Source organism: Mustelus asterias, chromosome 9, assembly GCF_964213995.1.
Source record: "Mustelus asterias chromosome 9, sMusAst1.hap1.1, whole genome shotgun sequence".
NCBI classification, from domain to species: domain Eukaryota; kingdom Metazoa; phylum Chordata; class Chondrichthyes; order Carcharhiniformes; family Triakidae; genus Mustelus; species Mustelus asterias.
In genome coordinates, this window is record NC_135809.1 from 109,099,768 (window position 1) to 109,242,247 (window position 142,480).

Sequence of the window (142,480 nt, forward strand, 5' to 3'; positions counted from 1 at the left end):
TGAAGTGCCGTTGGGAACAGAACACTGTTTATGGAAGAAATACAGTAACAGTTTTAACAACACCAGGTTAAAGTCCAACAGGTTTATTTGGTAGCAAATACCATTAGCTTTCGGAGCGCTGCTCCTTCGTCAGATGGAGTGGAAATCTGAGAGCAAATTTCCACTCCATCTGACGAAGGAGCAGCGCTCCGAAAGTTAATGGAATTTGCTACCAAATAAACCTGTTGGACTTTAACCTGGTGTTGTTAAAACTGTTACTGTGTTTACCCTAGTCCAACACCGGCATCTCCACATTATGGAAGTAAATGTCAGAAACAAACTGATAAGTTTGGCTACAGACAATCCATAGATCTGAAGAAATCATAGGGTTTGGTATCATTATTTCCAGTGTTTGAAGCAACAGTATTGTGTTGGGGACTGAGTACCTGAGTTTGTGTAAAAGCATGTAAGACAACGGAAATCTGAAAGGAGAGGTGGAATCCTTGTGCTAGTTTCCTTGATAAAGTGTGGAGTGGAAACTTTGTTTGAAAAGAATTTGGAAAACCTGAAGTGGATTCTTAATGCAAACAGGCGATTGAAGTTTTGAAAGAAGATTTTAAAGCGTGTCTTTTTTGGAGTGGAGTTTGGAAACACTCGTATGACAATCATCTGGAGGGAAGTGGAAGAAAAAAACAAGGAAGATCAGTTGAGTGAGACCGGCCATTTGATTTCATTTTTGAATATTGTGCAGATTTGTAAAGCTAATGGGGGAGTACAGGAGTATTATATTATACTCAAACTTTTCCTGTTTAATAAATGACATTTTTCTTGCTGTTAAAAACTGATTAGAAGACCTGTGACGATGTTCCTCCATGTTTTCTGAAAAAATAAAAAGAAGTTAGAATCTTTTGAGCCAGAGTTTCATTCTGGGATCTTGCCATCAACAGTAACACCAACTGAGATTGTAACAGTAAACATGCACTTGCGATGAGATTTTGCAACCCATGAAGTGTAGAAAGGAGTTTGTAGTTCAGAATATGTAGGAATAAAAAATAAGTGGAAACAGGAATCCCTGTTATTTAGTGACACACAAATCCCTGTTACTTGGCACACAAAGAGACAGGGAAAGTCAAGATTGCTGTTCTTTCTGTCTATATGACCGAGAGTGAAGACAGAAGCTCTGTCCTCTCTGATTGTAAATCCAGCAACTCTGCTGGGGAGCAGATTGTGGGGAACTCCTGTGTTGAAGTAATAGTTGCAATAGTCCACATGGTGTAGGTTTATCCAAAGAGATTTTGGGGATGTTGCTACAGGCTTTTAGCCCCGTGACAATGTAGGAATGGGCACATCCTTCCAACTCAGGAATTTGTCAGATGTAGACGGGAGGTTAAATTACTGCGGACTCTGGAATCTGAACTAACAACAGAAAATGCTGGGAAATCTCAGCAGGTCTGACAGCATCTGTGAAGAGAGAACAGAGCTAATGTTGAGTCTGGATGACACTTTGTCAGAGCTGAAGACAATAGAAAGTAGGATAAGATTTTGTAAATTGAGTTTGTATCTTTATATGTCCTGTTTGTGAACAGAACTCCCACTTACCTGACGAAGGAGTAGCGCTCCGAAAGCGAGTGGCTTTTGCTACCAAATAAACCTGTTGGATTTTAACCTGGTGTTGTGAGACTTCTTACTGTGTTTACCCCAGTCCAACGCCGGCATCTCCACATCATGGCTGGATAGAGAGCCAGCGGTTTGTGCAGACGGGAGAAATTGACAAAGATGTCATAGGCACAAAAACTTAGGGAATGTAAACAAATAACCTAAAACTAAATGGTGGTGAACTAAAAGTAAATGGTTAAGAAGTGTGATGATAACTTAGAATGAGAGATTGCTTGTGTTGCTGTTTTAGTACACCTGCTGCCCTTGCTTTTCTAGATGTCAGTGGTTGTGAACTTGGAAGCTCTCCTTGGAGAAGCAGGATATGACCAAAAAGAACAAAATATAATTTATTGATGATGTGGAATTTAGGAGAGTGTTCCAGTTAGTCAAAGCCAAATTTTCTCATAAGTCAACAGATTTCTTTCAAGGTTGTGACACTTAACAAACTAATGGGTGCCATAAATAGTGGGTGCAATAAATGTGATGAAATGCATCATTTATTATTGAAATAGGGGGAAAGAATTATTTCTCACTGAGGCACTGATCTGTACATTGTGGCTTCAAGTATTCTTAGAAATATTAGCAGTGCAATGAACTTAGGAGAAAAGCAATAAGTGGAAACACACATTTCTGTTGCCTAGTGACAGGGTTCCAGGGATACACAAAAACCGAGGGAAGGACAGATAGGCAGTTTTTCATATCTACAAACCAGAGAATGAAGACGGAAGTTCTAAACTCTCCGATGGTAAATCCTGCAACAATGCTGGGGAACAGATTGTGGGGAACGAAATGTGATGAAGTAATTGTGTGTTCAGATTGTGGTTTCTTGATACAGTTTGGAACTGAGCCAACCCAAGCAAGAAACCTTGGTGTTGAAATAGTGGCAAATCTTCACTGGGATTTTCTGTAAGGATATTCATGGGATAAAGGAAACAGTGTGAATTTGCAAAATGTTCTCCTGTTTGTTTTGAAAACTTGCCAACCATTTTATGTAGTGTAATATTATTCATTGTTCATTTGCAATAAACATTTTATTTCCATAGAATCCCTACAGTGCCGAAGGAGGCCATTTGGTCCATCAAGTCTGCACCGACCGGCACCCCACCCAGGCCCTATCCCCGTAACCCCCACATATTTACCCTGCTAATCCCCCTGACACTTAGGGACAATTTAGCATGGCCAATCAATTTAGCCCGGACATCTTTGGAATGTGGGAGGAAACCGGAGCACCCGGCGGAAACGCACGCACACATGGGAGAACGTGCAAACTCCACAGACGGTGACCCGAGTCTGGAATTGGACCCGGGTCGCTGGCACTGTGAGGCAGCAGCGCTAATCGCTGTGTCACCGTGCCACCCACTGTTATAAAATGCACTGGCATTGTTATAAAATGCACTGGTATTTTTATAAAATGCACTGACAATGAAGGAACCGGCAAATATTTCCAAGTCAGAATTGTGTCAGACTTTGAGGATAAGTTGCGCATGCTGGTGTTTCAATGCACCTTCTGCTCTTGTTCCTCTAGATGTCAGTGGTTATGCATTTGGAGGCTGTCCTCGAAGAAGCAGTACTGGACCAACTAAACCAAAATATACTTTATTGATTGTGTGCAATGTAGGAGACTGTTCGAGTTAGCAAAAGCCTCATTTCATCAAAGACCAGCAGATTTATTTCAAGATTGCACCCTTAACAAATCAATTTGTGCAATAGATGGTGGTGGCAAGAAATATGGTCAGATATATTTTATTGAAATGCAGGAAATAATTTTTACTCAATGTGGCACTGATCTGTACATAATGGCATCAAGCGTCCTTTGAAATATTAGCTACACTATTCAAAAAGTAACATTGAGTTCATCTAAATTCATGTCCATTATTTGCATATCAGCCAAAAGAAATATCGCTGTACTTTCTGCTCCTTCATGCTCTGAGTTTACTTTATCATGTATTTTGTGTTCTTCTAGAATTAACAGAAGCGTCTCCAGAATATGGAAGCAATAGTCCAAAAGAAATGGAAGCTCCACTGAATCAGAATGAAGAGCTAAAGAGTCCAGAAAATCAGGAATCAAAGTTGGTGCAGACTCAACGGTCCGAATTGCCTTTTTCTTTACTGTAGGGATTCTATGATTCTATGTGTTGTTATTCCAATGTACCTTGTTCTTCAAGATATCGGTGGTTGTGAGTTTGGAGGCAGCCTTCGAAGAAGAAGTATTGAACCAAATTAAACAAAGTATAATTAATTAATGGTGTGGAATGTAGGAGAGTGTTCCAGTTAGCAAAATCCTCATTTTATCATTGGTCAACAGATTTATTTCAAGATTGTCACCCTTCACAAACTAATGTGTGCAATAGATGGTCGAGGTAATAAATGTGTAGAAATGCCTGATGTTCTATTGAAATAGGAGGATGTATTCTCACTGAGGCATTTATCTGTACATAGTGATTTCAGGTATTCTTAGAAATATTAGCTGCAGCATTCAGAAATAGCAGATGGAAATGTATTGATATTCTAGTTCAGGACTTTGGGCAAATATTTTCACTGACTCCTTGTCCATTTTTTGATGGAATGATGCAGTTGCACAGTCATCCTCATATTTGGACAAGTGGAACCTGTTTTTTTCTCAAATTCGGAAATTGATTAAATTGTCCACTTTAAACACCACTGTTGTGTCCTTACCTTGAATTATGTTACTTGTGTTACTTTTTCTTGTTGCTACCCATGGTGTTCACTGCTTGTGAAAATTGTAGAAATTACCAAGGAGTCTTTATGAACATTATTCAATTATGAACAAAAGTTCTAACAGGGTTTGACAGGGTAGATTCAGAAAGAATGTTCCCAATGGTGGGGGAGTCCAGAACTAGAGGTCATAGTTTGAAGATAAGGGGTAAACCATTTCGAACTGAGGTGAGGAGAAATTTCTTCACCAAGAAGGTGGTGAATGTGTGGAATTTATTACCACAGAAAGTAGTTGAGCCAAAATGTTGTCTGATTTCAGGACGAAATTAGATATAGTTCTAGAGGCTGAAGGGATCAAGGGGTATGGGGGGACGAGGGGATTAGAATATTGAATATGATAATCAGCCATGATCAAAATGAATGGCGGAGCAGGCTCAAAAGGCCGAATGATCTACTCCTGATTCTAGTTTCTATTACTGACATATGTACGTATTTGCAGTGGAGGGTACAGGTATGGAGAGTATTTCTTGTCATGTCCTTAAATGTTGCTGTCTGTCCCAAGATGAAGCTATAGTTCATGTATTAGCTAACATTACCAGTGGATGGTACTGTACTCAGTGCCTTGTTTACCTTTAAGGTACCAAGACTTCCCCACAAGTATTTATCCCTTGGATATGGACTAACAATAATTTACTTACAGTTTGATTCAAGTCTTGTGGTATTTTAGTCTTGTATCCTTAACTTCAATGTTGCAATTGTAATTTCTTAATCTCTAACCTCTTGGTGATTAAAATTTCCATGTTAACAGCACGCATTAACAGAGTTCACTTGACCCCATCTCCCCAACCCCCCACCCCCATTCAAGTCTTTGAAATCAGAGTTTGAGGCAGTGCAGAGATCTTGTACCCCAGCCACGTCTCATCTACCATCTGATCAAGAGACACGACTGACACTTGAGCCGTTTGAACCACATGATTCCACACAATGACTTCTTCATTATTAGGATGGATGCAGACTGATTTTTTTTTTCATTCTTTTATGTGATGTATACATTGCTGGTTCCAGCATATTTATCCATCCTTCATTGCCCTTGAGAAGGTGGAGGTTAGCCACCTTCTTGAACAGTTGCAGCCCATGTGGTGCAGGTACACCCACAGTGCTATTAAGGAGCAGATTCCAGGATTTTAACCCAGTGACAGTGAAGGAACCACAATATCATTCCAAATCAGGATGGTGCGTGGCTTGGTATGGAATTTGCAGGTGGTGGTGTTCCCATACATCTACTGCCCTTGTCCTTCTAAATGGTTGAGATCGCAGGCGTTAAATCTAAAGACTTGCTCAAATTTGAAGCTTGAGACCTTATTATCATATTAAAATGATGGACCATCCTCTGGTGAGCAGGTTAGTTGACTGCTCTCCAACCTGCCACCATTGCACCTTTGTCTCGTATTTTAATTTTCTGCTGCTGGTAATTGTTTCAGAGAAAGCTTTGAGCAATCATTTGGTGTGGCCTTTTCTAAAACTTTAATCTATTCCAATAAGAAAGAGTAGTGAAGAATCCATGGTTTTTTGCAATGGGACCATTTTACATTAATTTTAGGGACCAGCTGTTCCCCTTGGAAATGACTCCAGCTGTTTACAGGCCAGGTGCTAAGATGCCAGTTTTGAAAACCTTCATATTGTATATCGGCAGCATCATCTTTAATCACGAGAATCTACACTCTGATGGCAATCCTAATTCAGAGGCTGATATCTGGGCCACGGTATTAAAAATAGAATTTAAAACGCTAAATTAAGAAATGAATTTAAAACACTATATTAAAAAGGAGTTTAAACATTTTAACATCACACATTCCCAACTTTTATCTTCCACTATCGGTGAAGCAGAATGTTAAGAGATCGATTAGGAGTCACAACTGAATTCTTACATTTCAAAACTGCTGTTGAGATGCCAAGGTGTTGTAACCTTCCAGTTGCTTCTGAAAATATTGAACCTTTGGCTACATCATTACTCTGAAATTAAACATTTGTATGTGTGTATTATTCATATCACTCTGTGATTGTAATGTGCAGTTCCTGTGTTCATCCATTTATAGTTTTTGACAGGAGTGCCCTCTGTGGGCGTAATCTTACCAGCTCGCCCTGCCCATCGATGGGCGGAGCACGCCAGAAATGGGCAAGAGGCTGAATAGATTATTAAAATTTATTTAAATTTCCATGTGTTTAGCAAGCCCGGTGTTCAAGCGTCCGGGCTCACTTGCCTTTAGAGCCCCGCTGGAAAAGATTGTCTCCGGCAAGGAAAACACCCGCTCCCCATGAATGGGGAGTAGTCGTGTTGGCCTTGCTCGTGGAACCAGAGGTCATTGAGGCCCCCAGGGGAGGCTGAGGGCAGGGGGGGGGCCCAGCCTGGCACTTTGGCAGTGCCACCCTAGCACCTGGGGAATGCCCAGTGGGGCGGGGCCTACGAGGAGTGGAGCCAATGGGGGCAGGGCCTATGGGGGCTAGACCTATGGGATGAGGCTTATACAGTAAGAAGTCTCACAACACCAGGTTAAAGTCCAACAGGTTTATTTGGTAGCAAAGCCACACAAGCTTTTGGAGCGCTCGCTGCTCCAGAGGCTGCTCGAACGCTCCGAAAGCTAGTGGCTTTTGCTACCAAATAAACCTGTTGGACTTTAACCTGGTGTTGTGAGACTTCTTACTGTGTTTACCCCAGTCCAATGCCGGCATCTCCACATCATGAGGCTTATCGGGGCAGGGCTTGAAGGGGGACCCTATCGGGGATGGGGGGGGGGGAGGTGGGAGGGCCCGCTGCCTTTCTGCAATGGGTTCAGATTGGGGGAGGCCGCTGCACACTCTGCAATGGGATCGGATCAGTGAGGGGGGCCCTATCGGTCTGGGCAACGGGGAGGTGGGCGGCGGGGTCTAGATGCCCATGCATTGCGGGGCTTGTGATCAGCCGCGAGCCCCTGCAATTGCAGGTGGGGGAGGGGAAGCTGGTTGTGGCTGCCTGCTGTAGCAGGGGCCTGACAGCTCTCTGTCCGTCAACCCCTGCAGTTGCTATTGAGCTATTGGGCCCGATTTTACCATCAAATTGCACCTGTTTTCGGACGCGAAAACTTGGTAAAGTCGGGTATAGCGCGATCCGTGCCTGCTTCCGTGCTGATCCCCCCTTTACCAAGGCCCGAAAATGGCCACGATTAGGTCTGCACCCGAAACTGGCGCGATGGCCATTTAAATGCATTTGCATGCATTTAAATTGACTTAATGGGCTGGTCAAACCTTACAGGCACTTCCCCCTTTACCACCGCGTTCACCCATCCAGGTTGGCACGAAACAGACATGCTGCACAAAAGTTCGATTGGGGCACTCCAGTTAGTGAGGAGGTAAGTGCCAAGCACCCGATGACTCTCTGCTTGAGATCGGTGATGGGGGGGAAAGGTTGGTGGGGGGGGGGAAGATTGAGGGGTGGAAGGTTGGTGGGGGGATGGTGTGGGAGGGAAAGGTGTGGGGGAGGAAGGTGTGGGGGGTGCGAAGGTGGGGTGAGGGGAAGGTGGGTCCGAATGCTCTCTGCTTAAGATCGGTGGGGCGGAGGGAGCTCCTCTGCCACTCTGCCTGAGATCAGTGAGGGGGTGGGGGGTCTGCTGCCACTCTGCATGAGGTCAGTGAGGGGTAAGGGGGGGCCCACGATCAGTCTGGGTCTTGGGAGGGGGTGGGGGGATAAAGGGGTCAGTAATGTTGTGGGGGTAGGGCAATGTCTGTGGGAGCCAGGGGGAGGCTTTATCCGGCCCGGGAGCGATGTGGCAGGGAAGCCATATTATATTTTTTTTTTTCTGTGCGTGCGCGGTTGGAGGTGCCGATCGGAGCTGCAGGATATCGGGTGCGTTAAGCCCTTTCCACGGGCTTGTGCAGCGCGATTCAGACTCGCTGATATTTTTGCAGGCAGAGCGTGTACGGGGGCGCCTGAGAACGGGACTAAAAGTCGGATCTGAAACACTCTCAGTTTCAAGTCCGCCCAGCACTTCGAATCAAAATGGTAAAATAGGGCCCATTGAGTTTGCATATGCGCAGTAGCTCCCTCTACAGGCTGGCTAGTGAATTAAGCCCAGCCCACTGCCTGCAGCAGCTAGAAACAGTCGAGACCATTTTTTCAGTGACTAAGTGCATAGATTGGGCATGAAAACTCACCCAAACAATGGATCAGGAACTCTCCCATTTTCACGCTAGCTGGGCACTTAGGGCCCGATTTTACCATCAAGTTGCACCCATTTTCATGTGCGAAAACTTGGTAAAGTTGGGCATGAGGTGAGTAGCATGACCCATGACTGCCTCCATATCCTTTCCTCCTTTACCAAGTGCCTAAAATGGCCGCCATTGGCACCGCACCCGAAACAGACGCAATGTTAATTTAAATGCATTTGCAGATGAGTCAGATGGCTCTCTGGTGGAGGTGGGGAGAGGGGGGGGCGGATCAGATTGCTCTCTGGTGGGGGGGGTGGGTCAAATCATTTTCTGGTGTGGGGGGAGGGAGGCGGGTCAGATCGTTCTCTGGTGGGGCGGAGGAGGAGGGAGGTGGGTCAGATCGTTCTCTGGTGGAGGGGAGGAGGGAGGTGGGTCAGGTGACTCTTTGGTAGGGAGCAAGTGGGGCAGGGGGCTGCGATCAGTCTGGGTAGGGGGGTAGGGGGATAAGGGGACAGTTATGTTGTGGGGGTGGGGCAATGTCTGTGGGGGCCGGGGGGAGGCATTATCAGGCCAGGGAACATGTGGCAGTGGAGCGTTTTTCTATTTCTTTTACTGCGCATGCGCAGTTGAAGGCTCAGATCGGAGCAGCAGTGTTTTCGGCACGATAAACCCCACCCACAGGATTCTGCAGTGCGATTCAGAATCCCTGTTTTTTTTCAGGCTGAGTGCGTACGGGGGCGCCTGAGAATGGGTCTAAAAGTTGGATCTGAAACACTCCCAGATTCAGCGTTTAGAATCAAAATGGTAAAATCGGGTCCTTAGGGGGCGATTTTACCATTTTTCTTCTAAGTGCTGGGAGGACTTGAAATGGAGAGCGTTTCAGATCCATCCTTTGGGCGTGCTTTCAGTCCCCCCCCCCCCCCCCCACCTCCCCCACCCCATACGCACTCTGCCTGCAAAACTTTGAGCAAGTCTGTTGCTTGGTGCAGAAGCCTGTGGGCGTGGCTTAACACACCCAAAACCCTGCAGAGGGAGGCAGTGCACATGTGCAGGCCTCTGATGCTGCGCATGCGCATTAGCAGTAGCAGGGGTCTGACAGAAAAGAGAGAGCTGTGAGGCCCCTGCTACTGCTGGCTACCTGAAGCAGCTTCACCCCCTGCAATTGTGAGGCCCCGCAGCCTGAGATGTAGCCGCCGCCGACACCCCTGCCGCCGAGACCGATCGTGGACCCGCCGTCCTCCCCCCACCGATTGTGGACTCGTCGCGCTCCCCCCCACCGATTGCTACAGAGTGGCAGAGGGCCCCCACTCCCTCCTTCCCCTCATTGATCCTGCCCCCACTGGGCCCTCCCCCATTGGCACCCCCAGCACTGTCCAGTGGGCATCGTCCAGGTGCCAGACTGGCATTGCCCAGGTGCCAGGATGGCACTGTCAGTCTGGCCCTGCCCAAGGAGCCCCCCCCCCTTGCCCTCAGCTTCCCCTGGTGGCCTCAATGGCCTGTGGATCCACCAGCGAGGCCAAGTCGACTGCTTCCTGTTCATGGGGAGCATGGCTGTTCCTCGCCGGCAAGAACCTTTACCGGCGAGATCATAAAGAGGGGCAGGCCCGGGCGATTGAGCGCCAGGCTCGCTAAGCAGATGTAAAATAGCATTAAAATAAATTTACATACATTAACCTGCCTCCCGCCCATTTCTGGTGAGAGGCTGACCACGCTGGAAATCCAGCGCTCGTAAAATGGCGAAGCGATTTACGCCCGACTTTACCACCACCTCAATGGTAAAATCGCCCCCTCAGAATCAATCTCATAAAATTCTGCCCTGTGTCTCTTGTCCCACTATTCCATGGATCAAAACATATATTTAAATGTTTCATTCTGATGCATTCAAGTCTATGCTTTACCTTTTAATCTCAGAATGACCATTCAATGACCAGGGGTGGGATTTTCCAGCCGCCTGTGCCCCAAGATCTGAAGTTCTTGCCCAAGGTTAACGGACCGTTATTCCCCAGTGGACAGGATGGGAAAATTCACCCCTGGTTTCTTTGATAAGTAACAACATCTCTATAGTTTATTCTAAAAACAGTCTTGTCAGGTAGAAATGCAAGGCTTATTTGCGCACAGCAGGAAATATGAAGGCCTGTTCATTACACTTTCTAAATACCCTAACTCACACACAAATCAAAAAATAAAAGTAAAGGAATTAGTCAAAGGTTAAAAGTTAGTGGTTCAAAGGGAAAGGACAGTGGAGTCCATGAAATGACCACCTGGTTATAGAGCTGGTTTTTCAGATCTGTGAAATTATCAATGATTCTTGCATTGCTTTTCAGGAGGACTTGAGGAACACTTCCAGGTATTCAATTCCAACATTGAGAGCAACTTAGGAGTAGTTTATATTCACTTCCAGCTGTGCACTAGCTCTGGACTGGAAAGAGCTGTGGTCTTCTTTACACAAACCGTTGGTCCTTTTTCTCCAAAGTAAAAACCAAAACCAACCTTTAAACACAGTTTTCCAGTCATGGGTTTTTCCAAATGTGACACCTTTTGTACACAATCCACAAGGGTCAAGAGATATTCGGCTTCTTTCAAACTCATTACTCACCTTTTTTTGTAAAATAATGTCTTTTCCAGGATTAGTAATCAGGTTAACGTTTCCAGCCGTCACAACTTCCAATTGAACAGGAAGAATCATCCCTTGGATTTGAGATGTGAATATATCAGCCTTTCAAATCAGTGAGCTCTGTATTTGTTCAAGTTGTATATCATTAATTCAGATGGTGAACTAACCGTATCATATCAAACAAATGATGATTTTTTTAAATTGCAGATGTACAGAAGTTGCATGTTTAGTAGCATTTAAATTCCCTGTAAAAACTAATATTCACGGAATTTTGACATTTACCTGTTAGACATCAAATGCTGGAAACTGGGGCACAAACCTGGCAGTGGAAGTGTGTTAACGAAGTGTTCCTGAGGTTTACTGATGTCTCGCATTGGAGACAGTGCTCCTGTTGCTTCACAGCATGAATTCCATTAAAATTCCAAAGTGTATTTGCAATCAGGCTTCAACTTTCAGTGGTAGTGTGCGGTCATCGTAGTATGTTTGAAAGAACAGGCATTCAGTATCTGTCAGCAAGCTGCATCACTGCTCCTCTTAAATCTGTCCTTTTCCCCTTAGTAGAATTATCAATAACCAGGGGGCATAGATTTAAGGTAAGGGGTTGGAGATTTAGAAGGTATTTGAGGAAAAACCTTTTCACCCAGATGGTGGTGGAAATTTGGAACTCACTACCTGAAAGGATCAAAGAGGCGGGAGTTCTCACAATATTTAAGAAGCATTTAGATGAGCATGAGAAACACCATAGCATACAAGGCTGTGGACCAAGTGTTGGAATTGGGATTAGAATAGATAGGTGCTTGATGGGAAGTGCAGACACAATGGGCTGAAGGGTCTCTTTCTGTGCAGTAAAAATCTATGGGCAGGATTCTCCAGCCTTGTGAGACAGTCGATGGGAATCCCAATGTCCCGCAGATTGGGGCATCAGCCAATAATCGGGATTCTTGATCGGCGTCAAGGGGATCTGAAGGGGTGTGGGGGCTGAGGGGGAAGGGGGTCTGAGGGGGGGGGTCTGCAAGAGGGGATTGGGTCAGGCCACCCTCATGCCTGCACGGTGTTGGGCGGGGTGGATTTATCCATTATTTGTGGATGAGAGGGAGGATGCCTCTCTTTGATTGATGGTACTCCCTTGGTCTGTGGTGAGAGAGGGGGGCGTCACAATTTCATTTTTTTTGTGGGGAGTGCAGTCTCCAATGCCCTGATCTCTGAACAGTGGGGCTGGCTGGCGGGTTTCCAAAAAATACCTGATTAGCATCTTTCAGGTGGATGAATCCCATCTGACAGACACTGTCAACACTGTCAGTGGGAAACACTCCTGTTTTCCCATCTTAATTTACCCTAATATTTGTTGTAAAACTTTAATCAATGATTTATTTAAATTCACAAACATTTATTTTCTGTTAATATATTTCTGCATTTAGGAGATGAGATCATGGTGGGAATATTAAGTAATTCATGTCAGGAAGTAGAAACACCGATATAAATAACATGGCGGAAAACTGACTGCACAGAGCCCATTCTCAGGAGTTCAGCAAAACAGACATGTCTGCAATAGTGTCAAAGTTTGTTCTGTTTTGTGCGCTTTGCTATAGTGTGGACACAGAAGTGCAAAAACAAATGAACTAACCAGTTGCCTAAGTGTTTCAATTCAAACCTCAATCAATTTGTTAAATAGTGCTTGGAAATAGTTCATGGCATTTTTCAAATTCATTTTTGGGGTATGGTGAAAAACATAGACCGGAGAGCTCGCTGTCACCACAAATGAAAGAAGAACTCTGAAGCAGGTGATCCTGGACATCTACCATTTTGAATTCTGTTCAACAGCACCTAACCCAAGGTGACCAACATCAGAATAAGAATACTTTATTCCTTACAAGTGAGAGGAGAGTTAGGTACAGTAGATTTATCAGCCTTCAATCCCATCAATTTCCCCAACACCATTTTCCTATTAATACTGATTTCCTTCAGTTCCTCCCTTTCAATAAGTCCTATGTTCCCCAATATTTCTGGTATATTTGTGAAGACAAAACAAAAGTACGTATTTAGTTGGTCGGACATTTTTTGTTCTCCATTATAAATTCCCCTGTTTCTGACTGTAAGGTACCTAATTTGTTCAGCTGTCCCCTTTACAATACATGAAAAATCTCAGCCCAGTTGAACTTGACTCCTTTAAGCCAATTGTGGCCAAGAAGGCCTGTTCCTTCACCCATCACTATTACCACTGGGAGCTGGGTAGACTTTTGTCCATGGCTTACAGGTACCATTGTGGTGTCTTTTATTTCTATTGCTTCTCCCATATAAGTCTTTAACTTAGCAGAAGAGTTCTCCAAGTCCAATGGTTGGACTCCATCTCTTAAGTACTGAAATGTATGCTCACCCACGACAGTGCCTGATGCCCTTGTATCTACTTCCACATTAAGAGCTTCCCATTTACCCGGAGTGTTACAATAATAGGGTCTATCTTGCCTGTTTTTTGATTAGACAGAGTGTGAATACAAGAAACATTGGTGCTAGGCTCTTCCACATTGGAACATTTTGGTTGATCACGTATTCAGCGATCTTGACGTAGCTCTGTGCTGCTTTATCAAATATCCGCTTTTGTGACAATAAAAGCACTGAACTGCTACAGAGCATCCTGAAAAGGGAGGATGATGGGTTAAAAGTGATAGTACATGTTGGTACCAATGACATAGGTATTAAAAGGGATGAGATCCTGCAGAGTGAATATAAGGAGTTAGGCAGAAGATTAAAAAGCAGGACCTCAAGGGTAGTAATCTCTGGATTACTCCTGGTGCCGTGTGCTGCTGAGAGTAGGAATAGGAAGACAGGGCAGATGAATGTGTGGCTGAGGAGCTAAGGCAGGGGGCAGGAATTCTGATTTTTGGAACTGTTTTGGGGCAGAGGTGACCTGTACTAGAGGGACAGGTTGCACCTGAACTGGAGGGGGAATATACTGGTGGGGAGATTTGCTAAAGCTACTTGGGAGGGTTTAAACTAGTCTGACAGGGGGGTGGGGCACTAAAGAGTAGTGAGACAAAAGTGGATGTTGAGGCAAATACAGACAAGGCAGGTATGAGCATGGCAGGGAACAAGGGAATATTTTTGAATTAAACTGCAATTATTTCAATGCAAGAGACCTTGAAGGTAAGGCAGATGAACTCTGGGCATGGGTGGGTACATGGGATTGGGATACCACAGCTATCACAGAAACTTGGCTGAGGGAAGGACAGGACTGGCAGCTCAATGCTCCAGGATACAGATGATATAAGAAGGATAGAAGGGGAGGGGAGAGAGGAGGGGGAGTTGCATTTTTGATTAGGGAAAACATCACAGCAGTATTTAGGTTATTCCTGCGGGATCGTCCAGTGAGGCTATATGGATGGAACTGAGAAATAAGAAGGGGGTGATCACTTTGATGCGATTGTACAATAGGCCCACCAATAGTCAGCGGGAAATTGAAGAGCAAATATGTAGGGAGGTTGCAGATAACTGCAAGAATAATGGGGTTGTAATCGTGGGGGATTTTAACTTTCCAAAACATAGACTTGGACATAGTGTTAAGGGCTTGAATGGGGAAGAATTTGTTAAGTGCGTTCAGGAAAAGTTTGTCAATCAATATGTAGATGGCCCTACTAGAGAAGGGGCAAAACCTGACCTCCTCATGGGAAATAAGGCAGGGCAAGTAACTGAAGTGTTAGTGGGGGATCACTTTGGGATCAGTGACCATAATTCAATTAGTTCTAAAATAGTTACGGAAAAGGATGGGTCTTGTCCACAAGTTAAAGTTCTAAATTGAGGCAAGGCCAATTTTGATGGTATTAGACAGGAACTTTCAAAAGTTGATTGGGAGAGGCAGTTCACCGGTAAAGAAACATCTGGCAAGTGGAAAGCTTTCAAAAGTGAGATAACAAGAGTTCCAGGCCAGCATGTTCCTGTTAGAGTGAAGGGCAAGGCTGGCAGGAGTAAGAAACACCGGATGACAAGAGATATTGAAGCTCTGATCAATAAAAATAAGAAAACACCATGCCAGGTATAGGCAGCTGGGGTCAAGTGAATCCCTTGAAAAGTATAAGGGTGTGGGAGTACACTTAAAAGGGAAATCAGGAGGGCAAAAAGGGGACATGAAGTAGCTTTGGGAGAAAGTGTAAAGGAGAATCCAAAGAGATTCTATTAGTCTATTAAGAGCAAAGGAGTGACTGGGGAGAGAATTAAAGATCAATAAGGTCATCTATGTGTGGAGCCACAGGCGAAGATTGAGATCCTAAACAAATATCTCTCATTAGTGTTTACCGTGAGAGAGACATGGAAGCTAGGGAACTTGGGGAAGTAAATAGTGATGTCTTGAAAAGTGTCCACATTGCAGAAGGGGAAGTACTGGAGATATTAAAATACATAAAGGTAGATAAATCCCTGGGACCTGATCACGTGTATCCCAGGACATTGTGGTTAGCTAGGGAAGAAATTGTGGGGCCCCTAGCGAAGATATTTGTAACATCGACAACCACAGGTGAGGTGCCGGAAGACTGAGGGGAGGCAAATGTTCTGCCGTCATTTAAGAAAGGCGGCAGGGAAAAACCAGGGAACTACAGACTGGTGAGCCGAACGTCAGTGGTGGGTAAGTTGTTGGAAGGGATTCTGAGGGACAGGATCTACATGTATTTGGAAAGTCAAGAACTGATGAGGGATAGTCAGCACAGCTTTGAGCATGGGAAATCATGTCTTCTAAATTTGATAGTGGTTTTTGAAGGGGTGACCAAGTAAATAGCTGAAGGCAGTGCGTAGACGTTGTCTACATGGACTTTAGGAAGGCCTTCGACAAGATACTGCATGTTAGACTGATCAGTAAGGTTAGATCACATGGAATCCAGGGAAAACTAACGAATTGGATACAAAATTGGCTTGCCGGTAGGAAACAGAGGGTAGAATGTTATATCTCAGACTGGCGGCCTGTGACCAGTAGTGTGCCGCAGGGGTTGCTGCTGGGTCCATTGTTGTTTGTCATTTATATAAATGATATGGTTGAGAATATAGGAGGCATGGTTAGTAAGTTTGTGGATGACACCAAAATTGGTGGTGTCGTGGACAGGGAAGAAGGTTATCTAAGACTGCAATGGGATCTTGATCAACTGAGCCAGTGGGCCGAGGAATGGCAGATGGAGTTTAGTTCAAATAAATATGAGGTGTTGCATTTTGGTAAGACAAACCAGGGCAGGACTTACACAGTTATTGGTAGTGACCTGGGAAGTGTTTCCTTGAAAGTAGTGTCACAGGTAGGCAGGGTGGTGAAGAAGGTGTTTGGCACACTTGCCTTCATTGGTCAGAGCATTGAACACAGGAGTTGGGACATTATGTTACAACTGTACAAGACACTGGTAAGGCCACATTTGGAGTACTGTGTACAATTCTGACCGCCCTGCTATAGGAAGGATGTTATTAAACTGGAAAGGGTGCAAAAGAGATTTACAAGGATGTCACTGGGACTGGAAGATTTGAATTATAACGAGAGACTGGGAATTTTTTCACTGGAGCGTAGGAGAATGAGGGGTGACCTTATAGAGGTTTATAAAATCATGTGGAGCATACATAAGGTGAATAGCGAAGGTCTTTTCCTCAGGTTAGGGGAGTCCAAAATTAGAGGGAATAGCTTTCAGGTGAAATTTGAAAGTTTTACAAGGGACCTGAGGGGCAACCTTTTCACACAAATCTTTTTAAAAATTCATTTATAGGTCATGGGCATCGCTGGCTGGCCAGCATTTATTGCCCATCCCTAGTTGTCCTCGTTCAGAGGGCAATTGAGAGTCAACCACATTGCTGTGACTCTGGAGTCACATGTAGGCCAGACCAGGTAAGGACAGCAGATTTCCTTCCCTAAAGGACATTAGTGAACCAGATGGTTTTTCCGACAATCGGCAATGGGTATTTGGAATGAGCTGCCAAAGGTGGTGGTGAGGCGGGTACAATTACAACATTTAAATGACATTTGGACAGGTACACGGATAGAAAAGGTTTAATAATATTTAGTAATATAATATTTTATATTAGGAATATAATATTTAGGGATATGGGCCAAATGCAGGCAAATGGGACAGGTTCAGTTTAGGAAACCTAGTCAGAATGGACGAGTTGGGCCTACTGGCCTGTTTCCGTGCTGTATGTCTCCAAGACTCTGTGACTCAGCCTCCTTAAACTGACATGATTCAGGAATAACGCCTGCAAGCAATGTGCATTGAATAGTGTTGCTGGTGAAGCCACAGACGAACCTATCCTGTAGCTCATTTAGGGTGGCTCCAAATTCATAATACTCTGGTAATTGCTTCAGTTTAGAAATGTAAGTCATGATCAATTCAGCTGAGGGTCTCACCCTTGAATTAAGTTTGAACAACTGGAGCCTGACTGATGGTCAGGTTAGAATTAATCCTTCACTAAATCCACAAGCTCACTGAATGATTTGGAGTTGGGGCTATAAGACTGCAAATAAAGTTATAGATCTGAGCTCCACAAACACTCAGGAGAATTGCTTTACATTTTGCCTTGGTCCTTATTTCATTTTGTTAGAAATAATACCCAACGCGGTATTGTGTCCAATCCTTCGTGGAGGAGTCAAATGTGTTTGTTCACCCTAAGAGAGGCATTCTGGTGAGTACTCTTTTTTCTCAAACTTTCATTAAAACATGATACTCACAGGTGGCAGGCCAGAGATAATGTCAGGATAACTTATCCTCGTCGCCAGATGTAAAGACCCACTTTCACAGACTTCATTAGTGAACACAAAAAGTACTTATGAATAAGAATTGTACCGCAGCCTCATGGCTGTAACTAGTTCCCAAAATGTCTCTGCCAAGGAGCCTCTCTCACCATGGCTGATTCCACACTCTTGAGTCCCGATTGGTCACCGAGGCCATGTGATCCTTACTCTGCTGTGTTGCCCTGAAAGGGGCAATCACCGCAGCTTCTCTGTTCATTTGTTCAAAATATTACTGATACTTGCTTTGTGGATTTTGACACCTATGTGAACATGAAATGGAGGCATTAAGGCAGCATATCATCAGGCCCGGCGTGTCACTGAATAAGGTGCAATACACTCAGTTATATAATCAATAAGGAGCCTGAACATTTGGTTCTTTTTCCCTTCACTCTCCACATGGACGCATGGGACAGATCTGTATGTTGCTTGTTTAAATTTGGTAGAAATCCACAAATATGTTTTGTAGACAAAACCATATAATTTTGTTATTGAGGTACATGTTGTTTGATGATTTTATAATTTTGCCTTTTTTTTAAAGACACAAGAGATCTGGAGATATTTCAAAGTCCACTGAAAGTATTAAATGAAGATGTTCTCCTGAAGTCCAAGGTAACTGGCCTTGTTGGTGACACCATTGACCTAAACAAGTTAGGAGTCCAATGGATGCTTGAGGGACAAACTGAAGTGTATTCATTCTTTGGAGGAGAACATATCACAAAGCGACCTGGAGGATACATTTCTCAGAGTGATTTACTAACTGGAGATGCTTCACTTTATCTTCCAAAAGTACAGTTAAGAGACGAAGGAAGATACACTTGCATTGTGTACATTACTGCTGAAAAAGTAAAAAAGACTTCAGCAATGCAGGTGTCAGGTAAGGATTACAAAAACGCATGTTGTACTTTTGCATTAAATTAGATCAGAAAATGCATCAGTCGATAAATAATGCTTATTTCCCGCTCTGTCCTGTAACTTTGGCAGGAGCTACCAGAAACCTTGTTTATACACATAAGCAATCTTTCTGCACCATTTCCTGTGAGTGGAGGAAGCCACATGGCATTTACAGGAGTTAATGCCAGTCAGAGCTGCCCCTGGTTGAGTTTGTGGAGACGTCAGAGAGTCATTTAACTTAAATATGCCTGGCATGTTCTGCAGCGCTCTGGATGTATCTCAGATGTCTACATTCATCCTGAGCTTCTATGCTGACACATAGGGGGTGATTTTACCATCGCGTTGCACCCAATTTCGATTTCCCCTTTACCAAGGCCCGAAAATGGCCGCGATTGGGACTGCACCCGAAACGGGCACGACGGCCATTTAAATGTATTTGTACGTATTTCAATACACTTAACGGACTGCATGCCTAACTTTACCAGCATTTCCCCTTTTACCACCGCGTTCGCCAATCCGGAATCAGCGTGAATCAGACATGCTCCATAAAAGTCCGATTCGGGTGCTCCATCAGTGAGAGTTAGTGAGGAGGTATGTGCCTCGCGTCTGACAGCTCTCTGCTGCTTACGGGGGTCCTTTCATTGCGGCCATTTTGTTTCTCGGTTTGGGGGGGAGATTTGCGAATGTGTGGGGGAGTGAGGGGCTGTTGTTCAGCATGGCGTCCGATGTCCGATTTGCAACATGGACCCAGGTCTCAGCACTGACCTCGGGTCTTGTGGATGCTGCTGGGTCCTGGTGCACTCATCACTCTTCCAGCTGAAGGATGTGCACAAAGCCCTTCCAAATTGCATTGCTGCAGCCTCAGAACCTTTCAAGGAACTGTGATTCTGGGGAGCATGTGGGTGGGAGAATGGGAGGTCTGTGATTCTGCGGAGCATGTGGGTGGGAGAATGGGGGGTCTGCGATTCTGGGGAGCATGTGGGTGGGAGAATGGGGGTCTGTGATTCTGGGGAGCATGTGGGTGGGAGAATGGGGGGTCTGTGATTCTGGGGAGCATGTGGATGGGGAAAAGGGGGGGGTCTGTGATTCTGGGGAGCATGTGGGTAGGGGAATGGGCAGTATAGACAGTGTGTATTGCTGGGCTAGGGGTAAGCAGGTGTAGAGGTTCCTCAACCTCTACATGTGTTCCTCTCCATCTCTAACACCACCCCCCCCCCCACCCCCCGTCCTTTCAGAGTGACCAGAAGGCTTTTGCGATGTAACCAATTGATTTTGCTGTTCTTTTGTTGCTGCTGGAGCTGAGGAGGAGGAGCAGGTGAAAGAATTGCGGGCACAGGAGGCCTGGGCCTTGCCACTTGCAGGAGTGGGGGGAGATGGCCAACAGAGCAGGAGGTGGCCGCGTTTCGCCCAGAGGGGGCGGGGGGGGGGGGGGGGGGCGCAGGAGAAGGAGGGAGCGGAGATCTCAGCAGTTCCATGCACGTGTGTCATTTGAACAGATGTTGGACACTGTGTGCCATCGACGGCTCCGCCTCTGAAAGGAGACAGTGCAACACCTGTGCCACCTGTTGCAGGACCTGGCACCGAGGGGCAGGGGGCACCCACTGTCGGCTGTCAAATTGATGGCCACTCTGAACTTTTATGCGACTGGCTCTTTCCAGACCCCTAGCGGAGATGTACGTGGCATTTCCCAGTCAGCTGCGTACACCTGTGTCAAGCAGGTCACGGAAACCCTGTATGCCTGGGCTGAGCAGTACATCAAATTTAACCATGACCAAGCCCATCAGGAAGCCTGGGCTGCAAGGTTTGCGGCCATTTTGGGGATGCCTAACATACAGGGGGCCATCGACTGCACCCATGTCGCCCTCAAGGCCCCGCTGCAAAAGACATGAAGATTCATCAACAAAAAGGGGTTCCACTCCCTGAATGTACAACTAGTGTGTGACCACAACATGAACATTGTGCACATCTGTGCAGCGTGCACGACAGCGTCGTTCTCAGGAGCTCTGACACACCGGAGGCCTTTGAGGAGGAGACCAGGTGGCTTGTGGGTAATATGGGTTACCCACTTTGGACATGGCTGATGACGTCTGTACGGATGCCTGTGTCTGAGGCGGAAACCCGCTATAATGAGGCCCTTGTAGCTGCCCATGCGATAGTAGAGAGGTGTACAGAGCTCCTGAAAATGCGGTTCCGCTGCCTGGACCGCTCTGGCGCGGCCCTACAATACAGCCCTGTGATCTCTTCCCACGTTGTGGTGGTGTGCTGTGCCCGACACAACCTGGCACAGCAGAGAGGTGACCTATTGGAGGAGGAGGAGGACGTGGAGGCTGACCAATCGGCATCGTTGGGGAGGAGGCCCAGCAGGAGAAGAAGGAAGAGGAGGAGGAAGAAGAGGAGGAGCACACTGAGCAACACCACCCAGGTGCTGGAGGGCTGGCAGCTCGAAAGAGGCATGTGAGGGCAGCTTGGGAGACCCTGATCACCAGGCGGTTCAGCCTCTAGAGGCCTGTGTTTGTGGGTTCCATTCCCCCCTCCCCCACAAAGTCCTTCTATCTCCTGCAACATCATCACACCAGGGTGGTGGGCCTGGGTACACTATGTTAGATAGTGTCTTTGGCAGGCAGGAGGGTGATGACAACTCGCTAAGCACCAATATGATGCCCTGGTGCAAACTAGTTTGACTCCTACCTGAGCTCCGCATGCACGCTGGCACCTGGGCCCATGTCTGTGTAGTGGGTAAGGGATCTGAAACCCCCATACAGGGCCCTGGGGCGGGTGGGGTGGGGGAAGGGAGGGAATCATTCATGGGTTCTGGGGAACCAATGGCTTCCTTTTCTTAGTGACACAGCATTGAGGGTCCCCCCAAACTAACATCAACATGAAGCATCGCTCTGGCGATCATCAATGGAAAAGGATTCCTGTTCAAATCAAATCTGAGACAAATTAATCACAGGTGAGTGGTGAAAAAACATTTATTGTTTACAATGAAAGTGTCTAAATAATAAGTGCTAACATAAAAACTTGTGAACAGAAAACAAAGAACAATACAGCACAGGAACAGGCCCTTCGGCCCTCCAAGCCCGCACCAACATGGTGCTTAAAAATCTATCTAAATAGTGCAGCCCTTCACCGTGCCATCTTAGTGCTAATGCAACTTCCTAACCTTGCGTCTACTATTATATGTCTATGTCCCCAGAATGTACATCAGAGGTGGAGGGTGCCAGCTGCCTACCACGCCCTGTGGCCTGTGTTGCGCTCAGTGAGCGTCCTCTGGAGGGCCTGGACCTTGAGGGCCTTGGCCTGCTTCGAGGTGTCTGTGACGTATCCATCCCACCCTCTTCGTTCCACTGCCCCTGAGATGCCCTGGTATCAGGAAGGGAGGAGTCAGAGGGCGCAGTCACAGCTACAGTCTCCTGGCTGGAAGGTCCCGGCATGGGCTCGAGCCCTTCCTCATCCCTTGGGGTTCCTGTGGGCCCCTGGGTCACTCCATGGGACGATGGTGCTTCTGCAGTGAGCTCCAGAAGCTCCGGCATCACCTGGCCCTGCCAGTCTTGGAGGACCACATGCGTCCTATCTATGGTGGTTGAGCCCTCTGCGATGGCCATCTGAGTCGGGGGCCACCTGTCAATGGCTGCAGCAAGTGCTCTCTGAGACTGGGCCATGCTCTGCAGCCCCTCAGTTATGACCCTCTGTAACTGGGCCATGTTCTCAAGGGCTGCTGCTATAACTCCCTGTGTCTCAGCGCTGGGTCTTGTGCAAGCTCTTGAATCTTTCAGCCATGGGCCGCAGAACCGCAAGAAGCTTGTTGAGGCCCTCAGCTGTGACTCTGCCATCGCTTGGAGCCTGCCACCCATGGTGAGGATCCTCTCCCCCAGGCTTTCCACCGTGGACGCCACCCTTGCAGTGTTGGCCTGAGAACCACGCAAGACAGGCAATCGCTGGTCCACCTGAAAGCTCTGGGACTCCTCCCAACAGCCTTGCAGTTGGTCCAGTGAGGCAGTTAACCCCTCCTGCAATCTCTGCCTCTGTTGCTGCATCTCCAGCAGCTGAGGGAGAAGTGATTTCAGAGGCCCAGCATGTAACCTGGGGCCAGCTGAGTCCTCACCTCCGGCAGGCCCCCGCGTGCCAGAGGCCTCAGACGTTCCCTCCTCCACCTGATGTACATCAGCAGATGTGCTTCATCACTAACTGGACCCACCGATGTGAGAGTATCTGGGATGGTGAGTTGTGAGGTGGAAGCTGACGCCAAAAAGCTGCCACCCTCGAAGGTCCCTTCACCTGCTTCCTCCGAGGTGTCGACGGAGCTGTCAGCCTCAGGAATGGCGGGAGTTGCAGTTGGGACCTCTAGTCCAGATGGCCCAGGTACATCTAGATTTCTTCCTGCAACATGGGACACAAGGTTAAGTGCAAGGGAGGGAGAGCAATCTGGGATGCCAAAATGTGGCTTGACATTTCTCCATTGAAGTTAGAACAAAGCACAAAGAAGATTATGTCGCAGGAACAGGCCCTTCAGCACTCCAAGCCTACAGCGACCATGTTGCCCATCTGAATTGTAACCCCCTACCCTTCCAGGGACCATATGCCTCTATTCCCATCCTGTTCATTTATCTGTCAAGACACCACTTAAAAGTCACTATCGTATCTGCTTCCACGACCTCCCCCGGCAGCGAGTTCCAGGCACCCATCACTCTCTGTATAAATAAACATGCCTCGTACATCTGCTTTAAACCTTGCCCCTCGTGCCTTAAACCCATGCCCCCTAGTAATTGTCTCAAATTGAGTGGAGGATTGACAGATACCCACTTCTTGACTCCAGCCCAATCATGCTGTCGCTGACAGTTCGATGTCCTCTTCTCTGGACAGCTCCAGCTCCCACTCCTTAAAGGGAGTGAGGGCCCGGTGGCTCACCACTTCCTGTCTTTGCCCTCTCCCAGCAGTTATGGGCATTCTTCTCCTGTGGGGATGGAAGGAGCCATGAAAGAAATGATGGTGTGACTCCTGCAGAGTATCGGGGGTGGGCCTCAGAGGGCAAGTGCAGTGATACCCTGAGGGTGGGAGGAAGGAGGTGCTGGGGGGGGGGGGGGGGGGGTTCAGGGGCTGAAAGCACGCAGGGTGATGGGGGTGGGAGGATCTAGGGGTGATTTGGGGGAAGATGCTAAATGGGGGTAAGCACTCACCCTTGCTGCCCGGATAAGGTCATTGACCTTCTTCTGCCACTGCTTCCCTGTTCTGGACACCAATGATGTGGAGATGCCGGCGTTGGACTGGGGTAAACACAGTAAGAAGTCTCACAATACCAGGTTAAAGTCCAACAGGTTTATTTGGTAGCAAATACCATAAGCTTTCGGAGCACTGCTCCTTCGTCAGATGGAGTGGAAATGTGCTCTCAAACAGTGCACAGACACGGAAATCAAATTACAGAATACTGATTAGAATGCGAATCTCTACAGCCAGCCAGGTCTGAAAGGTACAGACAATGTGGGTGGAGGGAGCATTCAACACAGGTTAAAGAGATGTGTATTGTCTTCAGACAGAACAGCTAGTGAGATTCTGCAAGACCAGGGGGAAAGCTGTGGGGGTTACTGATAATGTGACATAAATCCAACATCCCGGTTTAGGCTGTCCTCATGTGTGCGGAACGTGGCTATCAGTTTCTGCTCAGCGACTCTGCACTGTCGTGTGTCGTGAAGGCTGCCTTGGAGAACGCTTACCTGAAGATCCAAGGCTGAATGCCCGTGACTGCTGAAGTGCTCCCCCACAGGAAGAGAACAGTCTTGCCTGGTGATTGTCGAGCGGTGTTCATTCATCCGTTGTCGTAGCGTCTGCTTGTTAGGGCAGATCAGCTGCAGGCAGTTTGGCACAGCATTCCAGTAAGTTAAATGTAGTTTGCTTGTTCGCATTGAGGGGAAGGCAAGTGAGCACTTGCAGGTTTGCTGATGGGGTGGGGTGGGATGTGGGGGTGTGGGGGTAGATCTGTGCCTCTATGATAATTGGGGGCAGGGGAGAGAGAGGGAGGTGTCATACAGCCCTCAGAGACAGGGGAAGATGGGGGCCATGTGCAGGTCAATCCGGGGTGTGGGTGATGGGGGCCGCTGCCACTCTGTCTGCGATCGGTGGGGGGAGAGGATAACAGGTCGGTCTGTCTGTCTGGGTGGCGGATGGGGTGGGGGATAACAGGTCGGTAATGTTGGGGGAGTCCAACATCTGTGTGGGCCAGGGGGAGACATTATTCGGCCCGGGAGGGATATGGCACTGGCACAGCATTATTTTTTTTATGCGCACGTGCAGTTGGAGGCTCTGATCAGAGCTGCAGGATTTCGGGTGCATTAAGCCCCGCCCACAGGCTTCTGCAGCGAGAATCAGACTCGGTCAAAATCTTGCAAGCAGAGTGCGTTAAGGGGGGCCTAAAAATGCACGCAATGGACGGATCTGAAACTCTCTCAGTTTTAAGTCCGCCCAGCACTTTGGCAAATGGTAAAATAGCGCCCTTTATATGTTTATTCATGGTCTGAGGAAGAATGTAAAATGTTAAGTTTAATTTATATTTGTATTGATGTGTTAAAACAGGTTCTAGTTACATTTAGGTTTTTCTGAGTATGGTACTGCGGAGTCTGGAGGCATTATTTGTATTTTCAGGAAAATAGAGGTAGTTTAAATGATCTATATTTGCATTGTTAAATATTAGAAATGAGGCATAGTTTTCAGTGGGTTTAATTTAGTTTTGCTGTGCAAGGAAGTAAGGAGCTCCAGTTAGATTCATGTAAGGCAAAGTATTTTGCTCCTGGGGTACAGATAATTTAGGAACAAAAATTAAGTGGAAATAAGAATCCCTGTTAACTAGCGACAGTGTTCCTGGGCACACAAAGACACAGGGAAAGGCAGAAAACTCTATACACCAGATACATTGATGACATTTTCTTCTTTTGGACTCATGGCAAACCATCACTGAAACAACTACATGATGACATCAACAAATTCTATCCCACCATCAGACTCACCATGGACTATTCTCCAGAATCAGTTGCATTCTTGGACACATGCATCTCCATCAAGGACGGTCACCTCAGCACTTCACTGTACCGCAAGCCCACGGATAACCTCACGATGCTCCACTTCTCCAGCTTCCACTCTAAATACCTTAAAGAAGCCATCCCCTATGGACAAGCCCTCCGTATACACGGGATCTCCTCAGATGAGGAGGATCGCAACAGGCACCTACAGACGCTGAAAGACACCCTCATAAAACCAGGATATGGCACTCAACTCATCAATCGGCAGTTCCGACGTGCCACAGTGAAAAACTGCACCGACCTCCTCAGAAGACAAATATGGGACACAGCGGACAGAGTACCCTTCATCGTCCAGTACTTCCCCAGAGTGGGGAAGCTATGACATCTTCTCTGGAGCCTTCAACATGTCATCGATGAAGACGAACATCTCGCCAAGGCCATCCCCACACCTCCACTACTTGCCTTCAAACAACCGTGCAACCTCAAACAGGCCATTGTCCGCAGCAAACTACCCAGCCTCCAGAACAGTGACCACGACACCACACAACCCTGCCGCAGCAACCTCTGCAAGACGTGCCGGATCAAAGACACGGATGCCATCATCTCACGTGAGAACACCACCCACCAGGTACACGGTACATATTAGAACCATAGAACCATAGAAAATTACAGCTCAAAAACAGGCCCTTTGGCCCTTCTTGTCTGTGCCGAACCATTTTATGCCTAGTCCCACTGACCTGCACTTGGACCATATCCCTCCATACCCCTCTCATCCATGAACCCGTCCAAGTTTTTCTTAAATGTTAAAAGTGACCCCGCATTTACCACTTTATCCGGCAGCTCATTCCACACTCCCACCACTCTCTGCGTGAAGAAGCCCCCCCTAATATTCCCTTTAAACTTTTCTCCTTTCACCCTTAACCCATGCCCTCTGGTTTTTTTCTCCCCTCGCCTCAGCGGAAAAAGCCTGCTTGCATTCACTCTATCTATACCCATCAAAATCTTATACACCTCTATCAAATCTCCCCTCAATCTTCTACGCTCCAGGGAATAAAGTCCCAACCTATTCAATCTCTCTCTGTAACTCAGCTTCTCAAGTCCCGGCAACATCCTTGTGAACCTTCTCTGCACTCTTTCAATCTTATTTACATCCTTCCTGTAACTAGGTGACCAAAACTGTACACAATACTCCAAATTCGGCCTCACCAATGCCTTATATAACCTTACCATAACACTCCAACTTTTATACTCGATACTCCGATTTATAAAGGCCAATGTACCAAAGGCACTCTTTACGACCCTATCCACCTGTGACGTCACTTTTCGGGAATTCTGTACCTGTATTCCCAGATCCCTCTGTTCAACTGCACTCTTCAGAGTCCTACCATTTACCCTGTACGTTCTACTTTGATTTGTCCTTCCAAAGTGCAATATCTCACACTTGTCTGCGTTAAATTCCATTTGCCATTTTTCAGCCCATATTCTTGTGACTCGGCCAAATTGTCTATCTGATACACTGCAGGAAAGGATGTCCCGTGGCATGGTACATTGGCAAGACCATGCAGACGCTACGACAATGGACAAATGGACTCCGCTTGACAATCACCAGGCAGGAGTGTTCCCTTCTTGTTGGGGAACACTTCAACAGTCAAGGGCATTCAGCCTCTGATCTTCGGCTAAGCGTTCTCCAAGGCGGCCTTCACAACACACGACAACGCAGAATCGCTGAGCAGAAACTGATAGCCAAGTTCTGTACGCATGAGGACGGCCTTAACTGGGATCTTGGGTTCATGTCACACTATCTGCAACCCCCACGTCTTGCCTGGGCTTGCAAAATCTCACTAACTGTCCTGGTTGGAGACAATTCACATCTCTTTAACCTGTGCTTAATCCTCTCTCCACTCGCATTGTCTGCACCTGTAAAGACTTGATTACCTGTTAAGACTCGGATTCCAACCATTATCTTGCAATTGAGTTTGTTCTTTGTTCTTTGTATATGCCCTGTTTGTGAACCGAACTCTTCACTCACCTGATGAAGGGGCAAAGCTCTGAAAGCTTGTGCAACCAAATAAACCTGTTGGACTTTAACCTGGTGTGTGAGACTACTTACTGTGCCTGCCCCTGTCCAACGCCGGCAACTCCACATCATAATTTAGCATGGCCAATCCACCTAACCCGCATCTTTGGAGTGTGCGAGGAAACCAGAGCACTTGCAGGAAACCCACCCAGACATGGGAAGAATGTGCAAACTCCACACAGACAGTGACCCAATGCCGGAATTGAACTTGGGTCCCTGGCACTGTGAGGCAGCAGTGCCACTGTGCCAACCGGATAATGGAAGCTGTGTGCTGCCTCAGGCTCCACCTAAGTAAGGAGACAGTGCGGCACCTGGGTCAGGTCCTAGCAGACCTGGCACCTTATAGAGGTCTATAAAATAATGAGGGGCATAGACAAGGTAGATAGTCAATATCTTTTCCCAAAGGTAGGGGAGTCTAAAACTAGAGGGCATAGGTTTAAGGTGAGAGGGGAGAGATACAAAAGTGTCCAGAGGGGCAATTTTTTCACACAGAGGGTGGTGAGTGTCTGGAACAAGCTGCCAGAGGTAGTAGTAGAGGCGGGTACAATTTTACCTTTTAAAAAGCATTTAGATAGTTACATAGGTACGATGGGTATAGAGGGATATGGGCCAAATGCTTAGGGCTTTTGAAAAAAAGGGTGGCATGGACAAGTTGGGCCGAACGGCCTGTTTCCATGCTGTAAACCTCTATGACTCTATGACCTCAAGGGACTAGGAGGACACACACTCCCAGTGGAAGTGAAGGTCACGGCGCCCTCAACGTCTATGCCACTGGATCTTTCTTGGCATCCAGTGGGGACATCTGAGGAATCTCGTAGCCATCAATGCACAAGTGCGCCCGCCAGGTCACTGATGCGCTGTTCACCAGGCTGCCAATTAGATCCACTTCGATGTGGGCCAGGCCCAACAGGAAGCCTAGACTGCAGGCTTTGCTGCCATTGCCGGCATGCCCCACGTGCAAGGGACTGTAGATGGCACACACTTCACCCTATGGTCCCCGCTAGGTCAGGGACTATGGTTCATCAGTAGGAAGGGGTTCCACTCCCTGAACATGCAGATTGTCTCTGACCACACGCTTATTATCATGGCCGTGTGTGCACGACACCCAGGGAGTGTGCGCGGTAGCTGCAGCCTCTGGAGCACGGACATCCCCGGGTTGTTCAAGAACCAGCCCAGGCTGGCAGGATGGCTCTTGGGGGACAAGGGATACCCGCTGAGATCTTCGCTGATGGCGCCAGTGGGGAGACCAGAGACCAAGGCAGGGACCCAATACAATGAGGCACACTCTGCCACCTGGTCCATCGTCAAGCGGTGCCTCAGACTCCTGAAGATGCAGTTCCAATGCCTGGACTGCTCTGGGGGTGCCCTCCATCTGAATGAAAAAGGAGTGACTCTGAATCAGAATGAAACATCAAATGTTCAGGAAAATACAGGTGGGCTGAATGAAGATAAAAAGCTGTGCACATTTTTTACGTGTTCCATCATGGTAATCAGAATAATGTATAATTTCAAGTTTAGTTTAAATTTGCATTTCTGCGTTGAGAAAGGTTCTAGCTTCATTTGGAGTTTTTTTATGAGTTTGGTGCTGGATGGTCTGGAGGCATTGTTTGAATAACGTCTTTTTTATGAGGTTTTACAACCCTTGGTGTTTAGCAATGGGCTTCAAATATGTTCGTAATTTAGTAAATATGGAAAAATAAACAATACTTAGAAAGAATCATTTCTACTGCCTTGATTTGGATTTCATGATACACAAAGACACAGGGAAAAACAGAAGGACAATTCTCTCTGTCCATGTGCCAGAGAGTGAAAACAGAAGTTCTAAACTCTCTGATAGTAAATCCTGCAACCCTACTTGGGAACAGATTGTGGGGAACTCAATGTGCTGAAGTAATAGTAAGTTCAGATTGTGGCTTTTGGATGTCTCAGGAAGAGATAAGACTGGGCAAAAGCATCTCGTGAATGGTCAGAGGTCTGCTGGAAAAATATAGTTTGAACTGAGCCAGTCCAAGCTGAAGCCTTGGTATTGAGAAATTGGAAAAACTTCACTAGAATTTTGTGCCTGTACGATTATTTCTGGTATAATGGAAAGAGTATGAACTTGAAACATTTTCTGATATTTGTTTGAAAACTTTCCAACCTTTTTCCCCGAGTGTAGTATTTTTCAATGTTATTTTTCAAAATACCTTTTCTTCTTTGTCTTAAAACGCACAGACAGATGCAAATGAATGTGCTCGCTAAATGACCTCCACAGTTTCTATGAAAAAAAATCAATGGGGGAATTTAGCAAGGCAGGTTTCATACTTTGAATTGATTTGTCCAGTGTTAACTTCAACTGGGATTGTAACATGGGGATGTGGACAATGATGGGACATCATGGATTTATTGGCGTCCCTAATTGCCCTTGAGATGGTAGTGTTTCAAAGCACCGACTGCCCTTATTCTTCTAGATGTCAGTGGTTGCGAATTTGGAAGCTCAAAGTACCCTTGAAGAAGCAGTACTTGACCGCATAAACCAAAATATAATTTATTGACGATGTAATGTAGGAGACTGTTCCAGGTAGCAATAGCCTCGTTTTGTCATAGCCCAGCAGATTTATTTCAAGATGACGCCCTTAACAAAGCAATTGGTGCAATAGATGGTGGGGGCAATAAATGTGATGAAATACCTTATGTTCTATTGAAATGCAGGATTTTGACCAAATGATTTGACTGAAACTCAGTATACATTTGATGGAATGATGCAGTCACACAATCATCCTCATATTTGTACCTGATAAAGCTCCTTTTTGAAATACAGAAGTTGATTGCGTTTTCTGATGATAATGGCACTGATGTATCCTAACATTGAAGTACCTTATTTTTACAATAAGATCCAGGAAACAAAATGCTTGTAAACTCCTGGGCAAATTGTATAATAAAACTGAGCAATGTTGCCAATACTAATTGAAACTATTTGTTTGAGGTATATTTAGGGCAGTAAGAGAAACTGACTATCAGTTAATACTCACTGGGAGAAGAAAATATTGCATAATACTTAGGATCCTTAACGTAACACTTTTCTGAGAAATAAGGAAAATCTGTCCATGGATAAAGACAGTAAGAGTTTTAACAACACCAGGTTAAAGTCCAACAGGTTTATTTGGTAGCAAACGCCATTAACTATCGGAGCTAATGTATGTCTGGAAGGAGCCAGTTGCTCGGGGTCTGGAAGGAGCCAGTTGTATAAAAGTTCAGAGCGGCTGTCAATTTGACAGCCAAGAGTGGGTGCCACCCCCCCAACTCCACCCCGAGGTGCCAGGTCCTGCAACAGGTTGCACAGGTGTCGCACGGTCTCCTTTCGGAGGCGGAGATGCTGGCAGCACACGGTGTCCGACATCTGTTCAAATGACATTCGTGCATGGAACTGCTGGGGTCTCCGCTCCCTCCTTCTCCTGCGCCCCCCCCTCCCCCGCCCCCCAACCCTCTGGGTGAATGGCGGCCACCTCCTGCTTCTGGTGGCCGTCTCCCTCTACCCCTGCAAGTGGTAAGGCCTGGACCTCCTGTGCCCGTAATTCTTCCTCCAACTCCTCCTCCTCAGCTCCAGCAGCAACCAAAAGTACGGCAAGATTGATTGGTTGCATCGCAAAAGCTATCCCATCACTCTGAAGCGGGTGGGGGGGGGGGGGTGGCGGGCAGGGGATGGTGGTGATTGGAGAAGGAGAGAAACACATGTAGAGGTTAAGGAACGCTGTTTGCCCCTAGCCCAGCAACAATGGGAATTCCCATTGACAGCAGAAGGACCAGAGAATCCCACCACTCGCAAACAACATGCCATCTCCCGCTGGCAGGAAACAGAGGCCGGAGAATCTCGCCCATTCACTTTATTGTTTTAAGTGAGGGGGGATGTTTTTTCTTTACCTTTAATGTGGCTTTTTCTTTGGATAGATGAAGGGTGTCCTGAACTCTGTGCAGCCGGCTTTGCTGGCTCTGAGTCTCGCCCCACCAGGATGACGGCACCAAACCTGTCCACTCTTTTGTTAGCTGTCAATGTGTGAATATTCCAGGAGAAAACAGGCCAATGGAGCTGGAGAGCTTCATACAGGTTTTCTTACCAGAACTGACACTTTGACAAATTCTGATAAGATTTCCCCCTGTATCTGTGTAATGGTCAAACTCTGATATTAGAGGAACTTCAATCAAAACACATTGCACCAGTTTCCTCGTACTTTCTGTGCTGGCCGTTGTTTCAGAAGACACTTTGAGCAATCATTTGGTATGGCCTTTTCTCAAACTTTGGAATAGGACTCAACAGGGTGGTTGAAGTTTGGATAATCAAATCTCTCTGTATCAAGATGGACAAAGAACATTCTATCATTGTGTCTAATTGAGTGGTTGACAGAAAAATTTTGATTGAAATGTTTCCTTGAGCTAATCCACTGTGGCCTGCTGAGGAAGATTTTTTGATTATTATTATTTGTTCTTTCCAATTGATCCTTCATCCAGTAAGAACTATGCTTTTATTTTAAAATGGCAGAGACTGGCTGCTCTTATGTGTTCATGGGTGGCACGGTGGCACAATGGTTAGCACTGCTGCCTCACAGCGCGGGGGATACCAGGTTCCATTCCGGCCTTAGATGACTGTCTGTGTGGAGCTTACACGTTGTCCCCATGTCTGTGTGTGTTTCCTCCGGGTACTCCAGCTTCCTCCCACAATCCAAAGGTGTGCAGGTTAGGTGGATTAGCCATGGTTAATGCATGGGCTTATGGGCATCGGGCAGAGTGGTGGGCCTGGGAAAGATGCTCTTTCGGAAAGTCGGTGCAGACTCAATGGGTCGAATGGCACTGTAGGAATTTTATGTGTTAACCAGCAATTCATTCTTTACAAGGGAAACAAGTACGTTTTGTAAAATTAATAATAAATTTAGGAAGTGTGCATTTTAATGTATTCCAATGAGAAAACATAGGGAAGAATACATGAATTTTTACAATGGGGCCATTTTATATCAATTTTAGGGATCTCTTGGCCGGTACGGTGGCACAGTGGTTAGCACTGCTGCCTCACAGCGCTAGGGACCTGGGTTCAATTCCCAGCTTGGGTCACTATCTGTGTGGAGTTTGTACGTTCTCCCTGTGACTGCGTGGGTTTCCTCCGGGTGCTCCGTTCTGCCCCCACAGTCTGAAAGACATGCTGGTTAGGTGCATTGACCCGAACAGGCGCTGGACTATGGCGACTTGGGGAATTTCACAGTAAGTTCATTGCAGTGTTAATGTCAGCCTTACTTGTGACAAATAAATAAATTTTAAAACAACTGTTTCACTTGGAAATTACTCTAGTTGTTTGGAAAACCTGTGCTAAGCTGCAGTTTTGAAAACCTTAATGTTGTATCCCACCAGCAGAATATTTAATCATGGCAATCTACAATCTGATGGCAGTCAGAGTTCAGAGACTGATATTTGACTCATTGGGCCCGATTTTACCATCAAGTTATGCCTGTTTTTGGGCGCGAAAACTTGGTAAATTCGGGTGCAAGGCAAGTAGCGAAACGGGCACGACGTAATTTAACTGCATTTAAATTGGGGGGGAGGGGAGGGAGGTGGGTCAGATGGCTCTGTGCGTCAGGTCAGTGGGAGGGGGGAGGGAGGTGCGTCAGATGGCTCTGCGCCAGATCGGTGGGGGGATGAGGAGGCAAGGGGATGGGCAGGAAGGCAGGGGGGCTCAGCTGCCACTCTGCGTGTGATTGGTGGGGGGGGAAGGGGGGTCCGCTGCCACACTGCGTGTGATCAGTGGGGGGGAGGGGGGGGGGAGGGGGCCAGGGACCGTGATTGGTAGTGGGTAGCTTTTCAGGGGGACTTTAGGGAAACTTCCAGACACTCAATTTCAGCATCTTGAGCTACTTAGAGCAGCCTATATTCACTTCCAGCTGTGCACTGGCTCTGGACAGTAGAGAGCTGTGCTCTTCGTTACACAAGCAGTTGACCCTTCTTTTTCATCAAAACCAATGCCAATCTTTAAACACAGTTTTTCGGACATGGCTTTTCAAAGCCAAAACCACCATTTTTTTGCACAATCCACTCGGGTCAAGAGGTTTCCAGCTTTGTTAGAACTGCTTAATTATCTTTTTTTGTAAAAGAATGTTCTTTCCAGGAATAGCAATCAGAGTGCTTGCATTAACCCTTGCAGTGACAGTATCTTTTAAAACACAAATCCTTTCAGAATATTCTTAGTCCTTGTAGTTGTTTTGTGATTGAAATGTTCATGACAATACTAATTTCCACCTCATTGGCAAATGTCTCAGTGAAAGGTGGCTCATTCCCAATGCAGGTTAATATTCAGTGAAATGATTGGAAAGTGTTGTCACTTGAAATTGGGTGTGGCTGAAAAGAGAGACATACTGCTGAAGTTTTTCATCTTGCACTCATTAGGGCAAGCTCAAGAATGCCAAATTGCAAACAACCACAACAACTTATGCTACAGGAGAAAAGGGTGCTGATCGATGGCAAGTAAACAATGACTGGCGGAGGTGTTGGGCTAGGGCCACGGTTCAATGAATTTACCTGATGGTCTCCCCATGTAGCATTGGGTACTTCAGAAATCAGCAAAGTGCTTGTGGAGGTGGGAAATGACTCATAATTGGACATTTAAGTGGCCACTTCATTGACAGCACACCAGCATGATGGGCCTGGGTTGGCCGTGCCAGCGAGTGACTTGTCCATGCAGGAGAATGATGATGACTTGCTGTGAGGCACACTGTGATGCAGCCCCAGTGCTACTGAAGTCTGACTCCTGCCTGTCCTTTGACTGCACACAGACACCCGAGCCCATGTCCGAGAAAGGGGCGGAGGCCTTGGCAGGCAGCAGCGTAGAGTTCATGCAGTGTGCAGAGCTGTGTTAACACCTGCTGAGCTCCCTTGATCAGGGCAACCGCTGCTAGGTGCTTGTAACTATTGGTGGGGCCTGGAACGGAATGTCCATGGTAAACCACAGAGCCTTCCCAGCTGAAAGGTGGCAGGGTGGAGGGTGCAATGTTAGTAACATTAGGAGGATTTGACCTTGAATTCTAGAATCCCCCAGGGGTCTTTCAGCGGGCAGAAAGAATGCTGACCACATGACCTCGGCCCAGCGGTGACACACAACCAAAGGATCCCCGGCCCAGTCCAAGCACCCCCCCCCCCCCCCCCCAAAGCCCCTGCACCCATCAGGGCGTTCCCACCACACCACACCATGGCATGGCAGCACCTGCCCTCTTGCCCCCGTGAGGTATGGGACATCAGCTGTTCTCTGAGGTTGATTTTAACACATCCTTCTTAACGAATCCTGGTTTCCCCTCCACGCTTCCCTCCAGATGTTTAATATGGAACAATGTGGTCTAAACATCGGTGAAAGTGGGCGATACTGAGAAACCTCTGCAGTGGGGTCTGGGGGAATGTGTTGTGAGAGCCGATTTTAAAATAGGACGTCGTATAGAAATGTAATGAGCTAAGCAATCACTTTGGTCCAGAATGAGCAAGAATACTCCCTGATATTTAACGTCAAGGAGAAAAACTAAATCCGTCAGTGTGCAGCGATTCCGCCGGGTCATTTTGAAAACACACCTAAATCAATCCAAGGATCGCAACTGGGCGTGAACAGTGAAACGAAAGTGAAAAGAATAAGCAGCATCCAAATAGTTTTGGAAATGAACTTCAAGAATCTATTCCCGGAATAAAAAGTTCGTCTTTTCTAGTTGAAAGATGAGGATCTTATTTTTAAGTGTTGTCGCCATTGCCTTCATTTCACCAGCGGGTAAGATATCAAAGTCCTGTTTCGTGCCCACTGGAAACTCGAAATTAACACCAACTTGCGGATCACTAATTCCGCCTTCTGCCTCATCTTCCTGGCAGAAAACTTTTCAACTCCCTGCCGTTTTGCATGCTTTTAACGATGAATTGTCGAAACGTTTTCAGTTAACTGTACTTGTGATCCTAATTTTTATTTGATTTCTCCCCATACCACAGGGCTATGTAGCATTATGATTCTCAAGTGTTTCGTTTTCTCCTTAACTCTATGTATATGCGCTTGTGTAATAAGTTTAAAAATCCAATCTTTCGGAGAGGCCGGGAGACTACAGATTTTCAGAGGTATCACAGAATACTATAGTGCAGAAGAGGCCCTTCGGCCCATCAAGTCTACACCGATGCATGAAATGCCCCAAATTGCCCACCTATTCCCACTTGCCAGCACGTGGCCCATAGCCTTGAATGTTATGGCGTGCCAAGTACTTGTCCAGATACTTCACCACCTCCACCACCTCCCAGGCAGTGCATTCCAGGCCATCACCCCCTCTGAGTAAAACAGTTTTTCCTCAAATCCCCCCTAAACCTCCCACCCTTCACTTTTAACTTGTGTCCCCTCGTAACTGACCCTTCAACTAAGGGGAACAGCTGCATATCATTGACATGTCGGTGTTTGCAGCTCCAAAAAGGATTTTTTTTTGCTTTCATTTTCTTTGTCCACTGAATATTTTTTTAACTTGCTATTTTACAAACTGAAGGCACATTTGTAAAGGTTCGAACACCCAGATCTCACTGCACGTTTCCCCCTCTCAATCTATTCAGATAATAATCTGCCTTCCTGTTCTTGCTACCAATGTGGATAGCCTCACATTTTTGCAGAGGCAGTGGCATAGTGGTATTGTTGCTGGACTGGTAATCCAGAGACCCAGGGTAATGCTCTGGGAACCCGGGTTCGAATCCCACCATGGCAGATGGAGAAACTTGAACTCAATAAAAATCTGGAATTAAAAGTTTAAGGATGACCATGAAACCTTTGTCAATTGTCGTAAAAATCCATCTGGTTCACTAATATCCTTTAGGGAAGGAAATCTGCCGTCGTTACCTGGTCTGGCTTACATGTGACTCCAGACCCACAGCAAGGGCAATAAATCCTGGCACAGCTAGTGATGCCTATATCCCATAAATGAATTTTTAAAAATCCACATTATACTACATCTGCCATGCATTAGCCCACTCACTCAACTTGTCCAAATCACACTGAAGTATTTCTGCATCCTCCTCACAGCTCACCCTCCCACCCAATTCTGCGTCACCTGCAACTTTGGAGATATTACATTTAGTTACCTCATCTAAATCATTAATATACATTGTGAATAGCTGGGATCCTACCACTGATCTCTGTGGTACCCCATCAGTCACTGCCTGCCGCTTGGAAAAATACTTATTTATTCCAACACTTTGTTTCCAGTTTTCCCACCAGTTTTCTTTCCATGTCAATACACTACCCCCAATCCTACATTCTTTAATTTTACAAGTTGATCTCTTATGTGGGACCTTGTTGAAAGCCTTCTGAAAGTCCAAATAAATAACATATACTGCTTCCCCTCATCAACTCTACTAGTTACTTTCTCAAAGAATTCCAGTAGATTTGTCAAGCATGGTTTCCCTTTCGTAAATCCATGCTGGCTCTGTCCGATCCTGCCACTGTTTTCCAAGTGCTCTGCTATTAAATATTTTATAATGCACTCTAGCATTTTCCTCACCTCCAATGTTAGGCTGACTGGTCTATAATTCCCTGCTTTCTCTCTATCCCCCTGTTTAAATAGTTGGACTACATTAGCTATCTTCCAATCCACAGGAACTGATCGAGAGTCTATTGAACCTTAACGATGGCCACCAATTCATCCATTATTTCCAGGGCCACTTCCTTAAGTACTCTGAGATGCAGATTATCAGGCCCTGGGGATTTATTGGTCTTCAATCCTATCAATTTCCCCAAAAGCATTTCCCTACTAATACTTATTTCCTTCAGTTCCTCCTTCTCAATAAACCCTGTGTTCCCCAATATTTCTGGTATATTATTCGTCCCCCTTTGTGAAGACCAAACCAAAGTTTGTATTTAGTTGGTCAGCCATTTCTTTGTTCTCTATTATAAATTGCCCCGTTTCTCACATATCAACAGAGGCTTTTACAGTCAGTTTTTATGTACCCTGCAAGTTTGCTTTTGTACTCTATTTTCCCCTTCTTAATCAATCCCTTTGTCTTTCTTTGCTGACTTCTAAACTGCTCCAAATCCTCAGGTCTGCAATTTTTTCTGGCCAATTTGTATGCCTCTTACTTGGATCTTGTAATATCTCTAATTTCTTTTGTAATCCATGGTTTGGCCACCTTTCCCATTTTAGTTTTGCACCAGACAGGAATGAACAATTGTTGCAGTTCACCCGTGCGCTCTTTGAATGTTTGCCATTGTCTATCCACCATCATCCCTTCAAGCAACATCGCCCAATCCATCATAGCCAACTCATGCCTCATGCCATCATAGTTCCCTTTACTTAGATTCAGGACTCCAGTCTCAGAGTCAACTTCGTCACTCTCCATCTTGATGAAGAATTCTATCATATTTTGGGCGCTCATGCCCAAGGAGCCTGGCACAACTAGATTGCCAATTATTTATTTCTCATTACACAATACCCAGTCTAGGATGGCCTGGCCTGTTCTCTAGTTGGTTCTTTAACATATTGGTCTAGAAAAGCATCCTGTATACACTCCAGGAATTCCTCCTCTATGGTATCGTTACTCATTTGATTTGCCCAATCTATATGCAGATTAAAGTCACCCATATTAACAGATGTACCTTTATTGCATGCATCTCTAATTGTTTAATTCTATCCCCAACATCACCACTACAGTTGTGGGGGGGGGGGGGAGTCTACATACAACCCCCAATAACTTTTTTGTCCCTTGGCAAGTTGACACACAATAAGTTATTAAGCAAGACAAAGACCCGTAGAGTTTAGGATAACATGTTGGCATGGATATAGAATTAAGTAACAGCCAGGAAGCAATGAGTAAAGATATTTTCAAGTTGGCAGGCAGTGGCAAGTCGGGTGCCACAAGGATCAGTGCTGGAGCCTCAGATATTTACTATCAATGTTAATCACTCAGACAGAATAATATAGAACATAGAACATAAAAAAACTACAGCACAAACAGGCCCTTCGGCCCACAAGTTGTGCCGAACATGTCCCTACCTACTAGGCTTACCTATAACCCTCTATCTTACTAACTTCCATGAACTTATCCAAAAGTCTCTTAAAAGACCCTATCGAATCTGCCTCCACCGCCACTACCGGCAGCCGATTCCACGCACCCACCACCCTCTGAGTGAAAAATTTACCCCTAACATCTCCTCTGTACCTACTCCCCAGCACCCTAAACCTGTGACCTCTTGTGGCAACCATTTCAGCCCTGGGTAAAAACCTCTGAGAATCCACTCTATCAATACCTCTCAACATCTTATACACCTCTATCAGGTCACCTCTCATCCTTCGCTTCTCCAAGGAGAAAAGACCTAGCTCTATCCTCATAAGACATGCCACCTAATCCAGGCAACATCCTTGTAAATCTCCTCTGAACCCTTTCTATGGCTTCCACATCCTTTCTGTAATGAGGCGACCAGAACTGGGCACAGTATTCCAGGTGGGGTCTGACCAGGGTCCTATACAGCTGCAGCATTATCTCCCGATTTCTAAACTCAATTCCTCTATTGATGAAGGCCAGTATTCCATACGCCTTCTTAACCACAGCCTCTACCTGCGACGCTACTTTGAGCGTCCTATGAACCCGGACCCCAAGATCCTTCTGATCTTCCACACTGCCAAGCGTCTTACCCTTAATATTATATTCTTTCATCCTATTCGGGGACTCGACAGTAAGGGGGTCGGACCGGCATTTTTGCGGAGGCAGGCGGGAGTCTCGGATGGTGGTCTGCCTTCCAGGGGCCGGGATCCAGGATGTCGCTGGTCGAGTCCCAGAAATCCTGAGGTGGGAGGGAGAGGAGCCAGAGGTAGCGGTACATATTGGTACCACTGATGTGGGAAGGAAGGGGGAAGGGGTCATGAAAAGAGAGTATAGGGAATTAGGGAGACAGCTGAGAAGGAGGAAAGCAAAGGTAGTAATCTCAGGATTGCTGCCTGTGCCACGGGAAGGTGAGGGCAGGAATGGAGTGAGGTGGAGGATGAATGTGTGGCTGAGGGACTGGTGCATGGGGCAGGGATTCAGGTTCAAAGAACAAAGAACAAAGAACAGTACAGCACAGGAAACAGGCCCTTCGGCCCTCCAAGCCTGTGCCGCTCCTTGGTCCAACTAGACCAATCGTTTGTATCCCTCCATTCCCAGGCTGCTCATGTGACTATCCAGGTAAGTCTTAAACGATGTCAGCATGCCTGCCTCCACCACCCTACTTGGCAGCGCATTCCAGGCCCCCACCACCCTCTGTGTAAAAAACGTCCCTCTGATGTCTGAGTTATACTTCGCCCCTCTCAGCTTGAGCCCGTGACCCCTCGTGATCGTCACCTCCGACCTGGGAAAAAGCTTCCCACTGTTCACCCTATCTATACCCTTCATAATCTTGTATACCTTTATTAGATCTCCCCTCATTCTCTGTCTTTCCAAGGAGAACAACCCCAGTCTACCCAATCTCTCCTCATAGCTAAGACCCTCCATACCAGGCAACATCCTTCTCTGCACTCTCTCCAATGCCTCCACGTCCTTCTGGTAGTGTGGCGACCAGAACTGGACGCAGTACTCCAAATGTGGCCTAACCAGCGTTCTATACAGCTGCATCATCAGACTCCAGCTTTTATACTCTATACCCCGTCCTATAAAGGCAAGCATACCATATGCCTTCTTCACCACCTTCTCCACCTGTGTTGCCACCTTCAAGGATTTGTGGACTTGCACACCTAGGTCCCTCTGTGTTTCTATACTCCTGATGACTCTGCCATTTATTGTATAACTCCTCCCTACATTATTTCTTCCAAAATGCATCACTTCGCATTTATCCGGATTAAATTCCATCTGCCACCTCTCCGCCCAATTTTCCAGCCTATCTATATCCTGCTGTATTGCCCGACAATGCTCTTCGCTATCCGCAATTCCAGCCATCTTCGTGTCATCCGCAAACTTGCTGATTACACCAGTTACACCTTCTTCCAAATCATTTATATATATCACAAATAGCAGAGGTCCCAGTACAGAGCCCTGCGGAACACCACTGGTCACAGACCTCCAGCCGGAAAAAGACCCTTCGACCACTACCCTCTGTCTCCTATGGCCAAGCCAGTTCTCCACCTATCGAGCCACTTGTCCTTGTATCCCATGAGCCTTAACCTTCTTAACCAACCTGCCATGTGGGACTTTGTCAAATGCCTTACTGAAATCCATATAGACGACATCCACGGCCCTTCCTTCATCAACCGTTTTTGTCACTTCCTCAAAAACTCCACCAAATTTGTAAGGCACGACCTCCCTCTTACAAAACCATGCTGTCTGTCACTAATGAGATTGTTCCGTTCTAAATGCACATACATCCTGTCTCTAAGAATCCTCTCCAACAACTTCCCTACCACGGACGTCAAGCTCACCGGCCTATAATTTCCTGGGTTATCCCTGCTACCCTTCTTAAACAACGGGACCACATTCGCTATCCTCCAATCCTCAGGGACCTCACCCGTGTCCAAAGAAGCGACAAAGATTTCCGTCAGAGGCCCAGCAATTTCACCTCTCGTCTCCCTGAGCAGTCGAGGATAGATGCCATCAGGCCCTGGGGCTTTGTCAGTTTTAATGTTCCCTAAAAAACCTAACACTTCCTCTCTTGTAATGGAGATTTTCTCTAACGGGTCAACACCTCCCTCCGAGACACTCCCGGTTAACACGCCCCTCTCCTTCGTGAATACCGATGCAAAGTATTCATTTAGGATCTCCCCTATTCCCTTGGGTTCTAAGCATAATTCCCCTCCTTTGTCCCTGAGAGGTCCGATTTTCTCCCTGACAACTCTTTTGTTCCTAACGTATGAATAGAATGCCTTAGGATTCTCCTTAATCCTGCCTGCCAAGAACATCTCGTGACCTCTTTTTGCCCTTCTAACTCCCCGTTTGAGATCTTTCCTACTCTCTCTGTATTCCTCCAGAGCTCCATCTGTGTTTAGTTGCCTGGACTTAACGTACGCCTCCCTTTTCATTTTAATCAGATCCTCAATTTCCCTGGTTATCCACTGCTCTCGAATCCTACCTTTCCTATCTTTCCTTTTTACAGGCACATGCTTATCCTGCAGCCTTATCAATAGTTCCTTAAAAGACTCCCACATGCCAGACGCGGACTTACCCTCGAACATCCTCTCCCAATCAACATCCACCAATTCCTGCCTAATCCGGCTATAGTCAGCCTTCCCCCAATTTAGCACCCTGCCCGTAGGACAGCACTCATCCTTGTCCATTACTATCCTAAAGTTAACAGAGTTGTGGTCACTATTTGCCACATGTTCCCCTACCGAAACTTTGACGACCTGGCCGGGCTCATTTCCCAGAACTAGGTCCAGTATAGCCCCCTCTCTAGTCGGGCTATCTACATACTGTTCCAAAGAACCTTCCAGTACGCATTTTACAAATTCCTCCCCGTCCGGCCCCCCAGCTCTAAGCACTTTCCAGTCTGTGCCAGGGAAATTAAAGTCCCCCACTACAACAACCCTATGTTTTCTGCACCTATCCAGAATCTCCTGACCATTGGGAACTCTTTAGGGGCAGGTCTGACCTGTACACAAAAAACGGGTGGCACTTGAATCCCAGGGGGACCAATATCCTGACGGGAAGGTTGGCTAAGGCTACTGGGGAGAGTTTAAACTAGATAGGTTGGGGGGAGGGGATCGAGACGAGGTGACTGGGAGCGAGGAAGTTAGCTCGCAAACAGAGACGGGTTATAGACAGTGCAAGAGGGAGGATGGACGGGGGATAGAGAAGGGGAGAGCTCAGACCAAAGGACTGAGATGTGTTTACTTTAATGCCAGGAGTATAGTGAATAAAGGGGATGAGCTCAGAGCGTGGATCGATGCATGGAAGTGTGATGTGGTGGCCATTATGGAGACTTGGATGTCTCAGGGACTGGACTGGATACTCCAGGTGCCGGGATTCAGATGTTTCAGGAAGGACAGGGAGGGAGGCAAGAGAGAGGGTGGAGTGGCACTGCTGATCAGGGATAGTGTCACAGCTGTAGAGAAGGTGTATGCTGTGGAGGGATTGTCCACAGAGTCTCTGTGGGTGGAAGTTCGGAGTGTGAAGGGGTCGATCGCTTTGCTGGGAGTTTTCTATAGGCTGCCCAATAGTAACAGGGAGGTGGAGGATTGCGGATGTGGTTCCTATTTTCAAGAAGGGAAATAGGGATAGCCCAAGAAATTACCGACCGGTGACTCTAACCTCAGTGGTTGGTAAGCTGATGGAGAAGATCCTGAGGGACAAGATTTATGAGCATTTAGAGAGGTTTAGTATGCTCACGAATACTCAGCATGGCTTTGTCAAAGGCAGATCTTGCCTTTCGAGCCTGGTGGAGTTCTTCGAAAATGTGACTAAACACATTGACGAAGGGAAAGCGGTAGATGTGGTTTATATGGATTTTAGCAAGGTGTTCGATAAGGGCCCCATGCATGGCTTCTAGAAAAAGTGAGAGGGCATGGGATCCAAGGGGCTGCTGCCCTGTGGATCCAGAACTGGCTTGCCCAAAGGAGGCAGAGAGTGGGTATAGATGGGTCTTTTCCTAAATGGAGGTCGGTCACCAGTGGTGTGCCCCAGGGATCTGTTCTGGGACCCTTGCTGTTTGTCATTTTCATAAATGACCTGGATGAGGAAGTGGAGGGATGGGTTGGTAAGTTTGCCGATGACACGAAGGTTGGTGGGGTTGTGGATAGTTTGGAGGGATGTCAGAAGTTACAGAGGGACATAGATAGGATGCAAGACTGGGCGGAGAAGTGGCAGATGGGCTTCAACCCAGATAAATGCGTAGTGGTCCATTTTGGCAGGTCAAATGGGATGAAGGAGTACAATATAAAGGGAAAGACTCTGAGTACTGTAGAGGATCAGAAGGACCTTGGGGTCCGGGTCCATAGGACTCTAAAATCGGCCCCGCAGGTGGAGGAGGTGGTTAAGAAGGCGTATGGTGTGCTGGCCTTTATCTATCGAGGGATTGAATTTAGGAGTCCGGGGATAATGATGCAATTATATAAGACCCTCATCAGACCCCACTTGGAGTACTGTGCTCAGTTCTGGTCGCCTCATTACAGGAAGGATGTGGAAAAGATTGAAAGGGTGCAAAGGAGATTTACAAGGATGTTGCCTGGATTGAGTGGCATTCCTGATGAGGATAGGCTGAGGGAGCTCGGTCTTTTCTCCTTGGAGAGACGTAGGATGAGAGGAGACCTAATAGAGGTATATAAGATGTCGAGAGGCATAGATCGGGTGGACTCTCAGAGGCTTTTTCCCAGGGTGGAAATGGCTGCTGCAAGAGGACACAGGTTTAAGGTGCTGGGTGGTAGGTAGAGGGGAAATGTTAAGGGGAAGTTTTTCACACAGAGGGTGGTGGGCGAGTGGAATCAGCTGCCATCAGTGGTGGTGGAGGCAAACTGAATAGGGTCTTTTAAGAGACTCCTGGATGAGTACATGGGACTTAATAGGATGGAGGGTTATAGGTAGGCCTAGAAGGTAGGGATATGTTCGGCACAACTTGTGGGGCCGAAGGGCCTGTTTTGTGCTGTAGTTTTTCTATGTTTCTATGTTTCTATTCGACCTGCCAAAATGAACCACCACACACTTATCTGGGTTGAAGTCCATCTGCCACTTCTCCGCCCAGTCTTGCATCTTATCTATGCCTTGTTGCAACTGCTGACATCCCCCTACACTATCCACAACACCACCAACTTTTGTGTCATCAGCAAACTTGCCAACCCATCCTTCCACTTCCTCATCCAGGTTATTTATAAAAATCACAAAATTTATAAAAATTATAAATCACAAAATTTATAAAAATCACAAAGAGCAAGGGTCCCAGAACAGATCCCTGGGGCACTCCACTGGTGACCGACCTCCATGCTGAAAAAGACCCATCTACAACCCAACTTTTCTGAAGATACAAATGTATATGGAAATATCAACTATGAGGAGAACACAAAGAGACTGCAAAGAGATGTAGAAATGCTAAGTGAGTGGGCAATAAGAGGCCAGATAGAGTATAATATGAGGAATTGTGAGGTTATTCATTTGGTAGTAAAAATAGAAAAGCAGACTATTATTAAAAGGGGTGAAACCTGTAAATTTCGATGTTCAGAGGAACTTGTTTGTCTCTTACATGGAATACTGAAAGCTAGCACGCAGGTACATAAAGCAATTAGGAAGGCAAGTGGCATGTTGAACTTTATTGAAAGGGGATGCAATAGATCATCTCTCATTCTTCTAAACTCCCAATTACATAAACACAATTTACCAAGCCTTGCCTCACAGGAAAGCCCTTTTATCCCAGGGAAAGATCAAATGAACCTTCACTCTCTACCTCCAATGCAAGTATAAACTTCCTTATTACTTTGTGACAGAGACTGATGACCTATATGGTGAGTGGGTTGCCTCGCCAATTCGTAATTTCTGTCTTAGGTTTATCTGCCATTAAATGTAATTTATAATTCATAATTGACCACAATTATCCTGTTAGAAACATAGAAAATGGAGCAGGATTAGGCCATTCGGCACATCAAACCTGCTCTAATATTCAATATGATCATGGCTGATCCTCTAGTTCAACACCATACACGCACTTTCTCCCTATGCCCCTTGAGGCCTTTAGAGTCTAGAAATCTATATACTTCTTTCTTAAATATATTCAGTGAGTGACTTGGCCTCCACAGGCTTTTATGATAGAGAATTCCACCACCCTCAGAATGAAGAAGTTTCTCCTGATGTTAATCCTGTGTTAATTCATAGTTAACTGGTGTTAGTTTTGGGATTGAGTATATAGAAAGTCACCTAAGTTAGTATTTAGTGTTTGCTTTGCTTGACTCTTGTATAGTAATTTTTGTCGGTTGCACACTGTGGAATCCTGTGGAAAATACCTGGAATTTTGGATTTCTTCTTGAAAACAAGTTACTGGCGTCTCGGCCAAGATCCTGACAATAACTGAATATTAAGGTACTTTTATGTCAATTACTGTTTTAAAATATTAAATTACTTTAAAGGATCTTTAGAATTGGAGATATTTCCCTCACCACTGGAAATTTCAGCAAATGAAGATGCACTTCTAATGTGCAAATTTGATAAACCAGAATACGACCTCACACACACAGCTGTTCGATGGGCTTTTGGATCACAGACAAACCAGAGAGATATGTATGTATTTGATGGAGGAGATCATTACCCAAAGAGAAATGGAGCAAAGATGTTCGATGACGCTTTACGGAAAGGAAATGCTTCACTTTACCTTCCAAATGTACAACTGGATGAAGCAGGAGTATATACCTGCATAGTCATTGTTACTCCTCAAAAAGAACAAAAGAGTTCAGTGATGCAAGTATCTGGTGAGAGAGACTAAATCATTTTCTGATATGATAAATAGCTGCTTCACTCCCAGTACCGGGCATGTACTGCTCTAAGTAATAATATTTGTTTGCAATCTACAAAAGGTAATAACGTATTTCAAACATTAAACTTCTAGTGGGTGGGCGGCATGGTGGCAGAGTGGTTAGCACTGCTGCCTGACAGTGTCAGGGACCCGGGTTCAATTCCGGTCTTGGGTGACTGTGCTGTGTTAGCACATTCTCCCCATATCTGCATGGGTTTCTTTTGGGTGCTCCAGTTTCCTCCTACACTCCAAAGATGTGCTGCTTAGATGGATTGGTCACGGTAAATTGCCCCCTTAGTGTCCAAAGATGTGCAGATTGGGTGGGTTAGCCATGGTAGATGTGTGGGGTTATGGGGATGGCACTGCAGGGACGAGGGGGTTGGCTTGGGTAACATGCTCTTGCAGAGAGTTGCTGCAGACTCGATGGGCTGACTGGCCTCCTTCTGCTCTGTAGGAATTCTATGGTTCTAGTTCGCTTGGTGAATCTGAATTCACCAGATAGTGACACAATCACAAAGACTGCAGTTTTTACCTTGTTACATTGGGTGGGGCAGCAGTACTAAGGGTACAAAAGTCAGTGTGAAGCTTGCACAGGACATCAAACAGAACTTTTTCGATTAAACAAATGCTCAGGAGCAGTTTGACTCTTGAAAACTTATAATGGTGATATTGGGGGCGATCTTACCAGAATTTGGCAAATTCACCGTTCTGGTGGGAACACTGGTGGAAAATCCTCCAGCTTCACTGGTCTGTTTTATTTTCAGAGCTTGTCACTTTAACACTTAAAAAGCAGAGTGGGCGGGGTTTGTGCCGTTGCTCTGGTGGGCGGGGACTCATAGAGCTGGGAACCGTCTCCACAGCGACCACGTGCCCTGATCACAAATAAGAATAAATTCCCATTGTCACCACAGAGGTATCTGGGGTCTCCCCCTCCCCCCACCACCACAAAGGTATGTGGGGCCTTTATGGGCACAGTGGTTAGTTCTGCTGCCTCACAGTGCCAAGGATCCGGGTTCGATTCCCGGCTTGAGTGGCTGTCTGTGTGGAGTTTGCACAATCTCCCCGTGACTGCGTGGGTTTCCTCCGGGTCCTCCGGTTTCCTCCCACGGTCGAAAGATGTGCAGGTTAGGTGGATCGGCCATGCTAAATTGCTTCTTAGTGTCAGGGGTACTAGCTTGAGTAAATGCATGGGGTTGTGGGGATAGGGCCTGGGTGGGATTGTGGTCGGTGCAGACTCGATGGGCTGAATGGCTTCTTTCTGCACTGTAGGGATTCTATGATTCTATGAGCCCGATGAGGGGCGGGGAAAATCGGAGAATTCCATCTTGCTAACGGGATTAGCGATTTCCAGTTTACTCTGGATTTTTAAATCTCTTTGGTGATCTCGTGCACGGAGAGGGTGGGCTCATGATCCCGCCCACAGTAAATAAAAATAAGGAAATGGGGGAAATGGTGAGTAATGACTTTGTAGTAGAAAGGAACAACAATAGCTTGTCAGACATCCCAAGGAAATACTAGGAAGTAAAGAACTGAATCAGTGTGGTAGCTTTTCAGATACAGCAGCTGGAATGCCGAATTCAGGTTTCTCAAAATAAGAAGCTGCAACATCTAGTTTGATCTGTGATGACGTATGAACAGCTTACATATCCTGTTCTCTTTCACACAGCCCAGCCAAAAGTCAGCATGTACCAACAAGAAATTACAACTGCAGATGGTACAGGGCACTTCTTGGTATGTGATGTGAAGGAATTTTATCCTAAACAGGTCAATATCAGTTGGTTAATGTTATCAGATGGAAAAATTGAATATATTTCAAAAAATCAGTCCATCGAAGATTTAATTACGAACAGTGATGGAACATTTAGTGTTTCCAGTAAAATAAGAATTGAACCAACGTTGGATGATCGCACTAACTATAGATGTGTGGTGAAGCATAAAACCTTTCTTGGCAATTTTACACTGGACTCTGACCAAGATGAAGGTAAGATTTGTTTAGAGAAGATTACAAGTTTTTCTTATAATATATTTCTTTACAATAATGAAACTCCCAATTAGATTTCTCTTACATAACATCCATAGTTACAAAATATCTGCTTTTGGTATAGGCATTTAAAAAAAAAATAGGACTCATAGAATCCCTACAGTGCAGAAGGAGACCTTTCAGCCCTTCAAGTCTACACCGACTCTCCAACACAGCATCTTACCCAGACCCTATCCCCGTAACCCCACATATTTACCCCACTAATCCACCTAACCTGCACATCTTAGGACACTAAGGGGCAATTTAGCATGGCCAATCCACCTAACCTGTACATCTTTGGACGGAAACTGGATCACCCAGAGGAAACTCATGGAGACACAGGGAGAATGTGCAAACTCCACACAGACAGTTACCCAAGACCGGAATTGAACATGGATCCCTGGCACTGTGAAGCAGCAGTACTAACCATTGTGCCATCGTGCCGCCCTGGTGAGGATCACGCAGCCAGCTGGAGGTGCAGGGCCCAAACACGTAGGTAATGCTGGGACTCTTAAGATCAAGGGTACCCCGATCCCAAAGTTAAACTTAAGGCCTCCCCACAAAGGACATTGACCCCCCCCCTCCTCCCACATAGAAATTGGGAGCCCCCACGGACATAGGGATTTTGCCCCATGGATATCGGGACCCCCCCCCCCCCCCCGCATGTACATTGGGACATCTCCCACAGAAATTGGGACATCCCGGCAGACAAGGGAAACACCCCCAAGCCCCACATGCACAACAGCTCCCCCCGCCCCCCCCACACCCCCATTCTCCATGGAAAAGGGGAAACCTCCCCAAACGCAGAAAGGGAACCTCTCCCCCCATGAAAATGGGTAACTCCTCCTGCATGTACCCCTTGCCAGTGCCTGCTGGATGTGCCCCCTTGGATGTGCCGGGGTGTCAGGGGCAGTGCCTAGGCAAGCCCCTCAACCCACGGGGCCCACAGGCACCTCTGTGCCCCCGGCAGTAGTGATTTGCGCTGACGTGACATCACACCGTGGGTGGGGGGAGTGGACGCTGTGGACGGACGTTACGGTATCAGGCCCATTACTTAGAATAAAATGTACTTAAATTTATGGAAATCAGGTTTCGACCCTCACTGGGCATGAATCTGATTACAGTCGGTGACTGGAGTGTGGGGGGGTGTCGGGAACATCTTAAACTGAGATCTCGCTGGTGCAAATCCCATTTTTGGCCGCTCATGAGGTTTAGCTGCCATTACAGGATATGTGATCGTGGCTAATGTGGCTGTTAAATCGCAGCCTTTGTTTGTGGAATTTGTTATTTGTGTAGACATGTCAGTTATTGAAGTTCGAAAAGATCACCTTATTCCTTGCTCTGCTATTCCATGTATTTCTCGCTTTATTCGAATCTCAATCTTTTGACTTCCCTCACCCAGCTCCTTAAAGGGTTAGTATCACCCTAACACAGATCCCTATTTCATATACAGCAAGTTTACATATCACGGCTTATCTGATAAAAAGGGAGTGTCAAAGACGCATGCAATTACACTGCGTGAACTCTGAACTTCGTACTGGAGTTGATCATTGAACACTGATTATGGTTAGAGTTTGACCGGCATTCTTGCTCCTCCTTACCTGATAAAAAAATTGAAATTTTAAAATTTTGTTGGAAGCCGGAGGGGCGACTGAAGAATTCTTAAACAGGGCAGAGCAGAAAGCTGCTCCACACATTGTAAGGCCATTTTCCATAGTGGGTCCTTCAACAAGGGTTAGACTCCTAAGCAACAAATCCAAAGGGCCTGATGCCTGTTATAGCAACCTCGACTAAAAAGTTAGTTTCAGACTAAATTTTCCACGGCAGTGTGCATTTCACATGGATATGTGGGTTGGAATTTTATTGTCCCGCCCGCCACGGGAATCGGTGCAGGCGAGAGGCAGACCATGGAAAAGTGCATTGACCTCAGGCGGGATTTTACGGTTTCGGGATGAGCAAGGCCGTAAAATCCTGCACATAATGTATACCAATTTCCCGACCACATTTTCAAGTAAATAATCAGATCTGATTGATCGAATGGGACTCATATGTCTTCTAATGATTATATGCAACTTGTGCAATTATTTATTGTCAAGTTTTCAAAGATTGGTTTATGTTTTATACTTTAACAGAACAAATACCTAAAGGAGCAATTATCGGAGGAATCTGTGGCATTGTTGTGTTTTGTGCAGCATGTTTAGGAGTTTATCGCTGGATCAAAAAATGTAAAGGTACGGTCCTTTTCATTTCCAAAAAGAATAACTACAAATCCTGCACATAAGTAGCACAGTGGTTAGCACTGCTGCTTCACAGCCCCAGGGACCTGGGTTCGATTCCCGGCTTGGGTCACTGTTTGTGTGGAGTTTTCACATTCTCCTCGTGTCTGCGTGGGTTTCCTCCGGGTGCTCGGGTTTCCTCCCACAGTCCAAAGATGTGCGGGTTAGGTTGATTGGCCATGTTAAAATTGCCCTTAGTGTCCTGAGATGCGTAGGTTAGAGGGATTAGTGGGTAAAATATGTAGGGATATGGGGGTAGGGCCTGGGTGGGATTGTGGTCGGTGCAGACTCGATGGGCCGAATGGCCTCTTTCTGTGCTGTAGGGTTTCTATAATTCTATGAAATGCTAAAGTGAGAAGTACCTGGATTTTGGATTTTTAAAGGCAATTTGCTTAAAGAAGTTGAATATCTGTTATTAATGTATTCAGCTGCAGAAAGGTACTGATTTCTTTGCAGTAATCGCAATTACTGAGTTGCTTTGTTTTTCTAACACTGGTTTCAGCTAACATAGGCCGGCCTCAGTATGAGAATTCTTGGTTCCCAGTTATTCCTTTCATCACAAATCATGGAGTCATTATGGCACAGAAGGAGGCCATTCAGCCTATCAAATCCAGGCTGTCTGTCTGTGGAACAACCCGTCAGTCTCCTTTGCCTGCTCTATCTCTGTGGCCCTGCAGGTTTATTCCCTTGTGCCCATTCAATTCCCTTTTCAAACCATTTATTACCTCCATTGCAGGTTATTACCACGCGCTGCGTAAAATAACTCTCCTTCATTTTCCCCTTCGACTCTTGGCCACAATCTTAAATGTGTCAGCCAGCTCTTGTAGCATCAGCCTTTATTAAATCTATGTGGGGAGGGGGGGGGGGGGGGGGGGACACAGGGGGTGGGGGGGGGGGGGGGGAGGGGGGGTTTGGGGGAGGGGCATTTTCAACCCACATCCACCGTCGGAGATAATGGCGACAAGGATGGAAAACCTGGAGAGAATCGGGAAACATGATTCGCTCCAGAGAAATTGCGTTTCCCAATTTTCCACACCCTTCGCCAGTGACGTCACGAGGTTCACACCTCTAAAGGACAAGAACCCCATTTTAATGGCTTTAAATAAGTTTTACTATAATTACCCAGCCCCCACCATGATCCCACCCTCACTGAATATTCAAACTTTGCCGACATGACATCACATCAGCGAGGTTTACAACAGCTTTTGAAAAATGAGATTCAGTCGAGTGGATCACTTCGGGGGACGCAAAGGTAAGTATAATCCTTGGGGGGAGAGGGACATGACCTGGCACTGCCCCTTGGCACTGCTCCCTGACACATGTCACAACTTTCCTCCAAGTTGACTCTTACTCTCTGATTCCATGGGTAGCCTTTAACGGTGATGGGATTTCCTGCCCCTCCACAGAATGGGTTGGTGGGGAACTCATCCCTGCTTTGTAGGGCAGCTCCTCGGCTATTCAATGCTCTGAGGAGATAGGTCTGTCTCTGAGAGCTCGTGGCCATCTGATGTAACTATGGAATCTTCTATCCTGCATTGCTACACATTGCTGCCGCCCCTCACTCCCTCCCCCCCAACTGCCACCCATGCAATCCTTTCTCCATTGATGCCATGAACTGGAAAGCACTCTTTCAGGGTGCTGTCAAACATCAGTCTCCAATGATAAGTACCAGCTTCAAAGTGGCACACACCCTGAAAACATCTGCACTTGCTGTCTCATCCTTCTCTTCTGATTTGTTGCACATCCAGTATCCTGAACTCTTACTGCCTATGAGGTGGCCACCTGTTGGAACATACGATCCAGGAAACTCCCTGATGCTGTGAAGTGACTTCAGATATTCTTCAGCAATTCCCCACTCCCCATAACACTCTTTCAAGCATGTGTTCACCTCCCTAAAGTGTTCCTCCCAGTAACGATTTGTATGTGGGAAATAATCCAGAGATTATAATCTTTGAGCTGCTGTCCTTCAATTAGCTCCTGGATCCTGATAGTTTCCAAATAGGATCCCGTTCCTACTCTTCACCATGTTGTTCATCCGGACATGGACAGCAATGACGGGATCCATCTGTTCATTTCCAAAATCAGTTCATGCCAGTTTGAAATGTTCCTCATCCTAACGCAGGTTAGAAAACAAACCATGTGAGACTCCTGATCTTGTTTACAAAGAACGCTATCTTTCCCCTTAATTGTTGAATCTCCTACAAATACCACACTAATCTTCTTCTCATCCCCCTACTTTTGACAGCCTGCTGCTCCAATGCTGCCATTATTCATATTCTGGCTATCTGTTTGAATATCCACACTGGTAGCAGGTATATTGTGTCTGTTAGATAGGATCAATTTCCAGGTTTCTATCTAACCTGTGTCCCCTTCATCTGCACACAACTGGTCACGGCAACCTTATTCTGAACTTGTACTTCTTTAAAAGATGTCACCAAAGTCTAGATAAAAGTGGCCAGGAACTGTTTCCACCCTTATGTGTCAGAGTGCCTCCACTTCACAATCCAGCTCAATGATTCCGAGCCAGGACAATTTGAAATACCGACATCCACTGCAGAAATATTCATTTGGGGCTATCTCACAGTCCAGAACCACTCACCTACTGCAGTCCAGACAGAAATCCTGCTCTGCTATAACTTAGTATAAATGTTATAATCATCAGGGTGGGTTCAGCCTAATTTTACCTGAACAATGGAAGAGTTGAGACAAATGTTTCATTCGAGTGGTATCATAAATTCCTAATTAAACAAAAATCTGGAATGGCATTGTTAAAAAATTCTCACATTCAGGATCAGCTTAGATAGTTTGTGTGCCTGTTAATATATTTTGATTACATTGTTCTTTCAGAACCAAGCAATCCAGAAGAAAGTGAAGATGAAGGTAGCAGAGCTTTTCTTCTAAGAGGTAAATACTTATGCTGAGTACACAGTTTCTGTTCTCAGCAGTTTAACCTGAATTTAGGCATATATTTAACAACAATTAGGAGTCAGATAATATCAGGATGAATTTCAGTGGGAGAGGGCATCCCCAACTTTTCATTATCTGGGCCTTTTCAAAAGTCGGTTCAACATCACTGAAGAGATTCTTGGGCAGTGATTGAAATGTAGACGTTATGGAGATTATCGCAGAAATATGCACAACAACATCCTAAAAACAACAAATAACCAATGAATAGGGCACTCAGCAGAACACATACCTCCGTCACGCTGTGTTAACTCATCATTATTACAATCACGTAGCTCTACATCGAGGTATTTCCCTGTGTGGTTGATGGTCTGCAACCATAAAGCAGAAATATAAATCTTTTTATTCATAGCTTCCACCTCACCGAGGAGACTTCACGCCAACCCACATCCAACAACCTGTTCTGAAAACACTGCTCACATTTTGACAGCTGTGACAAATTTGACCACAGCAGCTGAATGAATTCACAATATTAAAAAGGGCAATTTGCCCCATCTACGAATGATAATGGCTCTATTAAAAAAAACAGGATCGAGATCCAGATCCATATTTTCACTAAAACCTAATCATCTCCTTCTTGGGCCGTCTCCTATCTGTGCACCAAGTTTCGCTGAAATCAGGCCATTAGTTTTTGAGATGCGGTTGGGGCGATTTTGAGCCTGCACTCTGTCTGCGGGAATGGTGATGCGCGTTCAAAATCCGGAGAGTGCAATTTGTGCTGTCCAGTTTCCGAGTGCCGATCGTTCCAGCCTCTTGCCAGTGAAGTGGCATGAAACACGTGGTGGGATGGCAGAAAGCTCGTTTTAATACATTAGCATGTCATTAATGAGCACTTTCTCTGGATCTTCCGCCCTCACCAGATATGCTGGCTCCATTTACAACAGGTTCACCCTGACATGAATCTGTCATGAGGTTCTCCCTGGGCGTAAAGGTGAGCATAGCCAGAGGACAGAGACATGGCAGAGAAGTGGTCTGGCCCTTTAGCACAGGTTGGCATTGCCAGGTTGACACCATGCACACACCAACCTGGCAATGCCTATCATTGTCATGGGTTGGCCCCATTCGGAACCACGTGAGGATTCATTCAGATTAGGTTGTGGGCCAGGAGAGGATTGAGGAGCAGGGGGTGCTAGTGGTGGCTGTGGGCTGGATGGGTTCTGGCTCCAACGTCCCCTTACTCTCTTTTGGCAGAGTGCCATCTGTAGAGAAAATCGAACGGTTTCCCTGGAGAGAAACACGCCAGTTTTCCCACCAGAAACAACACTTTGCCATTTTTGGTAAGATTCTTCCCATTGTTTCCAAACATACAAACAGACTAACAAATGAGCAATAACATTACCTCCAAACACCTTCACTGTGATAGGTTATTCTGTTTTTTTTGTGTGGCATTGGTTGAGAGCGAAGAGCTGTTTATTATGAGCAGAGGGCAACGTGTCCCTCTTGTAAAAGTGTCAAGGGATATTTTACATTTAGCTGAGCAATCAGATAATCCTTAAATTAACAAATATTTTAGAAATTGCCACCTTTAACTGTGTAGCAACCCATTAGTCGAGCACAGAAGTATCATCTTGGATTCTGTTCTTAAGCCATAGAGTGGAGCTCGAACCCACAACATTATGAATTAAAGCCAAGATTGCTGCTAATTGAACTAACTGAATGGTGGAGGGCTGTGTGGACAGGCCTTGGTGACAGGATTCTGTCAAATATTAACAATGGTTAATACATTCCATTTGCCATTGGGCTTCTGAATAGAAAATTATCAAATGTTCTTACTATATAACACAAAATATTACCTCAATGACCTCAATTTAGCAGAGATTTGTCTGTATCTACATTGTAAATATCATGATTCTCATAAGGTTCTGATGTGAACTGGCAGTTCACTAATCCTGCTTTAGTTACAAAGCTGCCACAAAGTGAGTAACATCAAATCACTCACTTGAAGAGGCTCTAACTATGGGAGCGTGGTCCCTTTAAGGGGACAGGTATTTGTGGGTCACGGGACCCTACTGGGGCCTATCTGGGGAAGCGCTTGAACTGTCACCCATTGGGTGTTAGGGTGTGGGTCCTGTTAAGAGGGAACCTTTAGCGTGAGCCCGGCAGTCGGTGAAATTAGACCTGTACCTGCATTGAGCTTATTGCATGTAGTTTTACCTTTCCTTCAATAAACCATTGTTGTGATTCAAAGCTTCCTTGTCATGATACCTCATGCTACAACACAAACAGTGGCCCATTAGCTTGTTAATATCCCAGTGCAAACAAGAAAACTCAGTTTGAGCAAAATTTGTACGTCACTTGGAGAAAGTGAGACGCCTGCTGCTGAAAACCAATTAATCCGCCCATCGAATTTTTAAATAAACATTCCTGTCGGTTCAGTTTCTAGTTTGTGTCTAAATAAAAATACGCAGGAGAGAGACGCAACATAAGAGTTCATATGACAATAATGCCTTTTGTTTTGTAGTTCCGCCTACAATTAGTGATATCAAGAAACCACGTGAAATTAGTGATGGTGAGGAAACCATTCTGAGTTGGGACATTACTGTGTTCAGACCAGAGGTGATGAACATTGTTACATCTGTGAAAAGGAAAGGGCAGCAGGAAGCAAAGAAGCTATTTCACTGGAAAATTTCAGCAGAGCTGTTATCAGGACCAAAGAGAGTAACTCGTCCCCTCAAAAATGTACTGCACTTAAGCAAGAAAGACGATTCCTTCAGTGCTGACACGCCAGAATTTCAACGCAAATCTGATAGATCTTTCTGCATTCCCTGCTCCATTACGCTGCGTCCTGATGTATCCAAGGATGATGGTGCTGAATTAATCATTGAAGTTAAACAGGACGCCAGTGAGGAAACTTGGACGAAAAGCACAATATTGAAGGTCACAGCAGGTAATTTCTGTATGTTGTACATCACAAAAGCTCATATAAAGAATATAAAGAGAGCTTGAAATGCTATTTCCCTTCAATATTATGATGAAATTGAGCAAATCCTACATAGATATGATTTATCAAACGACAGTGTAATAATTTGGTCAGAATTTATTTACTGGTTCATATCAGCACTGTCGAAGAGGACTTGAGAACAGGAGCTGTACAGGGCCTTGGTGAGACTGCAGCTGGAGTATTGTTTGCAGTTTGGTATTTTATCTAAGAAAGGATACACTTGCCTTTGAGGGAGTTCGGTGAAGGTTCACCAGACTGATTCCTGGGATTGCAGGATTGAGAGAGATTGGGCCGACTGGACCCTTACACACTGGAATTTAGAAGAATGAGAGAGAAACTAATTGAAACGTATAAAATCCTGACAAGTTTGGGCAGACTGGATGCAGAGATGTTGTTTCTTCTGGCTGGGTCACAATCTCAGGAAAAAGGGTAGGCCATTTAGGACTGAGACATGTGAATTCTCGACCACAGAAGGTTGTGGAGGCCAAGTCGCTGAATGTATTTAAAAAGGAAATGGATAGATTTCCAGATTCTAAAGGAGTCAAGGGGATACAGGAAGAAAGTGAAAATATGTCATTGAGATAGAGGATCAGCCATGATCATGTTGAATGGTGGAGCAGGCTAAAAGGGCCAAATGGCCTACACCTGCTCCTATTGTCTATGTTTCTATATTTCTGAATCACTGAGTTAAAACCTCTTTTGCAACATTACCGCTGGAATTCTCCAGCCGTTCACAGCCCGCCACCTCTGCAAGCATGGACAGAGAATTTGGAGCTCAGCCAAGTCTCTGTTCACTGCAGCGGAACCAGAGAATCCTGCTGGCATGAAGGGCTGGAAAATCCCAGCCCCCGTCAATACTCCTTGGGGGATTTTGTTAGTTCTCAAATATGTCCACTGCAACATGTGTGGCACAGTAATTATTACAGAAGGCACTATCAGTTAAACGAAGTAATGGCTACATGTAGTAATTAACATCTGCCAAAAGCACAAAAAAAGTTAATAGATACAAATTTCTACATGTAATCCTTGGCTTCTACTGGTGTTCTCTGTTTGTAATTTACATTTGTTGTGCTGCCTCTGACCTGATCATCGATAACCAGGTCGTTATCAATGACATACATAGCAACAATCCTGAATCCTGCAGTCACCCCTGGAATCCTTAACAAAGTAAGAGGTTTAACAACACCAGGTTAAAGTTCAACAGGTTTATTTGGTAGCAAAAGCCACACAAGCTTTCGGAGCTCCAAGCTCCTTCTTCAGGTGAGTGGGAATTCTGTTCACAAACAGGGCATATAAAGACACAGACTCAATTTACATCAATAATGGTTGGAATGCAAATACTTACAGCTAATCAAGTCTGTAAGGCCCGAGGCATGGTATATTGGGGAAACTATGCAGACGCTGCGACAACGGATGAATGAACACCGCTCGACAATCACCAGGCAAGACTGTTCTCTTCCTGTTGGGGAGCACTTCAGCGGTCACGGGCATTCGGCCTCTGATATTCTGGTAAGCGTTCTTCAAGGCGGCCTTCGCGACACACGACGGCGCAGAGTCGCTGAGTAGAAACTGATAGCCAAGTTCCGCACACACGAGGACGGCCTCAACCGGGATATTGGGTTCATGTCACACTATTTGTAACCCCCACAGTTTGCCTGGACCTGCCGAGTTTCACTGGCTGTCTTGTCTGGAGACAATACACATCTTTTTAGCCTGTCTTGATGCTCTCTCCACTCACGTTGTTTGTTTCTTAAAGACTTGATTAGCTGTACGTATTCGCATTCCAACCATTATTCATGTAAATTGAGTCTGTGTCTTTATATGCGCTGTTTGTGAACAGAATTCCCACTCACTTGAAGAAGGGGCTTGGAGCTCCGAAAGCTTGTGTGGCTTTTGCTACCACATAAACCTGTTGGACTTTAACCTGGTGTTGTTAAACTTCTTACTATGTTTACCCCAGTCCAACGCCGGCATCTCCACATCATCCTTAATAAACACAGACCCAAACTGAGATGGGCAATCTTATTCCATGCGTACATATATGTAATAACTAAATATATGAACCAAGGACCACGAGTAGGCCATTCTGCCCCTCAAGCCTGCTCCACCATTTAGTGAGATCTGTCTGATCTGATAGCAACCTCAAATCTTCATTCTGCCCACCTACCCCGATGACCTATCACCACCTTGCTTACCAAGAATCTATCCACCTCTGCCTTAAATATATTCTCTTCATCTCTATTAGGCAGTCCCTGTAGAGTTGAGGATGACTTGCTTGCACACTAAAAATTCATTCTCAGGTGACTATGGAGTTCTATGGTCTTAGTAACAGGTGGGACATATGGTGGTTGGAGGATCTGGTGGTTGAGGTGCATGGATTGCCAGACACTCCTTTCACTATCAACACTTGGCTTTAGCTTGCTCTCAGCAATGGAACTTAAGGTGTTCCTTCCTTAATGCTTTTCCTCCACGTTGGGGGTTCTTGGGTCACGGATTCCCAGGTGTCAATGGAGATGTTGCAGTTTTTCAAAGAGCAGATCTTCAAAATATATTCAAAGAATATGCTTCCACCACCTTTTCAGAAAGAGATTCAAAGACCCACGACCCTCTGAGAGAAAATATTTCATCTCATCTCCATTTTAAATGGGCAACCCCTTCTTTAAAACAGTGACCCGAGCTCTAGATTCTCCCACAAAAGGAAACATCCTCTCCATATCCACCCTGTCAAAGCCCCTCCGGATTTTATATGTTTCATGACATGTATGAATCATAAATGAAACTAGTGGATTCAACATAGCATTAATCTGAATGGAGGTTTCATCACCATCAGGATGTTCTACAATGTGTCTATAGGTCAGGCATTGTGAAGTCGTGACATCCTTTCTCCATTTGTATCATTCTCTGTTCCCTTTGCTGTCTGTAGAAATTATTCCTGATTGTCATGGGCATTCTTGTAATTTGACAAAGAAAACCTGAGATCAATGCAGTCAAGCTAACTATCAGTCAAGGATTCCAATGCTTTGAGTACTTCCTCTCTTTTTATGATTATTCCATCCAATATCTCAGAGTGTTCTTCCTGGACTACTAAACCTCCATCACCCCTTTCCTTTGCAAATATGGAGACAAAATATTCATTTAAAACCCTTCCCATAGCCTCTGCATCTACACACAAGTTCCCTTCTTCATCCCTGATAAGTCCCCACCTTTTCCTTAAGTAACCTTTTACCATTAATATATTTGTAAACCATCTTTGGGTTTTCTTTAACTTTACTTGCTAATCTTTTTTCATGCCCTCTCTTTGATTTCATTATTTCTTTTTAACTTTGTCCCTGCGTCTCCGATATTCATCTAGCCTATCTGCAGTGCTTATTTCTTTGTGCCTGTCGTATAGTTTCTTTTTCTGTTTGATCATACTCTGTATTCTTCCAGACAACCAGGGGGGCCTAGATTTGGCAGGACTACACTTATTTTTGGAGGGGACAAGTCTAGTTTGCACATTTAGGATCCCGCCTTTTAGTGCTTCCCACTGGTTTGCCACTGATTTATCCCCTAGCAATGTTGTTCAGCCAACCTCAGCCAAGTCATGGGACCTTGTCAAACGCCTTCGTAAAATTCATGTACACAACATCGCTATGAAGTAGCAGTGCTGACCGCTGTGCCACCGTGCCTGTTAATGTGTTTTGATTGTATTGTTGTTTCAGGGCCAGGCAATACAGGGAAAAGTGAAGATGAAAGTAGCAGAGCTCCTCTTGGAAAAGGTAATTACTTATGCTGAGTACACAGTTTCTGTTCTGAGCAGTCAATTCTGAATTCAGGGCTATATTTAACAGCAATTATGGGGGAGGAGGCAATTTTCAGCTTGTGTTTGCTGTCAGAGTGAATGGCGATGAAGATGGAAAACCTGGAGAGATTTGGGAATCACGATTCTCCCCGGAAATATCACATTTCCCCATTTTCCACTCCCCTCGCCGGCGACATCACAAGGTCCACACCTACAAAGGTCAAGAACCTCATTTTAATGGATTTAAATACATTTTTCTCTCATTACCCAGCCACTGCACATGACTCCACCCTCACTGAATATTCAAAGCTTGCTCGCATACCAGAGTAGTGAATCTTCCTCCGAGGACATTGGTCCCAATCCTGTTGAGAGCGATGGCCAATGTCCCACACTATCTGGAACTTGTGGTGATGGTGACAGAATGCCTGTCTGCCTCTGTAACAATGGAATCTCCGAAACTGCATTGCTACATTCCTGTACCGCCCCACTTCCCCAGCCCCCCTCCCCCCCTTCCCCCCATTACCACCACCATTCAACCCTTTGTCCATTGAGGATGAGCTGGAATGCAATCTTTCAGGGTGTTGCCACCCACCGTCTCTAATGATGAGTAACAGCTTCACAGTGACACAGACACTTCTGTCTCTTCCTACTCTTCTGGGTTGTTGTACATCTTCTATCCTGATGCTGCCATTATTCCGATTCTGTCTATCTGTCTGAATATCCACACTGGTAGCTGGTATATTGTGCTTGTTAGGTAGGATCAATTTCCACTGTCGCTCTCTAACCTGTGGTCCCCTTAATCTCCATACAATTGGTCACAACAACCTTATTCTGAACTTGTACTTCATTATAAACTGTCGCCAAAGTCGAGATAAAAGTGGCCAGGTATTGTTTCCACCCTTATGTGTCAGAGCGCCTCCACTTCACAATCCAGCTCAATGATTCTGAGCCAGAGAAATTTGAGATGCAGACATCCACAGGAGATACATTCATTGGGGCTATCTCACAGTCCAAAACCACTCACCTACTGCATTCCAGACAGAAATCCTTATCTGCTATAACTTATGTATAAATTTTATAATCATCCGAGGTTTGGTTATATTTCATTCTATTTGAATGATGGAAGATTTGAGACAATGTTTTTCATTCGCGTTGTATCAAAAATTCCAAATACAAGGTGTTGAAATGAGAATCTAGAATGGCGTACTTACAAAATTCTCACATTTGGGATCCTCTTAAGTTGTTAAAATTGATTTATTAGTCACAAGTAGGTTTACATTAACACCGCAATGAAGTTACTGTGAAATTCCCGGAGTCGCCACACTCCGGTGCCTGTCCAGGTCGATGCCTCTAAACCAACACATCTTTCAGAAGGGTGGGAGAAAACCGGAGCGCCCGGAGCAAACCTGGAGAAAACCCACGCAGACAACGTGCAAATATCACACAGAGAGTGACCCAAGCCAGGAATTGAACCCGGGTCCCTGGCGCTGTGAAGTAGCAGTGCTGACCACTGTGCCACCGTGCCTGTTAATGTATTTTGATTGTATTGTTGTTTCAGGGCCAGGCAAACCAGGGAAAAGTGAAGATGAAAGTAGCAGAGCTCCTCTTGTAAGAGGTAAATACTTATGCTGAGTGCACAGTTTCTGTTCTGAGCAGTCAATTCTGAACTCAGGCATATATTTAACAGCAATTATTGGGGGGGAGGCAATTTTCAGCTTGTGTTTGCTGTCAGAGTGAATGGCGATGAAGATGGAAAACCTGGAGAGAATCGGGAACCCCGATTCTCCCCGGAAATATCATATTTCCCCATTTTCCACATCCCTCGCCGGTGACATCACAAGTTTCACACCTACAAAGGTCGAGAACCTCATTTTAATGGATTTAAATACATTTTTCTCGAATTACACAGCCACTCGACATGACCCCACCATCACTGAATATTCAAACCTTGCTGACATACCAAAGTAGTGAATCTTCCCCGAGGATATTGGTCCAAGTCCAGTTGAGAGCTATGGCCAATGTCCCACACTATCTGGAACTTCTGATGATGGTGATAGAGAGCCTGTCTGCCTCTGTAACTATGTAATCTCCCCTCCCCACTACCACCACCATTCAATCCTTTGTTGATTGAGGCCATGAGCTGGAATGCACCCTTTCGGGGTGTTGTCACCCATCATCTCCAATGATGAGCAACAGCTTCACAGCGGCACACACACTTCTGTCTCTTCCTACTCTTCTGGGTTGTTGTACATCTTCTATCCTGAACTCTTACTGCCTCTGAGGTGGTCACCTCTTGGAACGTATGATCCAGGAAACTCCTTGGTGCAGTGAAGTGACTTCAGATGTCCTTCAACAATTCCCCTCTCCCATAACCATGGGTTCACCTCCCTAATGTGTTCATCCCAATGATGATTTGTGGGTGGGAAATAATTCAGAGGTTATAATCTTTGAGGTGCTGTCCTTCAATTAGCTCCTGGATCCTGATAGTTTCCAAATAGGATCTCGTTCCTACTCTTTACCATGTTGTTTGTTGTAGGGAAATATCCCTTACCAGTGCAGAATAGAAGTTGAGTCACAAATCAAGGTTCAAAGCGTGTCTTTATTGTACAATTACTGGGATCCCAGGGAGACCCCCGTAGCCAGCTCAGAAACAGTGGCTTGGCCACGTTGATCTCAATTAAATCACATCAGCTCTGGATCTTTATAGGGATCCAAAATTCGCGCGGGAACATTTGATTATGCCTTTTTTTACACAATGTATAAAGTGGTCTGTCAGTTTCAAAAGTCCCTAGGAAGTTTCATGGATTAGCATTTGTATGGTGTGTGTTCGTGTTAATGGGATTACTTGGTCCTGCCCCGGTGTCTAAATGCGTTTCCCATTATCATCTTTATGTGTCCCCTTATTTGAATTTGATCCTATTGTCCCGTGTCTGTGTTTCCTGCTTGTGAGATTGAGTGTTAATGTTATCCTGTCTTGTTGGATGTCTGGAGTACTTCATTCTAACCTTTTATTCTTATATCTTGGTTTATCAGATTTTTATGTCTGCCTTGGCCGAATTAGTAATGTTTCAGTGATAGCTTGGTTTTGATAACCCACTCTCTGTCTCGTTTCATAGGGATCTTGATCTTCCTTGGCCAGTTTAAAATGCAGCTATGCGCTGTTGCTAGGCAGATTAGGGATCTTCCGTAGTTTCTGAAATTCGTGAGTCTCTCAGCTGTGCAGGGGGAGACCCGATCGAATATCCATCCGGGGGTGCCCCTCTGCATTGTTGGCCCGTTATGAGTGGTGCCAATTAGTCCAATAAAAATATATTTGATGATACAAATATGGTTTTCTGGAAAATTTCCTCCTTCAGTCCCTCCTCTCGTCCAGGGGGTGCCATTCATGGCTGACCCCCCATGGACGACCTTCAGAGGAACAGTGATTTGTACAGCTGTTGTCCTTGCCGTTGTTCCTCCTCTTCTGGGTCGTTGTTAAGTTCTTGCATCTGGATACTGGCAGTGGGTAGCATTCTTGATGTAATATTTGCACATATCACTTTAATACAGGTTAGGCCAAGGCAGAGTGTGAACAGGATGGCTACTACTAGGATTAATCCCTTCATAATATATGCTCCCCAAACTGTGTTAAACAGCCATCCTAACCACCCATCAGTCCCTGTTAACCCCTGTTTAAAGTTATCCAATTGCTTTTGTATCCCGGACATGGCTGCTGTTATGTTTAGTGTCTCGTCGTGTACGTATGTGATGCATTTTTCCTTGATGATGGTGCATACCCCCCCTTGTCTGGCTAGCTGATAGTCCACCGCATATCTCGTTTGTTGTGTGTATAGTCTGAGTTCTGCGAGTTCTTGGTCAATTGCGCCTAATGCTTGTAGGGTGTTGTTTCCTAAAATGGTCAGTCCACATATGAAGAAGTTCCTATTACTGGCACTGATCACCCCTGCGGCGCCTCCCAGGGATAGTGTCCCCAGAAATCCATATCCTAAAGAAGACCCTAGTGTGACAGGGGCCTGCCAGTCGGAGCAAAATTCTGCGCTGATGGCCCTGGTCACTATGCGTTTCTGGACATGCCCTTCACTTGGGCATGGAACCGTGAGAGGTCTGATTGTCCCTACGGAAAAGAACCTTGGAGGCCTGTCTGTGGCCGTCATATATACATTTTTAAATAAAAACACGTACCCGTCTTTAACCCGATAACATGCATTACCCCGGGGTCGTTTGACCGCATGGCCCCATCTTGTGGAACCTTCCCTCCCCCTGGACTGTCCACTTGATTGTACCTCTTGGTGAGAATCAAATGGATATGTCCCTGAGGCTGAGCTTACGTGGGTGCTGTTGCACTTGCCACACATAAGCTGCCTACCCGCGGTGACTGCAATGCATTTTTGTTGCTTGCAGTCACAAGTGAAGTGTCCTTCCCGGACCCGGCACTCCTGGAGAGCACAATGTGCCTCAGCGCACGAATCATTTTTAGGGACAAAGGCATGCACGCACCCCCATCCCTCTCCCTTAAAACATTGTGGGTAGTTCCCATGTGTCTCCTCCGGTTGGGGTCCCGTCCCCCTTAGAATTCCCGGCTCAGTGAGCTCTACACACCTTCCTTGTATCCCTTGCTTAAAGTACCCAATATGTTCCTTGCAGGGTGCCCCCGATGTGTCAATAGTGAATACCTCTTGTGGGAGCCACCCTGGTGTTGCGATGAATAGGGAGTTTACTGATCGCGCTGAGGGGTAACAAGCGGTCCTATTCCCATAGATCTGGATGTGTGTTTTCAGGAATAGGTTTCCTTCCATGATTGGTGGTTCTGCTCCCCTAACCCCCATATGTTGGAGTGTATTTACAATGGTCAGGGTTATTATCAGATATGTCCCTGTTCCCATATCGCTCTTTTTTTTTTTCAACAGTATTTTACAATTACAGTATATACAGAAAATAAACAGGCAATTAAATTAAAAGTAGTTGGTTCCGACGTCTTGATAGTAGATCTGGTCCTGGTTCCTGTGGAAGTTGAATGAGCAAAACGGTATTTTTTAGTTCATTTGTCCTCATATAGTTTCAATTGGGTCCAGTGTTTCCAGACCCCTTGTCCCCTTATATCTATACAGGCACAGGTATCTCCGCTAATAATGACCTCGTAAGGTCCGTGCCATCTTGGGGCAAATCCTGGTTTTGCAGGAAGCACTTTTGTTAATACCCGGCTCCCGGCTTTTGGGACTTCTGGTAATATTTCTGAGTCCCCCTCTGCGTCGACCTGTGCCTGATTAGAAATTACGGACCGGCGCATCCCCTTCAATTGGGTGCTAAGGTCTCGGATGTATTGTCGGATCCTATCTTTTATCGGACCCACATCTGTCCAGCCTGTAATAATGTTTTCGGGTAAGTGCATTGCTCGCCCGGTCATCAGCTCGTATGGAGTCAAGCCGGTAGTTCGATTTGTGGTCGCCCTAAGCCTCATCAGAACTGCAGGTAGGACTTCTGTCCAATTTCTACCTGAGGATTGCATTGCTTTTGCCATTGTTATTTTTAGAGTCCGATTCATCCTCTCCACCATCCCGGAACTTTGTGGGTGATAGGGGATGTGAAATTTTTGTTTTATTCCTAATAGTTGGCAAATGTTTTTCAGAACCTTTCCTGTGAAATGTGTTCCCTGGTCCGAATCAACTTGAATTGGCATCCCCCATCCATAGCAAGCTTAGTGTGAATTAAATAACACTTTGTACTGGCCTTTTTTGGCTGCAATTGGACATCCATTCATTTGTCTGTAATCTTATCAAAAGACATCGCTTTCCCCATTAAAATCACATGCCATACAGCTCCGATCTTTATATGATGTACTCTTACACTATCTCTAATTTGATCATTTGTTTGCGTGCAAGTGCCGCACCACAGTACTTCACAAAATAATTATGTCTTTATCAATATTCAATATAGTATATGAATATATCATACAAAGTTGGTTAAGGCTTTTCAGGATTTGATGTTATTCTTGTGTCTATATGGCAGTGCTATACTGTATAATAAAAATAATCAAGCGGCAGTTGTATCATACCACTTTACACATCGTACCCGTGATATCCAAACCCTTTTAATTTAAGCCGTTTCTTTTTTTAAACTGAGCTCCAGATCGAAACCCCCGCACTCTAGGAAAAGTAACAGGCGCCGAATCAAAATCAAAGCAGGTACAATACATACCAGTTATTTGATTAGGAACATTTTGGTTTCTTAACTGGCTAGGTTTTAAGCTTTGCAGTGCTTTTATATTTGGCAAACCTTGAACCTTGATGGCTCATGAAATTCCGACGGCAGTACATAATTTTAACTAGTTCAGAATACTAAACTATCTGACGTTCGCAAATCGCGATATTCTGCGATTAATACTGTATTTCACTGACTTGATACACTTTAAACTGATTCATAGACCTCAGTCTTTTGTTCCTGCGTTTCTACCTTTCCACAAAATAACTTATTTTCTTCTCTTAACTCCTCAACTAACTCTTATAATTTCTACTTCAAGACAAAGGAAAGAGCACATGCTTCCTTCCAAGGTTTAAATCCTTTCTTAACATTAAAACAAACAACAACAAAGCATCCACGCAACCACTTTGTTTAAACACACACAGACACACACATGGAAGCTTCCAAAAGTCATTCCACAGTACATCCTTTTTCATTCAAACTTATCATTTCAGACTGGGATGAGTGTAAAACATTCAAAGAGAATACTGAACATTGATTAAGACAATCGCTTTTATTCTTCTTTCTTCCAAACTGTAATTGACTCAAAGCAGAAGTAAATTCAAGAAATCCTATCACTTGAATCTTTACAGTTTTAACACTCTCCCAGCCCCCCTGAGGCTAAACCAAGGTGCAATGTACTGCACCCACTGCCTGTAGCAAACATTCCACAGGAACAAAGAGCTCCCTGCTCTCAATCTAATTACAACAACAACCACCTACATTCGACAAGCTACCAGATCTCACAAACACACTGAAATACAAAAACTAAGATCTCTCCTATCCATCTGCTGCCTTTCCCCTGGCGTAAAAGGCTTATAGGTTGCCTTTGGTTGTGCTAACGTCCCTCCTCTCGTGACTGGCGCTAGATTATAATTGTCTATGTTTTCTTTTGATGCTGGAGTGGCTGTATGTTTCTGCACTGACTCGTATGGGCGCCGAGGGTCCGTTTCCTCTGATCTCTGCGTTATCTCCGCAGTGTGGTTTCTGTATTCTAATTCCCTCACTCTCTCCTGTAATACTTTAATTTGCTCTGTCTCTTTGTGTCTCTCCTCCATAGAGGCATTTACTTCCTCAATTAGTCCAGCTAACTGGGTCACTAATATTACTCCCATTACTTTTGTTTTGTCCCGTTTAACTCCGTCTACCCACTTTCTTTGATCTTCTAAAGTTTGTGATGCGTTCCACCCATTCCGTTTCATCTTTGCAACAATCGCTTCTCTGGCTAACAGATACTTCAAAATGAGAGCTACTGCAGTTTCTCCCTTAACAACGTGGTCTGCCATTTTTCTGTCTAGCAGTCCTGCAACCCCCGTATGCTGGCTGCTACAGTAAAAGTGCCTCAACTCTCTCCCTTATCTCCTGTCACTGATACTGCCCCAGCACCGTCTGTATTGCTGTAGGTTCTCGTAGTGAGGTTCCAGTGGGTCTCTTTCCCCTGGGCTCCCCCAACTATTCCTGACACCTCACGCTTGGACTATTTTGTGTTGTCTTATTGGGATGTGTGCTGGTTGTTTAGTGGGTTTGTCCGCCCCTGTTCCCAGCCCCTCTAAGTACAACGCCTCCCGCTCGGCCACCACCCCCACTAGCAGGGTTGATCCGTTACCCCAAAACCGGGTATCCTGCTATGGGCTGTGGTGTTCCCTACAGACGAACAAGGTTATCAAACTCCGCCCGGGTCCCTAATGGATCCTCCGTCGTCGTGTCTCTTGGTCAGGATGGATCGGGTCCCCTTTTCCTCAACACTTACACACATGTATTCTGTTATCAAAGCCCCTGTTATAGTTAGTAACTGTATCGACTCTGAGGTTGTTCGTCCCTTCAGAGTCAGTGTTGTCACCCGATTTACACTGTCCGTGCCTTGCACCCTGAGTGCCTGTGCCTCTTAGCGCCCGCTTCAAAACCCAACCTTAGCGTGGGAGATTTCTCCTCTTAACGTCCAGTTTAGGGTAGGGCACCTTGAGTCAAGCACTCCCTTGTCCTATTGCCTTGGCACAGACAGTGGTTTCATTTACAATCCTGGGTTAGTTACACCAATTAGTTCTGCATGCGGTACTTATCTTTATATTAGTCTTAATTCCTGTTATCAAATAGCCCAAAACCTGTTATCTTTACCTCTGGTCCTTTACTCCTATTAAAGTTAAAAGTTACTTACCTTCTTCCACGCGGTCGTTCTGACCTGTACCTCTTTAGTGCGGACTTCTGTTTCAATTTAAAAACTTAGGCAAGATTATACAGTTCTACAAGACAACAATACTTAAAACAGACAAACCCTAACCCTTAAAGGTACCTCACTTTGAACGGAGACCTGCACTCGCCTTTGACTGCTCTGGATTTGTATCAGATTCGTTTAAATTTGATTCCGACTTTCAAACTGTGGCCATCAGTCAGAAGTCAGATATCAAATCCTGCCGTGACTACGCCATTTTGTTGTAGGGAAAAATCCCTGACCAGCACAGAATAGAAGCCGAGTCGCAAATCAAGGTTCAAAGCGTGTCTTTATTGTACAATTTACTAGGATCCTAGGGAGACCCCCGTAGCCAGCTCAGAAACAGTGGCTTGGCCACGTTGATCTCAATTAAATCACATCAGCTCTGGATCTTTATAGGGATCCAAAATTCGCGCGGGAACATTTGATTATGCCTTTTTTTACACAATGTATAAAGTGGTCTGTCAGTTTCAAAAGTCCCTAGGAAGTTTCATGGATTAGCATTTGTATGGTGTGTGTTCGTGTTAATGGGATTACTTGGTCCTGCCCCGGTGTCTAAATGCGTTTCCCATTATCATCTTTATGTGTCCCCTTATTTGAATTTGATCCTATTGTCCCGTGTCTGTGTTTCCTGCTTGTGAGATTGAGTGTTAATGTTATCCTGTCTTGTTGGATGTCTGGAGTACTTCATTCTAACCTTTTATTCTTATATCTTGGTTTATCAGATTTTTATGTCTGCCTTGGCCGAATTAGTAATGTTTCAGTGATAGCTTGGTTTTGATAACCCACTCTCTGTCTCGTTTCATAGGGATCTTGATCTTCCTTGGCCAGTTTAAAATGCAGCTATGCGCTGTTGCTAGGCAGATTAGGGATCTTCCGTAGTTTCTGAAATTCGTGAGTCTCTCAGCTGTGCAGGGGGAGACCCGATCGAATATCCATCCGGGGGTGCCCCTCTGCATTGTTGGCCCGTTATGAGTGGTGCCAATTAGTCCAATAAAAATATATTTGATGATACAAATATGGTTTTCTGGAAAATTTCCTCCTTCATTGTTTATCCTAAAATTAATGGCAATGACGGGATCCATCTGTTCCTTTCCAACATCATTTCATGCCAGTTTGAAATGTTCCTCACTCCGGCACTGGTTTGACAACAAACCAAATGAAACTTCTGATCCTGTCTCCAAAGAGTGCTATCTGTCCCCTGAATTAATGAATCGTCTACAAATATCGCTAATCTTCTTCTCCTTCCACCTACTTTTGACAGCTTGCTGCTCCAATGCCGCCATTATTCCTATTCTGCCTATCTGTCTGAATATCCACACTGGTAGCAGGTATATTGTGCCTGTTAGATAGTATCAATTTCCATTGTCGCTATCTAACCTGTGCTTCCCTTAATCTACATACAATTGGTCACAACAACCTTATTCTGAACTTGTACTGCTTTATAACATGTAACCAAAGCCTAGATAAAAGTATATTGTTTCCACCCTTATGAGTCAGAGTGCCTCCAGTTCACAATCCAGCTCAATGATTCTGAGCCAGGGCAATTTGAGATACAGATACCCGCTGCAGATATATTCCTTGGGGCTATATCACAGTCCAAAACCACTCACCTACTGCATTCCAGACAGAAATCCTGCTCTGCTATAACTTAGTATAAATTTTATAATCATCAGAGGTTTGGTTCAGCTTCATTCTACCTGAACAATGGAAGAATTGAGACAAATGTTTCATTCGAGTGGTATCATAAATTCCGAATACAAAGTGTTTAATTGAGAATCTGGAAAGGCATAATTTAAAAATTCTCACATTCAGGATCAGCTACTGTAGTTTGTGTGCCTGTTAACATATTTTAATTGCATTGTTCTCTCAAGGCCAATCAACCTAGGGGAAAATGAAGATGAAAGTAGCAGAGCTGTTCTTGCACAGCTACGTTCTCGCCTTGCAAGAGATTAATACTTAGGCTGAGTATGTAGTTTCTGTCCTTAGCAGTTAATCTGAACTCAGGCATATATTTAACAACAATTAAGAGTCAGATAATTTTGGGGTGAATTTCAGTGGGAGAGGGACTTTCCAAACTTTTCATTATTTACTCCATTTCAACAGTCGGTTCAACATCACAGAAGAGATTCCTGGGCAGTGACTGAAATGCAGATGTTATGGATAGTATTGTAGAAACATGCACATCAATGTCTGAAAAACACCAAATCACCAATGAATAGGGCACTCAGCAGAACACATACCTCCGCCACACAGTGTTAACTCATCATTATTACAATCACGTAGCTCTACCTCGAGGTATTTCCCTGTTTGGTCGATGGTCTGCAACCATAAAGCAGAAATATAAATCTTTTTATTCATAGCTTCCATGTCACCGAGGAGACTTCAGGCCAACCCACATCCAACAACCTGTTGTGAAAACACTGCTCACATTTTTGACAGCTGTGACAAATTTGACCACAGCAGCTGAATGAATTCACATTATAAAGGTCAATTTGCCCTACCTTCCAATGACAATGGATCTCGATCCAAATCCATATTTTCACCAAAAACTAATCTTTCTTGGGCCGTCTCCTATCTGTGAACCAAGTTTCACTGAAATCAGGCCATTGGTTTTTGAGATATGGTTGGGGCGATTTTGAGCCCGCACTCTCTGTCTGCAGGAATGGCGGTGGGTGCTCAAAATCCAGAGAGCGCAATTTGTGCTGTCCAGTTTCTGAGTTCCGATCTTTCCAGCCCCTTGCCAGTGGAGTGGCATGAAACACGTGGTGGGATGGCAGAAAGCTTGTTTTAATACATGAGCATGTCATTAGCAAACACTTTCTCCAGATCTTCCACCCTCACCAGATACACTGGCTCCATTTACAACAAGTTCACCCAGACGTGAACCTGTTGTAGGGTTCTCCCCGGGGCATATAGGTGAGCATAGTCAGAGGACAGAGATATGACAAAGAAGTGGTCCGGCCCTTTAGCACAGGTTGGGACTGCCAGGTTGACACCATGCACACACCAACCTGGCAATGCCAATCAGTGCCATGGGTTGGCCCCATTTGGAACCACATGAGGATTTATTCAGATTAGGTTGTGCGCCAGGAGCGGATTGAGGAGCAGGGGGTGCTCATGATGGCTGTGGGCTGGATGGGTTCTGGCTCCAACATCCCCTTAATTTCTTTTGGCAGGGTGCCGTAAGATCTGTAGAGAAAATCAAACAGTTTCTCTGGAGAGAAACACGCCAGTTTTCCCACCAGAAACAACACTTTGCCATTTTTGCTGCTAATTGAACTAAATGAATATAAGAACATAAGAACATAAGGAATAGGAGCAGGAGTAGGCCATCTCGCCCCTCGAGCATGCCCCGCCATTCAATAAGATCATGGCTGATCTGATAGTGGTTTTGTTCCACTTACCCGCTCGCTCCCCATAACCCTTAATTCCCTTATTGATCAGAAATCTATCTACCTGTGACTTAAACATATTTAACGAGGTAGCCTCCACTGCTTCAATGGGCAGAGAATTCCAGAGATTCACTACCCTCTGAGAGAAGAGGTTCCTCCTCAACTCTGTCCTAAACTGACTCCCTCTTATTTTGAGGCTGTGTCCTCTAGTTCTTGTTTCCTTTCTAAGTGGAAAGAATCTCTATGCCTCTACCCTGTTTAGCCCCTTCATTATCTTATTTGTCTCTATAAGATCTCCCTTCAGCCTTCTAAACTCCAACGAGTACAGGCCCAATCTACTCAATCTCTCCTCATAAGCTAACCCCCACATCTCCGGTATCAACCTGGTGAACCATCTCTGTACTCCCTCCAAGGCCAATATATCCTTCCGCAAATAAGGGGACCAAAAATGCGCACAGCACTCTAGTTGCCGCCTCACCAGTACCTTGTACAATTGCAGCAAGACCTCCCTGCTTTTATACTCCATTCCCTTTGCGATAAAGGCCAACATTCCATTTGCCTACTTGATCACCTGCTGCACCTGCAAACTGAGTTTTTGCGATTCATGCACAAGGACCCCCAGGGCCCTCTGCACAGTAGCATGTTGTAATTTTTCACCATTTAAATGACAGTCCATTTTACTATTATTCCTTCCAAAGTAGATAACCTCACACTTGTCAACGTTATACTCCATCTGCCAGATCCTCGCCCACTCACTTAGCTATTTGTGTCCTCTACCGTGAAGACCGACACAAAAAATTTGTTTAAGGCCTTGGCCATTTCCTCGTTTCCCATTATTAAATCCCCTTTCCCGTCTTCGAAGGGTCCAACATTTACTTTAGCTCCTCTTTTCCTTTTTATATGTTTGTAAAAACTTTTACTATCAGTTTTTATATTTTGTGCTAGTTTAGTTTCATAATCTATCTTTCCTTTCTTTATCGCTTTCTTAGAAGTTCTTTGTTGTTTTTTAAAGCTTTCCCAATCTTCTAATTCCCCACTAGTTTTGGCCATTCTATATGCATCGGTTTTTAATTTAATACTCTCCTTTATTTCCTTTGTTATCCACAGCTGGTTATCCCTTTTCTTACATTCCTTCTTTATCACAGGAATATATTTTTGCTGAGTACTGAGAAAAATCTCCTTAAAAATCCGCCACTGTTGCTCAGCTATCCTACCAACTAGTCTGCGCTCCCAGTCTACATTAGCCAATTCTGCCGTCATCCTATTGTACTCCCCTCTGTTCAAGCAGAGGACACTGGTTTGGGACCCTACTTTCTCACCCTCCATTTGTATTAGAAATTCAACCATATTGTGATCACTCATTCCAAGAGGATCCCTCACAAGAAGATCATTAATTTTACCTGTCTCATTACACAAGACCAGATCCAAAATAGCTCGCTCCCTCGTAGGTTCTGTAACATACTGTTCGAGGAAACTATCCCAACAGCATTCTAAGAACGCTTCCTCAAGTCCACCTCGTCCAACTTGAGTCAACCAATCAATATGCAGGTTAAAATCCCCCATGATTATTGCTGTTCCATTTTTGCACGCATCCATTATTTGCTTGTTTATAGCCCGACCCACCTCAAAGTTATTATTTGGGGGCCTATAGACCACGCCCACCAGTGACTTTCTCCCCTTACTATTCCTTATCTCCACCCACAACAATTCCACATTATGCTCCTTCTAGCCCATATCATCTCTCACGACCGCCCTGATGTTATCTTTAATTAACAGAGCTACCCCACCTCCTTTTCCTTCCTGTCTATCCTTCCAAAATGTCTGATACCCCTGGATATTCAGTTCCCAGTCCTGGTCACCCTGCAACCACGTTTCTGTAATGGCCGCTAGATCATACCCATTTGTACTGATTTGTGCAATCAACTCATTGAATGGTGGAGGGCTGTGTGGACAGGATTCAGTCAAATATTAACAATGGTTAATACATTCCATTTGCCATTGGGCTTCTGAATCGCAAATTATCAAATGTTCTTACTATGTAACACAAAATATTACCTCAATGACCTCAATTTAGCAGAGATTTGTCTGTATCTACATTGTAAATATCATGATTCTCATAAGGGTTCTGGATGTGAACTGGCAGTTCACTAATCCTGCTTTAGTTACAAAGCTGCCACAAAGTGAGTAACATCAAATCACTCACTTGAAGAGGCTCTAACTATGGGAGCGTGGTCCCTTTAAGGGGACAGGTATTTGTGGGTCACGGGACCCTACTGGGGCCTATGTGGGGAAGCGCATGAACTGTCACCCATTGGGTGTTAGGGTGTGGGTCCTGTTAAGAGGGAACCTTTAGTGTGAGCCCGGCAGTCGGTGAAATTAGACCTGTACCTGCATTGAGCTTATTGCATGTAGTTTTACCTTTCCTTCAATAAACCATTGTTGTGATTCAAAGCTTCCTTGTCATGATACCTCATGCTACAACACAAACAGTGGCCCATTAGCTTGTTAATATCCCAGTGCAACCAAGAAAACTCAGTTTGAGCAAAATGTGTACGTCACTTGGAGAAAGAGAGACGCCTGCTGCTGAAAACCAATTAATCCGCCCATCGAATTTTTAAATAAACATTCCTGTCGGTTCAGTTTCTAGTTTGTGTCTAAATAAGAATACGCAGGAGAGAGACGCAACATAAGAGTACATATGACAATAATGCCTTTTGTTTTGTAGTTCCGCCTACAATTAGTGATATCAAGAAACCACGTGAAATTATTGATGGTGAGGAAACCATTCTGCGTTGGGACGTTACTGTGTCCAGACCAGAGGTGATGAACATTGTTACATCTGTGAAAAGGAAAGGGCAGCAGGAAACAAAGAAGCTATTTGACTGGAAAATTTCAGCAGAGCTGTTATCAGGACCAAAGAGAGTAACTCGTCCCCTCAAAAATGTACTGCACTTAAGCGAGAAAGACGATTCCTTCAGTGCTGACACGCCAGAATTTCAACGCAAATCTGATAGATCTTTCTGCATTCCCTGCTCCATTACGCTGCGTCCTGATGTATCCAAGGATGATGGTGCTGAATTAATCATTGAAGTTAAACAGGACGCCAGTGAGGAAACTTGGACGAAAAGCACAGTATTGAAGCTCACAGCAGGTAATTTCTGTATGTTGTACATCACAAAAGCTCATACGATTATGAAAACTTGAATATAAAGAGAAATAAAGAGAGCTTGAAATGCTATTTCCCTTCAATATTATGATGAAATTTAGCAAATCCTACATAGATATGATTTATCAAACGACAGTGTAATAATTTGGTCAGAAGTTATTTACTGGTTCATATCAGCACTGTCGAAGAGGACTTGAGAACAGGAGCTGTACAGGGCCTTGGTGAGACTGCAGCTGGAGTATTGTTTGCAGTTTGGTACTTTATCTAAGAAAGGATATACTTGCCTTTGAGGGAGTTCGGTGAAGGTTCACCAGACTGATTCCTGGGATTGCAGGATTGAGAGAGATTGGGCCGACTGGACCCTTATACACTGGAATTTAGAAGAATGAGAGAGAAACTAATTGAAACGTATAAAATCCTGACAAGTTTGGGCAGACTGGTTGCAGAGATGTTGTTTCTTCTGGCTGGGTCACAATCTCAGGAAAAAGGGTAGGCCATTTAGGACTGAGACATGTGAATTCTCAACCACAGAAGGTTGTGGAGGCCAAGTCGCTGAATGTATTTAAAAAGGAAATGGATAGATTTCCAGATTCTAAAGGAGTCAAGGGGATACAGGGAGAAAGTTAAAATATGTCATTGAGATAGAGGATCAGCCATGATCATGTTGAATGGTGGAGCAGGCTAAAAGGGCCAAATGGCCTACACCTGCTCCTATTGTCTATGTTTCTATGTTTCTGAATCACTCAGTTGAAACCTCTTTTGCAACATTACCGCTGGAATTCTCCAGCCGTTCACAGCCCGCCACCTCTGCAAGCATGGACAGAGAATTTGGAGCTCAGCCAAGTCTCTGTTCACTGCAGCGGAACCAGCGAATCCTGCTGGCATGAAGGGCTGGAAAATCCCAGCCCCCGTCAATACTCCTTGGGGGATTTTGTTAGTTCTCAAATATGTCCACTGCAACATGTGTGGCACAGTAATTATTACAGAAGGCACTATCAGTTAAACGAAGTAATGGCTACATGTAGTAATTAACATCTGCCAAAAGCACAAAAATAAAGTTAATAGATACAAATTTCTACATGTAATCCTTGGCTTCTACTGGTGTTCTCTGTTTGTAATTTACATTTGTTGTGCTGCCTCTGACCTGATCATCGAAAACCAGGTCGTTATCAATGACATACATAGCAACAATCCTGAATCCTGCAGTCACCCCTGGAATCCTTAACAAAGTAAGAAGTTTAACAACACCAGGTTAAAGTTCAACAGGTTTATTTGGTAGCAAAAGCCACACAAGCTTTCGGAGCTCCAAGCCCCTTCTTCAGGTGAGTGGGAATTCTGTTCACAAACAGGGCATATAAAGACACAGACTCAATTTACATGAATAATGGTTGGAATGCGAATACTTAAGTCTTTAAATCCCGAGGCATGGTATATTGGGGAAACTATGCAGACACTGCGACAACGGATGAATGAACACCGCTCGACAATCACCAGGCAAGACTGTTCTCTTCCTGTTGGGGAGCACCTCAGCGGTCACGGGCATTCGGCCTCTGATATTCGGGTATGCGTTCTCCAAGGCGGCCTTCACGACACACGACGGCGCAGAGTCGCTGAGCAGAAACTGATAGCCAAGTTCCGCACACACGAGGACGGCCTCAACCGGGATATTGGTTTCAAGTCACACTATTTGTAACCCCCACAGTTTGCCTGGAGCTGCAGAGATTCACTGGCTGTCTTGTCTGGAGATAATACACATCTTTTTAGCCTGTCTTGATGCCCTCTCCACTCATGTTGTTTGTTTCTTAAAGACTTGATTAGCTGTAAGTATCCTCATTCCAACCATTATTCATGTAAATTGAGCCTGTGTCTTTATATGCGCTGTTTGTGAACAGAATTCCCACTCACTTGAAGAAGGGGCTTGGAGCTCCGAAAGCTTGTGTGGCTTTTGCTACCAAATAAACCTGTTGGACTTTAACCTGGTGTTGTTAAACTTCTTACTGTGTTTACCCCAGTCCAACGCCGGCATCTCCACATCATCCTTAACAAACACAGAACAAACTGAGATGGGCAATCTTATTGCATGCGTACATATATGTAATAACTAAATATATGAACCAAGGACCACGAGTAGGCCATTCTGCCCCTCAAGCCTGCTCCGCCATTTAATGAGATCTGTCTGATCTGATAGCAACCTCAAATCTTCATTCTGCCCACCTACCCCGATGACCTATCACCACCTTGCTTACCAAGAATCTATCCACCTCTGCCTTAAATATTTTCTCTTCATCTCTATTAGGCAGTCCCTGTAGAGTTGAGGATGACTTGCTTGCACACTAAAAATTCATTCTCAGGTGACTATGGAGTTCTATGGTCTTAGTAACAGGTGGGACATATGGTGGTTGGAGGATCTGGTGGTTGGGGTGCATGGATTGCCAGACGCTCCTTTCACTGTCAACACTTGGCTTTAGCTTGCTCTCAGCAATGGAACTTAAGGTGTTCCTTCCTTAATGCTCTTCCTCCACATCGGGGGTTCTTGGATCATGGATTCCCAGGTGTCAATGGGGATGTTGCCATTTTTCAAAGAGCAGATCTTCAAAATATATTCAAAGAATATGCTTCCACCACCTTTTCAGAAAGAGTTCCAAAGACCCACGACCCTCTGTGAGAAAATATTTCATCTCATCTCCATTTTAAATGGGCAACCCCTTCTTTAAAACAGTGACCCGAGCTCTAGATTCTCCCACAAAAGGAAACATCCTCTCCATATCCACCCTGTCAAAGCCCCTCCGGATTTTACATGTTTCATGACATGTATGAATCATAAATGAAACTAGTGGATTCAACATAGCATTAATCTGAATGGAGGTTTCATCACCATCAGGATGTTCCACAATGTGTCTACAGGTCAGGCATTGTGAAGTCGTGACATCCTTTCTCCATTTGTATCATTCCCTGTTCCCTTGCTTTGCTGTCTGTAGAAATTATTCCTGATTGTCATGGGCATTCTTGTAATTTGACAAAGAAAACCTGAGATCAATGCAGTCAAGCTAACTATCAGTCAAGGATTCCAATGCTTTGAGTACTTCCTCTCTTTTTATGATTATTCCATCCAATATCTCAGCGTGTTCTTCCTGGACTACTAAACCTCCATCACCCCTTTCCTTTGCAAATATGGAGACAAAATATTCATTTAAAACCCTTCCCATAGCCTCTGCATCTACACACAAGTTCCCTTCTTCATCCCTGATAGGACCCACCTTTTCTTAAGTAACCTTTTACCTTTAATATATTAGTAAACCATCTTTGGGTTTTCTTTAACTTTACTTGCTGATCTTTTTTCATGCCCTCTCTTTGATTTCCTTATTTCTTTTTAACTTTGTCCCTGCGTCTCCGATATTCATCTAGTCTATCTGCAGAGCTTATTTCTTTGTGCCTGTCGTATAGTTTATTTTTCTGTTTGATCATCCCCTGTATTCTTCTAGACAACCAGGAGGGTCTAGATTTGGCAGGACTACACTTATTTTTGGAGGGGACGTGTCTACTTTGCACATTTAGGATCCCGCCTTTTAGTGCTTCCCACTGGTTTGCCACTGATTTATCCCCTAGCAATGTTGTTCAGCCCACCTCAGCCAAGTCATGGGACCTTGTCAAACGCCTTCCTAAAATCCATGAACACAACATCCACTGCACTACCTTCATCAACCCTTCTTGTCACTTCCATGGCGCAGTGGCCTTATTTTTGTGTTTAACAATAAATACCATTCCTTTTCAGTTGGGCTTCCTGATTGGCCATCCTGATATACTCAACACAATAAACAATAAAGCTGAGTATATTGTAATGTTTATGATCCCTTAGGGTTGCCAAATTAGTAGAATCAATCATGAGAGATAGGATTAACTGTCACATAGAAAGTAATGGACTTGCCAGAAATGGTCAGCATGGATTTGTTAAAGCATGGTCTTGCCTCTCAGATTTGATCGAATTCTTTGAGGAAGTGACAAGAAGTGTTGATGAAGGTAGTGCAGTGAATGCTGTGTACATGGATTGTAGCAAGGCGTTTTGACAAGGTTCCACATGACATATTGGTCAATAAAGTAAAAGCCCTTGGGATACTGGGTAATGTGGAAAACCGGATAAAAAGTTGGCTTCGTAACAGGAAACAAAGGGTAACGGTTGATGAGTGCCCTTGTGAATGGAAAGTTGCTTCAAGTGGTGTTCCAAAGGGCTCGGCGTTGGGGCACTTAACGTGGGATTTTCCGGCCATACTCGCCCCAAGACCGGAAATTCCCGCCCGAGGTCAACGGACCTTTTCATGGTCTACCCCCACCCGCTACAATTCCCATGGCAGGCGGGATGGGAAAATTCCACCCTTACTGTTTTTGTTACATATTACCGATTTGGACGTGAATGCGGGGGGCACAATTAGGAAATTTGCAGATGACACAAAGATTGGCCGAGTAATGGATAGTGTAGAGGATAGCCATAATCTACAAAACGATATATACTTTGATGGAGTGGAGGGTAAAGTGGCAAATAGATTTGAACACAGAGAAGTGTGACATCATGCATTTTGGGAGGTCAAACTGTTATAGAGAATACACGATAATTGGGAATATACTAAGTGGGGTCGATGAAGTAGGAGACCTTGGCGTACAAGTACACAGGTCCCTAAAGGCAGCAGTTCAAATAGACAAGGTTTTAAAGAAGGAATATGGAATGCATTCCTTCATTGGCAGAGGTATAGAATATAAAAGTAAGGAGAAAGGGTGGGATCTTTTGGCCTTGCTCAATCCAAGACCGGAAAATCCCGCCCGAGGTCAATGGACTTTCCCATTGTCTGCCCCGCACCCGCTCCAATTCCGGTGGTGAATGGGGCGGTAGAATTCCGGTGACAATTGAAGTATTGTGTTCAATTCTGGTCATCACATTACAGGATGGATGTAATTGCTCTGGAGAGAGTGCAGAGGAGGTTTACAAGAAAGTTGCCAGAGCCAGAAAAGTGAATCTATGAAGAGAGAGTGGATAGGTTGATGTTATTTTCCTTGAAACAAAGAAGGCTGAGGGGTGACTTGATTGAGGTGACATAAGTATGAAGGGAGGAGAGAGTGAATGCGAGAATTCTAGATCCGGGGGCATAGATTCAGGATAAATGGCAGAAGGTGTATAGGGGACATGAGGAAGAACTTTTTTAAGCTGCCCGAGTTGGTGGTGGAGGCAGAGACCATAAATTCTTTAAAAAAGTACCTGGATCTGCACCTTAAGTGATGTAAGCTACAGGGCTATAGGTCCGGTGCAGGAAGGTTGGATTAGAAAGGGCACCAGGGTGTCCCTGGGTTGGCATGGACAAGATGGACTGAATGGCGTCCTTCTGTGCTGTAACATTTCTATGGTTCTATGGCCTGATTTGAGTGCACCCCTCAAAATGGATGAGAAAGTGAATCAGCTGCAAGTGAGAGCCAAGTAATCATAATTGTTCAAAAAATGTTGTTATTGGATTAGTTCATAACTTGTGTCCAAAGAAGATTGCCTCAGAGAAAGTTGGAACATAAGAGTTTATATCAGCTCCCAAAATGTTCCAAGTAGAGGTAACTTGAACAAGAATTAGAATGATTTACTTGTAATAATGTCACATTCAGGATTCAAATATGATTGATTAAGAGCACTTTTTCCGCTGGCTAATGTGTATTGATTATGTAACTATTTAAGGGCAAGACAAATCCAAAGAAGGTAAAGATGAACCTGGAAGAACAGATTTTGAGAAGACGAACGTTTCTTTTGAAAGAGGTAAATACTATGCCAAGTATATAATTTCCATTCTACATAGAACATAGAACAGTACAGCACAGAACAGGCCCTTCGGCCCACGATGTTGTGCCGAGCTTTGTCTGAAACCCAGATCAAGCTATTTCCTCCTTATCATCCCGAAGTACTCCATGTGCCTATCCAATAGCTTCTTAAATGTTCCTCAAGTTTCTGACTCCACTATCCCTGCAGGCAGTCCATTCCACACCCTAACCACTCTCTGAGTAGAAAACCTACCTCGGACATCCTTCCTATATCTCCCACCATGAACCCTATAGTTATGCCCCCTAGTTACCGCTCCATTCACCCGAGGAAATAGTCTTTGAACGTTCACTCTATCTATCCCCCTCATCATCTTATAAACCTCTATCAAGTCTCCTCTCAACCTCCTCCGCTCCAAAGAGAAAAGCCCAAGTTCCCTCAACCTTTCCTCATAAGACCTACCCTCCAAACCAAGCAGCATCCTGGTAAATCTCCTTTGCACTCTTTCCAGTGTCTCCACATCCTTCTTGTATTGAGGTGACCAGAACTGCACACAATATTCCAAATATGGTCTCACCAAGGTCCTGTACAGTTGCAGCATAACCCCACGGCTCTTAAACTCAAACCCCCTGTTAATGAACACCAACACACTATAGGCCTTCTTCACGGCTCTATCCACTTGAGTGGCAACCTTCAGAGATCTATGGATATGAACCCCAAGATCTCTCTGTTCCTCCACATTCTTCAGAACCCTACCTTTGACCCTGTAATCCACATTTAAATTTGTCCTACCAAAATGAATCACCTCGCATTTGTCAGGGTTAAACTCCATTTGCCATTTTTCAGCCCAGCTCTGCATCCTATCTATATGTCTTTGCAGCCTACAACAGCCCTCCACCTTATCCACTACTCCACCAATTTTGGTGTCATCAGCAAATTTACTGATCCACCCTTCAGCCCCCTCCTCCAAGTCATTTATAAAAATTACAAATAGCAGAGGACCAAGCACTGATCCCTGTGGCACTCCGCTGGTAACCGGTTTCCAGTCCGAAAATTTTCCATCCACCACCACCCTCTGTCTTCTGTTAGATAGCCAGTTACCTATCCAATTGGCCAAACTTCCCTCTATCCCACACATCCTTACTTTCTTCATAAGCCGACCGCAGCCGATTCTTATTGGTAAATCAGTTAAATATTCGATTACAATAGGCATACAGATAATCTCAGGGTGGATTCCAATCAGGGAGCAACTTTCCAAACCTATTATAATCCAGGCTTAAAGTTTCAAAAATCGGTGTAGAAGAGAATGCTGCAAAGTGCCAAAATTTCAGCTGTACTGGAGATAGTCATTGTGTTCAACATTTCATTGCCCAACAATGAGTAAAAAGAATGACAGAATATTCTGGGCTTTTCTGGTGCATTGGCTGAGGGAAAAGCATTTTTATTTTAACCAGAGAGTTAGTTCATCCTTGTAATAGTGTCACCTTTCACTTGCACCTCAGCAGTCAGGTGAATCCTTAGTTTAATTCAAGTTTTAGAAATTGGCAGCTTGAACTCTGTCGCACTTCCCTCAGCTGAACATTGAATCAACACCTGGATTTTACAAAAGGTAAGAACGTTACCAGTTGCAACTGAATAACTGAAGACCCTGTAGATAGATTGGTCTTGGTGCCAGGTTTAAATAAATTTGTCACCAGGGGAAGTACATTCCACTCACCATTACATTATACACTACTGAATATCAAATTACCTCAGAATTTCTTACCAACTATCTGAACATCCTGATATCTTCAACTCAATAAGTGACAAAGCAGGTTACTTTATGTGCATTGGCACAGTAAAGTCTATCATTGATCTATAGTTCATGAATTCTGCAGGGTCAAATCAGCATCACTTACAAAGCTGCGACCAAGATACTCTAACAATCAGCCTATTAATAAAACTATTTTGGAACTAAGAGAACAAAATCATTTTTAGCACAACTCTCATTCTTTTTGGTTGTATCACAGCTTGGTAGGGCTCCTGCTCTGCCCAGCACCGCAAGAAACTACAAAAAGTCGTGAATGTAGCCCAATCCATCACACAAACCAACCTCCCACCCATTGACTCTGTCTACATTTCCCACTGCCTCGGCAAAGCCAGCCAGCATAATTAAGGACCCCACGCACCCCGGGCATTCTCTCTTCCACCTTCTTCCGTCGAGAAAAAAATACAAAAGTCTGAGGTCACGTACCAACCGACTCAAGAACAGCTTCTTCCCTGCTGCCGTCAGACTTTTGAATGGACCGACCTCGCATTATGTTGATCTTTCTCTACACCCTAGCTATGACTGCAACACTACATTCTGCACTCTCTCATTCCCTTCTCTGTGATGGAGGCAAGGTTATTGGGACTAGGACACTGCTTGTGGAATTCCTGCAGTGATCGCCAAGGGTTGAGTTAATTAGCTTCCAACATGCAGAACCATCTTCCATTGTGCCAGATTTGACTAATCAATTGAGAGTTTTCTCCCTGATTCCCATTGACACTAGTTTTGCCAGAGTTCCTTGATACCACACTCTGTCAAATGCTGCCTTAATGTTAAGGACAGTCATTCTCACCTCATCTCTTGATCTGAGTATTTTTTTGTTCATGTTTGGACTGAGGTTGTAATGAGATCAGGAGCTGAGGGCCCTGGCAGAAGTCAAACTGAGTGTCAGTGAGCAGTTCATTGCTGTGTAAGTGTTGCTTCCATCACTTTGCTGATGATCGAGAGCACACTGATGAGAATTGGATTTGTCCTGTTTTTTTGTGAACTGTGCTCCGAAAGCTTGTGCTGCCAAATAAACCTGTTGGACTTCAACCTGGTGTTGTGAGACTTCTTACTTTGTGAACTGGACACGCCTGAGCAATTCTCCACACTGTCCAATAGATGGCAGTGCTGTACTGGAACAGCTTGGCTCAAAGCACAGTTGCTTTCTGGAGCACAGGCCTGGCTCGAGGTTTTGTCACAATCACAATGTTGCACAAAGGGTTTGTAGGCAATCTTGTAATACCCATGATACATGCAGTCAAGCTAACTATCAGCTAAGTGAGTGAGTAAAACACTGTTCCTTATTTTGCTGCTACAACCTGAACTTATTCTTGCAACTGTGGAAAAATAATGATTCCTTATCAAGGGAATCACAACTCAAATTTGGATTGATTTTATCCTCCGACAATTATTTTGGCTGATACTTACTGGTTTCATTGTGACGAATCTTGTTGCGGCCCTTAACCCCTCTCAGCATAAATCAGGATAGAAATTTGAAGAAACTACCCTAATTGTTATCTCCTAAATATTCTGCTTTCACTGCTATTATTCTCGCTTTTAAAAAATAACAAGATTTCAGGTGACATTCTGCACATTTAATACAAATAAAACAGACTGAACATAACTGAACAGCTGGAAAATAACTGCTAATAACTGTTAAGAGAGTTTTCACTTTAATATTCAGAATAATCAGATGTTTGGTTCTGCTTTATCATACTTGGAAGTGAAAGTGTCGAGATAAATGTTTAGTTGACGTGCTGTCAAATGTTCTTAGTGAAAGGAAGTTAAACAGGAATCTAGAATGATTTGCTGATTTAAAAATGTCACATTCAGGATCCAAATGCTATTGATTTAGGTCAGTTTATGTGCTGGCTAATATATTTAGTCTGTATTGTTATGTTAGAACAGTCAAAACTAAAAGAAAGCGAAGATATCAGTGACCGAGCAGTCGAAAAGAGGACTTGTCACGTTGAAAGAGATAAATACTTATGCCAAGTGCATTATTGCCATTTTTATCAGTCAGACATTCCATTACAATAAACATACCACTAATTTCAGTGTGGATTTCAATGTGAGAGGGGCTTTCCAAATGTTTCATTATCCAGCATCATGGAAGAAAATCTAAGATAGTGACAGAATTGCAGATGTACTGAGGGGAATTTGTATAATGCACAACATTGTCCCAACAATAACAGATAAAAAAGAATGGAGATACAAAACCAAAGTAATGCAGAGACTGGAATCCCAGAATACTACAGTCCAGAAGAGGCCCCTCGGCCCATCGAGTTTGCACCAACGCAGGAAAGGCCCTGACCACCTCACTAAAATCTGAAATTATAAAAAGAAAATGCTGCAAAAACTCAGCAGGTCAAACAGCATCTGTGGAGAGAGAAACACAGTGAATGGTCGGGATATTCTGACCCCGTCGCGGTGGGAGCCGCCCTGGGGTCTGCAATGAATCATGCAAAAGTCCATTGACTTTTGGCGGAACTGGAAAATCCAAGCAGCAGTTGGGACCAGAAAACCCAGCCAGTGTTTCAGGTTGCAACAATCCATCTGCTCGAATGAAGCATCATCGATCGAAAGCATTCACTTCTGTTTCTCTTCGCAAAAGAAGGCTAATTTTATTCTTGGCCTTTTTGGTGGTGTTGGGTGAAGAAGTATTTTCACTACAACCAGCTTTTTCCTCCTTGTAATAGTGTAAAGGGATCTCTTACGTCACCTGAGCAGTCAGATGGCTCCTTAGTTTAATGCAGATTTTAGAAATTGAAACTCTCAACTATATAATACTCCCTCGGTAGAGTAATGAAGTGTCACCTGGATTGCCTCGGCAAAGCAGCCAGCATAATTAAGGACCCCACGCACCCCGGGCATTCTCTCTTCCACCTTCTTCCGTCGGGAAAAAGATACAAAATTCTGAGGTCACGTACCAACCGAGTCAAGAACATTTTCTTCTCTGCTGCCATCAGACTTTTAAATGGACCTACCTTGCGTTAAGTTGGTCTTCCTCTACATCCTAGCTATGACTTAACACTACATTCTGCACTCTCTCACTTCCTTCTGTATGAGTGGTATGCTTTGTCTGCATAGCGTGCAAAAACAATACTTTTCACTGTATGCTAATACATGTGACAATAATAAATCAAATTAAATCAAATCAAATCATTCCTGCCTCCATCTAATGTGCTTCAACAGCTGTGTGGTATTCACCAGAAAACCACCCCAAAACCTGTCAACTAATTCTGCCCACTGGGGCGTGTGTCTCTGTGCTGGTGGACAGTGCCTCTAATGCCTGGTTGGTGGTTTCCTCGGTGCCATCCTCTGAGGTGTTGATAGGGGTTAGGGTGGGGCACCTGTAGGGGATGCGGGGGAGGGCACCTCCTGAGGACCAGGATTCGGTGTTGCTCTGGCAGATAAAGACGCATGTTAAGTGCTAGGGAGAGGCAAGTATCTTGGCAACTTGGCACTTACCTGAGCAAGGTCTAAAATGATTAAGGTTTTGTAGATCCTCACTTCTGTGGTGCACGCCAACATCACAGTCACTCACAGCCTGTCAGGCAGCTCCCCTGCGAGATGCATTGTGCACTCCTCAAAGGGTGTCAGCTCGGGGGTTCCACTGTCCATCATCTCCCGCTCTCTGCGGTTATGCACCATCTTCTCCTGAGGAGATATAAGGAGATGATTGAGAGCTTGATGGCTGGTGGCCAGGGGGTTGGGAGTGGAGGGGGTCAGGAATGGGTGGGGTAGCTCGGCTTGGCACTGTGCTCGCCAGGCAGGGGTAGTGACGGCGTGTGCCAGAGGGATTCAGGGAGGATGCTGGGGGGAGGTCAGGTGCTGGACGGCCGCGGGGTGTCTGGGGGTGGGTCAAGGTGGACATTCCAGGTGTGACAGACAGGACTGCTACCAGAACAAGATGGGTGGACACTCACCCTTGCAGCTCGAATCAGGTTGTCATCTTTTTCCGGCACTGGCCGCCTGTCCTGCGTGTCGGGCCTTAGGCACTGACTGCCGCCGCCAGTGCTTCCCGGGCCGCATTCGAGTCCCTGCTTCTGCCTCATCTTCCCTCCTGGGGGTACAGGATGGCCGGCCTCTCCTCCACGGCATCCAGCAGCCATTCCAGCTCTCCCTCCGTGAACCATGGGGCTGGTCTGCACGGTGCCATCTTCCTGGGTGCAGCCCCCTCTTGTTAATGGCGCACAGTTGTGGCCACCTCGAGCAAGTCTCACACGGTAGTACAGTGGTTAGCACTGCTGCTTCACAGCTCCAGGGTCCCGGGTTCGATTCCCGGCTCGGGTCACTGTCTGTGTGGAGTTTGCACATTCTCCTCGTGTCTGCGTGGGTTTCCTCCGGGTGCTCCGGTTTCCTCCCACAGTCCAAAGATGTGCGGGTTAGGTTGATTGGCCAGGTTAAAAATTGCCCCTTAGAGTCCTGAGATGCGTAGGTTAGAGGGATTAGCGGGTAAATATGTGGGGGTAGGGCCTGGGTGGGATTGTGGTCGGTGCAGACTCGATGGGCCGAATGGCCTCCTTCTGCACTGTAGGGTTTCTATGATTCTATGATTCATCTGGAAACAGAGTGTTTCACATAGAGGCTGTTTCAGTGCACTAAGTGTCAGTGAATTGTGGTGCAGATTGCGCTAAAGTGACCAGCGCAAATCACTTCATAATTCTCACCAAAAATACTTTGGGAGAATTCCACCCCATGGACTTTCCTTTGACAAAGTCATTTTAGTTCATTAATTTTACAAATGTATAGAAAGGATCAAATATGCTGTTTGAAATTTGGTTTTCGGGAGTAATGTTTTCTTAAATGAATTAGATGATACTCGATGAATTATATCATCCATATCATAGACATTTATGTTGCCTTTCATACTGAATTAGCGGTGATTTCAATACTCTTTCCTTTGCATTAAAGCAGGATTTCCGTCAAATTTGGGTGAAGCAAGAGAAGACAATGAGGCAGAAAGTAGTGATCAAGCTCAGACTGAGGAAGAAGGTATGTCTACAGTAGGAAACAAAGTAAAACTGAACACAGAGTGAACGATGAACATTAAAAAAGGATGATGATGTGTTAGAACAGAAAGAAAATCCTTACTGGAAGAACATTGGTGAAGTATGTCATGAATGATAAAATCCTAAAATGCTGAAAATAAAATGTAAATTGAAGATCAGTCATAGAATCAAATCCCTAAAGTGCAGACGAGGCCATTTGGCCCATTGAGTCTGCACCGACTCTCTGTCAGAGTATCTTGCCCTCCTTATCCCTGTAACCCTACATATTTACCATGGCTAATCCATCTAACCTATACATCTTGGGACACTAAGGGGCAATTTAGCATGGCCAAACCACCTAATCTGTACATCTTTCAACTGTGGGAGGAAACCGGAACAGCCAGAGGAGGTCCACACAGACATGGGGAGAATGTGCAAACCACACAGACAGTTATCCTCACTGCTGTGAGGCAGCAGTACTTGCAACTGTGCCGCCCTAAGTTACTCACTAAGGTAGTTTTACAAAAAATTGATAGATGTAATTGAATATTATTGGTAATATATTTAAAGAGAAACCTTAATTGGTGCATGTACAAGTTGTACAAGAAACCTGCACAACTTTGCCACTCAGCATTTAAAATCAACTATAAAATTATTTCATGTGATACGCATGGGATTTTCTGGTTGCGCGCACCCCAACTTTCCACCTGAGGCCAGCAGATATTTAAATGGTCCACGGAATTTTCTGTCCTGACCGTTATGACTCCTGCATTGGGTGGTCCCAGAAAATCTCGCCCAAAAGCTAAAGCCATAATTCTCCCAACACGTTTAGTGTTGAAATCAAAATCAGGAAGATGTTTGTCTTCTGCGGTACACTCTAGTCCAAATAATGGCCGGGATTCTCCCAAAAAAATTCTAAATGCCGGATTTGTGTAAAAACTGGAGTAAATCCCGCTGGGATTTTTTAAGCGGGAATTTCAAAATGAATCTCCCACACTCTGTGCATCACAAAGAGCCTCAGTGTGAATCATGAAAATAATTGGGGGATGGGGCCTACTCCCGCCGGAGAGGCCGACAGCATAGTGTTGAGCGGGTCACTGCACATGCGTTGATCTGTCAGAGCGGAGATCAACGCATGCGCAGTCACCCTACACTGTCAGCCTCCCGATCGCTGGCCAGCTCCACAACCCTGTATCGCTGACCATGCAAGCCCCCCCACCCTATCCCTGGCCTCCCGGATCATCACTGACCCCCATCCACCTCCCCGTCTCTGGGCCAGCACTGACCCTCCTCCACAGGCCTGCCTTTGATCTCCCCCTGACCTCCAGCATTCCCACTCGCCCATTTCCCCTCCCACCGCAGCCCCGACCCCCCACCCTACACTGCAGCCCTGACTACCCCCCCCCCCCCAACACCCTCCCCCTCCCCGGGCAGGCTGACTCCACCCTTCCCCCCCCCCTCCCCCCCACCCCCTTATGGCCAGCCACGTTCACTGTTCACCCTCCCTCTCTCACTGATCCCAAGTGCAGACTGGCAACGGGACCCCCACCTCCATCGATGTCCCACCCCTTGCTACTGCCCGATGCCCAGTGGGTAGTGCCAAGGTGCCCCCTTGAGCATTGCTACTTTACCCTTGGACAGTGCCGGGGGCCAGGCTGGCACTGCCAGGCTGGCAATGCCCAGGGGGGACCCCCTTACCCCCAATCTCCTGGGGGGCTGCCATGGCCTCCCTTCACTCCAGTGGGGTTGGGCCACCAGCCAGCTCCCCGTTAGAGGGGAGCTGTTGTAAACTCCACTGGAGGGAACGATTCCTGGCTGGGGGCGAGAGGCTAGCGGGCCCGGAGACTTCAGTCTCAGACACGCTAAAAGATTAAAATGAGGATTAATTAAGAATAAAATGAGGAAATCTGGTGGCCGGAGAAGTGCAGAGGCCGTGACACCCAGGAGGGAGCCTGCTAAACGGCCTCTGCTTATGTGTCCCAACCTGCTGTGCTGCTGTCGGCAGGAGAATCATCCCCAGTAATGTTATTCAGCTATCTGTTGTGATTCGCTCAGGTGCAACTTCAGCCTGACAATCTAAGCAAAGTTCTAAACCTACTGATTATACAGCTTTCTTATCTTTTGACTTGAATTGTGCGTCTTCTAGATTGGAAAGAGAGAGAGAATGGGTGGAATTTTCCCGTCCTGCCCGCCAAGGGAGTTGTAGCGGGCAGGGGGTGGAACATGCAAAGGTCTGTTGAACTCGGGCCAGATTTTCCGGTCTTGGGACAAGCGCGGCCGGAAAATCCCGCTCAATATTTTTAACGTTAGTTCAATTTTTAAAAACATATAGCCACTGAACGTACGGTGTCAGACATGGTCCAGTGGTTGCAGTCCTGTATCTGAGTCAGATCATGGGCTCAAGTCCCAGTCCATAACTTCAGGAAGTAGTCTCAGCTGACACTTCACCACAAACTCAGTCTTTTGTGGGAGATCTTAAACCAAGGCTCTGTCCATCTTACTTGGCCGACATAAGAGAATCTCTCAAGGTGAGTTGAAGATGATCAGGGGAGTTTGCAATTCTATCGCTCGATAATATCGTTTCTAAAAACTCAGTCATTTATTACATATTGTTTGTGGACCCTTGCTATGCATAGATTATTTCATGAACGAAGCCCAGTCCATGACTCAAACCAGCCTCCCATCCATTGACTCTGTCTACACTTCCTGCTGCCTTGGAAAAGCAGCCAGCATAATTAAAGACCTTGCGCACCCCGGACATTCTCTCTTCCACCTTCTTCTGTCGGGAGGAAGATACAAAAGTCTGAGGTCAGGTGCCAAGCAACTCAAGAACAGCTTCTTCCCTGCTGCCATCAGACTTTTGAATGGGCCCTACCTTGCATTAAGTTGATCTTTCTCTACACCCGAGGCGTGATTGCAACACTACATTCTGTACTCTCTCCTTTCCTTCTCTGTGAGCGGTATGCTTTGTCTGTATGGTGTGCAAGAAACAGTACTTTTCACTGTATGCTCATACATGTGACAATAATAAATCAAATCAAAGATTAAACATCAAAACAAATTCATTAGCTGCCAAGTTCTTTTGGTCGTCCTGAGGACAGGAAAGGCACTATATAAATTCAAGTTCTTACTTAACTCACATGTGTCTTGTCAGCAATTGGAAAAAGTAATGACTTTCTGCTGAAACTCAGACTTTATTTCTGTCACATACAGAACAGCCAAAAAATAAGGATGTAAATAGCCAAGGACAAGGCAGAAAGTGTGTTGCATAATCTTAGTTCGGTTTATATTTTGAGAACAAATTAAGCTCAATTTTTAATTCACGGAAAGCCCCCAAACTCTGCCCTCGTAGATTCTGACCAAAGTAACTGCCTTCTACTGGGCCTTCTGAAACAGAAAATGAAAATCCGGTCCATCACCTCTACCTCTGACCCCATTGGGTTCTTCTGGACACCCAACTGACTAAATCCATTTGAACTCCTGGAATTGAAATAGGGGACTCACGTGGCAGGGTAATGACAGCAAGGGAAAAGGGGAAATGAAAGAGGGAAGTGTGAGGGACAACAGTCAGATCAGGAAAAAGAGAAGAAAATGGAACCAATGAGGCAGACAAGGAACAACAGTGAAAGGAGCGAGAGAACAAAGAACAAAGAACAATACAGCACAGGAACAGGCCCTTCGGCCCTCCAAGCCCGCGCCGCTCCCCGGTCCAGGATTGAATCCTGAATCCAGGATCCCCACCCAATTTTCCAGCCTATCTACATACCAATATCCTATCCACCGAGCTGTCCCTCACAGCTACGATGCTTTGTTCATTACAACCTATTAACTTACCCCCACCCCCCCATTCCAGACCATGTGATCTCCAGGGAGAGGCGAAAACCCAGAGTGAAAAACCCCAGGGCCAATATGGGGAAAAATAAATCTGGGAAATTCCTCTCCGACCCCCTGAGGCGATCGAAACGAGTCCAGGAGATCACAATGGCCCCGATCGGAAAATGCTTCCCAACCCTAGTCATTTCCACTTCCACGAACACCATCTGAATTCCCTGCCCCCGAGACAGGTTCCCAACTATCCGCAGTCTCACTCTGTACTGGCACCAGCAAGATGATCGTAGAATGAAGCCTTGAAACGAGAAACCAGGAACAATTAGCCCGCGCCGCTCCCTGGTCCAAACTAGATCACTCTTTTGTATCCCTCCATTCCCACTCCGTTCATATAGCTGTCTAGATAAGTCTTAAACGTTCCCAGTGCGTCCGCCTCCACCACCTTGCCCGGCAACACATTCCAGGCCCCCACGACCCTCTGTGTGAAATATGTCCTTCTGATATCTGTGTTAAACCTCCCCCCCTTCACCTTGAACCTATGACCCCTCGTGAACGTCACCACCGACCCGGGGAAAAGCTTCCCACCGTTCACCCTATCTATGCCTTTCATAATTTTATACACCTCTATTAAGTCTCCCCTCATCCTCCGTCTTTCCAAGGAGAACAACCCCAGTTTCCCCAATCTCTCCTCATAACCAAGCCCCTCCATACCAGGCAACATCCTGGTAAACCTCCTCTGTACTCTCTCCAAAGCCTCCACGTCCTTCTGGTAGTGTGGCGACCAGAACTGGACGCAGTATTCCAAATGCGGCCGAACCAACGTTCTATACATCTGCAACATCAGACCCCAACTTTTATACTCTATGCCCCGTCCTATAAAGGCAAGCATGCCATATGCCTTCTTCACCACCTTCTCCACCTGTGAAGTGTCCATTGCACTTGCAATGGGTTTATGATGGGAATATAAGAGGCAACCCATAATCCTTAATTGATTCTTTGCTTCCATACTAATATTTCACAATATTATGGTTTGGCTGTGAGCTGTTTTTTTGAATGAAAACTGCTTCTCCGTGTATGTCATTTGGGCCGGATATTCCAGCCCTTCCCACTGGCAGGATCTTCCAGTCCTGTCGCATGCAAATTATCATTGACTTCAGCAGGACTGGAAGATCCCGCCAGCAGCCAATGGAAAGCCAACTCCACTGCAGGAAAATCTGCCGTCGGGGGGAACGGGCTGGAAAATTCCAGCCCTTATCTGTGATCCCAAGCAAGAATTGACCTCAAAAAGCGAGTCAGGTTCTTGCATCAATAGAGATTATGACTAAATGTCAGGCTGTCAAAAAGGGAAACAAAATGCCCAACTAATTGGGAGACAAATCTGACACAGGTCATGAGGAATATTAAAGTTCACTGAAAGATATTTTTATTTCTGGTAAAGAGTACATGAAAATACGAGAAGTGAATGTTAAGTGGAAAGGGGTATCTGTCGCTCCCTGTCAGCTGTTTCCTGTCAATGACAGAGGGGGCGGCACAGTAGCACAGTGGTTAGCACTGCTGCTTCACAGCTCCAGGGACCTGGGTTCGATTCCCGGCTTGGGTCACTGTCTGTGTGGAGTTTGTACATTCTCCTCGTGTCTGTGTGGATTTCCTCCGGGTGCTCCGGTTTCCTCCCACAGTCCAAAAGATGTGCGGGTTAGGTTGATTGGCCATACTAAAATTGCCCCTTAGTGTTCAGAGATGTGTAGGTTAGAGGGATTAGTGGGTAAAATATGTGGGGATATGGGGGTAGGGCCTGGGTGGGATTGTCATGCAGACTCGATGGGCCGAATGGCCTCTTTCTGCACTGTAGGGTTTCTATGATTCTATGCAGCTTCTCTGGAAGAAAAAAATGAAAATAGCTGGGTTTTATGAGATGCCCTCTTTCCCCTGCTAAAGGTCAGTGGAAAGCCCACCCAAGAGAAGAACAGCAGGATCGCTGTCATTTTGACCATGAATAGGCAGGAGGCTGCATTCTCTGCACACCCTCACACCATCTCAGGGACAGATAGACAGGTAGTCATGTCTCAGAGAGATGGCCGGCAGCCCTACAGTTCCATCAGCTTAAGGTGGGAGAGGTGACCACTGCCTGTAGTAAAGGAGCCCCCCATTGAGGTTGTTGCTGGAACCAGATACCAAGGTATTAAGTGATTGGGGTGGGGGGGGGGGGGAAGAGGAGTTACCAGGGTCAGACTAGTAGGCCCCAGGGAGGGGGAGATGGATGAGCTGGGTTTATGAGGTGAGGGTGGAAGGTAAAGGGGGATTTGGAGATTTTGGTGTCTCTGATGGAGACAGGGGCCACAATGGAGGTTCCCCCTCCTCTCCGAAAACCTATGCCTGAATAACAGAAACCCGAACATCCTTATCCTCAATAATAGTGGAGCCCAGCATCAATTTAACATCCTTCAAGTCCTTCCATGGCTTTGCCCCTCCTTATCTCTGTAATCTGCTCCTATCCCACAACACTGTGAGATATCTGCGCTCATCTAATTCCAGCCTCTTGAGGAATCTTGATTTTAATTGCACTGCCTTCAGCTCCCTAAGCCCCAAGCTCTGGAATTTCCTCCATAAATTTCACCACCTCTATCTTCCCTGAAGATGTTCCTTCAAACCTATTGCTTTGGCCAAGACTTTGCCCATCCACCTAGTCCTACATTAAGTGTTTTGGTGTCCAATTATGCATTAAAATGTATCCGTGAAATTTATTTTAACACGAGCAGTACAGTGTAAGTACAGCTATAACTCTGGCATCTACCTGACCAAGTAGAAAATTGACCAGATATGGCGTGTCCACACAAAGCCAAATCCAACCCGTTCAATTACCATCTCATCAATTTACTCGCGATCTCAGCAAAATAATGGGCAGTATCATCAACTAATTAGAATGCAAATCTCTACAGCCAGCCAGGTCTTAAAGGTACAGACAATGTGGGGGGAGGGAGCATTCAACACAGGTTAAAGAGATGTGTATTGTCTCCAGACAGAACAGCTAGTGAGATTCTGCAAGATCAGGGGGAAAGCTGTGGGGGTTACTGATAATGTGACTTAAATCCAACATCCCGGTTTAGGCCGTCCTCATGTGTGCGGAACTTTGTCTGTGCACTGTTGGAGAACAGATATCCACTCCATCTGACGAAGGAGCTGTGCTCCGAAAGCTTATGGTATTTGCTACCAAATAAACCTGTTGGACTTTAACCTGGTGTTGTGAGACTTCTTATTGTGCTTACCCCAGTCCAACGCCGGCATCTCCACATCAACACTAGTGGTGTTCCGCAGGGCTCTGTATTGGGACCTCTGCTGTTTGTGATTTATATAAACGATCTGGAAGAAGGTGTAACTGGGGTGATCAGTAAGTTTGCGGACGACACAAAATTGGCAGGACTTGCAGATAGTGAGGAGCATTGTCAGAGGCTACAGAAGGATATAGATAGGCTGGAAATTTGGGCAAAGAAATGGCAGATGGAGTTCAATCCTGATAAATGCGAAGTGAAGCATTTTGGTAGAAATAATGAAGGAAGGAGCTATACGATAAATGGCAGAACCATAAAGGGTGTAGATACGCAGAGGGACCTGAGTGTGCAAGTCCACAGATCCTTGAAGGTGACGTCACAGGTGGAGAAGGTGGTGAAGAAGGCATATGGCATGCTTGCCTTTATAGGACGGGGCATAGAGTATAAAAGTTGGGGTCTGATGTTGCAGATGTATAGAACGTTGGTTCGGCCACATTTGGAATACTGCGTCCAGTTCTGGTCGCCACACTACCAGAAGGACGTGGAGGCTTTGGAGAGAGTACAGAGGAGGTTTACCAGGATGTTGCCTGGTATGGAGGGGCTTAGTTATGAGGAGAGATTGGGTAAACTGGGGTTGTTCTCCCTGGAAAGACGGAGGATGAGGGGAGACTTAATAGAGGTGTATAAAATTATGAAAGGCATAGATAGGGTGAACGGTGAAAAGCTTTTCCCCAGGTCGGTGGTGACGTTCACGAGAGGTCATAGGTTCAAGGTGAAGGGGGGGAAGTTTAACACAGATATCAGAAGGACATATTTTACACAGAGGGTGGTGGGGGCCTGGAATGCGCTGCCAGGCAAGGTGGTGGAGGCGGACACACTGGGAACGTTTAAGACTTATCTAGATAGCCATATGAACGGAGTGGGAATGGAGGGATACAAAAGAATGGTCTAGTTTGGACCAGGGAGCGGCACGGGCTTGGAGGGTCGAAGGGCCTGTTCCTGTGCTGTATTGTTCTTTGTTCTTTGACTTGGAACTACCTCGCATTAAGTTGATCTTTCTCTACACCGTAGCTATGACTGTAACACTACATTCTGCACTCTCTCATTTCCTTCTCTATGAACGGTATGCTTTGTCTGTATAGCGCGCAAGAAACAATACTTTTTACTATGTGCCAAGACATGTGACAATAATAAATCAAATCAAATATAATCACTGTTTCTTAACTGTCACCAAGTTAAGATCTTGGAACTCCCTGCCTCACAGCACTGTTGCTGTACCTATATATACTAAACAGACTTTAGTGTTTCAAGAGATTGTGCCATTTTCTCCAGGGCAATTCAAGATGGGCATTAAATGTTGGTATTGCCAGAGATATCCACATCCCATGAACAAATAAAACAAGACCTTTAGAATGTCATTCTTTTGAATTAAGTCGGTACATCCCTAAGATTTGGCCAATTTATTTTCTCAGCCAATAATGTAAAACATTCACTGCCATGAGAAATTGGCATAGAATTTGTTACCTTGCTTCGTGCGAGGACGACCTGCACAAAGAAAATTGGTTATAGAAATTACTCATAATCAACTGTCCACTTTATCACTGAATAGTGTGACATTAGACCATAAGACCATAAGACATAGGAGCGGAAGTAAGGCCATTCGGCCCATCGAGTCCACTCCACCATTCAATCATGGTTGATTTCAACTCCATTTACCCGCTCTCTCCCCATAGCCCTTAATTCCTCGAGAAATCAAGAATTTATCAATTTCTGTCTTGAAGACGCTCAACTTCTCGGCCTCCACAGCCCTCTGTGGCAATGAATTCCACAGACCCACCACTCTCTGGCTGAAGAAATTTCTCCTCATCTCTGTTCTAAAGTGACTCCCTTTTATTCTAAGGCTGTGCCCCCGCGTCCAAGTCTCCCCTGTTAATGGAAACAACTTCCCTACGTCCATCCTATCTAAGCCGTTCATTATCTTGTAAGTTTCTATCAGATCTCCCCTCAACCTCCTAAACTCCAATGAATATAATCCCACGATCCTCAGACGTTCATCGTATGTCAGGCCTACCATTCCTGGGATCATCCGTGTGAATCTCCGCTGGACCCGCTCCAGTGCCAGTATGTCCTTCCTGAGGTGTGGGGCCCAAAATTGCTCACAGTACTCCAAATGAGGCCTAACCAGTGCTTTATAAAGCCTCAGAAGTACATCCCTGCTTTTGTATTCCAAGCCTCTTGAGATAAATGACAACATTACATTTGCTTTCTTAATTACGGACTCAACCTGCAAGTTTACCTTTAGAGAATCCTGGACTAGAACTCCCAAGTCCCTTTGCACTTTAGCATTATGAATTTTGTCACCGTTTAGAAAATAGTCCATGCCTCTATTCTTTTTTCCAAAGTGTACGACCTCGCACTTGCCCACGTTGAATTTCATCAGCCACTTCTTGGACCACTCTCCGAAACTGTCTAAATCTTTCTGCAGCCTCCCCACCTCCTCAATACTACCTGCCCCTCCACCTATCTTTGTATCATCGGCAAACTTGGCCAGAATGCTCCCATTATTTGGATGCTAAAAATAAATTATTCAATAATGATAATTGAATTTTATTTTCTTCCTACAGAAAATCCAAGTTAGTAAAGCGTCAAGTATAAGGATGCTTGACCTTATACCGTAACAACATGAAGATATTCTTCTACTATCAGGTCATGATGGAATCAGGAATGTCAAGAGCTCTCAAATGCACCAAATAAACATATTTGACTGTCAATATAGATGGTACCTTACTATACAACACTAATACTGCTGCTGTTGAAGAAACTGAGGACTAATCTTCATCGGCTTACCTTCCTGGCTATTTTGTACAAAGTATTAAAAATAATTTATTATTATGAGCTCAGTAGTAGCACCTTTTCCTCTGCTGGAAGGTTTGGATTGCAAGGTGAAGTTACTCAAAAGCAATTCCATGGAGTGTAAATTGGTTGCCCAGAAACAACTTCAACCTGATGTGAAGCAATATGGATCTATAATAGAACCAGAACATGCTGGACACACTCAACAGGCCTGGAGGAGAAAGAGAGCTAACGTTTCGAGTCCAGATGACACTTCTACAAAACAAACTTTTCTCTAATGTCAGGGTATTTGGATTGGTTAAAAACATGTGCAGCAATTTTACAATTATAACGTGAATACATCCTTAAAGGCACACTTCAGTAACAAAAGAACACATTGTACATTATATTCATGTAAATGGCTGTATCAGTTTAAATTTGGAGTGTATCCTTTTCAAGGGTTGTTCCTGTGTGCAACCTCCTGCCTTTTTTAGTGATATTTTAGTAGAACAATATTAAATTTTAACTATGTTGGCTGAGCTAATTTTACTGAATGAAATCATTTTTCAAGTTATTATGTGCAAGATGTTAAAACAATACTGAATTTCAGAATGGATACTTCTACATTTTAGTCAGTTCCAAACGGTTACATATTTGGCCTTTTCTATATTTTACCCTGAGAATAATCCATCAACAATCAGTCTGTACTCCTGAGAGGAGTTGACCAGCTTTGTAAAAAATATATTCTGCATCTTAGATAGAATCATTGGCCAAAATTCTCCTGTCTTGACCGCCATGGGAATCGTTTCGGGCAAGGCAGAAAATTCCGCGGACCATTCAGAGGAACTTGGGTGGGTATTTCCGAGTTGGATGCATGCGGCTGGAGAATTCCACCCATAGAAACCTTGGGCAAAATCTTACCAAAAAATGGCAGGGTGTTGGTTCTGACATGAAAAATGGAGTGTTTCCCACCAATGGTGCCAGTGTGTTTTCAAGCCAATATTATGCCTCATTAGCGATAATATTGATGCCCATGAATGTGTTTCCTCTGATCCAGGGGCCACAATGGAGGTTCCCCCTCCTCTCCGAAAACCTATGCCTGAATAACAGAAACCCGAACATCCTTATCCTCAATAATAGTGGAGCCCAGCATCAATTTAACATCCTTCAAGTCCTTCCATGGCTTTGCCCCTCCTTATCTCTGTAATCTGCTCCTATCCCACAACACTGTGAGATATCTGCGCTCATCTAATTCCAGCCTCTTGAGGAATCTTGATTTTAATTGCACTGCCTTCAGCTCCCTAAGCCCCAAGCTCTGGAATTTCCTCCATAAATTTCACCACCTCTATCTTCCCTGAAGATGTTCCTTCAAACCTATTGCTTTGGCCAAGACTTTGCCCATCCACCTAGTCCTACATTAAGTGTTTTGGTGTCCAATTATGCATTAAAATGTATCCATGAAATTTATTTTAACACGAGCAGTACAGTGTAAGTACAGCTATAACTCTGGTTTCTGCAAGACATGCCGGATCATCGACACAGATGCCATCATCTCATGTGAGAACACCATCTACCAGGTACACGGTACCTACTCTTGCAACTCGGCCAACGTTGTCTACCTGATACGCTGCAAGAAAGGATGTCCCGAGGCATGGTACATTGGGGAAACCATGCAGACGCTATGACAACGGATGAATGAACACCGCTCGACAATCACCAGGCAAGACTGTTCTCTTCCTGTGGGGGAGCACTTCAGCAGTCACGGGCATTCAGCCTTGGATCTTCAGGTAAGCGTTCTCCAAGGCGGCCTTCATGACACACGACAGCGCAGAGTCGCTGAGCAGAAACTGACAGCCAAGTTCCGCACACATGAGGACGGCCTAAACCGGGATGTTGGATTTATGTCACATTATCAGTAACCCACACAGCTTGCCTCCTGGACTTGCAGAATTTCACTAGCTGTTCTGTCTGGAGACAATACACATCTCTTTAACCTGTGTTGAATGCTCCCTCCACCCACATTGTCTGTACATTTAAGACCTGGCTGGCTGTAGAGATTTGCATTCTAATCAGTATTCTGTAATTTGATTTCTGTGTCTGTTTGCACTGTTTGAGAACAGATATCCACTCCATCTGACGAAGGAGCTGTGCTCCGAAAGCTTATGGTATTTGCTACCAAATAAACCTGTTGGACTTTAACCTGGTGTTGTGAGACTTCTTACTGTGCTTACCCCAGTCCAACGCCGGCATCTCCACATCTTCAATAAGGAGCAGAATGCTGCAGTCACATGGCTACTGTAATCAACACACTTTGTGCCAACTATTTACTTATCTTCTGGGATCAGTTAAGAACTCTCCCATCACAGGTCACATACTTGGTCTAATTAGTTAATGCATCTACAAAAACATTGTTTCCTCATAAACTATCATAAAATTATTCATGAATAGTTGACCGCTGAAAAAGAACAAAGAACGCTCTGTTCCACCACGCTCTGTGTAAAAAACTTGCCTCGTACATCTCCTTTAAACCTTGCCCCTCACACCTTAAACCTATGTCCCCTAGTACTTGACTTTTCTACCCTAGGAAAGAGCATCTGACTATCCACCCTGTCCACGCTCCTCATAATCTTGTAGACTTCTATCAGGTCGTCCCTCAACCTCCGTCGTTCCAATGAGAACAAACCAAATTTCTCCAACCTCTCCTCATAGCTAATGCCTTCCATACCAGGCAACATTCTGGTAAATCTTTTCTGTACCTTCTCCAAAGCCTCCACATCCTTCTGGTAGTGTGGCAACCAGAATTGAACACTATATTCCAAGTGTGGCCTAACTAAGGCTCTATAAAGCTGCAACATGCCTTGCCAATTTTTAAACTCAATGCCCCAACTGATGAAAGCAAGCATGGCTAATCTTAGATATCTGTGGTCCCTGACACCAAAAATCTTACACTCACTCGGAACACAAGATGGCTTTTTAGAAAATGAAAGGTATTACCCTACTGCAATGTTTGATGTGGTTTGCAGCTACAGGGCATTGCTGGGGCAGATAAGAAGTTCTAACTTGCTTCTATTATATCTACTATACACCTAGGAATATTGATGCTCAATATAGGCAAACACATCAATTCCCAATATTATCTTAATCAAATAATTACCTGACCATTGTCCTTGGGTCAAGTTATTGATTCATTCCAGGGCAATGCCTACTAATGTTTATTTATTTACAGTTAGTATTTATCTTCTCATCATTTCAGTTGCAAACACACAGAAAGACAAAACTTTTGAAGCAATCGGACAAAGAGGTGAGTCCATTGAATTCTGAAAAGTTTAGTTTTAAATAGTTTCAACATTTCGTTACAAATTTTGTAACAAATTGTTAAAAGTTCAAATATTTTGCAATTGAAGTCTAAATTCGGAATATTCGTGCAGCTGGCTTTGGTGTTCAGAGAGATGGGGAAAGTTGTGGAAAACCCTCCCAGAGAGTTCCCCAGTGCTCACCCACCTCCAGGCAAGTTTCAGGACTGGACTGCAATGCAGGAAAGCAGTCAAACAAACTAATGAAGAGTCATTTTTCCCACATCAACAGTACTTTCCCAGCGTCAAGGGGCCACAGCCTGGCGACAATTTAGCAGTGGCCTCAGGGCAGGAGATCAGAGTCTGGGTTGTTGGACCTGCTGTCCAAACCCCAGAGACACAAGGCTGAAATGGCTATTTGTACAGAAAGGTTCCTCCTTCACACTAATGAACCCCAACAGTTCTGGGCCTTCTTTGTTATGGGACCTCCTGTAACTTCATTTTGAGATGTCCCTATGCTCAGCTCTGCCTCTGTAGCACCCACCTGTCCCAGTGGGGCTGTCAAGTAGTGAGCCGAGGCAAAGCCCCCCCATTGAGCCTCCTGTATCCTTGTTCCACCCACATTCCTTTATGGATGGTGAATGCAAAGGCCAATTAGGAGGCTGCCTCTCATAAAGTTGCATTGATGGACACGCTGCCGGTTTGCCCATGTTCGGAATCCTCTTGAATTCCCTATACCTGCTGGAAAATGCAGCGCGGTATTTAGTGAACCTGCTTTTCCATTCCCAACATGTGTGTGTGCGCAATGCTGGCAGTTGCCAGAGTTGAAGGAATCCATTCACCTTGATTTGGACCAGGTGAGCCAGGATGAAAAATCCATGGTGTTCAGACAAATAGCTGGTCTGCCACAGGTACAGGGGAGGATTGATTGCATCAATGGGCCTCCCTGTGGCACCAGGGAGCCCCCTTCATCAACCATAAGAGTTTCCTCTTCTTAAATGTGCACCTGGTCTGCGACCACACAGGAGGGGGTACAGAGGAGATTCACTAGGTTGATTCCAGAGTTGAGAGGGTTGGCTTATGAGGAGAGACTGAGTAAACTGGAACTATACTCATTGGAATTTGGAAGAATGAGGGGGGGATCTTATAGAAACATATAAAATTATGAAGGGAATAGATGAGAGAGAGGAGGGAGGTTGTTTCCACTGGGGGTGAAACTAGAACTAGAGGGCATAGCCTCAAAATAAGGAAGAGCAGATTTAGGACTGAGTTGAGGGGGAACTTCTCCTCCAAAATGGTTGTGAATCTGTAGAATTCCCTGCCCAGTGAAGCAGTTGAGGCTACCTCATTGAATATTTCTAAGGCAAAGATAGATAGAGTTTGAACAGTAAAGGAATTAAATGTTATGGTGAGCGGCCAGGTAAGTGGAACTGAGACCACAAATAGATCAGCCATGATTTTATTGAATGGCACAGCAGGCTAGAGGGGCCAGGTGGCCTATTCCTACTCCTAGTTCTTATGTTCTTATGTTCACAAGAAGCACATCATGCGGGTGTGTTCCCATTTCCATAACAGCTTCATCCTTGGGCAGTCACAGATCCCTGAACTTTGAGGAACACCCAAAACTAAAGGGAGGGCTCCTCAGGTACAAGGGTTATCCCTCAGGGTCTGGCTGAAGATGCCATTCAGAAGCCACAGATGGCCATGGAGACCCACTACAACGAGGCACATACTGCAACTCACGCATTGATTGAGCAATCCATTCATCTCCTCAAGATCCGTTTCCACTGCCTGGACAGGTCTGGTGGAGCCCTGCAGTGCAGTCCCCAGAGGGTCTCCTGAATTGTGGTGGTGTGCTGCACCCTCCACAACCTGGCTCTGCAATGAGTTGAGGAGCTCTCAGAGGATCTGGAGGAACGGCATGTCTCCTTCGATGAGGAAGAAGTCTAGGAGGTTGCTGAGGAGGAGCCTGGAGGAAGATAGCCTTGTGGAGATCAGGTTGTGCATGGGCAGGAGGGCTGGAGAAACCCTCATCACCACTCAGTTTCTGGAAGATGATGACTTGGGTGGACACTTGGGTGTATCTTCAGGATGTGGGTTCTCCTATGCACTCATGTAGTGGGTGGTGTGAGGAGTCTCAACTCAGGGAGCTGGTGATGGGGTGTCCGAAAATGCCTGGTGTCTATTCAATGAAAAAGTGAAATGGTGACTCATAATGAGGAATGGGTGAGGGTTTGGTGTGTCCGGTGGCGGGCGGTGCAATCTGTTAGAGGAATCTCTGCATCACTTGTGAGTCCTACTGGTGTGAATGAAACACTTGCATCATCGTGTTGAGGGGGTTGCTGTAGGTGCAGGTGCATCCCAAAGGTGAGAAGCACCATTCAATTTACAAATCAGTCGAGATGGGGCAGCCTTAAACTGGTGAACCAAGGGCTTAGAGACTGTGCCCTGAATTGGACACCTCCTACCATGGATCAGATGTCAAGCCCCCATCTCTCCACTGCAGCCACCACCCTTCCAGTGTTGGCCTGGGTGCCTTGCAATGCCAACACTAGCTCCTGCTAGAGAGGTCTTTGGGACTCCTCTGGTCAGCCTTCCAAATGCAGGAGTGTCACTGACACTGCTTCCTAGTATTTGCCATTGCTTCTCCAGAAGCTGAGGGATGAATGATGCCAGAGGGAGCTGGCTAAGGCACAGCTGAATCATGGGATCCAGCAGACCTTCGGCTACCCAATCCCTGGGACATCCCTGTCTCTCTGTCTGATGTGGATCAGCAGCAGTGTGGTGCTCACTAGATAATGACCCAGAAGCCTGCTTGCTAAGACTGCCCACCAGCGTGTGTGTCTCTCTGTGATGGTGGAAGGTGCAGGTGACTGCTGTGACCATTTCTCGTTGCCCTCTGCCAACATCTCCTCAGCGATCTGCTCATCACCTGGTACATGATCCCTGCTAGTGCACGGGCCAGTGTGCTCAGGTGATTATCCTGCAAGGAAAAGGACATGGTATTAGTGCATGGCTAGAGCAAAGGTCTGGGAGAAACTGAACTCGTGTGTTTGGGCAGATGGATGCAGAGGCTCCTCACTATTCTTTTTCCTGTCCACCTCGCTCTCGGCACAGGCCTTTCCTGTTCCTCCCCTGCAAGCTCAAGGCCCCACTCCTCGAATGGAGTCAGGATGGGAAGTTCTTCCATCTCATCGCCTGTCTTTGCCTGCTCGCAACAGTGGGATTTACACTGGTTTTTGCATCAAAATTGACACTTATAGTGGAATTTTCCCCAAATTAGGCAATGTCTTATCTATTGGTTTTCTTTTTCTCTCCCTCTCTCCGCTTTTCTTTTTCCCAACCATTGCTTTCCTTCTTTTCTTATGTTTCTCGACCTTTGAGGTTCTTTCTCCATCTTCTCTATGTCCTGCACTTTGATTTATCTGTCTTTATGTTTTTTTTCAATTCTTTCTTTTCTCAAACTATAGTTGCTTCCCCCCCCCCCCCCTCTCTCTCTCTCTCTCTCAAGGCTTCTTTATATATCCTTCTTGGTTTATTATTTTTTGGTTCTTTCTCAGGGAATATAGGGGAGTAGCTGGGGAGAGGAAGAAAAATGGGAAGGAGAGGGGTAAGGTGGAACTAAGATTGGGATCCAGGAGACAATAGAGTCACAAGTCAACAGAGAAGTAGAAGTTTGTGGGGGTTAGGGGGGGGGCGGGGAGATGGAAAAAGAGGGGAAAGGGAGAATCATGGAATTTTCTGCATTTCTCATTAAATCATTTTGCTCTTCCTTTATCTACTAAAAGCTCTTAAGAAGCCAGAATCCTTGGAATAAGATGAGCATTAAAGTGGTTGATTTTGGCTCATTTGGTTTGGGAAAGCCTGAGCCTTCGGCCATTGAAATGGAAGGATTATCCACAGAGATGATAAGGGCCTTCAGTGACATTGGGTTTGTGTACCTAAAAAACACTTGGATTGAAGAGGAAAAGGTGTGTATCTATTTTAATGTTTCAATATGTTTACTAACAGTGCTTATTAACGATGTGAACACAGACTTAATTAACTTGTGTATGTGTTTTCTTTCTTTTGCGTCAAAATCTCAATATAAAGGGTAACATTTCAACTATAAGATTATTGATGTGTTAGAGGTTTGATGACATCATTAACTGAGGGAACAATTTGTGAGCAATTATAAGTGATATCTGAAACCTGAGAGCACATTTCTGATGTTTGAAGCTATCAATGATTTTTTTTCCCCATTAAAGATCTTTATAGGAAAGAAATCCTTTTAGATGTTGTAAGTTATTCAATCTGTAACCATACCTTTAACAAGACAATGTGCCGTTTCTTCTGTTGACTCCTGCAACTATCAATTCAATTTCTCTCTTTTACTCAGGCACCCATAAAGACAGTTCCAGCTTTATGCAATTATTTCCTTTCAAGGGTCCTGAAGTGGGAGGTTTCGAACCAGTTAATAAGGTTTTTAGACAGTATACATTAAGGCACTGACAGGACTACCAGTAAAGAGTTAAATGATTCTTGAAACATATTAATAAGCTGACGAGGGAATAGTTTACACATATGTGAATGCAGTAAAAGAATTGAACAAGTAACTATGATTTTAATACATATATACTGACATTTTAATGTATCTTAAGTTTTGTATGAGTCATTGTTTGCTTCAGGTTACCACAAGATATGATGGTAAAGGAAAAATAGTTCAGAACCAAAGGCCTGGGGACCGCATAGTTCGCAAAATTCACATCAGTGGGTTCCTTATGCAGGAACACATATTGTAACATTTATGAATAGGAGTATTCATTGTCTAAACTTAGGCTGGAAGCGTGCCTGGACGCGGTATCACGTGTCTATCCACTTTGGCAATGATCCGGTGGGAACGTCCACTTTGACCAATGTAGTAAGCGTCTAAGGCAACAGGGAAGTGACATTAGCCAAGATGGGAGTTAGCGTCCAGATTTAATGGATGAATAAGATATCATTAAGGGGCGGCACGGTGGCACAGATTAGCACTGCTGCCTCACAGTGCCAGGGACCTGGGTTCGATTCCCGGCTTGGGTCACTGTTTGTGTGGAGTTTGCACATTCTCCCCGTATCTGCATGGGTTTCGTCCGGGTGCTCTGGTTTCCTCCCACAGTCCAAAGATATGCGGGTTAGGTGGATTGGCCATGTTAAGTTGCCCCTTCGTGTCAGGGGGACTAGCTAGGGTAAATGCTTGGGGTAATGGGGATAGGGCCTGGGTGGGATTGTGGTTGGTGCACATCCTATGGGCCGAATGGCCTCCTTCTGCACGTTAGGATTCTATGATCATTATGCTGGATGGTAAAATGCAATTGGCTGAGGTACATGTCAGGGATTATTATTGATGTGTGTATACTATATGTAATTGATTTTAAGCTAATGTAAGGTGGGAATGATTGATAAGAAAAATATAGAATTATAGAATCCCTACAGTGCAGAAGGAAGCCATTCAGCCCATTAAGTCTGCACCAAATCTCTGACAGAGTATCTTACCCAAACCCACCACCCCACCCACAGCCAATGCTCCAAGCCTGCACATCTTTGGATTGTGGGAGGAAATCGGAGCACCCAGAGGAAACCCAGGGCATGGTGGCACATTGATTATTGGCAATTGATCTGTTTTTGATTGTATATGTCCGATTCATCGGAGAGGTTCTGTCGTTCTATCTCAGAGCTGCTTAACCCTTTTGGTGATCTCCTTGCAGCTGCTTGCTTTCTTTAAATAAATGTTATGTCGTTATACAGAAATATCTGCCTTGTGGGTTTTGTATTGTCTAAAGTTAAGACAGTACCGGTCATCTTGATGTACCCCACAACAGGTCCTTTCTATCATCTTCTGAGAAAACTGAATAAGTTCTCAGTCCATTGGAATATCTTCACATAAAATACTGCTGTAAACAACTCACACATTATCATCGTCCCAGTGTTCCTTGCTGTGCTCCTAATTGGTGTACAATATCCTCACAGTACAACATATTCAAAATCTGTTTTCATCCCTGTCCCCCTAAGGGTCCTGCTTGAAGCATTGTAAAGAATGATCACCTGCAAATGCTGATAAACTCTCTCCTTTTTCGTGTTGTATCTTTATGTCATTTTTCAAGAAAAGATTAGAGATAAGGCAAAAAAAAGCACAGATCAGAAATAAACATTAAAATCTAGTGAGATGCGAATGTTACTATATCAAAAATGCAAAACATATTTCATGTTTCAAACATAATTGCTCCTTAGGTAACTGAAGTGATGTACATCAGCAAGAAATTCTTTGTACTTCCAAGTGACATTAAACATCAGTATACCCGTTCTATGAACTCTGAGGTTACAAATTTTGGCTGGATTGCAGTAAAGACAGAAAGGTATGAAAGTCTAAAGAACAACCTTAAGTAGTATAATTTTCTGTAACCATGAGTATATTGTTGAAGAACATAAGTAGAGTCATAGGCCGGAATTATCCAGCCGTTCAGGCCGGTGGGATTCTCCAGTCCCGCCGGCAATGCCCTACTGCCTGTGGGTCTCCTGCCGGCATGGGGTAATGTTAATGGGCATTCCCGTTGACAGCGGCGGGACCAGAGAGTCCCGCCGCTAGCAAACAATGTGCCACCTCCTGCCAGTGGGAATCACACGGCTGGAAGGCCGGAGAATTTTGCCCATAGAGTACAAAAGCAAGGAAGTCACGTGAAACTTTTTAATTAATTGGTTAGGATTCAAATGAGATATTTTGCCCAGGCACAACAAGAGAAGCTTTAGTCTAATGGTAAAATACAAGCAAAACACTGCAGATGCTGGAAATCAGAGCAACCTAGCAGGTCTGGCAGCATCTGTGGAGAGAGAAACGGAGTTAACATTTAGAATCCAATATGAATCTTTTTCCAGAGGACAATATGACACCTCTAACCAGAGAACAAAGATTAAATAATTCATAAAAGAGCTGGAAAATAGATTAATAAAAAAGATATGCAGCAAGGTGTTATGATCCGAAATGCATTGCCTGAAAGGGTGCTGGAAGCATATTAGCTGTTAGCTAAGTGATACTCTAACCTTCCATTAAAATCTTTGGCACAGTGGTTAGCATTGCTGCCTCACAGCGCCAGGGACCCGGGTTCAATTCCAGCCTCGAGTCACTGGCTGTGCAGAGCCTGCACGTTCTCCCCGCATCTACGTGGGTTTCCTCCAGGTGCTCCGGTTTCCTCCCACGTGCAGGTTAGGTGCATTGGCCATGCTAAATTCTCCCTCAGTGTACCCAAACAGGCGCCGGAGTGTGGCAACTTAGGGATTTTCACAGTAACTTCATTGCAGTGTTAATGTAAGCCCACTTGTGACTAATAAATAAACTTTAGAAGTGGTGGTGGCAAGGTTGGGGGAGGGAAGTAAAAAGTAGATTGAGTTTACAGCATAGGTCTTGATAAGCTATAGTGTTAATTTAGTTGTGATTGTCTTGTTTAATTTCTTTATATACACAATGAAGTTCATTTTTGTTTTAAATCGTGTGGTGTGATTCTGTCAGTTAATTGCTGGGTGTTCCAATTGCTTCTTTAAACATTAACAGTTCTAAAAGGATCATGACAATCCGAAGATCATGAATAATTATTTGGTCATTTTATTTTGTTACTTGTGTAAGTTGAGGGCTGGTAATGTTTTCCTTCTAACAATTAGTAAGGACAATAGCTGGACAGATATGTGTAATGGAATGTTAGTACAAAAGGTTAAAGAAGAAATTTCACTCTGATATTTCCTTGGGTGGGCTAGGATGGATTGTATATGACTTGTAGAGGAAGCCAACACGATAGACCAGATGACTTTTCTTTGTTCCAAACTTTTTTTGTATTCTAGTCAAACTAGTTAATCAGGTGTAAGTTATGAGTAGAAATTTGCACAATCATTGTATAATATAAATAAAAATAAATATGTTTGTTCTTTACAGCTTAAATCCTACACGGCCTGCAGACCTGAAGGAAGCTTTTAATGTGTCAACATTATCTTCCCTTGTTGTAAGATCTCAGAAGTTCCAACTATGAACTGTATATTGTAAATTGAATCTGATAAAATAGTGAAGTGGAGGGGATATTTAGCCAGTTGCTCATTAGACTCGTTCAAGTAAAGTGCCAGACCCAGTTTCTGTTTGCTGCAGGTGAAAGCTCTATCTGCCCCCTTGGGCAGGAAAGCAGAGTGGAGTCTTTGGAAATTGGGGAAAAGAGTACAGGTGAGCCTTATACCCGCCGATGAGCAGAATCCTGACTGGGGTTGAAAATACTCCTGATTTAGGGGTTCTCTTTCCCCCTTGCTGCAATCATAGTCCTTCAGCCACAGACCAAGTCTAGCCTAATTCCAGGGCAGTACAAAAATGCTATTCCGCTTACTCCATGACCCATCTCCTATGTTCACACCCCATGATCACTCATCCCTTTACATTGGTACTATTTCTCATCATATATATACTCTGCTCCTTGCTTTTGCTCTCTGTCCACTTCCAATTGACCCATACTGCTCCCTATCCTTCATGTTTTCTCCCATTTCCACAATCTCAGTGTTCGCAGTATCCCTTTCCCAATGCTTACTTCCTATTTTGTATCTCCTTCCCATTCTGCCATTTCTCCATTCCTGATCCTTATGCGAATTCCTGACTCTTTTTCTCATCAGCTGTTAACTTTTCCTCTTTTCACTACCAATTTTCACCACTCTGACATCTTTCATACCCATCATCTCCTCACTTCTTCATTTTTCCCTTTCCATCAGCCATTCACCCCAATATCCTATTCCTCACTCCATCCTTTCAGCTCCACTCTCCTCCCATTCCCTCCTTCATGGACTATTACCTCTCTTCCCCTTTCTTCCCTCACCTCCTCAACTCTTTCCCACTCACATCCGCCTAAACCTAAAACCAGTTCAATAGACTTAAGCTCGGAAATCACTTTGTATTTTCAAGCACTTATCTGAGATATAAACCAGTGTTTCTCTAACTGGGATCCACAGACCCCCAAGGACCCACTGAGACTTTCAAGAGAAATTAATAAGAATGTGACCAGTTGCTGTAATTGTGCAGTTCAAGTTCATGCTGATGACAATTATTTTGATTTTCTTCATCTGCTTGATCAGTGCAGCTCAGGGCTTGTGCACCAGAAAAATCAATGTCAAGTCTGGGGTCCTGGTACACTCACACAGCAAGACACCAGTGATAAATTGGTGGGCAAACACTTCTTCATGTATAAGAACAGCTGTACTTCTTCAGGGTGAATGAAGTCAGTGAGAACCTTTATAGAACTGACTGGGAATGTCAGCCTAGTGTTTACTTCACGACAAAGCCACATGAATATTTATTTATTGACAAGCCAGTTATTCAGGTAGCACAAGATTACATTTCTAAAACCCAAATAGCCCCCTTTTCATATAAAAAAATCCAAACATCCGCTTTTTCCTAGTACATAAAATATATATTTGCATGCACGATCCTGTGCAACTATGAATTACCCAAGTTACTGGATATATACCCACTGTTCTGCTGCATTAATAACTGTTTGTTCTACCTCAGTCCTTGAACATGCATTGCAAACATAGGGTGGAATTTTCCCCAGCTATTTGTTGATAGTGCGAGGCATAGGATGGCAGTGAAAAAGTCAGCACCTCAATTCACAGAGATTTCTCTTGGCCGACTGCTAGATGCAGTGGAAGAGCTTAGTGATGGCCTGTACCCATGTACAGGGTGGAGACCCCCAAGTTAGGTCATGAGCACTGCATGGTAAGCTGTGGCTGCGTTGGTAAATGCGAGGTCTCGGTAGGCACGGTAGCACAGTGGTTAGCACTGCTGCTTCACAGCTCCAGGGTCCCGGGTTCGATTCCCGGCTCGGGTCAGCCTGAGAAGGTAAATTCACATGGGATACAAGGTAATTTGATAACGTGGATTCAAAATGGGCTCAGTTGTAGGAAACAGTGGATGATGACAGAAGGCTGCTTTAGTCACTGGAAGCCAATGTCCAGTGGTGTACCACAGGGATCTGTGTTGGGCCCCCTATTATTCGTCATTTATATAAATGACATTGATGACTATGTGGGGGGTAGGATTAGTAATTTTGCAGATGACACAAATATTGGATGGACGGTTAATAGTGAGGCAGAGTGTCTTGGGCTCCAGGAAGATACAGACGGAATGGTCAAATGGGCAGATAAACTGCAGGTGGAATTTAACCCTGAAAAGTGTGAGGTGATACACTTTGGAAAGAGTAATTTGACAAGAAAGTACTCACTGAATGGTAGGACACTAGGAAGTTCTGTGGAACAAAGGGACCTTGGAGTGTTTGTCCACAGATCTCTGAAAGTGGAAGGGCACTTCCACTTGCCTTCATCAAGCGAGGCGTAGATTACAAAAGCAGAGAAGTCATGTTGGAGTTGTATAGAAGTTTGGTTAGGCCACAGCTAGAGTACTGTGTGTAGTTCTGGTTGTCACACTATTGGAAGGATATGATTGTACTGGCAGGGGTGCAGAGGAGATTCACCAGGATGCTGCCTGGGATGGAACATTTAAGTTATGAAGTGAGGTTGGATAGGCGTGGGTTATTTTCGTTGGAGCGGAGAAGACTGAGGGGTGAGCTGATCGAGGTGTACAAGATCATGAGGGACATGGACAGAGTGGATAAGGAGCAGCTGTTCCCCTTAGTTGAAGGTTCAGTCACAAGGGGACATAGATTCAAGGCGAAGGGCAGGAGGTTTAGGGGGGATGTGAGGAAAAACATTTTTACCCAGAGAGTGGTGACAGTCTGGAATGCACTGCCTGGGAGAGTGGTAAAGGCGGGTTGCCTCACATCCTTTAAAAAGTATCTGGATGAGCACTTGGCACATCATAACATTCACGCCTGTGGGCCAAGTGCTGGCAGATAGGATTAGGTGGCAGTTCAGGTGTTTCTAATGTGTCGGTGCAGACTTGATGGGCCGAACGGACTCTTTTGCCTCTGTATGATTCTGTGATGCTAAGCAGGACACAGTATCAATCACCTGAAAACCCCCTGTTGGTTTATCATTTAATTATCTTTGTGAAGTGCAGTCTTATTGGTGGGGCTACTGGCAGTAACTTGTGGTGGGGTTTATTTGTTTGACTTGCAGCGGCAATTGGCCTGTTCCTGATTCAGCCAATTTTAACATTATTGGGTTTTTGAAACAATTCTCAAGAAAAGACTGAGAAAATAGCAGATGTGAGAGAGTGGGGCAAAGGGAGAACAGGAGGAGTGTAATTGTTTAATACATTTCATTTTAGTTAAAATGCTTGCCAGTGTTTTATTTTTAGTAGAGGTTTAATAGTAGAGTATTAAGGTGCCTCCTTGTATTTGAATCATTTAATCTATACACTACAGGCATTGTTTCAGCTTTACAGTATGTATGCTAAAAATAACCAACTCAAAGAGCCGAACATTTCCAAGAACTTCGCAGGATTTAAAGGCTTAATTTTCAAACTTCAAGAAAATATACTGGGGTCGTTTCTCCTGCCAGGGGAGGGGTCGAGTCTGTCAGGGGGGTGGGGGTTTGGGGAGATTGAGACTGCCGAGGGGGGGTGGTTTGGGGAGATCGGCACTGTCGGGGGGGAGGGTACATTGGAGCTGGCCCGGAGACATCCGTGAGGCCAGCAATCAGGGGGTGAGGGGTTGGAGGGGTAGCGATGCAGGGTCACGGGGCTGGCCAGCGATCGGGCTGGCCAGCAATCAGGAGGCCGGCAATGCGGGGCTACTGTGCATGCGCCTAACTCAGCACTGACAGATTGGCGCATGCGCGGTGGCCCGCTCAGTGCTATGCTGCTGGCCTCCTTAGTGGGAATATGCCCCACTCCCTGATTTTCAATGTGAATCTGCCTCAGGCACTCTGCAGCGCTCAGAGTGTGGGAGATTCATTTTGAAAATCCCGCTAAAAAACCAACAGGAGTTACTTCAGTTTTTACGCAAATTTGGCACTTAGAATGTTTTTGGGAATGTTTTTGCCCCCGTTATTGTTGATAGAACAAAGAACAAAGAACAGTACAGCACAGGAAACAGGCCCTTCGGCCCTCCAAGCCTGTGCCACTCCTTGGTCCAACTAGACCAATCGTTTGTATCCCTCCATTCCCAGGCTGCTCATGTGACTATCCAGGTAAGTCTTAAACGATGTCAGCGTGCCTGCCTCCACCACCCTACTTGGCAGCGCATTCCAGGCCCCCACCACCCTCTGTGTAAAAAACGTCCCTCTGATGTCTGAGTTATACTTCGCCCCTCTCAGCTTGAGCCCGTGACCCCTCGTGATCGTCACGGCCGACCTGGGAAAAAGCTTCCCACTGTTCACCCTATCTATACCCTTCATAATCTTGTACACCTCTATTAGATCTCCCCTCATTCTCCGTCTTTCCAAGGAGAACAACCCCAGTCTACCCAATCTCTCCTCATAGCTAAGACCCTCCATACCAGGCAACATCCTGGTAAACCTTCTCTGCACTCTCTCCAATGCCTCCACGTCCTTCTGGTAGTGCGGCGACCAGAACTGGACGCAGTACTCCAAATGTGGCCTAACCAGCGTTCTATACAGCAGCATCATCAGACTCCAGCTTTTATACTCTATACCCCGTCCTATAAAGGCAAGCATACCATATGCCTTCTTCACCACCTTCTCCACCTGTGTTGCCACCTTCAAGGATTTGTGGACTTGCACACCTAGGTCCCTCTGTGTTTCTATACTCCTGATGACTCTGCCATTTATTGTATAACTCCTCCCTACATTATTTCTTCCAAAATGCATCACTTCGCATTTATCCGGATTAAACTCCATCTGCCACCTCTCCGCCCAATTTTCCAGCCTATCTATATCCTGCTGTATTGCCCGACAATGCTCTTCACTATCCGCAATTCCAGCCATCTTCGTGTCATCCGCAAACTTGCTGATTACACCAGTTACACGTTCTTCCAAATCATTTATATATATCACAAATAGCAGAGGTCCCAGTACAGAGCCCTGCGGAACACCACTGGTCACAGACCTCCAGCCGGAAAAAGACCCTTCGACCGCTACCCTCTGTCTCCTATGGCCAAGCCAGTTCTCCACCCATCTAGCCACTTCTCCTTGTATCCCATGAGCCTTAACCTTCTTAACCAACCTGCCATGTGGGACTTTGTCAAATGCCTTACTGAAATCCATATAGACGACATCCACGGCCCTTCCTTCATCAACCGTTTTTGTCACTTCCTCAAAAAACTCCACCAAATTTGTAAGGCACGACCTCCCTCTTACAAAACCATGCTGTCTGTCACTAATGAGATTGTTCCGTTCTAAATGCACATACATCCTGTCTCTAAGAATCCTCTCCAACAACTTCCCTACCACGGACGTCAAGCTCACCGGCCTATAATTTCCTGGGTTATCCCTGCTACCCTTCTTAAACAACGGGACCACATTCGCTATCCTCCAATCCTCAGGGATCTCACCCGTGTCCAAAGATTTCCGTCAGAGGCCCAGCAATTTCACCTCTCGTCTCCCTGAGCAGTCGAGGATAGATGCCATCAGGCCCTGGGGCTTTGTCAGTTTTAATGTTCCCTAAAAAACCTAACACTTCCTCTCTTGTAATGGAGATTTTCTCTAACGGGTCAACACCTCCCTCCGAGACACTCCCGGTTAACACGCCCCTCTCCTTCGTGAATACCGATGCAAAGTATTCATTTAGGATCTCCCCTATTCCCTTGGGTTCTAAGCATAATTCCCCTCCTTTGTCCCTGAGAGGTCCGATTTTCTCCCTGACAACTCTTTTGTTCCTAACGTATGAATAGAATGCCTTAGGATTCTCCTTAATCCTGCCTGCCAAGAACATCTCGTACCCTCTTTTTGCCCTTCTAACTCCCCGTTTGAGATCTTTCCTACTCTCTCTGTATTCCTCCAGAGCTCCATCTGTTTTCAGTTGCCTGGACTTAACGTACGCCTCCCTTTTCATTTTAATCAGATCCTCAATTTCCCTGGTTATCCACGGCTCTCGAATCCTACCTTTCCTATCTTTCCTTTTTACAGGCACATGCCTATCCTGCAGCCTTATCAATAGTTCCTTAAAAGACTCCCACATGCCAGACGCGGACTTACCCTCGAACATCCTCTCCCAATCAACATCCACCAATTCCTGCCTAATCCGGCTATAGTCAGCCTTCCCCCAATTTAGCACCCTGCCCGTAGGACAGCACTCATCCTTGTCCATTACTATCCTAAAGTTAACAGAGTTGTGGTCACTATTTGCCACATGTTCCCCTACCGAAACTTTGACGACCTGACCGGGCTCATTTCCCAGAACTAGGTCCAGTATAGCCCCCTCTCTAGTCGGGCTATCTACATACCGTTCCAAAGAACCTTCCAGTACGCATTTTACAAATTCCTCCCCGTCCGGTCCCCCAGCTCTAAGCACTTTCCAGTCTGTGCCAGGGAAATTAAAGTCCCCTACTACAACAACCCTATGTTTTCTGCACCTATCCAGAATCCCCTGACATATCCTTTCCTCCACTTCCCGTGGGCTGTTGGGTGGTCTGTAGTACACCCCCAGCATAGTGACTGCACCCTTCCTGTTTCTGAGTTCCACCCACAGCGACTCAGTACATGACCCCTCTAAGTTGTCTACCCTCTGCACCGCGGTAATATGCTCCTTAACTAATATCGCTACTCCCCCACCTTTTTTAGCCCCTCCTCTGTCTCGCCTAAAACACTGATACCCCGGAATATTCAGCTGCCAGTCCTGTCCTTCTTTTAACCAAGTTTCCGTCACCGCAACCACATCCAAATTCCGCACAAGCATTAAGGCCCTAAGTTCGTCTGTTTTACCCGTTACACTCCTCGCATTGAAGCAGATGCACTCCAGACCTCCAGGCCCAGTCAGGTCCTCCTCCTCCAGAGTGCTCCTCTTCTTAGCTAGCCTTGCCCTGGCCCCCAGCTCGACCCCAGCCTCAGTATTTACTGACCTCCTGTTTTGTTCCCCACCCCCCTGCCACACTAGTTTAAATCCTGCCGAAACACTCGAGCAAAACTCCCAGCCAGGATATTTGCTCCCTTCCAGTTAAGGTGTAACCCATCCTTTCTGTACAGTTGCCATCCTGACTTGAAGATTTCCCAGTTATCTATGAATTTAAAACCCTCCCTCTTGCACCAGTCCTTTAGCCACGCGTTCAACTGTAGAATCTCCCTGTTCCGAGCCTCACTTGCACTAGGCACCGGGAGCAGTCCAGATATTGCTACCCTGGAGGTCTTACTTTTTAGCCTAGCACCCAACTCCCTGAATTTCTCTCGTATGACCCCCCTGCTCTTCCTACCTACATCATTTCCCCCAATGTGTACAATCACATCCGTTTGACTACCTTCCTTTTTAAATATGCTTCCTACCCTCTCGGAGACATCCAGTACCCCGGCACCAGGGAGGCAGACTACCATCCTGGATTCTCGTTCACTCCCACAGAAGCGCCTGTCCGTGCCTCTAACCATTGCGTCCCCCACAACTATCGCTCTCCTAAACCCCTTCTTTCCCTTCCGGACCCCTGAGCCTGTCTCCGTGGAGGCGATCTGGTCCTCGTGGCTTACCCCTGGAGGGTCATCCCCCTCCACAGAATCCAAAACAATATACCTATTTTGGAGGGGGACAACCACAGGGGATCCCTCCACAGACTGCTCACTCCCTTCCCTTCTCCCATCTGTTGCCCATCCCTTTCTTTTATGGGAGACTGCCACTGGGGTACTTTCTGGCACATCACCCTTCTGACTATTGCCCCTCCTAACTGTGACTCACGTGTCTTCCTTGCGAGACCCTGGTGTCACTACCTGACTATAACTTTTATCTATTACTCTCTCATTTTCCCTAACTAAACTGAGTTCATCGAGCCTCAGCTCCAGCTCCCTTACACGATCCTTCAGGAGATGCAGTTCCACACATCTGGCACAGATATGGACTTCCGGGAGGCAAGTTGTCTCCAGGAACTCCCACATCCCACACCGAATGCAGTATACTGGCCTCCCACTCATACCAGCCATGTCCTTTTTAGTTTTTGGGATAAAACAAAAAGGGGGTGTAACCGAACTATAAAAGATGGCCTTAAAGTGGAAACTATCACGAATTGTACAAATGAAGAACGAGTGAACAGAATCAGGCTGCAACATGCCACAGGGCATCAGATGCAATGTAAAAAATATTGATAAAGGAAGGAGGAAGACAACTGGGGATATAAAGAGAGACAAATAGAGCTACAAAGACTCGGATTATTTGCTGGTTGTTGAATTCCTTTGCTTTAGAGCTCAACAAATGATGTAAGATAACTCATCCTTTGGCTGACCAGCAGCTACAATCTTCCATTCGTGGTTTGATCAGAGTTGCTGGTAAGATTACAACCGGTTGATTCTGATTTACACTACTTAACGTGTGTAAATAATTGCATTTTCTTTTATAGGTACATCGAGTGCTTCTTCCACAGTCGGATGACAAGATATGCCGACCTAGACAGTCACTGGCTTTCTTTGTACATCCAGATAATGATGTTACTGTTACATGCTTTGATGGATCTCAGCAGTACCCTCCCACCAACCCTCTGCAGTACTTAATGGAACGTTTTGATTCCACATACAAAATGTAACAAATTCTGTTGATCCTATGAGTGAGCACAACACCAATAATGAGAGGCTTCATGATTACATAGAGAAGTCGCTAAAATAACGAGGATTTTAATGGATTTCTGGACACTATCGTGTGATCATTTAAACTATAATTTTTGAAAGCTGATGGCAGAACATTTTGGGAAACATAAGTGTGATATCACAGTGAAAGTTTGGTCTCTTATTTCACTAAATTCCCAGTCTCATCCATGCTTCCATGAGGAGATACAATGAAAGGGATAATAGGATATTAGCACAAGTGAAGAAAATTTGTCACTAGACTTTTGTGGTTGTTATCTGAGATCTAGAGGAAGACCGACACTTGGCTGCAGGAGTGGTTGGTCCAATAAACGAGGAAACAAGAATGGAGTAAATTAGAAAGTAATGGCCATTGAAACGACAAAAACAGCAAACTGCAATTCCTACATATTTAAGAAGTAGGCAATTAAGAACTAAATTCTCAGATGTTTTATAATCCAAATTATTAAATTCAAATCAAATATGACTTTGTAAACTTTCCTCTCTTTATCATACCTGTATCTTGCCTATTAGTATTTTCACTAAGAAGAACACCTTGGCCTTTTGTGATCAAAGTGACTTTCGTTGAGGTTTTTCCCATGTTTTGGTGATTTTACCCAATCAGTAACTGAGCTAAAAAGATCAGTGGAGTTCCAAATTTGATCATTGGTCTGTGCTAAATTAGCCAATCTTGGCCACATCCTAGGTGATGGTCAAGTGGTATTATTACTAGACTATTAATCCAGAAACTCAGCTAATGTTCTGGAGTTCGAATCCTGCCACGGTAGATGGTGGAATTTGAATTCAATAAACAATGTCTGGAATTAAGAATCTACTGATGACCATGAAACCATTGTTGATTGTCGAAAAAAAACCATCTTCTTCACTAATGTCCTTTAGGGAAGGAAATCTTCCATCCTTACCAGGTCTGGCCTACATGTGACTCCAGAGCCACAGCAATGTGGTTGATTCTCAACTGCCCTCCAAGGGCAACTAGGAATGGGCAATAAATGCTGGCCAGCCAATAACGCCCATGTCCCACAAAATAATTTTTAAAAATTTAGAAACAGCGGTCACTGTCTAAAAAGAAGGGATCCCTCATTTAAGACAGAGATGAGGAGTAATTTTTCCAGAGTCTCTCAGAGATTTTGAACTCACTTCCCGAAATGCAGTGGAAGCAGAGTCTTTGAATCCTTTTAAGGCAGAGCTAGATCAATTCTTGCTCAACAAAGAGACAAAAGGTTATCGGAGCAGGCTTGAGGGGTTGAGGGTTGAAGCCTGCTCCTAATCTATGTTTGAATGCTCATTGCACTTTTACTTAACCTTTTTTGACATGAAAACAACACTTGAGCTTTGTTCTTGTGCATTACTAGTTAGCTAATATATATTTAACTAGTACCTCACTCAAGGAGTCAAGGATGGCTGGTGTGGGTAAAGGAAAATGTCCCATTAGTGCAACTTAGTGAAGTCTCCTGAGATTGGCTGAGCTGCATTTGTTGTAACGGAGTAAAGGGTTCTTTACTGTGTGTTTACCCTGCATCGTACTATGTGGGAAAGCCTGATGGCGATGGTTCAGTTTCATCCTTTCAACGTCAACTTTATAAAGAAAATCAGGTATAAAAAATGTGGATGAGGGTATCAAAGAACAAAGGAAAGTACAGCCCAGGAACAGATCCATCAGCCCTCCAAGCCCGTGCCGATCATGATGCCCTAACTAAACTACAAAATAACCTTCTGCCCTTACTTGGTCCATTTCCCCCTATTCCCTCCTGATTCATGTACCCATCCAGATGCCTCTTAAATGTTGCTAATGTGCCTGCTTCACCACTTCCTCTGGCAGCGCGTCCTAGGCACCCACCACTATCTGCATGAAAAACTTCCCCCGCACATCTCCCTTAACCTTTCCCCCTCTCACCTTGAACCTGTTCCCCTTTGTATTTGACACTTCCACCCTGGGAAAAAACCTTTGACTATCCACCTGTCTGTGCCCCTCATAATTTTGTAGAGCTCTATCAAGTCTCCCCTCAGCCTATCTTTCCAGTGAAAACAATCCTAGTTTATTCAGCCTCTCCTCATAGTCAACAACCTCAAGACCAGGCAACTTCCTGGTGAACCTTCTTTGCACTCTCCCCAAAGCTTCCATATCCTTACAATTGTGTGGTGACCAGAACCACATGCAATACGTCATATGCGGCCTAACTAAGGTTTTATATAACTGCAACATGATTTCCTAACTCTTGTACTCAATGCCCCAGCCGATGAAGGAATGCATGCCATATGCCTTCTTAATCACCTTGGCCACTTGTGTTGCTCCTTTTAGGGAACTGTGGACCTGCACACCCAGATCCCTCGGTACGTTAATGTTCCTAAGAGTTCTGCCATTTACCGTATAATTCACATCTAAATTTGATCCTCCAAAATACATCACCTCACATTTGTCCAGATTGAACTCCATCTGCCATTTCTGTGCCTAAGTCTCCAATCTTTCTACATCCTGTTGTATCCTCTAACAATCCACAGCACTATCAGCAACTCCACCAATCTTTGTGTCATCCGCAAACTTACTAATCAGACCACCCCCATTTTCCTCCAGATCATTTATATATACCACAAACAACAGAGGTCCCAGCACTGATCCCTGTGGAACATCACTAGCTAAAGATCTCCAGTCTGAAAAACACCCTTCCAACGCTACTCTCTGTCTTCTATAACCAAGCCAGTCCAGTATCTATCTAGCCAGCCCACCCCGAATCCCATGTGATTTTAGTTTTTGTACCAGTCTGCCAAGTGGGACCTTGTCAAACGCCTTACTAAAGTCCATATAAACTACATCCACAGCCCTTTCCTCATCAATTATCTTCAAAAAACTCAATCAAGTTGGTGAGACATGACCTTCCCTGTACAAAACCATGCTGCCTGTCACTAACTAGTCCATTTTCCTCCAAATGTATTTTCCTGGATTATTCCTGCTTCATTTCTTAAACAAGAGAACAACATTGGCCCGTCTTCTGGAACCTCACCTGTGGTCAGGGAGGATGTGAAGATATCTGTTAAGGTCCCAGCTATTTCACCCGTTGCCTCCTGCAGAAACCTGGGATAGATCCCATCCGGCCCCGGTGACTTGTCTACCTTAATGTAATTTAGGATACCCAACACCTCCTCCTTCGATATATTGACATTCTCTAGAGTGTTCACATACCTATTCCTGACCTCAATATCTGTCATGTCCTTCTCCTTGGTGAATACTGATACAAAGTACTCATTAAGGATCACATCCACTTTCTGTGGTTCCATGCATAACTTCCCTCCATTGTCCTTGAGTGGGCCTATTCTTTCTCTTGCTACCCTCTTGGTCCTAATATATGCATGAAAAGCCTTGGGATTCTTCTTGACCCAGTTTGTTAAAGACATTTCATGGCCCCTTTTAGCCCTCCTAATTCCGTGTTTAAGTTCCTTCCTACATTCACTATACTCCTCAAGGGCTTCATCAGTTTTTAGATGCCTAGATCTATCGTATGCTTCCTTTTCCCTTTTGACTAAGCTTACAATTTCTCTTGTCATCCATGGTTCCCAAATCCAGCAATTTCTGTCCTTCATCTTTGCGGAGACGGAAATGATCATGCAGCCCATTGAAATCTCTGTCAGGATACAACCAGCTGCCTCCTGAGGCTGAAGAATAGGAATCTCTTCAATGTGCCTCTAAGCTGTGCAGTAATCAGAAAGTCTCCACAGGTTGAGCAAAAGGCAGCCCCTTTACATTACCTTGCATACATTACCACATAAAAATTTAAAGGGCCCACACACTTAAATGAATCAACCGTACAAACAAAGTAAATTAGAGGGTACACTTATTCTGTTTCAGATAAGTTTAATCCTTGTATTCCAATATGTGCAGTTGTGGTTTCTATCCACCTCCTTGAATACAACTGAGAGACTTTCTAGAGCTTGCAGTTAAGAATCAATAACATGGCTGTGGATTTGGGATCACGTCTGGCAAATTTCCTCACCTAAAGGAAGCCAGGTAGGTTTTTATGGCAATCCAGTCGCTTCACAGTCATATAATAAAAGCAAAATACTGCGGATCTGGAAATCTGAAACAGAAAATGCTGGGAGAATTCAACAGGTCTGGTAGCATCTGTGGAGAGAGAATCAGAGTTAATGCTGGGTCCATATGGCTCGATTGAGCTGAAGTGTGAGAGAGAAATGTGATGGATTTTTAGTCTGTTTAAGAGGAGGTGCAGCAAAACATAAGATCAGGGATGGGTGTGAGCTAGGAGAAGTTGCATAAGACAAGGGGAGTGTTAATGGCAATGTTACGGTCTATAGAAAGTGCTGATAGTGGCATAAAGGGAAGGTAGCAGAATGTGTTAGTAGGAGAACAAAGATCAGTGTTCAGTGAAAGCAAAACTAAATAACAAGTGACAGATGGTCCGGTGGGGGTGGGAGTTTGCATTGGGACTAAATAATTCTTGGAATAAAAAAGGGGTAAAGATGGAGGAGAAAGTTCACATTCTAAAGTTGTTGAACTCAACGTTGAGTCCAGAAGGCTGTAAAGTGCCTAATCACAAAATGAGGTGCCGTTCCTCCAGTTTGAATTGTGGAACACTGCAACAAGCCATGGACATGAAAGAAAGATGTTGAGTTGAAATGGCAAGCGACAGGAAAGTTGGCGTCATGCTAGCGGACTGAGTGAAGGTGTTCGGCAAAGCAGTCACCCAGTCTACGTTTAGTCTCCCCAGTGTAGAGGGGACTGTATTGGGAGCAGTGAATTGAAATGCAACGAAATGCTGCTTCACCTGAAAGGAGTGTTTTGGTCCCTTGCACAGGGAGGAGGTAAAGGGCAGGTGTTTCACCTTCTGCAATTTCATGGGAAGCTGCCATTGGAAGGGGATGAGGAGTTAAGGGGAATGATCACTTTCTACAAGGCACAAGTCAGGAGTGTGATGGAATACTCTCCACTTGCTTGGATGAGTGCAGCTCCAACAACACTCAAGAAGCTTGACACCATCCAGGACAAAGCAGCCCACTTGATAGGCACCACATCCACAAACATGCATTCCATCCACCACCGATGCTCAGTAGCAGCAGTGCTTCAGTTCTTGAGCCTCAGGAAGCAGCTGGCAGTGGAGCTGGTTGTATCCTGGCAGTGATTCTAATGGGCTGAATGATCATTTCTGTGCTGTGACATTTTATATTCACTAGCCCTCCCCTTTGTCTCGAGCAACAATCAAATGCTATTGTATTTTTGCCTCCCTGCCTGTACATTTTGCATCTACCTCATTGAGAAATCCCTTGATGGCCTTCTCCCTCCCAGCTCTGCAATCTCTTCCAGAATACAACCCTCCACCAATATCTGCAATCCTCCAATCTGGACGCTTCCGCATTTCCAACTTTAATTACTCCACCAAAGACACCCATACATATCTTCATTCCTAAAACTCTGTAGCTCACCTCGCCTTTCCATATCATAACCTGAGACAGTTAGCACCACATTTACCTGGGAGAGTTTTCTATTTCACATCATCAGTTTAGAAAGCAAACAGTGCCCTCTGCTGACCAAAGCTAATGCTCAGCGAGAAATCTTAGGCCAAGAGCTTCATTCCCTCCGAGTCACCATAGCTTCACCAGCAAAGTGTGCTTCAAATCTGAAGCTCACTTTCACGAGGAGGAGTTGAAGTGAATAGAATAGTGGCATTTAAGGGGAAACTAGATAAGCGCAAGAAGGTTTTGGGATTCCCCTTTATGTTGGCTGCCAGACTTTCTCTAATATGCTTTTTCACTTCCCCTCTGAATCTTCTGTATTCCCCTTGGTTTTCAATTATATTTTCTACCTGACATCTGTCATAAGCACATTTTTCTTTCTTTCTCTTAATTTGTATCCCCTTTTTCACCCGGGGAGCTCTGAATTTGTTTGCCCTACCTTTCCCTTTTGTGAGAATATATTTGACTGTGCCCGAACCATTTCTGTTTTGAAGGTAGCGCATTGTTCGGCTACAGTTTATCCTGCCAACCTATTGTTTCATGTACACAGACCAGCTCCAATCTTGCCCCATTGAAGTCAGCTCTCCCCCAGTAAAGAACATAATATTGGGTAAACATGTGTCTAATGCTACCAACCAAAAATCTGATGGAGTATTTCAGTTCCACATTGCGACTCTATAAATCATAGCAAGAAAATACATGTTTGGCACCCTTACTGATGAGCTGGTGAGATATCGCCTTGTGGGTGGGGTCCATGGTGATCTTGTCCACAAGCAGCTTCTTCGCGATAAAGATCTAACATTACAATCAGCCATCAGCATTTGTGTGTTGAAGGAGCAGTCAGAAAGAAGCAAAGAATTAAGGCAGGAAAGCAAAGTTTTCGCAGTACAAGTCTGGGTGTGCCCCAGTTAACTGCAGTGGCCATCACTCACAGAACAGAACTATTTGTCTGGTATTTGGTAAATGCTGTAACAAGTGTGGCAAATGGAACCATTTTGCGAAATGTTGTAGATTTAAACCACAGCAGCCTACCAATGCCACCAGCCACACTGCAGTTGGTCACTCCTCCAGAGCACGAGCAAGGTAAACGAATTGGAGCTCAATCTGAGCAATCAAACCACTGAGCCTCCAACAACACTCTACTGTGAGTCTCAACACCATCACAAAGAAGGATAAAATTTTCACCACATTAAACGTAGCCAGCAGCACTGCAAAACTAAAAGATCATCACTGGAGCAAAGTGAAATATACTACCCAGGCATGCTGCAGGAAATAGACCCATTTATATACCAGACCCTCATACCCAATTGGACCTTGAGACATATGGCACACAAAGCATCCACAAGGATGTAGTTACTCTTCAATGCATGCAAGGCAGCTTCTAGTTTCATATTGTCAACCAAAACGTAAGGCCACTGATGGGTCTTCGGGACAGCATCACACTAGGGCTAAACCACCTTGGCACAGTACCAGTTTCACAAGTGATTGAATATAAAAGTCTATTTAACTGCGATGTCATTGGGATGTTATCTGTAATATACCATATGAGGCTAGATGACTTGGTAGATCCAGCAGTCTATGAAGAGGTCCCCTAGTTATGAAGCCAAAGGTAGTCGACGGGCTGGACCAGATGACAACACTGAGTGTCATAGCCCCCATCGATGTGGCCACAGAATGGCTCACGGCAATGGTGCTTGCAATAAAGAAAGATGGCACGGCCAGGATGAGCATTGACCCAGTCACCCTGAATAAGGCACTGCCCAGAATGCATTGCTTTATGAAGAACTGGAACAGGTCATAGCTGACGTGCCAAATGCCAAGGTTTTCAGCGTCTTGGATGTGGAATGCAGGTTCTGGCAAATCCCACTTAATGAAGAATCCTCAAAACTTACTACATTCTTGATTCAATAGGCAGATACCGTTTTCCCCGCATGTCCGATAGGATCTCCACCAACAATGAAGTTTTCCAATAGTGTATGGATCAGCTTTTTGCAAAACAACCCTGCAAAGGCAGGGTGGCACAGTGGTTAGCATTGCTGCCTCACAGTACCAGGGACCCAGGCTCGATTCCCAGCTGGGTCACTGTCTGTGTGGAGTCTGCACGTTCTCCTCGTGTCTGCATGGGTTTTCTCCAGATGCTCCAGTTTCCTCCCACAGTCCAAAAAAGATGCAGTGTACCCGAACAGGCACCACAGTGTGGCGACCAGAGGATTTTCACAGCAACTTCATTGCCATGTTAATGTAAACCTACTTGTGACACTAATAAAATAACTTTAAACTCATCCTCAATGACATCCTGGTCTGGGGTCGTAAAATGCAAGAACACGATGTATGTCTTTGTTTAGTCCTCAACAGAATTAGGATCATACGGTTAAAGCTCAACCATGCTAAATGCAGATTCAAGGTCAACCAGGTACCTTAAACGGGTCACTTACTCACAGCTGACAGCGTGAAGCTGTCATGTACGGACAAGCACATTGTGCAGCGTTTCTGTAATGACCTCAATGAGGCCCATGAGGTTGGCCTGTTGGAGTATGAGCTCCCTGATTGAGGTAATGAATGCCTACCCAATCAGTGACTCTCACTTGAATGTAATTTGAGGAGTGTCAAGTCTACCGACACACTGGATTCTAACTTTGCATCTGACACACTTTTAGGACTGGAGATAAGTTTGTAAATAAAGGGAATCTGGTGAAGGGACACCGGCCCCCGAGGAGTTATTTCAGTTTCCTTCGTTTGGCGAATTATCTTTTCAAGTTCATGTATAGCTAGATGGCTAACAGCAAAACATGATGAGAAAAGTAGCCAATGTTATAGAACACAAGTGAAACAGTTTGTTTTTGCAAGCAAGTGTGATAAGATGTGCTCAACAAAGAGAACAAGACAAGTAGGTGCGGACTGTTTTTTGCAAGCTCGCATTGAAGAAAATGGGTAACAGGTCATCCGTATATGTGGCAAAAGAACTTTCTCAACGCTGGAAAAAACTGGAGAAAAGGAACAGGTTAGTGGACACAGCCCTGCAGGAACAACCATTGCGTCAGGAGAACCTGTAGGTCTGGGACTCAGAAGATAACCCACTATGTGAGGCTGATCAACTCATCTTGCAAATGGTAACATTAAATCCAAGCCATGAGGCTTGTGATTTATTGAAATAAATAATCAGTATTCTAACAAGTGGAACAGGGAGCAGTTCAGTGTTCATCAAATGTTTTAAATAAGAAAATAAGTAGTTTAAACAAGAGAAGTAACAAATATTTTAACAAGTGAGTTAAGAATCACTAAGGAATATTTTGTATGAAATATCTTGTGTAAATATCTTGAGTAAACCAGCCTCCCATCCATTGACTCTGTCTACACTTGCCGCTGCCTCGGCAAAGCAGCCTGCATAATTAAGGACCCCATGCACCCCGGACATTCTCTCTTCCACCTTCTTCCTTCAGGAAAAAGATATAAAAGTCTGAGGTCACATACCAACCGACTCAAGAACAGCTTCTTCCCTGCTGCTGTCAGACTTTTGAATGGACTTACCTTGCATTAAGTTGATCTTTCTCTACACCCTAGCTATGACTGTAACACTACATTCTGCACTCTCTCGTTTCCTTCTCTATGAACGGTATGTTTTGTCTGTATAGCACGCAAGAAACAATACTTTTCACTGCGTGTTAATACATGTGACAATAATAAATCAAATCAAATCAAATCAAATAAAACAAAACGTCCCTTTGTCCACATTTCTGACATCCCTGAGTGGGCGCAGTTAAGTGATTGTCTTAAGGTCACACCGTACCCGAATCACAGACAGCGAAAGTAGTAGGCTAGTCAATAATAAAGTTTAAGTTTAAAGTTTATTTATTAGTGTCACAAGTAGGCTTACATTAACACTGCAGTGAAGTTACTGTGAAAATCCTCTAGTCACCACACTCTGGTGCCTGTTCAGGTACCACTCAGGGAGAATTTAGCATGGCCAATGCAGCTAACCAGCACGTTTTTCAGACTGTGGAAGAAAACCTGGACACCTGGAGGAAACCCACGCAGGCACGGGAGAATGTGCAACTCTGCACAGACCCAAGCCGGGAAACGAACCTGGGTCCTTGGTGTTGTGAGGCAGCAGTGCTGAGGAGAATTCTGTGCATCTCCATTGCATTGACTTGGAACAGGAATTTAGCGAGGGAAGACTATTAGTCATGTTTAAGAGGCTACCTCACCTGTCACAGTATGGAATCACGGGACCCCAACTTCAGTTACCACCCGCGCCTTTGGCTAAGTTGAAAAGGCCTGTGACAATTCTGCAAAAACAAGTGTGGATTCCAATAGACATTCTGCTGCCCAGTAAAAGTGTTCAGACCTTTACCAGAAGACCCAGAGAAGTGAAAAAAAACTAAGAAAGCCCTGCGCTTATCTTGCACTTACAGCAAGCAAGAAATATATGTGGTGCAGGTCGCCGCAGCTGATATAGGACAGTTGGAAACATCTCCCCCTTCCCGTCTCTCCTCCACCTCTACTATATGATAAGGGAATGCTGGTGTGTGAGATAGCCATGACGTCTGTGCACATCATGATGAATAACCCTTACTCCAAGTTTGTTTGAGAAAAAGCATGCATTCAAGTAAAGTCATTGTTGAAGCAGGGTATTATGCACAAGCATCATAGATTCAAAGAATTCATTTTGAGATGATACTATACTATTTTGATATATTTAATGTTTGAAGTGGGGCTGCTTTAAGAGGCAGTGCTTTGTTACAAAAGTCGATTTGTTTGGAAAGATTAACAGTGGCACGGTGGCACAGTGGTTAGCACTGCTGCCTCACAGCGCCAGGGACCCAGGTGCAATCCCTGCCTTGGGTCACTGTTTGTGTGGATGGAGTCTGCAAGTTCTCACCGCGTCTGCCTGGGTTTCCTCTGGGAAATTGAAAAATATAATTGACATTTAGAGGGTGTGGTGAACCATAGATGGTTACCACTATGGGTACTGAACCATAGATGGTTATCACTATGGGTACGTGTACATATGTTACTCTGCTTGCTGTTGGGGGTTAGGGTTGGGGTGTTCTACCTGTTGGTATTGTTCTATGGTACACTCCGGTTGGCTCCGCCTTCCTATAGGAGTATAAAGGTCACTGCACTTCCTAGTGACCCTTTAGTCTAGGATTGTATGGTCAGACAGTATGCTCTATTCTTGTTGCTAATAAAAGCCTTTATTTCCCCGAGTACGATTGAGCATCTCGAGTGAATTAATCGCGCATCAGAGGGATTCTAAGAAAACAATAAAAAATACACATAGTCTGGGTGTTTTCTGTAGAAATGAGAACAAAGTTTCTTTTGAAGAAGAGATGAAATAAACATTAACAGAAATTATTACAGCTGGCCTGACAGATACTTTGAATTCCTTGAATTTGATACAATTCTAAGATATAAAAAGTATAAAAAGTAATTTAGCAAGCTACTTTTGAACTGATGTTATTTAAGATACAGAACAAGCAAGCAAAACATGTTGCTGCCTGGAATCAAACAGAAATGCTTGACTTCGAAGCTGGGGTGACTGGTCAAAGAGATTTAAGATGAAAGGGAATTTAAGGTAGGGCAGAGGCTGGAGGACAAATGGTAGGTTCCTTAGAGCAGCAGGGTGATGATGGCAATTTTGAAAGGTGAATTAAAAGTGTCCGCAAACAAATGGTTCAGGTTTGGGTGGGGAAAGGATTAAAAGAGCAAGAAGCCAGCCTCATAGATGATCTCGGAGAGGGGCAGACAGAAACGACAGAGGGTTGGGGGTAGTCAGGAGCACAGTGGGTGGGCTGAGGGTCGTGGGTGATGAGGGAGGGGGAGACAGGGTAACTACACAGAGAATGTTTAATAGATGATCTTTTCATAGTTAGGAATGATGCAGTAAGGGAAATATGTTTCAAAATGCAGTGCAACATAAAAAGACTTCTCCACATGGTTAATGTGAAAGCAATAAAACTATGCTTTTCAACTATGTGTGTTTTGAGAGAGTTTGAAGAGTTAGTTTTGATCAAGAGTTCGGTGAACCCGCCATTCTCCTGTTGCCTTTCAAGTTGTGTCTGTAAATCCAAGGGACACAAACACCAAAGGTGGAACAGTGATATCTATTTCAGTATCATCATTAATATGTAATTTGATAACCAAAACAAATTATTTTAATTGAGATTTATCTACACAATTCAAAACTATTTGAATAAGGAAAAAAAATGAATAATTCTTTAATTCACTATTTTAAGATTTTGAAACATCTTAGAATAAAATCCCATTGTAAAGGAAGTACATTCTATATTTTGGAATTATTGGAAGCACATACCAAACGGGAGCATGTGGTAATTTTTTCCTGCTTGTCATACAATAAAATACCTCATTCATAACGTGTTTTCTCATCCTCAATCGCTTTTCCTCCATTTCCACCATATCATCTTCTTCATTGTTCAGGTCACAAATCTTCTCCAGTTGCAGTGTTAATAAAAAGAGGAAGCAACTTAAAATTGAACTTTTCATTTTGCCACTCATTTAAATGGATGTCAGCAAAGCCAACACCCAATACCTTCAGCAGAAGCTGATAAAGTAAAGTAGTTTATTTATTAGTCACAAGTAGGCTTACATTCACACTGCAATGAAGTTACTGTGAAAATCTCCTAGTTGCCACACTCCAGCACCTGAGGGAGAATTTAACATAGTCAATGCACCTAACCTGCACATCTTTGGGCTGTGGGAGGAAACTGGAGCATCCGAACGAAACCCATGCAGACACAGGGAGAACATGCAAACTCCACACAGAGAAAGAGCCAAGCCAGGAATTGAACCTGGATCCTTGGCACTGTGAGGCAGCAGTGCTAACCACTGTGCCCACTGTGCCACCACTTTGTATCACAAAACTTCGTTGTTAACCATTTTGAAACTGAAAGAACTTATCAGGCATTTTGAACTTCCCTTTTCTATATTCCTGTATTCACTGAAATATTAAAAGTGGAGAGGTGGATAAACATGCAAAACATTAGCAGACAGGGTGGTGTAGCAAGTTTGAAAATGTACCATTTTTAATACACTGATTAAATTAAATTCCTCTACTACTTTCATACATTTGCTAGTTGGGTTAACAAATACTTTGAATAGCAGAGGTAGAAATTCAATACAACTATTAATATAGCACAAAAAGGTGTGGGAACAAATACATCTCCAGGATTTCAATTTTTTAATGATGAGGAAAGTTTCCACATATGTTGAAATAATATTCACTTTTAAAGTTTAACTTCTATCTTAATTGAGACATAATCATTTATTTTATTACTTGAAAATTTAAATGAAAATGAAAGACATTTTAACTTTTAACTTCCTGATTTGTACACAAATACTTTGGTATGATTGGCTGTTTACCCACCTGCTGACATCACTACTGCCGCAAGCTAGGGAATTCCCTCGATACCTGATTCAAACTGCCACCAGAAAGGGATATTCCAAGGGGATTTCTTGGCATTAGAGATCGCTAGAAATTTGAGGTGTTGTACCTGTTAATTCTCAGATACTTTCAACCAGTTTACTTACTCAAGGATTTACCCCGGTGCCCTTATTTGCAAGGTGGACAAAGGACAAACACAAGTAAAGGTTCAACAAGTTTATTAATAATAACACTATTAACCCTTAAATTACCCACATAAAACAAGAGGATACCCCAGATTCAAGTATACTACCCGTAAAGATGGCTTGGTTAAACTGCAGGCCCGATTCTCTGAGTCCCTCTGGTCTGTCGTCACGAAGGTGAGTCTCGATGGCAGCTTCTTCCTTCTCTGGTCAGCCTTCCGAATGGTCACAACTGCCTCCCTCGTCGAGTCTTCGCTGCAGTGTGCCTCTGAGTGTGTCCCTTTAACCCCAGCCTGCTTGCCTTTCCAGAAACTTCTCTGGCTTCCAGCCAATGAGGTCCCAGGAGGGGGTTCCAATACCCAGTGGGTTTCTTGATGTCTGCCTGACAGGACACCAGGGTCCGCCCCCCCAGGTGTCCATCTCTATGTTGTTGAACTTGTTATCAGATAAGGTATCTACAGGAACTCTTGGTGACAGAAAGTCTGGCCCGATCTGGGCTTCTAACAATAGACCGATGCATTTCAATGAGGTGCCATGATCTCCTGCTAAATCTCAAGTAGAGTGTAACGACCTTTGATGGGTGGTTGATGGGTCAGGCCCAGACACATTTGTGTATTGTACAATTGGCCTGCCTGCGGTTTGACTGTGTTTGATTTCAATATGCCCAATTCTTTAATTTAGGATATCCAATTTTATCAGCCTTAAAACTAGGCCCTGTTTATATCACCACAGAGGTCAGCAATGAGTTCACCACTGACTGCAAAATGCAGCCCAATGTATTTTATTATGGGAGTGAGGCAGCTTCAGTGCTGTTCTCTTGAGGACTGTGCTTCAGCAAGGGGATCTGGATATCAAGGAATTGAATTAGCGAGTTAAAAAAAAACCAAGCCTATATATTGTAGAAAGTCATAAAACTATGAAAACTTTAATTAGAAGTTACTTATATCAGTTATGTTTCTGTTAAATCAGGTGTATGTAATAATGTTTCTACAGTAAGGGAGGGACAGGACTGGCAGCTTAATGTTCCAGGGTACAGATGCTATAGGAAAGATAGAACAGGAGGTAAGAGAGGAGGGGGAGTTGCACTTTTGATGAGGGAAAGCATCATGGCCGTACTGAGAGGGGATATATCCGAGAGTTCGGCCACTGAGTCTATATGGGTAGAACTGAGAAATAAGAAGGGGGAAATCACTTTGATAGGGTTGTACTATAGGCCCCCAAATAGTGCACGGGAAATTGAGGAGCAAATATGTAAGGAGATTACAGATAGCTCCAAGAAAAATAGGGTGGTAATAGTCGGAGATTTTAATTTTCCCAATATTGACTGGGACAGCCATAGTATTAGAGGGTTGGATGGAGAGAAATTTGTTGAGTGTATTCAGGAGGAATTTCTCATTCAGTATGTGGATGGCCCGACTAGAGAGGGGACAAAACTTGACCTCCTCTTGGGAAATAAGGAAGGGCAGGTGACAGAAGTGTTAGTGAGGGATCACTTTGGGACCAGTGACCATAATTCTATTTGTTTTAAGATAGCTATGGAGAATGATAGGTCTGCCCCAAAAGTTAAAATTCTAAATTGGGGCAAGGCCAATTTTGAACTTTCAAAAGTTAATTGGGGGAGTCTGGGGGGAGGAAAAGGGACGTCTGGTAAGTGGCAGGCTTTCAAAAGTGTGTTAACCAGGGTTCAGGGTAAACACATTCCTCTTAGAGTGAAGGGCAAGGCAGGCAGAAGTCAGGAACCCTGGATGACGCGGGATATTGAGACCCTGGTCAAAAAGAAGAAAGAGGCACATGACATGCATAGGCAGCTGGGATCAAGTGAAGAGTATGGGGGGTGTTGGAGTAGAGTTAAGAGAGAAATCAGGAGGGCAAAAAGGGGACACAAAATTGTTTTGGCAGATAAGGCAAAGAAGAATCCAAAGAGCTTCTACAAATACATAAAGGGCAAAAGTGTAACAAGGGAAAGAGTAGGGCCTCTTAAGGATCAACAAGGTGATCCATGTGCAGATCCACAAGAGATGGGTGAGATCCTAAATGAATATTTCTCATCAGTATTTACTGTTGAGAAAAGCATGGATGTTAAGGAACTTGGGGAAATAAATATTGATGTCTTGAGGAGTGTACATATTACAGTGAAAGAGGTGCTGGAAGTCTTAAAGCGCATCAAGGTAGATAAATCCCCGGGACCTGATGAGGTATATCCCAGGACGTTGTGGGAGGCTAGGGAGGAAATTGCGGGTCCCCTAGCCGAGATATTTGAATCATCGATAATCACGGGTGAGGTGCCTGAAGATTGGAGAGTGGCAAATGTTGTGCCTTTGTTTAAAAAGGGGTGCAGGGAAAAGCCTGGGAACTACAGGCCAGTGAGCCTCACATCTGTGATGGGTAAATTGTTGGAAGGTATTTTGAGAGACAGGATATACAGGCATTTAGAGATGCAAGGACTGATTAGGGACAGTCAGCATGGCTTTGTGAGTGGAAAATCATGTCTCACAAATTTAATTGAGTTTTTTGAAGGGGTAACCAAGAAGATAGATGAGGGCAGTGCAGTTGATGTTGTCTACATGGACTTTAGAAAGGCCTTTGACAAGGTACCGCATGGTAGGTTGTTGCATAAAGTTAAATCTCACGGGATCCAGGGTGAGGTACCTAAATGGATACAAAATTGGCTTCTTGACAGAAGCCAGAGGGTGGTTGTAGAGAGTTGTTTTTCAAACTGGAGGCCTGTGACCAGCGGTGTGCCTCAGGGATCAGTGCTGCGCCCACTGTTATTTGTCATTTATATTAATGATTTGGATGAGAATATAGGGGGCATGGTTAGTAAGTCTGCAGATGACACCAAGATTGATGGCATGGTGGACAGTGAGGAAGGTTATCTCCAATTGCAGCGGGTTCTTGATCAATTGGGCCAGTGGGCTGACAAATGGCAGATGGAGTTTAATTTAGACAAATGCGAGGTAATGCATTTTGGTAGATTGAACCAAGGCAGGACTTACTCAGTTAATGGTCGGGCGTTGGGGAGAGTTACAGAACAAAGAGACCTAGGGGTACACGTTCATAGCTCCTTGAAAGTGGAGTCAGAGGTGGACAGAGTGGTGAAGAAGGCATTCGGCATGCTTAGTTTCATGGGTCAGAACATTGAATACAGGAGTTGGGACGTCTTGTTAAAGTTGTACAAGACATTGGTAAGGCCACACTTGGAATATTGTGTGCAATTCTGGTCACCCTATTATAGAAAGGATATTATTAAACTAGAAAGAGTGCAGAAAAGATTTACTAGGATGCTATCGGGACTTGATGGATTGAGTTATAAGGAGAGGCTGAATAGACTGGGACTTTTTTCTCTGGAGTGTAGGAGGCTGAGGGGTGACCTTATAGAGGTCTATAAAATAATGAGGGGCATAGACAAGGTAGATAGTCAATATGTTTTCCCAAAGGTAGGAGAGTCTAAAACTAGAGGGCGTATGTTTAAGGTGAGAGGGGAGAGATACAAAAGTGTCCAGAGGGGCAATTTTTTCACACACAGGGTGGTGAGTGTCTGGAACAAGCTGCCAGAGGTAGTAGTAGAGGCGGGTACAATTTTATCTTTTAAAAAGCATTTAGATAGTTACATGGGTACGATGGGTACAGAGGGATATGGGCCAAATGCGGGCAATTGGGATTAGTTTTGGGGTTTTAAAAAAAAAAGGGCGGCATGAACAAGTTGGGCCGAAGGGCCTGTTTCCATGCTGTAAACCTCTATGACTCTAGTATCAACCACAATGGGAAATACCCACATAATTATTTATACATTACTTATTATTAAATCTTTCTGTAAATTTTTTATTGATAAGAAATACATTTAAAAAAAAACAACTCCTAGCAGTGCTTGATTCATAACATAGAACACAACTACTTTATAATATGATCATGGGACATCCAGAAAGTATAAAACAATGCAGCTACATAAAAAGATGATTCATTCCCAAAATAACTTGTAGACGAGCCTCTTACATATGTAACCTTAGGTAAGTATACAAACTCAATGAGAGGTGTGAGCTTGTTTTGTCGGGTAATCTCATTTATATTAGGTCTAATGTGAGACAAACAAACTCTCATCTCCTCATCAACACAAAGAAGCCTTTCTCTTTTCTGGTCTTTGATATTTGTCAGAGCAGAAAATCCCTGTTCACAACAATATGTCGTGGAGAACTGTAGAAGAATAGCTAATGCTCTTGAAGAGATGCGTGGATACTGTTTCTGGTTGTATATCCAAAAAGAGTCCAGTGGCATACTCCCGTGTTTCATTTTCAAGGTGCGATCACTCGAAATGCAGGCCATTTCCTCCCCCTCATCCAATGTCAGACCTGAACAGCTGGAATTCGCAAAGGGGTCTCTAACCCAGTTGAATTTTTCTGTAGACAACGATGGGGAGTAATGATCAATCTTTTCTACCAGTGTTGCAAGATGTTCCTGTATGAGGCCGTACAATTCATTGCTCGTTTTAAAATGTTTTACCAGTGGGAACATTCCGAGCCAGAGCTGAAGCTTTTTTTAAATGCAGTTAGTTTGTCTGTAGTTGTGAGGATATTGTCATTGCGGCCTTGCATACTGGCATTGAGCACATTCAACCGGGAAAAGGTATCGGCCAAATATGCCAGCTTTGCACACCAGTCATTGTCATCCAGTTGGTGGTACAATGGGTTCCCTTCTTGTTCCAAAAATTCTCTTAATTCGTTCTTCAGTTCCAACACCCGATTTAAAATTTTTCCGTGGGACATCCAGTGAACCTCCGAGTGCAGAATTAGGCATTGATGTTTTGATTCCATGTCTTTGCAGAGTTGAGCAAATAACCGCGCCTTTAGTGGTTTTGTTTTGATGAAGTTCACAATGCGCACAGTCTGATCTAGAACCAACTTCAAATCAGCTACAAGGATCTTAGTGATTAGTGCCTCTCTGTGTAAAAAACAGTGAGTTGATATTACATCTGGATTTTTCTGTTTGATGAGTGCCACCAAGCCTCTCACATTCTCTATCATACATGGCGCTCCATCTGTACAAATTCCAATACAAGAATCCCATTAAATCTCAACTTTTTCCAAATACTCAGACAAGGTTTGGAAAATATCTTGTCCTCTGATATGTTTTTCACGTTCCTTGTAAAATAGAAACTGTGTGAGTATTTCGTCATTGTGAATGAATCTGATATAGGCAAGCAACTATGCTTTTCCACTAATGTCGGTCGATTCATCAACTTGAATGGCAAATTTAGAATTCTATCATACTTTCGGAAACACGCTTCTCAATATTAGCTGACATATCAACTATTCTTCTGCGAATTGTATTATCAGACAAAGGAATTCCCATAACTTCTCGCTCGGCATCATCACCAAACAAAGTTTTCACAATCAAGCTGCAGGCAGGCTGAATCAATTTTTCAGCTATTGTATGTGGTTTTGTCTGTTGAGCAATCAATTCAGCCACTTGGTAAGATACAATCTGCATCTTATCTGAGACTGTCATTCGTTTTTCAAAATATGATCATTGGCATTTCTGCTGTTCCAAAAGCCTTTCAAAATATTGAACATCCTTGTTCGCCAGATTTCCATGTTTTGACAACAGATGTCTTCTCATCTTGCTTGGGACCATATTGGAATTGGAAAGCTTCTCACCACAGATCAAACACATAGGCCAAGGTACATTTTCATCTCCAGTCCATGTGAAATTGAGACTCAGATAGCTATCCATATATTGTCGACAAACTTTCTTTTTTGGAGGTTTGCTTGGGCCTGCTACTGGTGTAGAATTAAATGACTCTTCTTCAGCACTCTGTTCGAACGGCAATTCTGGATCACAACGTGGACTCGGATCGTCCTCAGCATCACTTGATGCTCTTGCTCGCACTTTGGAAAAATGTCTATCCATGTTTAAATGTTTCTTTGATTGTCCTTGAATCTTCCCGCCACACTTGCCATCCTCTCTCGCCGCACCAGTGTGGCACGCCGCACCCTTTGGGAACCACTGAGCTACATAAATAAAGAAAGTTTAAAAGTTTATTTATTAGTGTCACAAGTAGGCTTACATTAACACTGCAATGTGAAAATCCCCTATTTGCTACACTCTGGCGCCTGTTCGGGTACACTGAGAGAGAATTTAGCACAGCCAATGCACCTAACCAGCATGTCCTTTGGACTGTGGGAGGAAACCAAAGCACACGGGAGAAACCCATGCAGACATGGAGAGAACGTGCAGGCTCCACAGACAGTGACCCAAGCCGGCTATCGAACTGGGGTCCTTGGCACTGTGAGGCAACAGTGTTAACCACTGTGCCATCGTGCCAGACAACAATTGTTATTGCTTAAAATCCATGACGTTGTTATAATATTGAGCATTTTGTTGCAAATGACATTCCACGCTGGTCTAAAAACAGCTTGTTCTTCATGTGGTACCATTTTAGGATCATCACTGCATCAGTGAATGCTTTTGGAAGTAAACAGATTCCTCCGTAGTCGCTGCATTCACTCTTGTCACTTTGATTTTTTAAAAATTCATTCATTGGGTGTGGGCCAACATTCATTGCCCATTCCCGAGGGCAGTTAAGATTCACTTTGCTGTGAATCAACAGACCTGGTAAGGACAGATTTCCTTCCCCTACGGCTTTTTACAATTGTCTAATTTTTATTGAATTCAAATTTCCTCATTTATCATGGTTGGATTTGAACCAGGGGCTCCCAGAGGATCACCATTGAGTACTTTTGGATTGGTTGCCCCAAGACAATACCACCTCCTCCCCATAATATCTCCTTCAGCCGCCTGCAACAACTCAGCAATTCACCCTTATCAACAATTCAAGGATTTCTGGTTCTTGTGGTGACCCACTGTAACTGCGTGTTGTATGCCTGGACACACCCCTGCTGCACCTGACCCGAGACTCCTCCCTTTCCACCGGTCGAGGTATAAAGGTAACGGTTCCTCCCCTTTGCCTCAGTCCGGTCCAGGCTAGCTACAAGGGAGTGTTTCAGTTCTTAGCGATTAAAAGCCTGTTATAATTTCACACTCGCTATCGTCTTTGTGAATTGACGGCGTGTCAATTTTAATCGCTAAGACAATCAAAATCATAGGATGGAACAGATCTTGAAGCCCGACAAATTAGCCCTGGACCCTCAAGCTGTGGGAGCTTCCAACAGCTTCAACCATTGGCTGAGGTGCTTTGAAGCCTTCCTCGAAGCTTCCGCTGTCGTCCAGTCCGAAGTGGACAAGCTGCACGTGCTCCATGCCCGGGTAAGCGATGTGGTATATTCCACCATCCGCGACGCTGAGACGTACAGGGACGTGATAGAGCTCCTAAAGAGCCAGTATCATAAACAGACAAGTGAAATCTACACCAGACACCTTCTGGCTACCTGAAGGCAACGGCCGGGAGAATCAAATGCCCAATTTCTTTGTGAGCTACGGGTACTCGGCAGGGCCTGTAATTGCAAGGCTGTATCTGCCGCGCAGTACACGGAGGATTTAATCCGCGATGCCTATGTTATGGGCATCGCGTCCAATTACATTCGGCAGCGACTGCTGGAGCAGGGTGGGCTGGACCTAACGAAAACGGTGGCACTCGCAGAATCCTTAGAGGTGGCCTCTCGTAACCTTGAGGCTTACTCACCCGACCACGCAGTCGCATCGTGGGCACCACGGCCGCTGCCACCCCAGTATCTAGGAGGGCCGCAGACTTACGCCACACCACGCCTCACCAACGACTCGACTGCTGCGGCTGTTGCAGGTCCGAAATGTTATTTTTGCGGCCTGGGGAAGCACCCCCAACAACGCTGCCCGGCAAGGGAGGTGTTCTGCTCTGGGTGCGGGAAGGAGGGCCACTATGCTAAAGTCTGCAGAGCAAAGTCGTCCTCAAAACCCAACAGTGCCTCGGGCGACCCGAGGGAGCCGCCATTTTGGACACCATCGGCCGCGTGTGAGTCAAGGGAGCCGCCATTTTAAATGCCATTGGCCGCGTGTGAGACGAGAGGGCCGCCAACAACTGCGGTCGACCACCCTCCAGGATCAATGGTGGCAGCTGTCCAGCTGGATCAATCCCGTCCGCATCAACTCGCCAGGTCCATGATGGACATCAAGGTGAACGGCCAGGTGGGAAATTGTTTATTCGACTGCGGGAGTACGGAGAGTTTTATCCACGCTGATACAGTGAGCCGCTACGCCCTTTCCGTGCGGCCAGTTAAACAAACAATTTCCTTGGCCTCAAAGTCCCGCTCGGTGGATGTCCTCGGGTACTGTGTGGTGACCCTGACGGTTCAGGACACTGAGTACGAAAATTTCAAGCTCCTGGTGCTGCCACACCTCTGCGCTCCTGTACTCTGGGGCTCGATTTCCTGACCCATCTCAGGAGTGTCACGTTGCAGTACAACGGGCCTCTTCCCCTGCTCTCCGTCTGCAACCCACAGTTCCTAGACTGCCCACCGCGCACCACTTGCAGCCTTTCGACCCTTCAAGTCACCCCTCCCTCACTATTCGAACATCTTACCCCTGAGTGTAAGCCTATTGCCACCAAGAGCAGACGGTACAGTGCGGGGGACAGGACCTTCATCAGGTCCGAGGTTCAGCGGCTCCTGAAGGGGGGGATCATTGAGGCTAGTACTAGCCCCTGGAGAGCACAAGTGGTGGTGGTCAAAACTGGGGAGAAACACCATATGGTCATCGATTACAGTCAGACCATTAATCAGTACACGCAGCTGGACGCATATCTCCTTCCGCGCATATCTGACATGGTCAATCAGATTGCGCAATACCGGGTGTTCTCCACTATTGACCTTAAATCGGCTTACCATCAGCTCCCCATCCGCCCGGAAGACCGCCAATATACTGCTTTGGAGGCGGATGGCCGCCTTGATCACTTCCTTACGGTCCCCTTCGGCGTCACCAACGGGGTCTCGGTTTTCCAGCGTGAGATGGACCGAATAGTGGACCAGAACAGGCTGCGGGCCACCGTCCCGTACCTGGATAACGTCACCATCTGCGGCCATGATCAGCAGGACCACGACGCAAACCTCAATAAATTCCTCCACACGGCCGCTCTCCTTAACCTGACCTACAATAATCATCCTGGGGTATGTAGTGGAAAACGGGGTCATCGGCCCTGATCCTGACCGCATGCATCCCCTCCTGGAACTTCCCCTTCCCACCAGCCTCAAAGCACTGAGGGGATGCCTGGGCTTCTTCTCGTACTACGCCCAGTGGGTCCCTAATTATGCGGATAAGGCCCGTCCACTCATTAAATCCACCTCTTTTCCCCTGTCGGGAGAGGTCCGCTTGGCCTTCAACCGCATCAAAGCAGACATCGGAAAGGCCACGATGCACGCTGTGGATGAGTCAATCCCCTTCCAGGTGGAGAGCGATGCGTCTGACTTCGCCCTGGACGCCACCCTTAACCAGGCGGGCAGACCCGTGGCCTTCTTTTCACGAACCCTCCAAGGCTCGGAAATTCGACACTCCTCTGTTGAGAAGGAGGCTCAGGCCATCGTCGAAGCGGTGCGACACTGGCGCCACTACTTAGCTGGCAAACGGTTCACTTTGCTCACTGACCAACGTTCTGTGACTTATATGTTCAACATCGCACAGTGGGGCAAGATTAAGAACGATAAGATACTGAGGTGGAGGATTGAGCTCTCCACCTACAATTATGATATCTTATACCGGCCTGGGAAGCTCAATGAGCCTCCAGACGTTCTGTCTCACGGAACATGTGCCAGCACACAAGTGAACCAGCTACAGACTCTCCACGATGACCTCTGTCACCCGGGAGTCACCAGGCTCTACCATTTTATTAAGGCCCGTAACCTGCCCTATTCTGTTGAGGACGTCCGGTCTATAACCAGACACTGCCAGGTCTGCGCGGAGTGTAAGCCGCACTTCTATCGGTCGGACAGGGCACACCTCATCAAAGCCACCCGCCCCTTTGAACGCCTCAGTCTTGATTTCAAAGGGCCCCTCCCCTCTTCTGACCGCAACATCTCTTTCCTCAACGTTATAGATGAGTACTCCCGATTCCCTTTCGCCATTCCCTGCCCGGATATGACTTCAGCCACGGTTGTCAGGGCCCTGCACAGCCTCTTCACCCTGTTCGGTTTCCCTAGCTACATCCATAGCGACCGGGGATCCTCCTTCATGAGTGATGAGCTGCGTCAGTATCTGCTCTCTAAAGGCATAGCCTCGAGCAGGACTACCAGCTACCACCCCAGGGGAAACAGACAGGTAGAGAGGGAGAATGCGACAGTCTGGAAGGCCGTTTTACTAGTGCTACGGTCTAAAGGTCTTCCAGTCACCTGCTGGCAAGAGGTCCTCCCTGATGCACTGCACTCAATTAGGTCACTCCTGTGTACAGCTACCAATGCCACCCCCCATGAGCGGATGTTTGCTTTCCCTAGGAAGTCCTCCTCGGGGATCTCACTACCGTCATGGCTGACGTACCCAGGCCCGGTTCTGCTCCGGAGGCATGTGCGGCCCCATAAGTCGGACCCCCTGTTCGAAAGAGTCCAGCTCCTCCACGCCAACCCCCAATATGCCGATATGGCATACTCCGATGGGCGGGAGGTCACGGTCTCTATCCGGGACCTGGCGCCTGCGGGTGCCACGGAGCCCACTATGCCCCTCCACCCCACATCCCTAGACCCCATTGTTGTTCAGGTAGCACCAGGTCCGCTTACTTCTTTGTCCCCTGTATGCAGCTCGCCTGAGCCCCCGGAGTCACCACGCAGTACCCGACCAGAAGGGACGACGGCGGACTCCACCGGATTCACCTTGCCACCTGAGACAACATCACCACTGGTACAACGGCGGTCGCAGCGGCGAATCAAACCACCCAACAGGCTGAACCTGTGAGGCGTCGACGTCTTGCTTCAGCTGTGACTTTTGTTTATATTCTGTGCCTTGCATATATTCTGTGATTTTTATATATTGTTCCACCCATCTCACCCCCGCCGGACTCTTTTTTTTAAACAGGGGGTGAATGTGGTGACCCACTGTAACTGCGTGTTGTATGCCTGGACACACCCCCTGCTGCATCTGACCCGAGACTCCTCCGTTTCCACCAGTCGAGGTAAGGGTTCCTCCCCTTTGCCTCAGTCTGGTCTCGGCTAGCTACAAGGGTGTGTTTCAGTTTTTAGTGATTAAAAGCCTGTTATAATTTCACACTCGCTATCGTCTTCGTGAATTGATGGCGCGTCAGTTCTTATGGTAGCAAACAAACTCTGAAATGCAACAGAAATAAAACCGCACCGACCTCCTCAGAAGACAAACACGGGACACAGTGGACAGAGTACCCTTCGTTGTCCAGTACTTCCCCGGAGCGGAGAAGCTACGGCATCTCCTCCGGAGCCTTCAACATGTCATTGATGAAGACGAACATCTCGCCAAGGCCATCCCCACACCCCCACTTCTTGCCTTCAAACAACCGCACAACCTCAAACAGACCATTGTCCGCAGCAAACTACCCAGCCTTCAGGAGAACAGTGACCAAGACACCACACAACCCTGCCACAGCAACCTCTGCAAGACGTGCCGGATCATCAACACAGATGCCATCATCTCACGTGAGAACACCATCCACCAGGTACACGGTACATACTCTTGCAACTCGGCCAACGTTGTCTACCTGATACGCTGCAAGAAAGGATGTCCCGAGGCATGGTACATTGGGGAAACTATGCAGACGCTGCGACAACGGATGAATGAACACCGCTCGACAATCACCAGGCAAGACTGTTCTCTTCCTGTTG

General features: G+C 45.1%; 2 protein-coding genes across 2 annotated transcripts; both read left to right on the forward strand.

Moving 5' to 3' along the window:
- Nucleotides 1-44,714: 44,714 nt before the first annotated feature.
- LOC144499029 (uncharacterized) lies at nt 44,715-99,916 on the forward strand. Its single transcript, XM_078221083.1, has 12 exons — nt 44,715-44,826; nt 45,851-46,189; nt 47,900-48,214; nt 50,386-50,484; nt 53,377-53,433; nt 55,955-56,380; nt 60,136-60,192; nt 61,774-61,830; nt 74,782-75,207; nt 80,930-81,007; nt 87,717-87,797; nt 97,512-99,916. The coding sequence occupies exons 1-12, from the start codon at nt 44,715-44,717 to the stop codon at nt 97,523-97,525; spliced, it is 2,061 nt and encodes a 686-aa protein (XP_078077209.1). The 3' UTR covers nt 97,526-99,916.
- A 1,095-nt stretch (nt 99,917-101,011) lies between these two features.
- On the forward strand, nt 101,012-117,619 carry LOC144499272 (uncharacterized). Its single transcript, XM_078221387.1, has 5 exons — nt 101,012-101,020; nt 104,801-104,983; nt 107,262-107,386; nt 108,952-109,018; nt 117,437-117,619. The coding sequence occupies exons 2-5, from the start codon at nt 104,831-104,833 to the stop codon at nt 117,617-117,619; spliced, it is 528 nt and encodes a 175-aa protein (XP_078077513.1). The 5' UTR covers nt 101,012-101,020; nt 104,801-104,830.
- The last annotated feature ends 24,861 nt before the right edge of the window (nt 117,620-142,480 follow it).

Coding starts and splice junctions, on each gene's coding strand:
- LOC144499272 (XM_078221387.1), top strand. CDS start 104,831: ATGAGCATTAAAGTGGTTGATTTTGGCTCATTTGGTTTGGGAAAGCCT. Junction 107,387..108,951: donor ATTGCAGTAAAGACAGAAAG/GTATGAAAGTCT, acceptor TGTTCTTTACAG/CTTAAATCCTACACGGCCTG. Junction 109,019..117,436: donor CAACATTATCTTCCCTTGTT/GTAAGATCTCAG, acceptor TTTCTTTTATAG/GTACATCGAGTGCTTCTTCC.
- LOC144499029 (XM_078221083.1), top strand. CDS start 44,715: ATGCTGAAAAAGACCCATCTACAACCCAACTTTTCTGAAGATACAAAT. Junction 56,381..60,135: donor AATATTGAAGGTCACAGCAG/GTAATTTCTGTA, acceptor TTGTTGTTTCAG/GGCCAGGCAATACAGGGAAA. Junction 75,208..80,929: donor AGTATTGAAGCTCACAGCAG/GTAATTTCTGTA, acceptor TAACTATTTAAG/GGCAAGACAAATCCAAAGAA.